The 107,551-nt window shown below is 44.8% G+C and overlaps 8 protein-coding genes across 9 annotated transcripts; 4 read left to right on the top strand and 4 right to left on the bottom strand.

Annotated features, from left to right (window-relative positions):
- The first annotated feature begins 4,893 nt into the window (after positions 1–4,893).
- Positions 4,894–16,415, top strand: tomm70a (translocase of outer mitochondrial membrane 70 homolog A). The gene is given in 13 exon segments (XM_080536472.1): positions 4,894–5,218; positions 8,673–8,846; positions 9,208–9,334; positions 9,837–9,946; positions 11,603–11,638; positions 11,640–11,755; positions 12,010–12,217; positions 12,695–12,829; positions 13,356–13,463; positions 13,719–13,835; positions 14,368–14,465; positions 14,938–15,060; positions 15,403–16,415. Coding segments are annotated over 13 exon segments (1,755 nt in total). The 5' UTR covers positions 4,894–4,969; the 3' UTR covers positions 15,557–16,415.
- A 2,421-nt stretch (positions 16,416–18,836) lies between these two features.
- tbc1d23 (TBC1 domain family, member 23) lies at positions 18,837–32,980 on the top strand (the record flags this gene model as incomplete). Of its 2 annotated transcripts, XM_080536140.1 has the most annotated exons (19): positions 18,837–18,877; positions 21,676–21,793; positions 22,308–22,413; positions 22,904–23,108; positions 24,285–24,408; positions 24,799–24,923; positions 25,069–25,115; positions 25,372–25,475; positions 25,665–25,787; positions 26,124–26,216; positions 26,641–26,811; positions 27,051–27,093; positions 27,187–27,293; positions 27,716–27,852; positions 28,539–28,583; positions 30,451–30,539; positions 31,352–31,487; positions 32,069–32,263; positions 32,427–32,980. In XM_080536140.1, the coding sequence occupies 19 exons, from the start codon at positions 18,837–18,839 to the stop codon at positions 32,509–32,511; spliced, it is 2,094 nt and encodes a 697-aa protein (XP_080392266.1). In that variant the 3' UTR covers positions 32,512–32,980. The 2 variants fall into 2 exon arrangements, with proteins under 2 accessions (XP_080392266.1, XP_080392267.1); XM_080536141.1 differs by lacking the exon at positions 28,539–28,583.
- Positions 32,981–34,854: 1,874 nt separating this feature from the next.
- nit2 (nitrilase family, member 2) lies at positions 34,855–39,099 on the top strand. The gene is made up of 10 exons (XM_080537298.1): positions 34,855–35,011; positions 35,420–35,538; positions 35,671–35,791; positions 36,170–36,258; positions 36,412–36,505; positions 37,020–37,094; positions 37,544–37,622; positions 37,788–37,886; positions 38,170–38,225; positions 38,531–39,099. The coding sequence occupies exons 1-10, from the start codon at positions 34,984–34,986 to the stop codon at positions 38,626–38,628; spliced, it is 858 nt and encodes a 285-aa protein (XP_080393424.1). The 5' UTR covers positions 34,855–34,983; the 3' UTR covers positions 38,629–39,099.
- Positions 39,100–41,655: 2,556 nt separating this feature from the next.
- Positions 41,656–67,470, bottom strand: plcxd1.2 (phospholipase C, X domain containing 1, tandem duplicate 2). The gene is made up of 7 exons (XM_080537274.1): positions 67,361–67,470; positions 66,159–66,295; positions 54,336–54,464; positions 54,050–54,205; positions 53,385–53,568; positions 52,698–52,975; positions 41,656–41,686 (listed from the first exon to the last, which is right to left on the bottom strand). Exons 1-6 carry the CDS (start codon positions 67,458–67,460, stop codon positions 52,728–52,730), a joined length of 954 nt encoding a protein of 317 aa, XP_080393400.1. The 5' UTR covers positions 67,461–67,470; the 3' UTR covers positions 41,656–41,686; positions 52,698–52,727.
- Positions 46,245–51,496, top strand: gtpbp6 (GTP binding protein 6 (putative); the record flags this gene model as incomplete). Its single annotated transcript, XM_080535981.1, is given in 11 exon segments — positions 46,245–46,374; positions 46,786–46,923; positions 47,034–47,104; positions 47,619–47,749; positions 48,083–48,153; positions 48,342–48,500; positions 49,393–49,602; positions 49,605–49,615; positions 50,410–50,558; positions 50,936–51,088; positions 51,270–51,496. Coding segments are annotated over 11 exon segments (1,350 nt in total). The 3' UTR covers positions 51,397–51,496.
- Positions 67,471–70,871: 3,401 nt separating the features above from the next.
- Positions 70,872–74,537, bottom strand: plcxd1.1 (phosphatidylinositol-specific phospholipase C, X domain containing 1, tandem duplicate 1; the record flags this gene model as incomplete). Its single annotated transcript, XM_080537180.1, has 6 exons — positions 70,872–71,116; positions 71,710–71,890; positions 72,466–72,621; positions 73,132–73,260; positions 73,448–73,590; positions 74,414–74,537. 6 exons carry the CDS (start codon positions 74,535–74,537, stop codon positions 70,872–70,874), a joined length of 978 nt encoding a protein of 325 aa, XP_080393306.1.
- Positions 74,538–78,959: 4,422 nt separating this feature from the next.
- Positions 78,960–96,745, bottom strand: jade3 (jade family PHD finger 3). The gene is made up of 12 exons (XM_080536256.1): positions 96,652–96,745; positions 90,545–90,613; positions 89,743–89,802; positions 88,888–88,970; positions 88,310–88,467; positions 87,684–87,874; positions 87,091–87,302; positions 85,071–85,238; positions 84,850–84,966; positions 83,418–83,882; positions 82,887–83,004; positions 78,960–82,259 (listed from the first exon to the last, which is right to left on the bottom strand). Exons 3-12 carry the CDS (start codon positions 89,789–89,791, stop codon positions 81,325–81,327), a joined length of 2,496 nt encoding a protein of 831 aa, XP_080392382.1. The 5' UTR covers positions 89,792–89,802; positions 90,545–90,613; positions 96,652–96,745; the 3' UTR covers positions 78,960–81,324.
- A 1,719-nt stretch (positions 96,746–98,464) lies between these two features.
- On the bottom strand, positions 98,465–102,947 carry rp2 (RP2 activator of ARL3 GTPase). The gene is made up of 5 exons (XM_080536096.1): positions 102,557–102,947; positions 100,462–101,130; positions 99,500–99,614; positions 98,965–99,050; positions 98,465–98,829 (listed from the first exon to the last, which is right to left on the bottom strand). The coding sequence occupies exons 1-5, from the start codon at positions 102,722–102,724 to the stop codon at positions 98,746–98,748; spliced, it is 1,122 nt and encodes a 373-aa protein (XP_080392222.1). The 5' UTR covers positions 102,725–102,947; the 3' UTR covers positions 98,465–98,745.
- Between the last annotated feature and the right edge of the window lie 4,604 nt (positions 102,948–107,551).

Raw genomic sequence — 107,551 nt, 5'->3', positions numbered from 1 at the left:
CATACTGCCAGCCTCATGGGGGTTGTGGTCCTTACCGCGCAGGGGAGTGAGGCCCTCCGATCCATCACAGATCTGACCGGTCTTCTGAAGCTGCGTTTCCTCTCTTTGGTCCGTCTCTCTCCATGACTCGCTCCTCCGTGACCCCAGTAGCTGCTCATCCAGTTGGTGAAGTTGCCGTCGTCATCCTCATCCTCCATGGTGAGGGCAGGTAGCAGCCTGAGAGCCAGGATGGAAGCGGGGCGGGTAGCTCACCTGAGCTCCGAGTCGAGAAGAAGGAGAAGAGAAAAAAGACTTGTGTGCCTAGCAGAGTCAGATGGTGCTAGGCTGAGTTGAGTCGTCCTGGTTTAGGCTGCGCTGGCTGCAACTGTGTACCACCAAGTCTTCTCTACTAACGAGGCTCTCCTCACAACACTGTCCCAGAAGGCAAAGGTAAGTCAGTGGCTTTAATTAGATCCTTGTACGTGGTCCTTTGAGGACGGTCAGGGTAAGGTTTGTTATTCATAGGCCGACCCCACCCCCAAAATAAACTGCACAGCTTTAGTCTGAGTCTTTAAATAAAAAAAGAATCCTCTGTAATCTAGTTAACATCGCTGGGAGAGAATGAGAGAAAGGGAGGGAGAGAGAGTGTGAGAGGGATGGAGGGAGGGATGGAGGGAAGGAGGTCTAACAGTTTGAAAGAGGGATTGGATGAGGGAAGGGGGGAGGTGTGGTTCCTGCTTTTAATCTTTCCATTACAGAGCCTCTGGCCCCGGGGGTAGACAGCACACTGAAACTCCAATTTTCCCATACTTTCCACTCGCCGGGGCACATCAAACCTGTCAATATTTATGGAGTGCAGGCTACTCTGTCTCCCCCCAGTGTGCTGTGGGCCCTGGGGCCTGTGGACAATACAGGGCAGAGAGAGAGAGAGGGCCGGGGGGGGAGGGTTGAAATACTTTTTGTTTACAAAAAAGAAATTCTTTCCCCTTTGTTCTGTTCTAGGAAACAGCAAAAACTAAAATATTAAGAGTGGAATCAATCTGAGATATTACCGAAACATGTTTAGCAGTGCAAATGTCCCCCAGCCTCACACAATATTTGTATTCTAACTAAACGATGGCAGAGCGAAGCATTACATTGATTGATTTCCTTTGATATACTGGCATGCTATACATTGGCATGCTTGTGCCCTCATTTATCATCCAGTCCAGTGGTGTAGTCTACGTGATACACAGGACTACGCCGTATACCCACTAGGAAAGGCCAAGGATTTCCATATACCCACTTAAAAATGTGTGAGGATACGTCACAAAACAGCGTTTTGTGACAGAACTTTCACACTTTTATTCATAAAATTCACCCCGTCTGTGTTACGAAGCACTTGACTTTTGGACCATTGGGACTGACTATAGCGCCAACGGTGGGAGATGCGACATGAAATATGTCAAAATGCAGCACTATCATGCACAGATCAGCCTTGTAACATGTAATGTTAGATACAGTATATAACGTTAGACAGGGAGCGCAGATTTATTTTTATGGCGTTCCGAAATGAACGATATGAGGCTGGGAGGGAAAAATCACAGTATACCCACTAGAAAAAACTAGACTACACCACTGATCCAGCCTCGCCCCCTAGCACTCTCTGCTTCTGCTCCATTTGCTCTCTCCCCATGCTAACTAGCGCGTGACCCTGTGCTTCACTGTACAGTAGGAGCCCCGTCAATGCTGCCAGGCCAGCAGTGGGACTTTTATTTGACTGGATAAAACAGGGTCATGGCCCACCTGTTATAGGACGATAGATGTCCCATAGATCCACGGCAGCTCTGTCTAGCCAGGGGTCTGATGTGCAGACCTGATATGTGTTAAACCTGTATTTGGATCTCAGTGGTACACTAGTTTAGACCAGTGTGATCTGCAATGGTAGGGTTAGGGTCAACTCAATTAACACGGCATAGTATTGTCCCATCAATATCCATGCAGAGTCACTACCCATCCTCCGTCGTAGACTGAAGACCTCCATCTCTTCGGGTTACACCTTAACTGCCCCTCCTGAGACATCTACTGCCCCCCAGCACTGAGTCTCCTGAAGACACCCGCTTTTCCCCTCTACTGTGTCCCTAAAAACTTCTATTGCCCCCCTTGTACTGTTTCTCTGTTTCTCCAGTGTCTATATACTGTATACAAAATGTAAAAAAAGAACCTAGGTTTAGAAATTGTCAAATGTTTTGTACAATTTCATGACTCACTCTGTCATACACAGGACACACTTACTTACACACTCTCTCTCTCTCTCTCTCATTCACTCTCTCTCTCTCTCTCATTCACTCTCTCACTCACTTGCTCACACACACACACACACACACACATACACACACACACACACACACACACACACACACACACACATTGAGCGCCCTGTTGGCGACAAGGCAGGCCATCAGTGCAATCTCCTTAGGGTCTCCTGAGTTCAGGTGTTCCTGATGTTCAGGTGTTCAGGACAGGTGACTAGGGCTCTCTGAGAGGGTTAAGGTTAGGGAAACCCTGAGTTAGTGAAACAATCTGTTGACTATTCAGGAGGACCAAATCCCTTCATCCCTCTTCACCCACAGGGACATCCCTGCAACGCAACGCAATTACGCAACTACTGTGACACATGTTTAAATTATAATCTACCAAAAAGCCGGCCATGGGCCAATGGACATTTATGGAACTAAAAGACAGTCAGCAGTGTAGAGAAAACTAAATAATTTATACTGTTCAAAAATATATGTTTGTGTTATAATATGTTGTTAATGGGACAAAAAAAGCTCTTTTGATGGCCTGGGGTGGTCCAGTGGTCTAGCACCGAGGTCTACAGTGCACACATATCGGCATGGGTTCGAATCTGGCCCATGCCCTGCTGACATGCCCTCTCTCCCTTCTTCTCCTTACTTTCCTGTCTGTCTTCACTGTATCTGTCCAATAAAATGAAAAATATGAGTGGAACTGCCTCTGAAAATCTTTTGTCAAATCGTTTAGAATATACTACTGGTATAAACAACTTTGATATGGACACTTCAAATGACATGTTGAACACATCTGAACACCTGCATTTAATAACTGCCAAATGCATTTTCTCAACATACCTGTAATATGAATACAAATTGGGGAAAAAATCAACACTTTACAATATTAGAATAGAGATCAGCCTACCTGTCACACACTGTCATAATCAGATAAGTATGTTGGGGGCAGTAGTAAGCAACAAGGCACATGGCAATCAACATTCAAACAGCAAAGACAACGTGTACCTAAGTTTAGACCCAAACCAGGGAAAGCCTCACACCTTGACAGACTGGGAGTGGTTGAAAATATCACTAATCGCCTTAGAGAGGTAAATCTGAAAGTCGTTAATCTGGTCATCTCACATAACAAGTGCATGTGCAGGTCCCTGACCTAAGACCGAGGGCAGGAGCAGTCTGGCTTGAGGCTGAGAATGAGATGCCTAATGATCACAAGGTTGGCAGATCGGCGGTTCGAGCCCCGGCTGGCCACATGTCCTTGGGCAAGACACTGAACCCCAAAATTGCTTCCAGTGAGCGGGCCAGCGCCTTGCATGGCAGCTTGCCGCCATTGGTGTGTGAATGTGTGTGTGAATGGGTGAATGAGAGGCCGTTGTAAAGCGCTTTGGAGCAGCAAAGAAGGCGCTATATAAGTGCAGTCCAGTTACCATTTACCAAGACTCACTAAGAATCACTAATGCCTTGATCAGCATTGTCTCTAACCAAGTTTTAGGCTTTAGGCCTACATAACAATACAAAAGACAATAATAAAAAGGAGGCCTTGCCTTTTATCCACTATAACCCAAGAACCTAATAATTAGGCCTACATTTGCCAAACAGAGTTGGCCCATGCTTCTTACGTGCGTGCTATATATGGCATAATCCTGACGCCATAGACAAGCGTCCTATTTGCACACAGCCACTGTTGACTTTGACACCATGCTAGGCCACTGCTGAGTTTGAGGACTGCTTGAGGGCACAGATGATCGAGTGGTTAGGCACCAATGTTGTCCAACCCAGCAGCAGGCTCTGCTAAACACAGACGTGTCGTGTGACTCAGGAGAGATCGAAACCTGGCCGTTGCTCACACACATTACACTCACTGAGATCATGTGATACAGATGTGTTGTTATCCAAGATAAATGGCTTTGATTTGAACTTGCATTTGAGGGATGGAAATATGTTATCACTATCACTATCACATAAACACTGAATAAAAAGTAAGGTAGATTCATTTATAGCACGTTAAAACAGAAACATTTGCAGATAAAATATGTAGTGGCATTCACCTGACAGACTTGACTATTACAGGTGTCAGGTGCTGGTGTTCTAATGACGTAAATTAAAACCGTTTTCTTTACAACGTTTTCTAGACATCCACGCCTGACTTTTTAGCTGCATTTAATGTAATACCCACTAGATGGCGCCATTGCATCAGAACGACACTCCGTACAGCATAGTACTGCATGAGTGACCTAACACACAACAGTGGCACGTTACTTGACAGCTAAAACCTCTGCAGCTATTATCGTTGTTGATAATGTGACAGCAACATGTGTGTGAAAGTAAAACGTACGCCAACAACAACAACAACAACAAAAACGGCGTAAGAGAGAAACACAAAAACATATGCATAGATAGTGAGCAATATTATAGCTTCAATATGTATGCATGCAACTTATAACCAATCCAAACAAGAATCGGGACTGTAATTTCGACAATAAATAAAAGACAATATATAACATAATTTATATTCCATTGGCATTTGTCGTCTTGAGGAAGGAAGTGCGTCGCTCCACACCTGACCCCGGTTGCAGTTGCACAGTGCATCCGCTGTTCCCACTTTGACCTCCCCGTGCGATTACCGGAGTCGGTAGTGCTTTCCAGCACCGAATCGTCTTTGCATACTCAGTGTGTAGTTCTCCCCCTGGCTGACCGACCATTGCATGGGTGGTATGATGGCCGCTTCAAAGCCTGTCGAGCCTCCCTCCGCCGGTGGTCTCCCCCGCTGGCAGCTGGCCCTCCTGGTGGGGACCCCCCTGGTCCTAGGAGTGGGTGCTGTATACTTATGGAACCGGAGCCGCACGCGGGACGGCCCGGGGAAACGGAGCGGGGAGCGGAAGACTCCGGAAGGCAGCGCGAGTCCCGTGCAGCAGGGCCAAGACGGCGGCGCGAGCCATGAACAGCAAGAGATGGTATGCAATGCAATGCATCTCCAATGCAATCACACATCCCAACATTTTAATTATTTGTCCTGTATGAGATTGATGCATTGATTGATCTCCCACATTGGATTTGGGACTCTTAGCTGACGGTCTAGCTGTTGTTTTGGGGGTAATGTTTGTGCACGAGAAACATCCAAGGACACGAGCTGTCAGTGGCAGTCGATATGTCTGTCTGTGCACCTGGTTGGTGGGAGTCGCTTTAGCTCGCAGCTAAGTAGTGCTTTGCTTTGCTTAAAGGACTTGCTTGGAAATGTTGATCAATGCAACAAAAACCTGTTACACAACACATCAAACCCTGTGTTAAAATGCGCTAAGAAGCCAGTGGTTTAAATGTCCAGGTTTAACAACTAGGGTTTGGTTATTAATTGTCAATGCGAGCTTGTCAATGTTGCATTAGCTAAGTTGCTAGTGGTGGGGGCGGAGTGGGTTAGATGTGACATGGGGTAAGGTGAGCCTTCAGGAAGCACATGTTGAGTTAGCTTTCTTTCTTTCATGCATTACTTGTTTAATTTGTCCAAACACACGTTAGCTACCTAAATAGTTAATGCAATGGTATTCATTGTAACTAAGTAGGATTGTTTGCACGACCATAGTACCCTCTTACCCTTGCCTTAACCTTAACCCTTCACTTCAATGAGGTGACGTCGGTCGTGGCTTTCCCACGCATCCAAACTGACCAATTGTTACTTCCCACACTAACCACACACGTGTCAGGTGTAATGCACACTTACTTACCAGGTGTCACTTGCATTTGAGGTCAGTTACTGGACAGAATTCTGGAATGCTGGTTGACCCTCCAGAGTAACTTTATAGTATGCATATAAGTTATAACCACTCAGCCTGGGTTTAAAAGGCCTCAATGCTAAATAAACTAAGAACTGGCACACTCACTGACACTGAGATAATTCGTAACCAATACCCAACAGGAGTCCAGAGTTCAAAGCCATTTGAATGATTTCACCCTCTGTCAAAAAGATAATGTGCTGTCTCCATATCAGGGTTTGCAAATCAACAGGCTGTTGTCAGTGGCCTTCGAAGCCCGTTTCCCTGTAGTGTCTGTGTCTTACAGACAGGCCTATTGTGAGGATGAAGAGACATCATCTGCCACTCAGTCTGTCAATCCATTACCTCCCCTCCGTCCCTCCTTCCCTGGGCTGGGAGGATTAATGAGATGGCGCACAGACACTACTTAGTGGGATTTGACTGGGAACGGACCAGTCAGTCTTGAAAGGTTGAGTGTATGGAGACATTCATCAGCTTCGTGAATAATAGCACCTCTGGTAAATGCCTAAATGTCGATAATGGACAGAGCCACAACCATGTTTACTTTGCGTTGAAGGGAGGGGTGTACGTTATTGCATGAGGGTTTTAATCACCCTGACGCTGCAGTAATAATAATAATAACGTTATTTGTATAGTGCTTTTCCTGCAAACGTTGCAGCTCAAAGTGCTCCAATCATTATATAATCTTAATTCAATTATTTAGTAATTTAAAGGCCGTATTAAGTCGGGTTTTTAGTCGTGACTTGAACATTATGTGCTGAGGTTGCATCCCTAATGTAAACTGGCAGTGCATTCCACAATCTGGGTGCATAAAATGAGAATGCAGCCTCGCCAAATCTCTTTTGTACATGCGGTACACAGAGAAAACCAGCGTCAGAAGACCTGAGAGCTCTATTGGGGCTGATATGCTAGCAGAAGGCCTGAGAGCTCTATTGGGGCTGATATGCTAGCGCAAGGTCTTTACAGTCAGTACAGGAACATTTAACTACATCACCGTTGAATGTACAACTGCACATATAGTAGTTTGCTGCCATCACAACATTTAGCTCTCTGACATGGTGGCCTTTTAATGTTCAGCTTTATGTTAACTGATCACTAAGCCTATTGCAGACAGTGATGTTTTTATTGTGTACGCGACAGTCCACGGCACAGTTGACTCATCAACAATGATGTCCAATTGTGCACACTGAATGCTAAGACTTGCTATTCTACATCTGCAAACCCTAGTGCTAGGCAATGTGGATAATATATCAACACTGTGGCTGACAACAATAGCAATGAATCACAATCCCTCTCTTAGAATGTTCTTTGCGTAGAATGTTCTTTGCTTAGAATGTTCTTTGCTTAGAATGTTCTTTGCGTAGAATGTTCTTTGCGTAGAATGTTCTTTGCGTAGAATGTTCTTTGCGTAGAATGTTCTTTGCGTAGAATGTTCTTTGCGTAGAATGTTCTTTGCGTAGAATGTTCTTTGCGTAGAATGTTCTTTGCTTAGAATGTTCTTTGTGTAGAATGTTCTTTGCGTAGAATGTTCTTTGCTTAGAATGTTCTTTGAGGACATAAAACCCTGGAGCCAGTTGCAGACAGCTCCACTCCAACCCAAGGTCATTTGGGGATTGGGGGAGGGTTGACATAGGCCTAATTACAATTTTAACTATTGATTTGGATTATTAGCAAGTTGGAAGAAGCAGAACATGTTTTCACTTATCCAAAGCGACTTACAACAAATACATTTGTGTAAGTGAGTCATTCATACATCAGTCGCAGTCATCATAACAAAAACACTTCAACAATTTCAAACATGTGCCCTCTGTATTGCCAACACATGTGACCTCTCTATCGGACACAATTAAAACGGTGTGGGGTTCCCCAAGGACGATCCTTGGCCCCCTCCTATTCAATCTCTACAGGCTTCCTTTGGGACATCATAAAAAAAGAACAAAATTGCCTACCACAACTATGTGGATGACACTCAAATCTACATAGCCCTCTCACCGAACGACTATAGTCCCATCGACAATCTCTGTAATTTCACTGAAATGCCTGGTCGGTGTGAGGTTTGGATTTCAATCCTTTCCACACAATTACCTGCCGTGTTTGTTAGGTTGTCATTGTCGCGTATTGGTCGTCCCAGGTCCCCAGTGTCGGCCCTGCTGCTAGAAATGTCATTTCCTCAGCCCTAACTCTGGCCTGAAGTAGCCCCTGATTGACCTGGCCCTTGCATTCATCCGTAAAGACCCCAAAAAGAGAATGTCACAATTTAACACCATCGACTACAAGACTCTAGATAAAATCATGTCACGTCTTAAACCGTCCACCTGTGCCCTTGTTGGCTAACCCCAAAAGCCTGTCTTTTTCCCCTCTTGATGTATTTCTATGTTTTATATTTATGTATTTTATTTTATTTATATTTTATTATATTTCTTAATGCTATATGTAAAGCACTTTGAATTGCCCCTGTTGCATGAAATGTGCTATACAAATAAACTTGCCTTGCCTTGCCATTCGTAATAGTCCAATAGTTATTCACCACTTACATTTACCACCCCCTGTCCCCCTCACCCTCTATCCCCCTCACCCCCTGTCCCCCTCACCCCCTATTCCCCTCTCCCCCTATTCCCCTCTCCCCCACCCCCCAATGCAGAGTCCTCTGGACCGCGCCCAGGGGGCTAAGAACAAGGGCAACAAGTATTTCAAGGCTGGCAAGTACGAGCAGGCCATCACGTGCTACACAGAGGCCATTGCCCTCTGCCCCACAGAGAGGAAGACCGACCTGTCCACCTTCTTCCAGAACAGAGCAGCCGCCTACGAACAGCAGGTGAGTGTCGTCAGGGCCAACTGGGCATGCCTCCTCTGGTGTCTGTCTGCCTCCTCTAGTGTCTGTCTGCCTCCTCTAGTGTCTGCACTATGCATGCCTCCCCTATGCCAAAGCTTTCACCAGATAATAATGTGAGGACGACTCTCCCACCAATCCTTGCTGTGTGCATGTGAACGTAGTCACTCACATGTAAACCTAGTCACTCACATGTAAACATAGTCTCTCACATGTAAACGTAGTCACTATTATCGGACTTGACCTCAAATTCATGCAGGTGTGTGTTCGTAGTGGTTCACTGTTTTCATGTGTCTCTGCATGTTTCTGTGTGGTTGTGCACTTACAATTGGTGTGATTATTTCAGATGAAATGGACAGAAGTGGTGTCTGACTGCTGTCAGGCTGTGGAGCTGAACCCACGCTATATTAAGGCCCTGTTCCGGAGGGCCAAAGCTCTGGAGAGGCTGGACAACAAGAAGGAGTGCCTGGAAGGTGTGACTCATTCTTTTCAGTTGTGTCAAAGTGACGCTACACGATCATGTCTATAACTTCAGCCTATAGTTCTTAAAGTAGCACTCTTGAGCCCAAACTGGTCCCCATGCCCGCAGTGTGGTGCATATGCGTGTGGATTCCATGCGACCCAATGCACACTAGTGTAAATTCAACTGAAAATGAACTGCAGCTTCAAAACGGTGCTGATAAACCGGTGACCAACCGGACACAAAACAAGAGATTTTTTTAAAATACTGCGATCCCCTAACCCATAGCATCTACTTAATCCATGATTATCCTGTCTCATTGGTAGATGAGCGAGAGAAATGCTGTGGAAATGCTCATGCTCTGAATGATTTGTCTACTACTCGTTCTCTCTCTCTCTCGCTCACACACACACACACACATAGACACACACACACACACACACACTGCTAGGGTAATAGAAGTAACCAAATAACTCGAATTTCACTGTTATTCCACCGTCTCTCTGCTTCTGTAGATGTTACGGCTGTTTGTATCCTGGAGGCGTTCCAGAACCAGCAGAGCATGCTGCTGGCAGACAAGGTCCTGAAGCTGCTGGGGAAGGAGAAGGCCAAAGAGAAGTACAAGGTAAGGGCTAAACCTCGCCTCAGCATCATAAAAAAGAACAGAATTGCCTACTTAATTAACTATGTGGATGACACTCAAATCTACATAGCCCTCTCACCGAACGACTATAGTCCCGTCGACAATCTCTGTAATTGCATTGAACAAATAAACGCCTGGATGACACAAGACGTCCTCCAACTAAACAAGGACAAAACAGAGATCGCCTGGCCTCAGCGGCGAGTGTGAGTTTCATTTAGGCGGCCATGTTAACGAGTTAGAGCCGCCACGCGCGCCTCACGCCGGCTCCTCACCCTCCGCTCGCTAGAGAGTCGGAGTCTCGACTATTTTCTCTGCGTGAGGCCGACGTGACGATTATCTTAACCTGCAACATAGACCACAGTTTCAATATCTATATCTGTAAACACATTTAAATCAATACTTCCGCTATCAAAGCAGAAACCCCCTGTAGACTATAATTATATTATGTTAATTAGTTAAATGCTCATGCTCTGAATGATTTGTCTACTACTCTTTCTCTCGTTCTCTCTCTGTCTCGCTCACACACACATACTGTTCTCTTTGCTTATCTGGGTCTCCCTGTCTGTGTGTGTGACTGCGTTCTGCTTATAACCGTTTCACTTTTCGAATCGCTCATTAAGGATGGATGACAGCAGAGACTGAACCCAGAACAATTTATAATGAAGTGAAATTAAACATTATATTATTGACGGCCATTATCGACGGCAAACTCAATGTACAGCCCTGGCAGTAGCAGCTGGGCAGTTAGAGCCAAACGCGGCCAGTAGGCAAGACGAGATAAAATGTCCAGCAACGGTTTTCAGCGTAAGACAAGCACATTTCCGCTAAATAGAATTTTTTTGTTAAACTGTCACTCAGAAGTCATGTCCAAGTGTGACCTACTTGGGGGCGGCTGTGTCTCAGGAGGTAGAGCCGCCGTCTAATGATCGCAAGTGTCACGGCCAGGCTCATGACCATGACAAAAACGGGAGACACACACACGATCTTAAAGTAAATGATAATAAATGTTTATTGTAAACTAAATGAGGCCTATATAACAATAATAAGATGAGGTGTGGTAGTCAGTAAATCAGTGGTGTAATGTGAGTGTAGTGGAAAGTGGTGAGGTGAGTGTTGCATGGTGTGAAACAAGGAACAAACAAAATAGAATAAAGAATAATGGTGCCTAGAAGGGGGCCTCCATACTGAGGCCTGCATGGGTCTTTTATTCCCTGGATCCTGGAACCAGGTGGGGCACAATCAGCTGTCCACCAGCTGACCTGCCTTTCACTGATTAATAACCCTGTCCAGCAGGAGTACTCTCTGCAGACAGGGAAACAGATGTTATTACAGGCCAGGAATATATATGGGGCCAGGGCCGTCACACAAGGTTGGCAGATCGGCGGTTCGAGCCCCGGCTGGCCACATGTCAAAGTGTCCTTGGGCAAGACACTGAACCCCAAATTGCTCCCAGTGAGCGGGCCCTATGAGGCACCTTGCATGGCAGCTTGCCGCCATTGGTGTGTGAATGTGTGTGTGAACGGGTGAATGAGAGGCCGTTGTAAAGCACTTTGGATAAAGGCGCTATATAAGTGCAGTCCTTTTACCTACTTCTAAATCCACTAAATCCAACGGTTCTTCTTCTTCTCCTCCCTTCAGAACCGGGAGCCCCTGATGCCCTCCCCTCAGTTCATCCATCAAGTCCTACTTCAGCTCCTTCACCGATGACATCATCTCCCAGCCCCTGCAGAAGGGCGAGAAGAAGGACGAGGACAAGGACAACGAAGGCGAGGCGGCAGAGGTCACAGAGAGGTCAGAGATCACCGCACGACTGTTATTCAGGGGTGCAAACCTGTCACCTTTTAGCTGTTTTAACCGTTTTTACCTCAAAATAGGTCAACAATTTTCATAAATGTTCTTTGTTTTCATGCACACACAAAAAAGTGTCACCTTTTTGGGCCATCACCAGTTTGCATCCCTGTGTTATGTTGTTCTGGATAAAAAAGCGATCTTCCTAATTTGGAGAAATGCTTTGGTAACATGCTTTTGGTTTCTTTCTCTTTTAGCTCTGGCTATCTGAAGGCCAAGCAGTACATGGAGGAGGAGAACTATGACAAGATCATCAGCGAGTGCACCAAGGAAGTGGAGTCTGGCGGCAGATACACTGCAGAAGCCCTAATACTGCGCGCCACGTTCTACCTGCTGATCGGCAACTCCACAGGTGCTCAGCCTGACCTGGATCGGGTCATTAACATGGAGGACGCCAACGTCAAGGTACTGATCATATCAGATGGGGTTGGGAGCTGGCGGGCACAGTACAGCATCAGCCTCGACCTCTGCAGCTGTAGAAACCTGAGGCACTGAGGGTTTGTAGCCAATCAAGAAGCGAGCTGACTTCTTCTTTTTGTTCTTTGGGACTTTATTTGCCCTGTCACACATGGCTGCCTCGTACAGGTCAGTCAGGGTACTACGTTAGATCACGTTTGATCACGCGAGATTTCTGGCTTGGGGAACGAGACTCTAGACTGTCGTAACGATAATCTTTATGTATGGGGTTGTGCTGAAATGGGAATATCGGCGCACACCACACACAATACGATCAAGGCTGTTCAATCCATGATTTTTTTTATCTTTGTGTGTGGGGTCTGTCTCAGATAAAACATCTGTTAAGATTTTGAAAATCCTTGTGTGTACCGGGCTTAAGGGTGTAGGTGGATGTATAGGTAAGATGTTCTTCCTCTGCCTCTCCAGCTGCGGGCCAACGCGTTGATCAAGCGCGGCAGCATGTACATGCAGCAGCAGCAGCCTCTCCTCTCCACGCAGGACTTCAACATGGCGGCCGAGATCGACACACGCAACGCGGACGTCTATCACCACCGGGGCCAGGTACTGTAGGGCCGTCCTGGCTGTCCTGGCTGTCCTAGCTGTCCCTGCTGTCCCTGCTGTCCTTGCTGTCATTCAGCCCAACCCCCCTAACGCTGCAGGCAGTTGGATACTTCTCCAACAATTTGAACCCTTATTAGTTCCTTATTTCAAATGTCATTGGCCTTACCCTAACTTTTTTGTAACAACAATGACAGAGATTACTTCATCATAATGAGTGAGTAAAGGCCAATGCACACGGCGTGCGATTTTGACGCACGACAACATTCGATTCTCAATTCACACCACCGAAGTGTGTGGGTGTGAATGGAGAATCGAATGTTGTCGTGCGACAATATCGCATCGCACGCCGCCGTGTGCATTGTCTCATTCAAAACAATGGAATCAAATTTGCGGTGCGACAAAATCGCACGCCGTGTGCATTGGGCTTAAGACTTATGGTGTTTGCTATAATGTACATGAGAAAAATAACAGTTGATTGTAGTAGAGGATGAAACACGTCATGCTAAAAGTCTATTTTCCCCCTCAGCTGAAGATCCTACTGGACCAGGTGGAGGAGGCGGTGGGGGACTTTGACGAGTGCATCCAGCTCAGACCGGACTCAGCTCTGGCCCAGGCACAGAAGTGTTTCGCTCTTGTGAGTCGACACCTAGAAACCCTCTTCATACAATGTAGCTCAAAAACCAGCACCAGTTATCATGTCAACCATGAAATAAATACAGGTTAATCAGTGTATTGTAGTAGCGAACAGGAACCGTAAGTGTAACTCGCCCCACGCGGGAGTCGAACCCCCGATCTCCCGCACGACCGCCGGCCGCGCTAACCACAACACCAAGAGAGCTAACTCCCTTGGTGGAGCCGCTAACACTTTTTTTGCTCTGGTGTCCCCCAGTACAGACAGGCATACACTGGAAACATCCCCTCCCAGGTGCAGACGGCCATGGACGGCTTTGAGGCCGTCATCAGGAGGTTTCCCAAGTGTGCCGAAGGCTACGCGCTGTACGCTCAGGTACGCAACATGTTGTCACCTGCAGGACAATTAGGAATTTTTTCAACATCTGAAAACAACATGCTGTATGTGAATTGTTCTAAAATATGTGACACGTTCTAGTCTTTTGGTCCGCATATCGGCAACCAATCAAAATGTTCAAACCTTTCTTTTGAAACACGGAACTACGTTTCAACATTGTTGAGAATCACCACAACACACACTCGCTAGTCAAGCCAAAATACTGCAACAATGCAATGGATTCAGTGAGTAATCCCCCACTGCTACCTAGTTAACTAGAACACTACTTTACATTGTTAGCAGGCTCACAAAACAAGCTGTGTAAGTTGACTAGCGATGTGTCATCGTTGATTTTCAACAACGCGGGAAAGGTGTTCACATTTTTCGAAAAGAAAAGTCCGATCATTACATCAGATCCCGATATGCGGACCAAAGCATTAGAACGTGTCACATATATTTGGCCGATGTCGTCGGGGATATAACAAGCGTGCAAGTCACCATGTCCTTATGAGATCTACCTGTGTGCTTTCAGGCGTTGACTGACCAGCAACAGTTTGGCAAGGCAGATGAGATGTACGACCAGTGTATCGACCTGGAACCTGACAACGCTACCACATATGTCCACAAAGGGTTAGTGTGCTTTTCCTGAACAGGCTCCTCATTGACTCCAAATATTACATCTTAAACTTTCACCGAAATCTCATGTTCATGCTAATGTATTTTACCCACCATTACTTTCAGTTTTGTATGGATTTTAACACTAGAACAGCCAGAAAAGTGTTCTATCTTTGCACTCGATCAAATTTCAGGACTCTCCTTTCATGACTTTTCCTAGATATGTGCGTTCTACCATCCAGTATCCTGACATTTTCAAAATCACATCAGGATAAGCTAGTATAAAGCTGTTTTGCCGTTTTTCTGTGTAGGAAGCATTTACATAATATATAATATAATTTACAAGCAGCCAACTAGTGGTCGTTGTGTGTAAATAGCAGCTTGAGCATTGTAAAGAGGGGGTCTTTTAGTAGGTAAAAAAGGCACGGCTGTTCTAGTGTTAAAAGCGTGTACAGCTTGGCAGCTAACGTTTCAGTGTGTTTTCCAGCTTGTTGCAGCTTCAGTGGAAACAGGACCTGGACTTGGGTCTGGATCTCATCAGCAAGGCCATCGAGATTGACAACAAGTGTGACTTTGCCTACGAAACCATGGGAACTATCGAAGTTCAAAGGTAAGTACAGTAGATACTTGTTTATATTGAACACTAAAACACAATGGGACCCTGTGGAGGTAGAGGAGCCGCCGTCTAATAATCGCAAGGTTGGCAGATCGGCGGTTCGAGTCCCGGCTGGCCACATGTCGAAGTGTCCTTGGGCAACCCAAATTGCTCACAGTGAGCGGGCCGGCGCCTTGCACGGTAGCTTGGCCGCCATTGGTGTGTGAATGTGTGTGTGAATGGGTGAATGAGAGCCGTTGTAAAGCACTTTGGATAAAGGCGCTATATAAGTGCAGTCGATTTACCATTTAGTCCATTTACATCTAAAGGTCTTGAAATAACATCCTTTCTTTACAGGGGCAATCTTGACAAGGCGATAGACATGTTCAACAAGGCCATCAACCTGGCCAAGTCCGAGATGGAGATGGCCCACCTGTACTCACTGTGTGACGCGGCCTACGCGCAGACCGAAGTCGCTCGGAAGTACGGGCTGAAGCCCCCGACGCTGTAACTACCGCGCCGTCCAACCTCCATCCCTCCCTTTCTCCCCTGCTGAGCCTGATTTGTGTTATAACTGCTGATGATCTTTGAGTTATTTTGTTTTGTACATGACATGACAAGACATGAGTACTGGGTTTTAAATAGAAAGATGTGTGACATCACCATGTTTACGTCACATTGAAATTAAGTCCATGTATCCGAAGATGGAGCATGTCCTGCTCACACTCACACCGATATAATCTAAACCTTTTGGTAGTTTGGGGGAATAAACGCTCTTAATACACACACCCCTATGCCTCCTGGCACTTAGTATGACCCGGGCCACCAACCCTTATCGTTATCCCTCTTGTACCTCCGTATGTAACTATTAATGTTTAGAAAAACATCCTTCTCTCTCTATTAAAGGCCGGATAGCCATAAGTAAATTTGCAAAACACATGCTCAAAAAGGAGATTCATTTAACAAATGATTGAAACTAATTGTTGACATTAGCTTATGACAACGGTAACTCTGTGTACTATGCATCGAAGAGTTGGGTAGAGTTTCCAACGGACTGTTCGTTTGTTACTATCGTTCTTGGTCTCAATAAATGTGTCTGTCCATCCTAAAAATTACACTATCAAATGACAAAATGGAGGATGACAGTTTTAATCAAATGTGTATGTATAATGATGTCTGTGTGTTTGGTGTATTGATGAAATTGATGATATCACGTGTGGGATAAAGGTAGGCCGACACACCGAGTTGATGTTTAAGGATTTGGGTCCTGAAAGTGTTGTTTTTTTATTTTGGGATTGCCTGTTTTTCTTTTTATATATTCTGTACAGCATGTGTGAGAGATCTCTTTATAAATAAATGTTAATACATCGCTTGTGCTGTAGTACTGGTCTAAGGCTATCTGGCCATTTTGGAAAGGCTAATACCTGAAATAAGATCTAAGCTACACCTAATTCAGCATCATTTCCAAAATGTACTGCTTTTGTTTTCATTTCGGGTGTTTATCCCAAGTGCTTGTAGCTTCAGGAAATGTCAGAAGGGACAACTTTTTTTTTATTATTATTTTTGCGCTCACTAGCTGTGAAATGAACGTTACTTCACAGAAGACAGGACTGTATGTGAGTAACTACAACACTAATATTCCTTATCCCAGCGCTGTATCACGACCAAAGTCAAACAACGTACATGCAAATAAAGTATAATTTACTGAAAGACTAATTTATTTTCTATAATCAATACAAGCCTTCAACGTCACATGAATGTGAGGAAAGGTAACAAGTTGCAAGCAACTCATCTTCTGTTTAAAGCACTTTGAGCTGCAACGTTTGATGGAAAAGTGCTATACAAATAAAAGCTGTTATTATTATTATGGAGGTAGATTTGTTTCTTTGTCAATTGCAAAACTTTGCGTTGCAAACAAATTATTTTGAGAGCAAAAATTATCTTTAAAGGTTTTAAGAGACCAATTTAGTTTTTGCAATCAAATATTATATAATCAAGGTCAAAACATGCATTCCAATCAAAAATAATAATTATATTTGTGTATTTTTGTCAAGAGCAAAAATAATAATTCTGTGCCAACAACAAGGCTAAACAATTTTAAGAGGCTATAGAAACAATTGTTGCAATCAAATATTACATAATAGAGATCTAAACTATAGGCCTATGGACAAAAGTATTGGGACATCACCCATATGTGCTTGTTGAATTTCTCATTCCAAAACCATATGCATTAATATGGAGTTTGTAAGGCGATCAACTTCTCCAGAATCGATTTAATTGAGTCGTCACTTACAAGCGAGTTCGTTTAATCTCAACGAGACGTTCTTGATATCACTTCTTAAGATGATATGATCCAATCAAATATTAGGCACCACTACTGAACTGTTCATTAAGATAATATTTATTCAAGCACATCAGCAAGCAATAATAGTTCATTTCCATGGAAAAGAGTCTTTTCTAGCTTCACCTCTGCAGGCCTATCTCAGCTAGCCGTCAACAAGTTAACTGCAGTGGCTCCACTAAAACAAGAGTCCCTCTCACCTCCGTACATAGTCTTTTATCCAATTCATTAAACATTTTGGGCTGGGTGATGCCCCCCCCTCTATCTGGTAGTTTTCCAAGTGTCAGCACAAATCCGTTGCAGCTGCAGAAAGTCTTCTCGTTAGCATTGGCCTTCAATTCTTCTCCTGTGTGGGTGCGAGAGTGTATGTATGTTATCAGCTTGAGTGTCCTGCTAGCGTCTCGTTCCCATGGTGATATCGTACTTTGTATGAGCAGAGCATTGTGTCAGTGTCCTTATCAGAATGTCTTGTTATCAGAATGTCTTGTGAAAACACAACTATTGAAGTTACACAGTAATATTAGGATTCGATTTACAAGTTAGAAGAATAGACTTATCATTAATCATTAGTTATGAAAGTACAGAAAAATAGAATATTATAACAGCAGGTGTAAAATGGTTGTTAGCACATAGGTAAAAATAAGTAATTTACAGGCGGTTTGAATCATAAAACGTTCTTTTAGTCAGGAGCTTGTATTTCTTCTTGTCGCTCAAAAACAGAACCTCTCTTTTGGCTTTGCGTGACCTTCCTATTGTTCTCAACTGACCGCATTCACATATTATTTAAATGAGCACATAGTACATGATTTATCACTTCTAGTTATTTTAATACAAATTCCCAACATTTAGAATGATAAGGTTCTATCTCCGTTTAGAATGAGAAGGTTCTATCTCCGTTTAGAATGATAAGGTTCTATCTCAGTTTAGAATGATAAGGTTCTATCTCCGTTTAGAATGAGAAGGTTCTATCTCCGTTTAGAATGATAAGGTTCTATCTCCGTTTAGAATGATAAGGTTCTATCTCCGTTTAGAATGATAAGGTTCTATCTCCGTTTAGAATGATAAGGTTCTATCTCCGTTTAGGGCAGTTCAGAGATATTGAGCGTCAAAGTTTTTACATTCCATTATGTTTTGTGAGATGGAACCTTTGTATTTTATTAATTACTAACTCAAAAACATCAACATTTAAAAAATAACACCACACAGGCATTAATAAACACCTAATGGATCAGATTATGTAAAAAAAAAAAAAAAAAAAATGGAGATAGAACCTTATAATTCTAACCTCACGAAATACAAATTTAATTAATTTTAACAAAAAATATTATTATTAATTAATTAATTAAATACAATCATACCATCATTCCCACAAGTGGGGGAGGCAACAAGTCCCATTAACGCATCGCGACGCAACCCGGACGTGACGTCACCACAGACACACACAGCAACAATGGCGGACGCAGTGGAAGAGGAAGTTATCGAAGGCAGCTGGTAAGTGAATAATAATCACAGCCCATCATCATTTCATCTGTTTATAATAACGCTCTATAAAACGACCCATCTACCCATCTTAATCCTAAATCCTAGCTATGAGGCGCACTCGTGGTGGTTTGCAATGACCATGGCACCGTAGTATCATAATATAATATCGATTGCTAGCTACCTGACCAACCATGCTAGCCCAGAGACAGATCATGACGTCAGAATTATAAGGTTCTATCTCAATTTTTGTCAAAATTGAGTTTTTTTTGTGTTGCCTGAACATAGGTTGCATTACTCTGTCATTAATATCAGGTAGGATTGTGTTTATCTAAATGTCTAGCAGCTGTCTGACGTGACGTGGTTGGCTACCCTGTCAGTGTCAGCTACAAGGCAACCAAGCCAAGCCAGCAAGCCAAACCACATCTTTTGGTTCAGATTCAGATTCAGATTCAGATAACGTTTATTGCCATTATGCTTGACGCATGTAGGAATTTGTTTTGGCATTACAGAAGGTGCGATTATGCTTTTTTCACGTGTATACATGAACAAAAACAAATGCAAAAACAGGACAACACAGGACAACACAGGACAGACAGTGCATTGGATAGTGCTATATATATATATATATATATATATATATATATATAATATATAAGTGCATAAAGTTCCCACCCATCTAGCTACATCAGACAGGTTGTCCTGTGACAAGTCCATGACAGCCTGGGGTGTAAAGACAAGACAGGTTCACACATGAATGTGCTTGTTAGTTAGTGAGATGTACTAAAGCTGCTTAAACCCGATGGCGATGCGTCCAGTCCACCACTACCAGACCCTCATCATGCGATCCTGCTGTGATCTGACAGTATGGATATAACAGACTGGTCAAAACTGTTTGTGATGATCTCTTGGAATTAACATTTAAGCATTTTCATCAATAAAGACATGTAAAAAAAAGACCTCACTCTAATACGATCGAGTACATCCTTAAAATAGTGATTTTGATTTCCTGCCACGCTTCCTGTTTTCTTCTCGTTGGACGGGTCAGGGACCATGGTTAACAACAGTCATGCTTTAGACCGTTATAGCCTGTTAATAATAGTGTTATAACCTAACCTACCGCACATGGTGACACTCATAATCATACTAGGATTGTGGAACGCATCCCCACGCCAATATTTCACCAACCCTTTTCTGTTTTGTTGAAACAGCAGACTGTATACCACCATACTATATCAAACTGTCAATGTAGCTGTCATCACCAGCATGAAGACAAGGCCAATGATGGGCTCCGCACCTATCCCACCACAGACATAGTACTGCCCTGACCCCTGACCCTTGGCCCTGACCCCTGACCCTGAAACACACCTGCTCAATGTTTAGCTGCAACCAGACTGCTTCCCACTCGGGTCGGGTTGCACACAAATACATTAGGCGAAAACCAGTTAAACACACAATAAAAACTGGCTTCAAAATAGCCTATGTGTTTAGTGTGTTGTTCTGAAATTAAGTAAAAACAGTCACCAGTGAACAGATGTTTTAGGTGGTGGTGTATTCCGGCTATTGCAATCGCATTTAAAATAAATAAAATAAGAACCTTGTACAAAACTGTCTTCTCACAACGCGTGATGTCAAAGACTGTTGTTTTGATTAGGGGAAAGCATGCGCAACACATCCACAATACATGAAGAGAGAGACGAGCCCTCGGGCTTGTTGAGATCCTAAGGCTCCAACACCTGTGTCCCAGACACACCCATGACAGGCTGGACCACCAGAGCAATGCTGAGACAAACCAGAGATACTAATTAGGCTCTGTGTGTATGCTTGCATGCAGGTGTTCCCGCACCGCCTTTCTCAGTTTTCCCTGCGTTATGTAACAGCTTTACTCCTTCATAATGATCACCAATGTCCTTCTGCTGTGTGCTGAGTATAAGAAAAATAGCCTACTAATCATATTTCAATCGTTTGTTTCCCTAGGCAGTGAAGTCAGCAACATTCAGACTACAAAGAAATAAAAAAATAAAAAGTGTCTTGAAATATTTAGAGAGTAGGCTAACACAAATCTGTTTCACTTGAACAAATGCAGAGGTATGGATAAAATGTTGCCTACTTATCCTAAAGCCTATACTATACGAAGTAACATACGCAATCGAAGCAACAGACGTGGTAGTTGATTGGTCAGAGCGAAACCACCCTTTTCAAGTGGAGCATTCGTCGGTTGTTTGCTCCGGGAGCGACTTCGAATGCGCGTTCTCACAGCTCCAAACGACGCAGAGCAAAGCGAATTAAATATTTCTAAAACTCTGATTCAAGTGAAGCAAATGTTCTAGTGAGAACACACCCTGAGAGTCCAAGCACTGTTGAGCAATCTGACCCCTCCTGATTGGTGGATTAACAATGGCATCATTTACTGCTGCTTACTCATATCTGATTAAAGGAATCTATCACTCACTATGTGGCAAAGATTCAGCCAAACCCTTGATCTCTTTAATGTAACAATGCTATCTAGCTATCTAGCGCTGTTGTTCTGTTGATCAGCAGTGAGGCGCGTGTCTTAGGTAGCCAAGTAGTTGTGATTGTCGTAGCCGAGGCCCTTCCTGTTTTTAATCTGCTGAATTGTCATTGTATGGCAGAGATGGAACCCACCACCCCACTCCATGTTCTTAACCACATGTAGCCTATAAATATAAAGTGGCAGATAAACAAATGTATATGTTTGGGTGTTTGTTTAAACATTATTATGAGGTCAGTTTTCCTCCCTGACCCATGTTGGTTTGGTCTGATCCGATGACGGGGTTTGTGTTGTGCAGGGACCAGGATCTGGCTGAGGCGCTGGACTCTGGAGGCTCTGACCTGGAGATGGAGAGGCCCGGCGTCGACGTCCAGTACCAGGAGCTCCCAGCGCCACAGAGGGCCAAGATGTGGAAGGTAAGGGGGGGGTCAGTCCACGGTGACCAGGATCAGAGTATAAGCGAGTAGTCTGCGAGGGAGTTGGAGGGTATAAGGGGGCGGCGGGGGGGGGGGGGGGGGGGCGCATCCGTTTAGTCTCTACATCCGGAAAGTATCACTTAGTATTGATATCACTTAAGAATCACTTAGTATTCACTTTTTCCACATTTTGTTATGTTACAGCCTTATTCCAAAATGGATTTTTTTTTTTTTTAAATTCTACACCCATAATGACAAAGTGAATGTTTTTTTTGTTTTTTTTTTAATCTTTGCAATTTTATGAAAGATAAAACACTCAAGCATGGAAAAATTTAAGGGGTGTGAGTACTTTCCGAATGTCATCTGAGGGTAACAGTGAGGCTGGACAGAGAACGTTCACGTGGTTCGGAGCACACACGTTTTGTTTCTCACTATTTCTCAGTCTTTGCACAGCAGGTCTGTCTCTTCTCCCTTGTGTTTGGGTAACATCTCTATCTGACACACCCCTGCCCAGGTCTCTCTGAACGTGGCCGGGAAGGGAGACAACATGTCCTCTTGGGACGGACTGCTGGACCTGCCAGAACAGACGCTCGTCCACGACCGCAGCCAGCAGCTGATTGGTGAGTGGGGCCGTTAAGGGTTAGGGTGGGGCCGTTCCTCACGATGCCACTTCCTGTCATAAGATTCCCACTGACCATCACAATCCTGAAAATGGAAATGCAAAACCACAAAAAAAAGAAAAATAATAAATATATGTTATGGTACATGTGGGATTACGGTACATATGGCAAAACTAGGGTTAGGGTTAGGTGCTAGGGTGCTAGGGTTAGGGGTAGGGTTAGGGTTAGACATGCCAGCATGTACCAAGTCACCCTAGCACCTAACCCTAACCCTAGTTTTCCCACATGCCGTATTCCCACATGTACCGTAACATATATATATATATTAACATAATGCTTTATACATATGGTCCTGCAATGTAGATGATGTGTAAACGGAGGAAGAGATTGCAGTGGTTGGAGGAATCCTGTGACATTCCCTTCTACAGCATGACTTGTTGGTCTCCCTTGATAATGACCTCCAGTGTTGTGTCACCCTCCCTGCATTCAGACCAGATCGGCGTGTCAGAGGAGGAGGCGGTGGACATGGTGTCAGACGTGGAGTCTGTCATCACCCTCTACTGCAAGTCCCGTAACATCACCTTCACCCCGGAGCTGAGCTGGCCCCGCCTCCTCTCCCCGCTGCTAGCCCTGCGCATGCCACGCAGCGACCTCTACAACTGCTTCTACGCCATCATGAACAAGTACATCCCCCGGTGAGGATGCCTTCTCTCCTCTCCTCTCTCTCTTTCTTCTCTCCCCTTTCTCCCCTTCTCTCCTCTCCTCTCTCCTCTCTCCCTCTTCCTTCTCTCCTCCTCTCCTCTCTCTCTCTCCCTTTTCTCCTCTCCCCTCTCTCTCTTCCTTGTCTCCTCCTCTCCTCTCCCTTTTCTCCTCTCCTCTCTCTCTCTTCCTTCTCTCTCTCTCTCTTCCTTGTCTCCTCCTCTTCTCTCCCTTCTCTCCTCTTCTCTCTCTCTCTCTCTCTCTTCCTTCTCTCCTCCTCTTCTCTCCCTTTTCTCCTCTCTCTCTTCTCCTTCTCTCCCTTTTCTCCTCTTCTCTCTCTTTCTCTTCCATCTCTCCTCCTCTTCTCTCCCTTCTCTCCTCTCTCTCTCCTTTCTCTCCTATTCTCTCCCTTTTCTCCTCTCTTTCTCTCTCTCTCTCTTCCTTCTCTCCTCCTCTCCTCCTCTTCTCTCCTCTCTCTCCCTCCTCTCCTCTCTCTCTCTCTCATCTTTCTCTCCTCTTCTCTCCCTTTTCTCCTCTCTCTCTCTCTCTCTCTCTCTCTCTCTCTCTCTCTCTTCCTTCTCTCCCTTTTCTCCTCTTCTCTTCCTTCTCCTCTCCTCTCTCTCTCCCTCCTCTCCCTTCTCTCCTCTCCTCTCCTCCCCGTCTCTCTCAGAGTTGCACACAGAGAGGTAGAGCGTCTTCTCTCTCTCTCTCTCTCTCTCTCTCTCTCTCTCTTCTCTCCTCCTCTCCTCTCCTCTCCTCTCCTCCCCGTCTCTCTCAGAGTTGCACACAGAGAGGTAGAGCGTCTTCTCTCTCTCTCTCTTCCTTCTCTCTCTCTTCTCTCCTCCTCTCTTCTCTCCTCCTCTCCTCTCCTCTCCTCTCCTCCCCGTCTCTCTCAGAGTTGCACACAGAGAGGTAGAGCGTCTTCTCTCTCTCTCTCTTCTCTCCTCCTCTCTCCTCCTCTCCTCTCCTCCCCGTCTCTCTCAGAGTTGCACACAGAGAGGTAGAGCGTGTTCTCTCTCTCTCTCCTCTCCTCTCCTCTCCTCCCCGTCTCTCTCAGAGTTGCACACAGAGAGGTAGAGCGTGTTCTCTCTCTCCTCTCCTCTCCTCTCCTCCCCGTCTCTCTCAGAGTTGCACACAGAGAGGTAGAGCGTCTTCTCTCTCTTCTCTTCCAGGGACTGTGTGCAGAAGGGTCGTCCCTTCCACCTGTACAGGCTGCTGCTGCAGTACCACGAGCCGGAGCTTTGCTCTTTTCTCGACACCAAAAAGATCACCCCCGACTCCTACGCCATCAACTGGGTGAGTCTCTCCTATTCATTTTTGGGGCGGCTGTGTCTCAGGAGGTAGAGTAGCCGTCTAATGATCACAAGGTTGGCAGATCGGCGGTTCGAGCCCCGGCTGGCCACATGTCGAAGTGTCCTTGGGCAAGACACTGAACCCCAAATTGCTCCCAGTGAGCGGGCCAGCACCTTGCATGGCAGCTTGCCGCCATTGGTGCGTGAATGTGTGTGTGAAAAGGTGAATGAGAGGCCGTTGTAAAGCGCTTTGGAGCAGCAAAAAAGGCGCTATATAAGTCAGTCCGTTTACCATTTTGGGGGGATTTTCTCAGGTTTCTATTAGGCTGGATTGATGTGCTAATGCAGCCGTTAGGGGAGATTCTGATGGGTGTTTTGTGTGTGTGGTGTGTAGCTGGGCAGTCTGTTTGCCAGTAACTGCCTTCCCGAGGTCACCCAGGCCCTGTGGGACTTCTACCTCGAGCAGGCCGACCCCTTCCTGGTCTTCTTCCTCATGCTCATCATGCTCGTCAACGCCAAGTAAGTAAGCACCCGCGGCCGAACGCCACGGTTGAATATTTCAAATCCCTTATTCATTCTGTTGCTTTGTTATTGCATTATGGGGAGTAGTGTTGGAGGTTGGAGTAGTGTTTTTGACTGTTCTGATCCTGTGTTTCGCCTCTAGAGATAACATCCTTACACAAGAAGGAGACAGCAAAGAGGAGATCATCAGTAAGTTCTTTGGTTAACGATATACATAGCCATGTTCTACATCACTCACTCTAGCTTTAACTTCTTCTCCTTGGTCTGATATCTAGATTTCAAATATTCAAAAATAAGTTGTCAACAAAAGCATTAGTTTATTCATTTGTTGATGAGTCTTTACAGCCCTAGTGTATCTATATACAGACATAAATATATGGATCTGTTTGTGGATGTGCTGTGTGTATTTAACACAGGGATCTGACAACCTGTGTGTGTCTTACAGAGATGTTGGAGGAGTCTCCTGCCCTCTTGGTGGCGGAGGACATCGAAGACCTGTTCTCTCTGGCCCAGTACTACTACAGCAAGACTCCTCTGTCACTCAGAAAGGTAATAATAATAATAATAATAATAATAATAATAATGTCTGCGGACCGCAGGTTCCGCAGGTAAAGTGCTGCCGTACAAGAATCCTGTTTCATGGGAAGGTCATGTTTGTACCGTGCAGCGTAGCCTCTCCTGACCGGAGAAGAATGAAGTGCCGCCCAGTGAGACGCTGTTTGTTCCCTCCCTCCGCAGGAGAACCAGAACCTGTTTGGCAGCAGTCTGGTGGCCCTGAAAGAGGAAGACATGGACCTGAGTCAGGCGCTGTGTCTCCCCGTGTCGGTCCCCGAGATCCTGCAGGCCAATCAGCTACAGCCGGTGAGTGATTCCACGAAGCCTGCCTCCCCTAACCCTAACCTATCCTATCCTAACCTATCCTAGACGCAGGATGTTTTAAATCGATCGATCACAGCATGGTATTCCGTGAGCTCAGAATTCTAAGGTTCTATCTCCGTTTAGGGCAGTTCAGAGATATTGAGCGTCAAAGTTTTTACATTCCATTACGTTTTGTGAGATGGAACCTTTGTATTTTATTAATTACTAACTAAAACGTGTCAACATTTTTAAAATAACACCACACAGGCATTAATAAACACCTAATGGATCAGATTATGTAAAAAAACTCAATTTTGGTCGATTGGTCGTTTTTTTCAGGAAGGGGTGCGCTTCTTCGTGGTGGACTGTCGGCCTGCGGAGCAGTACAACGCCGGACACCTCTCCACCGCCTTCCACCTGGACTCTGACCTGGTGAGAGCCTGAGAACAGCGCTACCACAGGGATATGAGTTATGAGAAAGATAACAGGAAGATTGATATGGCAATTGTGACTCCATGTCAGAATCAGAATCAGAAGACTTTATTGCCATCATGACATGTAAACATGTTAGGAATTTGGTTTGGGACAGTGGAGCACGGTTTACAACAGGACAGGTGCAAGACAGTGCAAACCAACATCATAGTGCAAAAAGTAATAAATAAATATAAATATAAGAAGGGCAAAAAGTGCCAAAAGATCAAATGTTCAGCATAAGTAATGTGCATCATAAGGTGTGACACGTCTTCCTCTCTTCCTGTTGTTGTGTGTGTGTGTGTGTGTGTGTGTGTGTGTGTGTGTGTGTGTCTGTGTGTGTGTGTGTGTCTGTGTGTGTGTGTCTGTGTGTGTGTGTGTCTAGATGCTCCAAAACCCCTCTGAGTTCGCCCTGTCTGTGAAGTCCCTCCTGGAGGCGCAGAAGCAGTCTCTAGAGTCCGGCTCTATTGCCAGCGGAGAGCACCTCTGCTTCATGGGCAGCGGGCGAGAGGAGGAGGACATGTACATGAACATGGTGCTGGCCCACTTCCTGCAGGTTAGAGAGGCGTGGGAAACGGCTGGGTGGGAGGCTAAAAAAGGGGAAATGAGAGGAACATTGTTCAACTGTCAACTGTCATTGACGACCCTTGACCCCTGACCGCTCATAGCTGCTAAAAGAACTTGTTAAATCATTTTTCTGTCAGTTTTATTCATTGTTATAATATATACCCACTTTGCCTTTGCTGACGACGATCTGTCTGTGCTAATGATATAATGATTGGGTTTCTGTTCCAGAAAAACAAAGAGTATGTCAGCATCGCAAAAGGAGGCTTCATGGGTGAGCATGTTAATATCTTAAAGAGGGTTTAACCGTTTACAATTGGTGTTTATTTACGAAAACTTGAACGCCTCCAAACCCCTCTGGTTTCAGCTCTCCAACAGCACCTGGCAGACATTAACGTTGAGGGACCTGACAACGTGTACGTCCACTGGATCGTCAGCACCTCCGGATCCCACAGCAGCCTCAGCTCTGCAGACGTGAGTGGGCAGGAGGGAGGGGTCTGTGACCAGGGGGGAGGGGTCTGTGACCAGGGGGGAGGGGTCTGTGACCAGGGGGGAGGGGTCTGTGACCAGGGGGGAGGGGTCTGTGACCAGGGGGGGAGGGGTCTGTGACCAGGGGGGAGGGGTCTGTGACCAGGGGGGAGAGGTCTGTTCCGCAACTGGACTGTTGCCTAGTAACCTGAACACAAACATCTGCAGGCTAGCTACTTTGTATTAACGTTCATTTCGGAGTGATACATATAGTTAAAAGTCCCAGCGCTGTTATACTGTATATCAGCACTCATGGAATGCCTCTTGTCCAATCAAATTACTTGGTCGGAACTAACTGTTGTAGAATGTTACTCCTAAGTTCTCCAGACACAGTTGGGAATGTCTCCCTGCCTCTCTCCCTCCTGCAGGGTGATTCCTCTACTGGGGACGGCAAAGGCGTCAAGTCCCTTGTCAACAAGATGACGTTCGCTCTCAAGTCCAAGTCGGTGAACGTGAAGGAGAAGATGATCAGCTTCATAGAGAACACCTCCACCCCCGTGGACAGGTGAGCTCCACCTCTGTGTCCCTGACCTGCTGACACATCCCTCATCCCTACAGCTCCACCTGGCTCCAGACCCATGTTTAACAACCACTCACTCTTTATGTTGACTATCTAATCAAGAGAACAAGGGCTATGAATGAGTTTCTCCTGTAATTGACTAGAAACAGGGTTCCCGCGCTGGTCTTAAAAAGCCTTCAAGTCTAAAATCCAGTAATCCGATCTATAAGGCCTAAAAAGGTCCAACATTTCAGTTATTTGGTCTAAAAATTAGGTGCTAGGTCTTAAAAATTAGATCCTGCAAGGAAATCAGTCCTACCACATCTATTTACCCCGAAATGAATCAAGCTGGAACCCAAAAAATGCCAATTCGCTTCCTTTTTCGTCTGTATGGCAGTGAAATCCCTCATTTCATCACCTGGAGGATGACAAAAAGCCATCAAATGGTGTCGCGAATAGGTCTAAAATTCTATTCAAAGAGGTCTAAAAAAGGTCTAAAAAGGTCTTAAATTCGACTTGTTGAAACGTGTAGGAACCCTGTATGAATGAGTGTCACCTGTAATTGACTAGAAAACGCTTAATCAGTGATTTTCTTTTTTTGGATTTGTTTGTTTTTATTCTTTTGTAATTATTACCACCAGCTTTACTTAACCCCGCCCCTCGTCATACCTTTGTGCCTTATCCCATATTAGAATATCTTTCACTCTGCCCTGGCCAGACAAGGGGATTCCAGATCGGTAAGAGTTTCCTATCCTAGCGTCCCTCTGTTTTAACCACCAGCATGACCTGGGGCCCCGCCCCGGACAGACACCTGGGCGTGGCACCGAGGCATGTCACCTGTGTCGCACTAACCTGACGCATGCTCATTAACCCCCTGCTGTGTTCACCAACCTACATGCCTGCTGTTTCCATCCCCGTCACACACACAACCATCAGGGCTCGACATTAACGCCGTTTTACTTGTCCGGAGCACTCGAGCCCGACGACGACGCTGCTGGATCCTGGATATGTTTACCTGTGTGCAGGAAGAACAACAGACAGCGCAGGCGCCAGACCAGACTAGACGATCGTGGAGTGAAGATATTATCAAAGCGTACGGGTGATCTGGCGCCTGCGCCGTCTGTTGTTCTTCCTGCACACAGGTAAACATATCCGGGATCCAGCAGCGTCGTCGGGCTCGCGCAAACAAACCCGGTGAAAGTTTTACTTGCTCCGGACAAGTAAAACGGCGTTAATGTCGAGCCCTGGACCATGTCACAGTTCCATCTCTTGTGTCCTGGATGCTGTGGGGATGAAGAGGCACTGTTCCTATGTCCCTAGGATCTCCGCCAGTGTCACCTGATGTCATTGTCACCATGCTTCCCTCCTCTCACTAACAATGTCCAGCAACTTGTCTTGTGTCAACACTGTAGCTGGTCTTTGTGCCTTCAGCCGACGTTTTTCTTTTTTGGTTTCACGTGTGCAGTTCTCTCTGGATGCTGTCTGTTGCTCTGTCTAGGCTAACCATAGGAGCTGTCTGTCTGCTCTGTCTAGGCTAACCCTAGGAGCTGTCTGTCTGTCTGCTCTGTCTAGGCTAACCATAGGAGCTGTCTGTCTGCTCTGTCTAGGCTAACCATAGGAGCTGTCTGTCTGTCTGCTCTGTCTAGGCTAACCCTAGGAGCTGTCTGTCTGCTCTGTCTAGGCTAACCCTAGGAGCTGTCTGTCTGTCTGCTCTGTCTAGGCTAACCATAGGAGCTGTCTGTCCAGGCTAACCCTAGGAGCTGTCTGTCTGTCTGCTCTGTCTAGGCTAACCCTAGGAGCTGTCTGTCTGTCTGTCTGTCTGCTCTGTCTAGGCTAACCCTAGGAGCTGTCTGTCTGTCTGTCTGTCTGCTCTGTCTAGGCTAACCCTAGGAGCTGTCTGTCTGCTCTGTCCAGGCCAACCATAGGAGCTGTCTGTCTGTCTGCTCTGTCCAGGCCAACCATAGGAGCTGTCTGTCTGTCTGTCTGTCTGCTCTGTCTAGGCTAACCCTAGGAGCTGTCTGTCTGCTCTGTCCAGGCCAACCATAGGAGCTGTCTGTCTGTCTGCTCTGTCCAGGCCAACCATAGGAGCTGTCTGTCTGTCTGCTCTGTCTAGGCTAACCCTAGGAGCTGTCTGTCTGTCTGCTCTGTCCAGGCTAACCCTAGCAGCTGTCTGTCTGTCTGTCTAGGCTAACCGTAGCAGCTGTCTAGAGTGGACCTCAATCTTGCCTCTCTGCTTGGAGACTCACTGATGTTATTCCATTTCACTTTTCCTCAAAGGTGATAGCCAGGGCCGTGTGCATAGAGAGAACAGTCAGTTGTTCTATATCTCTCGCTGTGTGGCTGTATTTATTTGACTACGGCCAATGTCACAAGGTTGACCAGCCACACTGGTTTGCAACAGCACATCACCCTGGATATCATTATTAATAATGTTCACTTTGTCTCTGTAGAGCTGCTGCTTTAACTTGTTTCTCCCTCTATAACATAGCATAACATAGTAGAGTGTGTGTGTGTGAGAGTGAATGAGAGGGGTCCCCTACCCTGTACGTGTTAACACCCTCGGTTGGCCTCCTGACTGTTTCAGTGTCTCTTCCCCCCCTGTAGGCACGTCAGCAGTAGCGACCGCGTCGGCAAACCCTACAGGGGGGTGAAGCCGGTGTTCAGCATCGGTGACGAGGAGGAGTACGACACAGGTAAACTGCCCACTGTGACTGACCTGAACATCCCTGGTCACTCAGCACCTCGTGAGCTTAGAATGATAAGGTTCTATCTCCGTTTAGAATGATAAGGTTCTATCTCCGTTTAGAATGAGAAGGTTCTATCTCCGTTTAGAATGATAAGGTTCTATCTCCGTTTAGAATGATAAGGTTCTATCTCCGTTTAGAATGATAAGGTTCTATCTCCGTTTAGAATGATGAGGTTCTATCTCCGTTTAGAATGATAAGGTTCTATCTCCGTTTAGAATGATAAGGTTCTATCTCAGTTTAGAATGATAAGGTTCTATCTCCGTTTAGAATGATAAGGTTCTATCTCCGTTTAGAATGATAAGGTTCTATCTCCGTTTAGAATGATAAGGTTCTATCTCCGTTTAGAATGATAAGGTTCTATCTCCGTTTAGAATGATAAGGTTCTATCTCCGTTTAGAATGATAAGGTTCTATCTCCGTTTAGAATGATAAGGTTCCATCTCCGTTTAGAATCATAAGGTTCTATCTCCGTTTAGAATCATAAGGTTCTATCTCCGTTTAGAATGATAAGGTTCTATCTCCGTCTAGGGTAGTTCAGAGATATTGAGCGTCAACGTTTTTACATTCCATTATGTTTTGTGAGATGGAACCTTTGTATTTTATGAATTACTAACTCAAAAATGTCAACATTTTAAAAATAACACCACACAGGCATTAATAAACACCTAATGGATCAGGTTATGTAAAAAAACTCAATTTTGACAAAAATGGAGATAGAACCTTATAATTCTAACGTCACAACCTCTCATGTCCCTGCAGATGAGATCGACAGCTCGTCCATGTCAGACGACGACCGGAAGGAGATCGTGAACATCCAGACCTGGATCAACAAGCCGGATGTGAAGCATCACGTCCCCTGCAACGAGGTGAAAGAGACCGGCCACATGTTCCCAAGGTGAGCGCCACAAGAGTCCTAGACGGTAATATAGAATAATATGTTTTTTAGCTCACGCTTTTATCCGAAGCGACTTAGATTGCAGCGAGTGCATCCGTTGTTCAGTGTATATGTGTGACAGCAAGCTGGAGAAAGCGGGAACAAGTCAGCAACCAACCAAAATGTTCCGACTTTTATTCAGAAAAATGTAAATACATTTGTTGAAAATCTATGACACTCTCGCTAGTCAAGCCAGAATATTGCAGTGCAATGGATTCAGTGAGTTGATCCCCACTACTCTACACTAACAAAGTAGTAATGGTGGTTACTCACTTGACTAGCGAGTGTGTCATCGATTTTCAACCATGTTTACATTTTTCAGAATAAACTTCTGAACATTTGGTCGGTTGCCGACCAAGGCCGTTATTATGGTCCCAGACCGTGGAGACAGCTCTCCAGCCACATAGACAAACCACTCTCTTAACTCCACAACAGTTTGATGAAATCAAATTTTGTGAATCACAATTTTCACCAGTTTTGAGTTTTTTTTTATGTTTGTGAGTCCATGTCTTAACATTAACACCGGCCTTGTGTTCTTACAGCCACTTGCTGATCACAGCCACTCACATGTACTGCCTGAGGGAGATCGCCTCGCGGAAAGGCTTCTCCTATATCCAGTCCCGCCAGGCGCTGAACTCCGTGGTGAAGATCACCTCCAAAAAGAAGCACCCGGAACTCATCACGTTCAAGTTTGGCAGCAGCAACACCTCTGGGGTGGAGATCTCCGCAGTGGAGAGGTAATGGTTCTGCGGCTACAACAAAAATGTCGACTGGAATGTCGACTGGAATAACATCAAACTGTTGACGTGTTTATGCTCTTGTCAAACTGCATCACTACACATTCCTGACGTCCCGCTTTACTTGTTGTTGCTAAAGCTTTCTTCTTTCTCCCCTCCGCAGATATTTGATTCCCAACGCAGGCGACGCCACCAAGGCCATCAAACAGCAGATCATGAAAGTCCTGGATGCACTGGAGAGTTCCTAAAGAGAGACACGGGGGTGCAGATGCGCTCGGGGCTGGCCGTAAGGGGGAACTGTGACGGAGGGGGTCAGTGTCAGCTGAGGGGCATGGCGCTCTCCCTCCCTCTCTCCCTCCCTCCCTCCCTCTGTCCACCTTCTCCCAGGACAGATACAACCACAGATGTGTTGACTGACGACCCCTCCTTGTCTGTGGGGTGCTGGGGTGTGGTCGCTGACTGACTGAGGGCCTGTGGGACCGTGTGTGTTGCCGGGACAACCAAGGCGCTCCACATTCCAAACCCTTCTCCTCATCTCCCTAATTGAAACAGGTTTTATGTTCGAATCGTTTTTCTTTTGACTCCAAAAAAGATAAATTATTTGTAAAAACATGAGGGGATATAATCGCGGTGCCGTTGCATTCGAGCGATTTAAGTTAACTCCCTGTAGCCTTAAAATTAACCCACTGATCTTCCAATGGCAGACACGCAAGACAAGTCCCCATCGTGATGTGAGAGGTTTGGTGATTTATTTTTTATTTTATTTTGGGGCGGGGGGGGGGGGGTGGGACAGAGGTTCAGTGATGGACAGTGCATTGCATATCATATTATTCATAGATCTCATTATTGACGATCCTACTGGATATTAAGGCAGTACAAGTGTATTACGATGGACTGTTTGGCATACTCAACCTGTAGATAGGAGAACAGGATTGTTGCCCCGTTGAAAAGTCTTAAGTCAGGCCATTGTCTGTTGGATCAATGGCCGTGTCCGTTCTTTTGGGTTAGTTCTTCACGCAAGCAATGACTTGATTTACAGTGTCTAGGAATAGAGGTAACAGAGTTGCCATTCGATATAAGCATTCGGTTAAGAGGTGCGTATGAGTGGCATTCTGCAAGAACACACGCTCCAACACAAGGCGTTGTCTGCACACAATACAGGTATTCTACCCGTTGGGGTAACTGCTTATTTAAAAATGTTCTTGTTCGATGTTTATGTGACAACAGTTTTTTGATACTTGTCCTTAAGAAGTTTTCTTTTTTTTTTTTTTCAGCTCACAGCCTTAAATAATAGTGATTTTAGGTGGTTTCTAAATCTGTACTGTATACTGTAAACTGCTCTGTATCACCGCAGATTAAAGGCGACATTTTGAACACACGGTTTATCCAGGACGTAAAGGACACGGTTGATATTTAACCGTTTGCTGGTTTTAGTCAGACGCAGCCTCTACCGCTGAGGGGTCTCTACTATTCCTTAACTCATCTGTAAACCATTTATAAAGTGTTTCTGATACAAACAAAACAGTTTGTCCTCTGCTTTTATGTGCATCCAGTTAACCACTTGGTTCATGGCTGATATAAACCATAATATACTATGACTGTACGACACTAATGGGAACACTTATTCGGTATCTAGTATCTTGAGATGAATAAATGGAATGAGGAAACAGCACAGTATAAGTCACATTAAAACTTGAAGCTGAAAGTACTGTACAATTGGTTGTTTTTTTTCTCCGTGAGCTCCACTCCATCCTGAACTGAACACCTGAACAGTGTTATTACCACAGTATTCTGTTTGCTAGAATATAGTTATTTAAGCAATATCACACGAGAGGGAGTGCTGTTATACTGAATATCAGCACGGCTGTGATTCGGTCGTAGGTACGAGGCCGCAGGCAGAGTGATATTCAGTATAACAGCACGACCTCGAGTGTGATATTGCTTTTATACAACAGTTCTACAGCGCAATTTATTAGTTAACAGTAATAAGTGACAACAGATTATGATTTGTTTGCTTATTTCATCATTTATTTATTTTATAAAAAATTGTTACACAACTGGACTGTTGCCTAGTAACCTGAACACAAACAATCTGCAGGCTAGCTACTTTGTATTAACGGTCATTTCGGAGTGATACATATAGTTAAAAGTCCCAGTGCTGTTATACTGTATATCAGCACTCATGGAATGCCTCTTGTCCAATCAAATCACTTGGTCGGAACTAACTGTTGTATAATATATATTTTATCAACTCTGGTGGCAGCAGAAATATGTTTGATTACAATCACACTCGTGGCTTATTAATGATTAATTATTGCGTTATCACACGCAAGGAAAGAAGAAAAGAAGAGAAGCGATGTTGACTCCCTGGGTCGCTGACACCTGATTGGTCGCCGTGAACACGCCCCCTGATGATGTCCAATCACATGAAGACCGGATTTCAGATGATGGTAGTAGCAAAAATAAACAGATAAATAAAAGTGTATTTATATTCGTCCAGATATTATTCTCTTACATTCTACGGAAAACGCACTCTGTTGGAAATATAAGCCCAACAAAACTGTACAAACGTCAGAATAGCAGGTCTTGCGGTCATAAAAACCATTGCTAAGTATACCAGGAACTCAAGAGACTTTTATTGTGAAGGAACAGCCGGAAATAATCATACATTTGACATTTCTTGCAGAGAAGATCGAGTCTATCTGAAGCTGAAGCCACCTATGTCTACCCTGGCCAAGGCAATGTCCAGTATGTTTACTAACGACACAACTGTTGTCAACAATATTGTAATAATGACCGATTTATTTTTAGATATATGTTTAATTAGAAGTGTATTTCAACGATTTTCAGTTTCAGTGATGTTGCCTATTATTAACCTCTGAGGTTAACAGCTGAAAGTAGAATGCATCTTTTTTAAGTCAATAAAGGTGACAAGTGAAGTACATAACTAATCAATTCTACATCATTTAAAGTTGCGCTTTGCAGGAGATGCATTGAATGTCTTTCAGTCAGGACGCTCGTGTCAGTTTAACCATTTATTTCATGACAGTGGAATCCATAGTGTTGTGTTGAGTGCTGTCACTGTCAGTCATTCATGGGCTCTCTAGCAGACCACCCTGCATGGGTATTAATGGTGACCATTCCTCTGTTCCCCAGAGTTTCGTCTTGCAGTGGTGCAGCTGCATGTGACCAAGGTGAAGGTGGACAACCTGTCCAGGGCTCAGACGTTAATAAAGGAGGCAGCAAGCCAGGGGGCAAAGGTCGTGGTTCTACCTGTGAGTATATATAATAGTATTTCCTCACATTTGCTAATGAAAGAAACCAGATCAGATCACTGTCTACAGCTACTATTAATTACACATCTCATACAATCCTGTCTGTCTGTCTGTCTGTCTGCATGCTATTAGGAGTGCTTCAATTCTCCGTATGGAACTGGCTTCTTTCCTGAATATGCTGAGAGGATTCCGGGAGAGTCGACACAGGTCCTGTCAGAAGCGGCCAAGGAGAGTGGGGTGTACCTGGTGGGAGGTGAGAGCTCTGGAATGTTCTTCACTGGGTTCAGCTGTCCTCACTGCGGATCAGACTGGACCGAGTGGCTATTCTACTCTAAACTGGTGTATCAGTGTGGGATATGAGACCTTGCACAAGGTTGGCAGTTTGGCGGTTCGAGCCCCGGCTGGCCACATGTCGAAGTGTTCTCGGGCAAGACACTGAACCCCAAAATTGCTCCCAGTGAGCGGGCCGGTGCCTTGCATGGAAGCTTGCCACCATTGGTGTGTGAATGTGTGTGAATGGGTGAATGAGAGGCTGTTGTAAAGCGCTTTGCAGCAGCTTTGGAGCAGCAAAAAAAGGTGCTATATAAGTGCAGTTTATTTACCATTTACCATTTACCATGTGCATTCACAGGGTCCATCCCTGAGGAGGACGGTGGTAAGCTGTATAACACCTGTCCAGTGTTCGGTCCTGATGGTCACCTGTTGTTAAAACACAGGAAGGTAGGCAGTGAAACATTATGAAGCACTATGAAGCATATCACAACGCATCATTTGTGTTCACAGCCAGGACACACACTCAGACTGCTTCTATTTGTATTGCCGTGCGTTCTCTCTCCTCTTGTCTCATCCCTTGGCTTTTACCCCCTTGATCAGATTCACCTCTTCGACATTGATGTGCCGGGGAAAATCCGCTTCCAGGAGTCGGAGACGCTGAGCCCAGGGAGTAACCTGTCCATGTTTGACACACGTGAGTGTTCCACCTCAGATCCAGATTCAGATTCAGATAACATCTCGTGAGCTTAGAATGATAAGGTTCTATCTCCGTTTAGGGCAGTTCAGAGATATTGAGCGTCAACGTTTTTACATTCCATTATGTTTTGTGAGATGGAACCCCTGTATTTTATTAATTACTAACTAAAACATTTCAACATTTTAAAAATAACACCACACAGGCATTAATAAACACCTAATGGATCAGATTACGGTATGTAAAATACTTTTTTTTTAGATAGAACCTTATAATTCTAACGTCACGATTTATTGCCATTTATGTTGTAACACATAGTAGGAAATTGTTGTGGCGTTGGTGTGTGCGTGCTAGTTGTTCATTTACACATATACAATAAGAGACAAGTGCAAACAGGACAGAACAGTGAATAACAACACAATCAGAGCAATGGAATGATAATATAGTGGAAGTAACACCTGCAGTGGAGCATCCTGGGTAATGAAGTAGTGAGTGATCCTTCTGTGCTTCTCAGCGTACTGTAAGGTGGGCGTTGGGATCTGCTACGACATCCGGTTTGCAGAACTTGCACAGCTGTACAGCAAACAAGGTGAGTGGAGGGAATCAAGTTTCAAGCTTCAAGTTTATTGTTACATTGTTACTGGGATTTCTTTATGGAACCATCTGCCTCTGCATATTAAGCCAAAACAAAGCCTTCTTTAAAACAAAAGTGAAGTCATATTTATGGGGAGAACTAATGGCTCACCCTTAAGAAAGAGAGGGTGTTTCCGTTTTGTTTTGTTTCACTTTATGTCTCCATGTTGTGTGTTTTAATGTGTGTTTTTTATGCTGTGTTGTTTTTTATGCTGCTTCTCACAGCATTTGCTCACTTGGGAAGTGAGAGAATTAGGCTAGATGAGAGGTGAAACTTTCCATATGAATAATTGCTGGCACTTTTATTATGTCCAGTAAAGTCCATCCATATCTGAACATTATCAGAGTCAGTTTGTGTGTAATTGATTATTGAAGAGTTTGTCCAAATCTCCCTGGTTGCGTCAGGATGTCAGCTGTTGGTCTATCCTGGCGCCTTCAACATGACCACAGGGCCAGCCCACTGGGAACTGCTACAGAGGGGAAGGTTAGTGAAGGAGAACCTCTAGATTTTTGAAATTGGTTTAATAAAACAATGACTGTAAACAGTCATCAGAAATGTACATTATATAGAAATGTAATTTTTTCTCTGCTTGTTTCTCTCTCTTAATTTCTATTTCTCTCTCTTCATTTCTCTCTCTCTCTCTCTCAGGGCAATAGATAACCAGGTGTATGTGGCCACAGCATCACCTGCACGGGATGAGACAGCCTCTTACGTTGCCTGGGGTCATAGCTCGATCGTAAGCCCATGGTCAGTACTGGACAACAGAAACCTTACTGGAAATAATAATAATAATAATGATAATACATTAAACGTATATAGCGCTTCAAACAGACACTCAAAGACACTTTAAATGTTTTGTCTGGTGCCACATGCACTGTACTTTACATTTGTTATGTCATGAGATGGACTTCGTTTCTCTCTGTGGATTAAAGATCAGGTCCATCAGCCATTCAATGTCCTCTGTAAACTGTGTTTAATGGGATGTTGGATCCCATGTGTTTGTAACTTGGCTGTCTGTCTACCATGGCAGGGGAGAGGTGATCTCCAAGGCCGGGTCAGAGGAGTCGGTTGTTTATGCCGACATCGGTGAGTGCCAGAGTGGTTAGTTAGCCTTCAAACTGTGAAAATACACTCCACCTGACCTTTCACAGTCAGTTATTTTGATATTGGAAATGTATGCCTACACCTAGAGGGCAATATTTATTTGTAAATCTTTTTTTATGAATCTTGTGTGAATGGAATAAACATTTCGTAACCAAAATGCTTTGCTCAATGGCCCTAATGAATTGATGGCCATTGAAACAATACTTACTGAATTTGTGAATGTTGTGACCGTGATCTGCTTGGGTTCGTAAGTGTTCTGGCTCAACGTGATCCACTTGTTTTTGCAGATCTGCAGTATTTGGCCGACATCCGCCAACAGATCCCCATAACCGCCCAGCGTCGCCATGACCTCTACGCAGTGACCTCAGTGACCTCTACTCAATGACCCTAACCCTAACCCTGACCTCTACACAGTGGACTTGAACTTGGACCTTGTTGTCATGAGAGACTGAGAGGTTCAGGTTCACAGCCAGTCTAAAGAGTTGCTGCTCAGAGCTGTCTTAATGTCACACACAGGCCTTGTTACTGTGCAGAGGAGAGACTAATTGACGGAGATGGAGTGTCGCCTCAACGGCTGTCAGAGCATGAGTAGTAGCCATGGCAGCGGCCTTGTTGGACCAGTATGTTACTGTATACGGTATATGTGAAATCACAGGCACATATCAGTAAATACTATCTGATTCTGAAGTAATTGAAATGAATTTGTTGAAATGAATCAAACACAATTACAGACAGCCGGTACCATTTTATGCAGGATATACCTGACATTTGTACCCTGTAATCAGCACTCAGCAGTTTGTATTCCTTTTTATGGAATGGAACTGTTGCCGAATATACAATAAACCCTCTCTCTCTATCTATAGTGTCTATCTCCCTTTTCTATGATGAGAACCTGGTTGGCTGATGAGACTATTTCTAAATGACAACTCATTTCTAGCTGCTTAACCACTGTCCGTCATGGAAAGATCACATTGTATAGAAGTTTAATCAGTACACTTATGTCGGCTTAATATGTTTCATGATAAATGTTTGGTGTAATTGGTTGTTTCCGCTCTGACATAGTAGTAGTAGTAGTAGTCGTCTTATTCTAAGACAAAAAAAAACAGAAGCAAAGATTCCAGCGTTTCATACAGAATAATGATCATACTTAACTTTTATACTTACCGGTATTTATATTGATTTTTTTTTTTTTTTTAAGAAAAAAATCTTTGTCACAACAATTCCACAAGTTATCCCTTTAACAGATATACATCTTTTTAAATGTTTGTCCTTATCCATGTTTTTTAAACATACCTGTTCCCTATGAGCTCATACTGGCTCTCTCTAGTTCCAAACAATCCCTGAATACAGTTACAGTAAATTATTCTGTGCTTTGTACATTCTCTGTGCAGTTAAGATCAACTAGATCACAACATTTTAAAGCATGTGAGTTAATAAGAAGTGTGTTAGTTGGTTTGTAATGATTTGAGCAATTTACAATTCGTATAGCTCTCTTCTGTAGTATGAACATTCGATTAGTGTTGGTTTGTGTGTCCACATACCTCTACACAGTAGGTATTAGGTAATGTATGGAACTATGAGAGAACAATAAGGTATATACTTCTATAGTTCTTATTGAGGATATGTTTAGTTGTATATAATATTGCAATGGTTTCAGACATTTCTGTTATTACATTATCAATGTGCGATTTCCAACATCATTTATGATCACTTATCATGGCCAAGAAATTAATTTTCATACACTCTTTCTATTTTAACATCATTGATCTTAATATAGCTTAATATAGCTCCCTGCCTGACCCTGTTAAACAGCATAACATCCATAATATAAAGCAGGGAGCCCAGAATTATTTAAATTCAAAGCACAAAGCGGCTGTGCAGGTGGAGGTTGAGGCGGTCGATGGGACGATCAACAAATGAACCTCATATAGCCGGTGGAATCACACTGTGTAACCATGGTAACCATAACTTGGCTTGTCCCGTGACCATGTGATGTGTTTTGCATAGGTGAGATCAGCTGTCTGTCACCTGACTTCAAGTGTCCTGTCTGAACTTGATTAAGACAACAAGACGTTATTATCAAAACACATCCAACCAAACCGAAAGAGGAAGATAAGATGAGACTAGAACCTGTTTTCTTTTATTACTACATGACACAACAGTCTTGGCCAATGACCAAAGTGCATAATTGCCACCAGGGTGTGGCTGGTGTAGAAAGAAGAGGAGAAGGAGGGATGAGGGAGAGAAGAGGAGGGATGTGGGCAGAGGGACGGGCCTTCCCATAATTGAAGGCTACTCTGAACTTCATGAAATTAATAATAATAAAAATACATTTTATTTATGGGCGCCTTTCAAGGCTCTCAAGGACACCTTACAAGTTTAAAACCACATATCAAAACATTAAAATCAACAAAGCAAAATGAGATAAAAACAGCTAAAAATCTGATATAACAACAAACTAAATACAGGAGATCAAACCAAGTAAGCCATTGTGAAAAGGTGTGTTTTAAGACTGGATTTTAAAGTGGTGAGAGAGTGTCAATATTGTGTGTCAATATTGCGTAATATAGCACAACTAATGAAGCGCTCCTTGTGTTAACATTTAACCTGATCAAATAAATTTCTGTCCATTAAACATCTTAAACTTGATCAATTAAATCCATATCAAATGATCTACGATGTCTTCTTACAAATGCGTTCTGTAAATATATGAAATAAGAAAATCATCCACACCGAACATACAATTGAAGAAACGTCTAATGTATACACACATATTCACATTGTTGATGTCAGAAGACTCGTTCACGTTGTTGACCCATGTTAGCAGACTCAGTCACGTTGTTGACCCATGTTAGAAGACTCAGTCACGTTGTTGACCCATGTTAGAAGACTCATTCACGTTGTTGACCCATGTTAGAAGACTCATTCACGTTGTTGGCCCATGTTAGCCGACTCATTCACGTTGTTGACCCATGTTAGAAGACTAATTCACGTTGTTGACCCATGTTAGAAGACTCATCACGTTGTTGACCCATGTTAGAAGACTCATCACGTTGTTGACCCATGTTAGAAGACTCATCACGTTGTTGACCCCTGTTAGAAGAATCATTCGGGTGCCTTCGTCCTCTCAATCCACAACTCTGATGTTGAGCTTCTGTATGCAACACTCAGGTCGTCACGGTGCCGCATCAATATGCCGACGGACCGTTGTGCCGACAGCCCTCCCTGCATGTGAATGCTCTCCGCTTCTCTGTTACGGTACATGTGGGAAGACGGTACATGTGGGAAAACTAGGGTTAGGGTTAGGTGCTACGTCGACTTGGTACATGCTGGCATGTCTAACCCTAACCCTAACCCTATCCCTAACCCCAACCCTAACCTTAACCGTAGCACCCTAGCACCTAACCCTAACCCTAGTTTTCCCACATGTACCGTCTTGTCAGCTCTCGCAGAAATCCGCTAATAAACTGTCGGCATCGTGGTCCGTCGGCACAGCGGGTGGGCCCCGGTAGTCACACGCTTGTCTCAGTGAAAGTGTCCACCTTCTCCAACAGCACCAGCTCAGTCTCCTCCTGATGTTCCTCACAATCCTTCTCCTCCCCTGTCGCAGACACACGAAGATAATCAAGTCAAACATATCCATTCATTTTGAGCAGGTGTTATATTGTATTAGGTGTCGGTCCCAATGCAAGAAATTGACATCCCACTAGTACTGTTGTCACTTTATTGTCACTTTTTATGACCTATTATTGAATTGTTGTTGTTGCTGTGTGCAATATAAGTGACAAACTTGATTTGATAGAGACTCACCCTCACTCCCCACTTTTAAATCTCCCCTAACCCTGCCACCCCCCCTCCCCCCCTGGACATGCATACAACCTCCCCTACCCCTAACCATCTCCCCTATCCCTACCCCCCCCCCCTCCCAGTTCGTTAACTCTGTGTTCTATGTGCTCATGTTATCTGTTGCTTGTTGTTTCTGTGTTTTCCGTTTCTCCCATATTGTCAGCGTCTTTGAGCCTCGGAAAAGCGCTATATACATTTTATGAATTATGAATTATTATTATTATAACATTTATCAGTGAATGTTTGATGTTTGATACCTGTGTCTGAGTGGTATTTCCTGTTGTGCCGCCTGTCCTGGCGGATCTGGCAGCCCACCCCTACCAGCACCATGACCAGGACCGCCACAGAGAGAGCCGTGCTGAATATCCACAAGGAATCTCCTGCCCGCCCCCCCCACTCCGGGCCACTGTGGACTCCGTCTAGACGGCAACAACATGGGGAACAAACAGAATCATGGGGCAGCTTTGGCAAAACATTCTACAAACTATAGTAGGCTACTAGCATTTAACTACATTGAGGGGCGGCTGTGTCTCAGGAGGTAGAGTCGTCGTCTAATGTTCACAAGGTTGGCAGATCAGCGGTTCGAGCCCCGGCTGGCCACATGTCGAAGTGTCCTTGGGCAAGACACTGAACCCCAAAATTGCTCCCAATGAGCGGGCCAGCGCCTTGCATGGCAGCTTGCCGCCATTGGTGTGTGAATGTGTGTGTGAATGGGTGAATGAGAGCCCGTTGTAAAGCGCTTTGGAGCAGCAAAAATTGCACTATATAAGTGCAGTCCATTTACATACTACAGTTGAATTTAACTACAACATAGTTGTATGGCTGCTGAGGCTCATGTAGTCTCAGTCTCACTAAATCAAATGAGATTATGCGTCCGAGATTAAGGCTAATGCTGAAACACTTTACCTTATTGTATAGATACTAACTGTCTATCAACTAATTATAAACACTTTACAAACCCTAAGTGTTCCTGTACACATATGCCATACTCACAGCTTGTAGAGGTTAGCGTCTGGTTCATGAGCAGGTGTTCTATGGTGCATGACACACTGGTGTATTGTGAAACGTTGACAACGAGATGGCTCGTGATGTTGAAGAGTTGAGAGTCTGGGAGTGGGGCGCTGTGGGTCCTGACAGACCCCTCAGGAGGCGTCTCTGTCTCGTTGATGAGCCAGTGAACAGCCGGTACAGGAAAGCCTCCTCTGGTGTGGCACGAGAAGCGGGTCTCAGCCCCTTCTGTCGAGTCCTCTCTCTGTAGCATCGGCTGGGTGAAACTAGCTGGGAGAAACAATACACACAAACACACATTCCAAATTCGTCTCAGATAACTCGTGACGTTAGAATTATAAGGTTCTATCTCCATTTTTGGTCAAAATGTAGTTTTTTACATAATCTGATCCATTAGGTGTTTATTAATGCCTGTGTGGTGTTTTTTTTGTTTTTGTTTTTTTGTTAGTAATTCATAAAATACAAAGGTTCCATCTCACAAAACATAATGGAATGTAAAAACTTTGACACTCAATATCTCTGAACTACCCTAAACGGAGATAGAACCTTATCATTCTAAGCTCACGATTACTGTAGTGAACTCATATTTGATGTGATTGTGAGGGGGTCTTCACTGACCTGCTGTCCTAAGGCACATCGAGCACACCGGAGAGCTTTGTTCCTCACCCCCCAGGACAATGAGGTACACACTGTAGTTCTGTGAGTCGGTGGGCTCAACATTGGACAACTCCAGGGAGAAGTTTCCTGTCTGCGGCGCCTCTGTGGTCACTCTGGTACTGGTACTGTTACTGTCCAACCCACTCCACGTCCTTACCAGCCCCTCTCCCCACCTTGACCTGTGCACCACCTCATCATCCCTCCTCCATTCAATGGAAACATTCAGAGAGTCCAGTTCAACAGCTCCATCATAAACACAGTGCAGTAGGGCGGGCTTTCCAATAATGGCCAGGACACACTCTTCTCCTGTACGTGAGAAGGTGGGGTCAGTCAGTGTCCTAAGTTCTCTCCATCGGTGAATGTATGTATGGTGTGAATGAATGCATACATGTATGACATGAATGGTTCAAACAGAAACACAGGCGTAGCCTATGCTCATTCATTAGACATAGCCTCATGACTTAATCTAAACCAGTACATGTCATACAATACAAAAAGCAGCACTCTAATGTCACTTGGATGGCTAGGGACTAAATATATACGTAGGCAGTGAATGACACGGTCATTTAAAACAGTAGGCTATGCAAAGTCATCCAATATCTTAAAATGCCTACTTAACTCAAAGTAAAAAAAAGAAAGGGAGATTTAGGGAGATTTAGGGAGATTTAGGGAGATTTTAACAGCATCCATCACTAAAAAGCATGTGTTTTTTTTGTTTACTAATTACTTTAGGAGTAAACCTTTACTTTACTTTAAGAGTATGATGGTAGACAGATAGGCTAATAATACAAATTATGAGCATCATTTCATTCTTACCTCTGGACGCGTGGAGACTCAGGACACAGAGCAGCAGTCCTGTGCGCCACAGGGACACGGACATCACCCAGAGACCCCCGCCGGGCTGCGCAAACGGTGGTCCAGCAATTTGGTAACTGACCTGAGTTTAATTAAAACCAAATCCTCAGGCCCATTCTTATTTCGTTCCTTTTCTCTTTTCTATTAACTTACTCTCCAACATGCTATATTCTTTAGCCTACACGATTACCCCCAACAATTACATTCCTGCCTACAGACACATTGCGCAGGAATTCACTGTCACTCATGTTGGAACTTGTCTTGGGTGATCTGCCCAACCTGGCATCAAAATGTGACTATGACAACCTCCACACTTAGTACACATACTGAATCATCCTGTCATTCGTTTTCCATGATGTAATAGGACATTGACCACCCGCCACTATTATGTTGTCAGTATCAATAGATCAACATTGAATTCAAATGTATAAACAATTCTTCCCGATTATTATAATCATTTAACCCCAGCCAGCCCATTTCCTCACCATATCCAGTAGCAGGACACTAGCATCGCAGCAGTGCGTTCAGCTCATTTGAAGTCCAACCTGTTTTACTGCTTTTCTTTGCACCAGGAAGCTGTGAGCTTATGAGTTACAGAAGTACATAAACATGTTAACTGAACCTGAACCTGAACCATCCACATGAGGATGGCCCCAGGTAATACAGGTGCAACTAAAAAAAATAGAATATCGTGCAAAAGTTCATTTATTTCAGTAATTCAACTTAAAGGGTTCAACTTAGATATGATATAGACTCATTACATGCAAAGCGAGATATTTGAAGCCTTTATTTGTTATAAATTTGATGATTATGGCTTACAGCTTATGAAAACCCCAAATTAAATATCTCAGAATTTTTTAATATTACATGAAATCAATAAGAAAAGGATTTTAAATACAGAAATGTCAGCCCTCTGAAAAGTATAATCATGCATATGTACAATGCAATGAGTCTATATAATATTTAAGTTTAACCCTTTAAGTTGAATTACTGAAATGAATGGACTTTTGCACGATATTCTTTTTTTTTTAGTTGCACCTGTAGTTTGACTGACCCAGATTCTCCAGGAGGGGGCGCTCTCTGATTTGGAAATCTAAACAGAGCCTTGTGTGATACCGGAAGTTACCAACAAAGAAGTCCGACAGACACATGTGTTATTTGACAACAGTAAGGAGATGTCAGTTCACTCTGATATCAACAGTGAGATCAACACACTCGCATTGGGCTTTAAGATGCCTCGTCTGTCTGAGTTCGTTTCATAATAACATTGGTTAACATATTCCTCAAAGTTACTGTGGCTTTGCTTAGCAGGCTACTAGTAGCACCATGCTAACTCGTTGTGTTATAATAAGGAACTGTTTGAGCTTTCAGTGGGATTGTCTATGGAGGTCGTCATCATCAGCAAGTTATATAAATCATTTTAATAAGGCATCATGGTGTCGGAATTTTATGCCACAACCACAACATGGATTACAGAGTACTTCCTTCCCCTTGCAAAGAAGGTGTTTTTCAGTCTCATGGTCCAGGTTAAAGGGTAGAAATGACCCTGACACTGGACAGGGTAGAAATGACCCTAACATTGGACAGGGCAGCAGGGACAGAGAGGAGGATGAGGATGATGAAGAGGAGGGTGTGATGGATGACAGAGAGGTAGATGAGTTGTTCCAGCAGCAGGTTCCCTCGGGGGTGGGAGAAGGACACCACAGGGTCTTCATAGTCCATCCTGACGTGAAATGGGGAAGCAGGAAACAGTATCTGACCACAGGTGAGAGATGTAATGAACTTGAAGGGCTTTAGATCTATTGATCTGTTGGTCTAAATTGGAAAATGTACAGTATCAATAGTCAGTAGTTCATGAGTCGCCACCTAATGATCACAAGGTTGGCAGATCGGCGGTTCGAGCCCCGGCTGGCCACATGTCGAAGTGTCCTTGGGCAAGACACTGAACCCCAAAATTGCTCCCAGTGAGCGGGCCGGCGCCTTGCATGTGTGTGTGAATGTGTGAATGAGAGGCCGTTGTAAAGCGCTTTGGAGCAGCAACAAGGCGCTATATAAGTGCAGTCCATTTACCATTTGAAGGGCATGATCTACTGATCAAAATGTGAAAATGTACAGTAGCTATAGTCAGTAGTTCATGTAATAGTTGATGTCATATCCTTTGTGTTTGCATTCCCAGCTGAGCTCATGATGGCGGAGGCGGTTGGGCTGGTGAACACCCTGCAGAACTGGAGCGTTGCAGGGAAGCTCATCCTCTCCACCAAGACACCAGAGAAGAAGAAGATCTTTGGCAAGGGGAACTTCCAGTCTCTCACAGGTCTGGAGGTCATAGGTCATGTGTTCTCATGCTCTCTCCCAGACAACATGACATACACTGTTTGGTATCAAACTGATATGTTCTTTGTTTTCTTTCTTTCTTTCTTTCAGAGACAATCAGGGGGACACCGGGGGTCACCGCTGTGTTTGTCAACGTGGAGCGTCTCTCCCCGCTGTCAGAGGTGAGCTTGTGAGAGGGGAGACCGAGCGGACCTCACAACTGTACGTTGTCGCCCCTATGTTAATTTGGCCACTCCTAATGTTCCCGCTATCTCTCATGGATTTTCTGGTTGTTTTTGCAGCCTAAGTATGTCCTGTTTCACTTGCATTGAGAGCTCTGTCGACTGCGTGTTGTGCGTATACAGCAACATCTTCCAAATGCAAATGCCACACTTGGAATCAACTCAGACCTTTTCCCTGCTTAATTGATAAAGAAATAATGAAGGAATAGCCCACACTGGCCCATTAAACAGCTTTTGAATCAATTGTCCAATTACTTTTGGTCCCTTGAAAAAGAGGGAGCTACATATTAAAGAGCTGTAATTCCTAAACCCTTCCTTCAATTTGGATGTGAATACCCTTACCCTAAAGCTGAAAGTCTGCACTTTAAGCCCATATTAAGCTAGTGAGAGGGGAGCTTTACCAATGCACTGTGGACTGTAGTTGCATAACCTTGTGTGTCCTTGTCCTTTTCAGAGGGAGTTTGAGGAAGCGTGGGGGGTGAAGGTGTTTGACAGATACTCAGTGGTCCTTCACATCTTTCGCTGCAACGCTTCTACCAAGGAGGCCAAACTACAGATCTCCCTGGCAGAGATCCCCTTGCTCAGGTATAACGAATGGTTGTAATGACTGTTTAATCGGTAGAGATCTCTTGAAATCAAAATCTAATTAGCAAATGTTGTTTTGGTCCCATAAATAGCTTTTTGAAATGGAGAGTCCGACCCGACACTCCGATTGTATACAAACATGTCGCTTTTCTGTCCCTGGTGACTGCCTCGTTGAATCGTGTGCGAATGCAGAAACACAAATCCAGATTTTTGAAGTTGAACTTGATGCACAGCACGATATTGTGTCACTGTACTGCACAGCCACTGAAATCGAAGTCTGCACTCATGAGTTGGCATGGTGTGTTCCAACTCATACATCATGTATTCTGACAGATCACGTTTGAGAAATGATGCTGCAAACTTGGACCAGCAAGGTGGAGGTGCCAGGTACATCGGAGGTTCAGGTATTAAACTGCAGTAGCCTACATTAAAACCTCCTGCACTGTTTACATAACGGCATGCCTAATAATATGATCCTCTAAGCTCTCTTCTACAATTTTGAGTAGACTTGTTGTGAGTTGCACATCATAAGAGGGCCTTCTACATGACTAAAATGAAGAGTGTAAATAAACCCCTTCTCTCTATTGGTCAGGTGAGACCCTGTATGAAGTCCACCAGAGGGTGTTGAAGGAGAGGGAACTAAAGATTCGCTCTGCTCTCGAACGTCTGCGGAGGAAGAGGGACTTACTCCGTTCTCAGCGCAAACACAGGGACTTCCCCGTCATCTCTGTCATGGGCTACACCAACTGTGGTAAGAGACACTTAAGCAATATCACAGGAGAGGGAGTGCTGTTATACTGAATATCAGCACGGCTGTGATTCGGTGCTGATATTCAGTATAACAGCACGACCTCGAGTGTGATATTGCTTTTATACAACAGTTCTACAGCACAATTTATTAGTTAACAGTAATAAGCGACAACAGATTATGATTTGTTTGTTTATTTAATCATAAAAATAAACAAAAAATTGTTCTGCAACTGAACTTCAAATGGACTGTTGCCTAGTAACCTGAACACAAACATGTAGTCTAATTAACGGTCATTTAGTAGAACATCTGTGCGGCGGAGTGATACATATAGTTAAAAGTCCCAGTGCTGTTATACTGTATATCAGCACTCATGGAATGCCTCTTGTCCAATCAAATTACTTGGTCGGAACTAACTGTTGTATAAAGGGGAGTAGCATGTTCTTGTCATTCTTTCACTCTGTCATTCTGACAGCATTACTGTTCTTGATGTAGATGTGTGTATGTTTTACACCCAAAAGCACAGCACACATCACATTATGTGAAATTCAACATTTCGTGAGCTTAGAATTATACGGTTCTATCTCCGTTTAGGGTCGTTCAGAGATATTGAGCATCAAAGTTTTTACATTCCATTATGTTTTGTGAGATGGAACCTTTGTATTTTATTAATTACTAACTAAAAAAAATTCAACATTTTAAAAATAACACCACACAGGCATTAATAAACACCTAATGGATCAGATTATGTAAACTCAATTTTGACCAAAAATGGAGATAGAACCTTATAATTCTAACGTCCTAACGATTTGCTGTGTAGTGTGGACCTGCAAGATATTTTATTTTACTTCCTCTTGATTGTTACAATACAAAATCTGTTCATTTCTCTCTCCAGGAAAGACCACCCTGATCAAGGCTCTGACGGGGGACGCGGCGCTCCAGCCCAGAGACCAGCTCTTCGCCACCCTGGACGTCACCGTGCACGCGGGTCAGCTGCCCAGCCGCATGACGGTGCTCTACGTGGACACCATCGGGTTCCTGTCCCAGCTGCCCCACCAGCTCATAGACTCCTTCTCTGCCACGCTGGAGGACGTTAGACTCTCTGTATGTCCTGCCAAGTACACACCTCTTTTTTTTTAATGATTCATAGTTTTTATTATTTTCGATAAACAAACAATGAACAGACATCCATCACAAGTAACAGTTGACATTGGACAATAAATTAAAAAGACAGCAAATGGACACAACAAAACATAATGGTGATGTACAGAAATGTAAAACTACAGCATTGTCTAACAATCATACTTATAGCAGTTTACTTTTCTCTTTCCACGTTTTACATATTGGAATATTGCTATTTACATGAGCTGGAATTGCCATTATTTCTCAATATATGAGTGATACTGCCCCTATTTCAAGCGATATTCCTCCACCTTATCAAGCAGCCTGTATGATAGTTGTTCTAGGGCTGCCAGCTGCCCAAGAGAAATGTGCCACAGAGACGGTGCTGGTGCTGATGAGGCCTTCCACTCTTTAACTAATAGTTTTCGTGCCACGTACACACCTCTGAAATCCTGGAGATCAGACCTCCCTTTCCATTTCAATTTCCCATGTCAATATATATGTTCATATTCCTATGTTACCTATGACAATATCAACTGTTATTGTCCATTTAAAATGCATATAATAATAATAATAATAATAATAATAACTATTTGTATAGCGCTTTTCCTGCAAACGTTGCAGCTCAAAGTGCTTTAATCATTATATAATCTTAATTTAATTATTTAGTCATTTAACGTCAATATGATATATTATTATATTATATAAATGAACTCTAATAGTTATTATCATTCACTGTTAGGCCTACTCACATCCTACTCACTTTAATCTTTCATCTTTCTGTCCCCAGGACCTCATAGTGCACGTTAGAGATATCAGCCATCCGGAAACTGTGAACCAGAAGGTGAACGTGTTGAACGTCCTGAAGAACCTGCAGATCCCAGAGAAACTGATGAGCTCCATGATCGAGGTCCACAACAAGGTTGATCTTGTTGACAGGTAAAAGAAGAGATACAGAATCGTGGTCCTGGAGAGCCACAGTGGGTCCAGGTCTTTGTCCCAGCCGAGGGCTAGCACACCTGATTCAGATCATCAACTGAGCTTCAAAACCTTAATTAGTTGAAACATGTGTGTCACTGCTGAGCTGAAACAAAAGCCTGCAGCACGATGGCTCTCCCTAACCCAACCACCTTTAGTTAGCACCTGCACTCTTCTGACTAGCCATCTTGTCAATGATGGTTTGTCAATATTTCATAAAGACCCACTTGTTGAATTAGTAAGAGGAACTACTTTCTATTGTGTACATTCTATTCTACATTCTACTTTCTATTGTGTACATTTCTATCCAGTTAACACTTTGTCATTGTCTTCCTTAGCTATCAGCCTTCTGAACCCGACACCTTGCCCATATCTGCTCTGAGAGAGCAGGGCTTGGACGAACTGAAGCAAGTAGTTGAAGAAGCTGTTGTGAAATCAACAGGAAAACGGATCTTGAACCTCAAGGTGGACCTCAGCACTTCCCAATTAAGGTGAGGTAAATGTGGTTAAGCAAGGCGTTACAGTCTGTCTGGCGTTGTCAAAATTACAGAAATATGAACAACAATCATATTGAACAAACCCATTCTTCAGAATTGAACTGAATCGAGCTTTCAATTAAGCCTTTCTCTGTGTTTGTGTGTGTGTTTGTGCACGTGTGTGTGCGTGTGACAGTTGGTTGTACAAGGAAGCGACCGTTCAGGAAGTGGATGTCGTTGCAGACGAAGGCTCTGCAGTCGTCAAGGTGATCATCAGTGCTGCTGCTTATGGCCGCTACAAAAAACTGTACCAATGTAATTAGCAACATAGTGAACACTTATCTCAGAGACAAACCTGTTCTGTTGTCTCTCAAGATACTGGTGCTATTTGAGGGATAGAATTAATATGTTTGCTTAGCACTGGCGGACTCATGGGGGGGGGCAGGGGGGGTGACCGCCCCTCCTGGTGCCCCCACGGTTGCAAAACGTCTCTCTTATGTGTCCTTTTGAGTGGCAAAAATGAGAGGATGTGCCCTATTGGTGCCCCTCCAATGGACTAAACTTGACCATGTGCGCTGATGGGGTCCCATGTTGTGCAGTAGGTGCCATTCAAACAGCCTGAGTCCGCCACTGTTGCTTAGTCATGTACGGGGGGAAAAAACGACTTTAATTTATAAGAAGAACAGACCGACTCTATTGTATGAATGTATGTATGTATTTAATGTCCATTCATGTAAACAGTAAAGTGACAAAGTATTTTGCATACGGAAGACTTCAGACTTTTACTTGAATTCTTAACTCAAGTTATTGTCTAGTAAAATTGTCTCACGTCATGAATCCCAACTCAGGCAGATCTCATTGAATCAGTGAGAAAACACTTCATCTGAAACTTCTGATCCCATCCTTGCGCTATGAATATCCCATCACTGCAATGGTAAATACTTCAGGATAACTGAGACATTTTAAATAATAATAATAATAATAACTTTATTTGAATAGCCCTTTTCCTGCAAACGTTGAAGGTCAAAGTGCTTTAATCATTATATAATCATAATTAAATTATTTTGTCATTTAATGGCAATATTAAAAAGATGGGTTTTTAGTCTTGACTTGAACATAATGTGCTGAGGTTGCATCCCTGGCAGTGCATTCCACAATCTGGGTGCATAAAATGAGAATGCAGCCTCACCAAATCTCTTCTTTTGTACATGTGGTACACAGAGAAAACCAGCGTCAGAAGACCTGAGAGCTCTATTGGGCTGATATGCTAGCGAAAGGTCTTTCAGATATTCTGGTGCTGTGCCAGTGAGAGCTTTATAAACAAGCAGAAGGATCTTGAAATCGATTCTGAAATCTATTCTAAATGTCAAATGCCTAGAAAAGGGAGTATCAGGTGAATGTGTAAGAGGTATTTAGTGTCTGTATTAGAATGGCCTCCTGGAAGGCTTAGTAAATCCCTGTGTACCAGATACTTGCATATACTATATGTTACGGTACATGTGGGAAAACGGTTTATGTCGGCATTTCCCGGGACATGCCAGCATGAACCGTTGGCTAGCATGTACCAAGCCAACGGTTCATGCTGGCATGTCCCGGGAAATGCCGACATAAACTGTTTTCCCACATGTACCGTAACACGTATATGCCCTCATATCTAATCACTCATCTGCTGGAGGAGCTTCTTGTTCAGCGCAATGACCAGAGGACAGAGGGGGAGCGGCCCTATGAAGTCCCCTGCTATGATGTTGAGGCTGCGGGAGTCCGTCCCCGGCGTCTGTCCCTCCAGCCAGCCCCTCAGACCCTCCCAGTTCTGCATGGTCAGGGTGCGGAGGGATTGGCCCGGGTGCCGGCTGATGTAACATCTATCTGCCGTCAGGTTCAGACCCGAAACAAAAAACCCATCTGGACACAACAACATGGATTAGATAGTTTAGAATCATCATTGTGTAATCATTTTTCTCAGATATTTACAGTAGATAAGTTCACATTAATCACTATAAAACTACTATAAGTACTACTGCTACTGAGCTACTATACTATATAATATATTTGAGAAACGGAGCAGGCCAGAAGAAATATAATTTGCCGGCCAAGGCCAGTAATAATAATAATAATAATAATAATGCATTTTATTTGTATTGCACTTTTAATTCAAAAAGAATCTCAGAGTGCTACAGAGAGAAAAAAACGACAACCTAAAAACATAATAAGTTAAAAACAAAACAACCTAAAAACATAATAAGTTAAAAACAAAACAACCTAAAAACATAAGTTAAAAACATAGTAAAAAAAAAAAACTCAAGTCACTCACCTGGACGCCCCAAGTCTTTCTGCCAGTCTAAGTAGCTGACGACACCCTGTGCAGTGGGCTGGTTGGCCCACCAGTAAGGGATGGCTGGCCACAGCGTCTGGTGTCTGGCTGCAGACTGACTGTCGTAGGACAGCAGCACCTGGTAGCCCGACGTCCACAGACCCCGCAGTGTCAGGACCGCCCCCTGTGGGGACAGGCAGCACGCGGCCAGGACGTTACATTTCAGTCATTTAGCAGATGCTTTTATCCCCAGCGACTTATAATAATAACATTTCATTAAAATGGATAGTCGTGTGCAGCTTGTAATGCAATCTGATGCACAAGCATGAAAAAAATAATGTTTTAAACAGTGTCAGAATTTTGGGGTAATTCTTTGCTGAGAGTAGGACATTTTTATTAATTAATTCTCCATTTTGTGAGCTTAGAATTATAAGGTTCTATCTCCGTTTAGGGTAGTTCAGAGATATTGAGCGTCAAAGTTTTAACATTCCATTATGTTTTGTGAGATGGAACCTTTGTATTTTATTAATTACTAATTACACAGGCATTAATAAACACCTAATGGATCAGATTATGTAAAAAACTAAATTTTGACCAAAAACTGTAGATAGAACCTTATAATTCTAAGCTCACGATTTAGCTCCTATCACAAGGTCAGAACTTACCTTGCGAGGACAGAGTTTAGAGCCAAAGATTTTCTTCAATGAGTAAATGAACGTCTCATGAAGTTTTTCGCTCAGCCCCTCAAAATGGGAACAGGCTAGGATGACAAACTCCTTCGGGTGAGACTCCAACCATGTGGCAACGCTCTGCAACGTTTCCTGTTCATGAGACATTTACCAAGACAAAAGGTTTACCAGTGGAGTACTCTTAGGATTCCTCCAAATACCAATTAAGATGTCAGTTGGTCTACCTGCAGTTTGTAAATGAATTAATTAATTAATTACTCACCAAAACTGTCAAATGTGTATATATGACATGTGTGAAGTACAGGTAATTGGATGGGTCATATGGTTTGTGGGCAATTCGTAGATCAAAGAACCGAATTCCCATTGTGAGTTGTTCCACAATACCTTTCTCCTGTTTGATGGGTTAGAGATGAAGCACAGTCATCATTTATGTCTGAAAGTACATCAAATCCAAATCTAGAATTATGATATATATATATATGTTACGGTACATGTGGGAATACGGTACATGTGGGAAAACTAGGGTTAGGGTTAGGTGCTACGTCGACTTGGTACATGCTGGCAGTGTGCGAATTAAATCACGGTGTGCGGGGGAGCCCAGGGATTAAAGCAAAAAAAATAATAATCTCCTGACGGAAAAAAAAAATCAGGCCAAATCGGGGCCGGTGGCTTTCCGTGCGCAAAGCGCGCGTGCGATGTTCCGTTCTACGTTCTAATGCTTTGACTTTTCTTTCGAAAAATGTGAATACATTTCCGCGTTGTCGAAAATCAATGACACATCGCTAGTCAACTAACACGGCTTGTTTTATGAGCCTGCTAACAATGTAAAGTAGTGTTGTAGTTTGTGTTGTGATTCTCAACAACGTTGAAACGTAGTTTCACCCTTTTCCATATTTTTGAATAATAAATGTGTGGACTGACGATGTAGCGCAGCCTAACTTATTCTAATAATTATTTAACATAGTTTTATTGTGATAATTATTCCCCCCTCCTCCCAGACTTACAAGGTCACATTATTATTGGTGTAACCAGGGAGTAGCTAAAGGACTGTAGAATTTTAGGAAGGGCTGGTTATCTAACTAACTCTGAGCTAAATCGGCAGTGTAGGAGGATAGAGGCAGGGGGCGCCAGCAACCCTTTAGACTAGCATATCACAGTGATATATATAGAATATATTATAATACAAGCTATAACTCAGTTAATCACACGATAAGACAATACTTAAACCCAATACTAGATTTGCTGTTAAACTAAACAATACAGACAACTAAACACACAGCAATGTATCAAATATAAACAAACACATTTATTCATACAACTTATATATACATCCCAATATACTCCCTCCCCGCCGGCCACACACACACTCACTCACTCACTCACACACAGTACCTGGCCTGAAAAGGCTTAGAGTCCCGGACTGAAAATGAGCGCGTTGAGGCCTGGTCGGAGCCCGCATGCGACTCGAGGAAGGCAGCAGACAAGGGGGGGGAGTGACGTTGCAATTCGAAGGGAAAGGGGCTTCTTCGTAGCAAACGACGAGGTGTGAATGGTTCAGGTCCGGTGGTCCACGGTCAGCTCCGGTGGTGTTAGCGGTCGGTCGCAATCCACCTCGGAGGCGACGGCTTTGTTTGGCTTTGGTCTCGCTATGCGCCAACGTTAGCAGCCGGCGGCTAGCAAGGCTGGCTAACGGTGACACAGCTAAACTGGGCTAGCGCTGTTAACTCACTAAAACTCCGAACTCTTCTTCACGTCGTCTGTCAGCTTGAAGGCCTCGAAGATCCTCTTGAAGAAGATGAAGTTGGGGTCGAAGATCTCTGGTTCCTCTGTGATGTACTCTATCTCCACCTCGGGCTCCTTCTCCTTCTCCTTCTCACTCTCGTCACTCTAACGCACAGACCACTTCCGTCGCTATAGACACCAACCGGACATACATCAAGTCACGTACGCCAATCAAAACCACGCCCACTAATCTGGCGCTTGCACAATACTGAACAAATCTAAGACAGAACTTATACAATTACAATAACAATACATACACCTTCATGAAAACGTACATGAATAGTATGGAAAATAATTAAGGAAATAACAGGGGCAAATAGGGCTGATTTGGGGAAACTAACTGGCTCTAAATTGTGGGCCTTCATAACAGCCGCCCCATGAAACCCTCGGTTTCATTTAACTATAGAAGGCACACGGGCTAGGCTGCTCTAGCAGCGTGAGGTATGAGGTGATAGTGTCCTTTGTAATTTGAGGGAGCTCAATCAGGCGTGCCACAGGTCGGGTGTAAGTGCGACCACCAACGTCCACGATGGCCGTCCGCACCCTTCCATCCGGACCCGGCAGGACCTTGGTCACTCTGCCTGTCTGCCAGGCGGCGCGTGGAAGGGACTGGTCGATCACCAGTACCACGGCACCTTCGGACAAGTTGTCTCTCTCCCTCGTCCACTTCTGCCTGACTTGCAGGGTCGGCAGGTAGTGCAGTATGAACTGCCTCCAAAACTGGTCCGCGAGCACCTGGCTGTGCCTCCACCATCTTCTTCCGGTGAGCTCTGCAGGGTCGTAGACTACCTGAGGCAGTGCAGAGTCTCGCCGCCCCATCAGCAAGAAGTTGGGCGTAATGGGATCCAGATCTGCTACATCACTGGAGGTATAGCCTAGGGGCCGGGAGTTCAAGATGCCCTCAATCTCTGCTAGTACAGTCTCGAGCACCTCATCGGTAGGCACCTTCTGTCCGAGAATGGTACGTAGGACGTTCTTTACTGAGCGAATCTCCCGCTCCCAGGCTCCCCCGAAGTGTGGAGCATTTGGGGGGTTGAACTCAAACTTCACTTGCTGGGAGGCGAGTCTGTCACGGGCCTCCTCAGTCATCGCAGCGTAGCTCGCCCTCAGCTCGGCCTCACCACCGACGAAGTTGGTGCCTCTGTCCGACCGGAGGGTCTTAGGGGTCCCTCGCCTGGAGGTGAACCTCTTGAAGGACATGAGGAAGCTGTCGCTTGTGAGCTGGTGCAGAACTTCAAGGTGCATTGCTCTCGTCGTCAGGCACGTGTAGATGATGCCCCACCGCTTTTCGGAGGCTCGCCGGTTTCGGACTAGGAGTGGCCCGAAACAGTCGACCCCAGTAGAGTGGAACGGAGCCTGTCTCAGTCGCAGCCGGTCCTCGGGCAGATCGGACATCATGGGCTGCGGCGGCGTGGCTCGCCACCTCTGGCAGTCCGAGCAGGACCTTTGATATCTCCGTACCGCCTCCCGTCCATGGAGTATCCAGAATCTCCGTCGTACCTCCGCGAAGACACGCTCTCCACCCGCGTGCTGCACTTTGTCATCATGGTGCTTGATGACCAATCTGGTGACCTGATGCTTAGTGGGAAGCACGATGGGATGCTTCGTGTCTAGGTCTAGATCTTGAGCGCGGCGCAGTCTGCCACCCACGCGAATGAGAACACCGTCGAGCTCTGGAGCTAAGCCGCGGAGTCTACTGTCCGAGGGGATCGGCTTCCCTTTCTCGAGACACTCCAGCTCTCGGGAGAAGGCATCCTGTTGGGCACTCTGCAGCACCAGGAGCTCCGCCGCGGTGTAATCTTCGGCGCTGAGCGTAGTATCTAGGGGTAGACCGGCCTTGGAGCAGAACATCCTCTTCTGCAGCTCTTCGAGCGTCTCACACTCCTCTCCCGGAGTAGTCTCAGGGTCTACGACCTGGGTGGCTCCGCAGAACAACGTCTTACGCAGCTCTTTGTCCTCTCTGTCTTCTGCTAACGCCGGCGTGGCTGGCCACTCTGACTCCCGCTCCTGTAGGAAGTCTGGTCCCGTGTGATACAGGTGGGGCTCAGCCAGATCCTGGAGAGTTGCCCCTCTCGTGATGACGTCAGCAGGGTTCCTCTTGGTGTCTACATAACGCCAGCAGTTCACCTCAGTCAACTCCAGAATCTCTGCGACTCGGGTGCCCACGAACACCTTATACCGACATGAGCTGGACTTCAACCACTGGAGGACGGTAGTTGAGTCTGACCACATGGTGACGCTCATCAGAGGTAGCTGGAGCTCGTCGAGCAGGAACCTTCCCAGTTGCGCGCCGTTCAGGGCAGCACACAGCTCCAGTCTTGGGATGGACTGTTGCTTTTTCGGCGCCACTCGGGAACGTGCCAGGACAAACGAGACGTGGACTTCACCTCCAAGCTCTGCCGCTCTGACGTATGCCACGGACCCGTACGCCATCTCCGAGGCGTCGCAGAATGTAGCGTGATGACACTCCTCTCTAGGTCCGTGGAGGGAGGGAAGTAGCTCCGCTGCAGCTTGATGTGCTGGAGAGTGGGAAGTTCCTGCTCCCAGGCCTTCCACTTCTCTTCTAGGTGACGAGGCAGAGGATCGTCCCATCCTCGTTCTTGGGCCCACAGCTCCCGGACAAGCACCTTGGCCATCGTCGTGAAGGGAGCGATATATCCCAGTGGGTCGTACTGGCTCGCTAGAGTGCTGTATATCGTTCTCATCGTGACGCGTTGGGGCTTGGCAGGCTTATTGCGATAGCGTAGAGTGTCGGTCTGGAACTGCCAGATAAGTCCGAGCGTCATCTCCTGAGCATCATCTGGTGAGTGAGAGACCCAAGCCTCGCTGCTGGTCGAGGTGGCCTCCTCCGGGAGGTCTCTGATGACTTGCGGGTCGTTGCTGGCCCACTGGCAGATCTCAAATCCACCCTCCTGGAGATGAGCACGCAGGTCCTGGACTAGCTGGCGGGCTTCCGTGGCTGTCTTCGAACTGTGGAGGCAGTTGTCCACGTAAAAACTCTTATGGACGGCGTCAAACACTCCAGGAGGTGCCGTCTCCTGCGCGGCGTGAGTCTGTAGCGCATAGGTGGCGCAACAGGGGCTGCAGGTTGTCCCGAAGGGTAGCACCTCCCACTGGTAGATAGAGGGGTCGGGGTCGCTCGGGTCCTCTCTCCAGAGAAACCTCATGAGTGGCTTGTCTTCCTCCAACATCCTGACCTGGTGAAACATTCGCTTAATGTCACCACTGACTGCGATCGGCTGCTGACGGAATCGCACCAGAACTCCCAAGAGGGCTGGGGTCAAGGTTGGACCAGGGAGAAGATAGTGGTTGAGGTTGAGCTTCCCCACCTGGTAGCTACAGTTGAAGACCACTCGGTTCTTCCCGTTGTGGTGAACATTGTGGTGCGGGAGGTACCAAGACTCGGCACTCTGGTTCGCCTCGGCTGGCTCAAGCTTCTTCACCAGACCGGACTCCGTCAGTTTCTTCATCTCCGTTCTGTAAGAAGCAGCAAGGACCTCGTCCTTCCTCATACGCTTCTCAGTGCTGGTCAGACACTGTAGGACGGTTCGAGGGGATACTCGAAACTCTGGCATGGGTTCTCTTCGGAGTAGTGGTGTGACGTATCTCTTCACGCCCTGGACTTCGATACGCACTGTCTTTGCTTTAAGGAGGTCTATGGCGTAGACGTCCTCCTTTGACCGTACGTAGAGCTTCTCATTCTTGTAGGGCGCAACGTCTAGCGTCCACAGCTTCTGGACGTTGTCTAGTAGCGCCGCATTCATGGAGTCCACACTGGTGTGAAGGCAGTTGATGGTCTGCACTTCTTCGGTTCGGACATGGAGGGATGACGTAGCTCTCCCGTCTCTATCTCTCCACTCGGTAGCGCCTTGGAGGGCCCACCCAAGCGCAGTCTTAACAGCCATCGGGCAGCCTCGTGGTCCTCTCAGCGGAGGACGGAGCGACACGATCAGTGCAGCGTTGTCCGAGCCGATGAGAAGGGTTGGCTCCGCTCCTTCTATCGGATGTAGGTCTACTCGCCGTAGGTGGGAATATCTTGCGCGTAATCTCTCCAGGGGGTAGTCGTAGCGGGAGAGCGCTAGCTGGTCTGCGGTGAAGACATTCTGAAGCCGATATCTGTCCGACGGCCGCCCCGCCGGGGAGATAGAGAAGTTGATTCTCGCCCCGGTGACCTCTTTAAGGTCGCGACGTATCGTGCGCAGAGTCAGCTTCTCCTCAGTCCCTTGGAGCCCCAACTGGCGCACTGCCTCCTGGAGAAGGATGGTCCGTTCCGACCCGTCGTCTAGAACGGCGTACGTGTCGTACACAGCGTTGTTGTGGTGAAGTCGGACCTTCACCACCTTCAGTAGGACCTTGGAGCCGCTGCTCTGGGTTGGGTCTAGATAGTAGACAGGTGTTTCCTCTTCCGGTGCGCTACCGGACCTAGGGCTTCTGGTGCCCTCCGTGGACCTGGCGAGGGAGACCTCGTGTAGGATGTTGAGGTGGACCTCCTCACAGCGGTTGCACTTTCTCCTCAAGGTGCAGTTCTTAGCCAGATGGTCGCGCCCACAGTTCCAGCACCTCTTGTTCTCCTCGAGCCACCTCTGCTTGGCCTCGGTACTCAGGTTGTTGAAGTCACTGCACTCATTGAACCAGTGCTCGCTGGTGCAGTACGGACATGGCGGTGGACCTCTCCGTCCCTTTTGAGGGGGTTGAGAGGAATCCTTTCCCTCAGGTCGGGCTTTCCTCTCTCTCCGAGGCTCCTCCTCCGTGTGCAGCACTCCTACTGGGCGTCCTCTGTTCGAGCTCGGCCTGTCCCAGCGGTCTCCCTTCTCCCTCTCCTTCTTCGGCTCAGCGTAACCCATGGCGTCTACGTTGGTGTCATGCACTTCCTCCAGTAGGAACTCCGCGAAGGCAGCCATGCTCAGACCCAACTTCCCGGGGTTACGAACGCGCTGCTGTCGCCGGAACCTCTCCTGCCGGAAGCGTGGGATCTTGCGGAGCAGCCGCTCTACGTTGGAGGTGCTGTTGATCTCGCTGGCGCCAGCTGGGCCCTGCGTCTTCAGCATTCCAACCAAGGTGTGCACGCGGAGCGCGAAGTCATCCAGCGCCCGTTCATCCTTGATGGGGGCCTGCTGTTCGAGGGCTTGCAGTTCAGCAAGGGCGTGGTTCCAGGGACGACCGTAGCGGGCATCCAAGTCGGCGAGCGCTCTGGTGTAAGGTGTCGGTGCGGAGGCATGGGCCAGAACCATGTTGTGGGCTCTGGGGTTCCTCACATGCTGAAGGAGAATCGCATATTTGTAGGACTCTGAGCAGGAGTCGTCCAAGAGCGTGTCTAGGCAGATGCGTAGTTCCACATACTGGCTCCTGTCCTCGTCCTTGAAGAAGGGGAACTTGGGTCCCTCCACCTGGGGAAACATCCTGTAGTGGATGATCGGGGCTGGAGTGACTGTCTGGGTGTCCGGCCTGCATGCCTTTTGGTTCACTGGAGGACCTAGGGGTGTGCTACGCTCTTGGGGAATGGCTCCCCTCCCGGGCAGCGACGCTGGCTCCCTCTGGGCCGCGTAGCGGTCGGGTCCCTGGTCCTCTTCCTTCAAGGTGGTCAGCTGGGCCTGTAGTTGGACAGTCATGGCGGGGGTCATGGAGCCATCGGCGGGGGGTTCAGGAGATGGCACTCGAGAGGGCCGTGCGGATGATGCTCTGGAGCTACGGGCCGACGGAGCTCTGCTGATGCACACGTCGCGCATGGTCTGCATCACTTCCTCCATCTTCTCCGCGTGCAGTTGCTCTCTCTCCATCTGGAGGCGGTCGCGCTCCATCTGGAGGCGTTCACGTTCTAGCGCCTCCTGGCGCTGCCTCTCCGCCGCGCGTTCCGCCCCCTCCATCTGGAGGCGCTCGCGCTCGAACTGGATGCGTTCCCTCTCTAACGCCGCCTGGCGCTGTCTCTCCGCCGCACGTTCCGCTCCTTCCATCTGGAGGCGTTCACGTTCTAGCGCCTCCTGGCGCTGCCTCTCCGCCGCGCGTTCCGCCCCCTCCATCTGGAGGCGCTCGCGCTCGAACTGGAGGCGTTCCCGCTCTAACGCCATCTCGGCCTGTTGGCGCATACATTCTGACAGCGCGGCACTACTCCCTCTGGAGTGCATGCTATCCGCCCCAGAGGCAGAACTGCCCACGGAAACCCTGGACCGGGAGGAAGCCACTGAACGGCAGGAGCTAGGTCTCGAGCGCGCCGTACTGGGAGGCAGATCGTTAAGGCTGAGGCCCTCCCTCTTACGCCCGCAGGCGCTGTCAGACCGGGCCTCTCCTTCCTGCTCTTCCGTTTCTACGGCAAAACCCTGCTGTTCTGCCATCTCATCCTCAGGCTGGTGCTCTTTGATGGCTGTCTCGGTGCTAGCCACCCGCGCGCCGGCGGACACCTCGGCCTCTCCGACCACTGTATCCCGTGGAGTGCGCTCCTCACTACCACTCAGTGAGCTTTCGAGCTCAAGCTCATACTCTTGTAACCTCTGAGGCAACCGCGGGACTCTCTGTGGTCGTGGCTCTGGCTCAGGGGGCGGAGAAGGGGGGGTAACTGTCTTGTCTGGTTGGCTGCGCTCAGCCATGCTATCACTACACAACCTATCCGGCTCGAAGGACCAATTGTAACCAGGGAGTAGCTAAAGGACTGTAGAATTTTAGGAAGGGCTGGTTATCTAACTAACTCTGAGCTAAATCGGCAGTGTAGGAGGATAGAGGCAGGGGGCGCCAGCAACCCTTTAGACTAGCATATCACAGTGATATATATAGAATATATTATAATACAAGCTATAACTCAGTTAATCACACGATAAGACAATACTTAAACCCAATACTAGATTTGCTGTTAAACTAAACAATACAGACAACTAAACACACAGCAATGTATCAAATATAAACAAACACATTTATTCATACAACTTATATATACATCCCAATATACTCCCTCCCCGCCGGCCACACACACACTCACTCACTCACTCACACACAGTACCTGGCCTGAAAAGGCTTAGAGTCCCGGACTGAAAATGAGCGCGTTGAGGCCTGGTCGGAGCCCGCATGCGACTCGAGGAAGGCAGCAGACAAGGGGGGGGAGTGACGTTGCAATTCGAAGGGAAAGGGGCTTCTTCGTAGCAAACGACGAGGTGTGAATGGTTCAGGTCCGGTGGTCCACGGTCAGCTCCGGTGGTGTTAGCGGTCGGTCGCAATCCACCTCGGAGGCGACGGCTTTGTTTGGCTTTGGTCTCGCTATGCGCCAACGTTAGCAGCCGGCGGCTAGCAAGGCTGGCTAACGGTGACACAGCTAAACTGGGCTAGCGCTGTTAACTCACTAAAACTCCGAACTCTTCTTCACGTCGTCTGTCAGCTTGAAGGCCTCGAAGATCCTCTTGAAGAAGATGAAGTTGGGGTCGAAGATCTCTGGTTCCTCTGTGATGTACTCTATCTCCACCTCGGGCTCCTTCTCCTTCTCCTTCTCACTCTCGTCACTCTAACGCACAGACCACTTCCGTCGCTATAGACACCAACCGGACATACATCAAGTCACGTACGCCAATCAAAACCACGCCCACTAATCTGGCGCTTGCACAATACTGAACAAATCTAAGACAGAACTTATACAATTACAATAACAATACATACACCTTCATGAAAACGTACATGAATAGTATGGAAAATAATTAAGGAAATAACAGGGGCAAATAGGGCTGATTTGGGGAAACTAACTGGCTCTAAATTGTGGGCCTTCATAACAATTGGATTGGTTGTTTGCGTGCCGGGTGAAGTTAGCTAAACATTTAACCTGCTAGCAAGAGAAACATCATGTCACTCTCCAAAGGTCTAAAGAGGAAAGTTGACGGTGGAAACAGGGCATTTAGGAATGGACAGTGAACTATGCGTTCATCCTACCTGGTTTCATCAATGCAAAGCCGTTGTGAGACTCACATTTTCCGTGCTCACAATGAATGTTCCCTTCCACCTATACATGCGAGTCGTCCTTTTCGTCAATGAATGTGATAAAGACGCACTGACTAGAGGAATCGATTGGTGCATAAAAACCTTGAGAACTGCCGGATTAAAGTGACGTCCATAATAATAATAAATAATAATAATACATTAGACATTTTCTAGACACTCAAAGACGTCCATATCACCAGATAGCCAACAAATAGTGACCGATGGGAGATGCCAGTTTTCTCATTAAGTGAGATTTAATAGCCTAATATTATTTTTTCTATTTTTAATGAATGGCTCATTGTAATTATTATCCCTGGTAATGTAGCGTGTTTGCTCTGTCGTTTCAGGAGCATATAGGCTAAGCGGATTCAGCGTCAATGTTTTTCATAAAATTAAACTGCATTTGCTTTGTAACTGTTCACATGTGTGGTGCAGTCACATTCACATAGCCTATAAGTAAACATTAAGTTTGAATTATTTACTGAGCTGGCGTTACTTTTTTCAAACCACACACCGCATGTCGGCTATTTCAGCAGCACGCACCATGTCCACCTACTTATCACTATGAGGGGTTCAGCGTCAGTGCACCCCGCTCTGTTACCTTCGCATAGTTGTAGCCAATAAAGGCCTATATGTAGGCTATATAGGCTATTATATATCATTTATATACCTAATACCAACATCAAAATAGATTGTATGCCTCTACAAATCATATTACACCAGGTAAAATCCGTCACAACTTGGAATAAATCCATCGCAATTTGGAATATTTTAGAGCTCCCCCAAAATTTCACAAACCATGTTTCCAGGGGAGCTCATGTCACCACTAGGGGAGCTATAGCTCCCCGAGCTCCCCCTTATTTCGCACCCTGCATGCTGGCATGTCTAACCCTAACCCTAACCCTAGTTTTCCCACATGTACCATATTCCCACATGTACCGTAACATATGTATGTATACATACATACATACATACATACATACACACACACACACACACACACACACACACACAAATACACACACATACACACACACACACGACACACACACAAATACACACACACACACACACACACACACACACACACACAGCTCAAACATTAATCCTCTACTGGGACTTGTGCCCAGCACCGTGCAGCTTAATTGGCATTTGCAAGAGAACACAAGAATCAGCAGGTTCACATTGAGCACATGTGACAGAGGTGACAGAGTCTCGAGACGCCGTGGTGAACATTATGCTGTCTGCTACGTCATCCAGCATGACCGGTTTGGCGTGTCTGTGATGGTCTGGGGAGGCATATCCTTGAAGTGTTCCTTTAATTTCTTTGTGTATATAACTCTGAAATACTAGCTTCAGCTAGTCTTTTCTAAACCTTCAAATCTGCACAAATTATACTGGCACAACTAATGCACATTTTAAGATTTAAAATTGCATACGCGGTTTAGAATTGGACATGATAATTGGGTCTAAAAACAATGACGTCTCTTGAAGACTGCTCATTAAAGGGGCAATCTAGAATTCAAAAAAACAAGTGGTCTCTCCTCCACTCTTTTTGGGTAAACAGCTGAGGGATGGCGCTGGAGACATTAAACCGCTCTCACTGAGACAGACGCAGAGAGACTGACCATCCTTGAGATCAGAATGATAGTTTAAAGCCATGTGTTTAAAGTGTTTGTTGTCTCCCACCTCTAACATCGGAGAGGGGACTAGACTACTATGATTCGGTCTCTGTCCTGTTTGTGTGTCACACGCGTTTTCTCCAACACCACAGGGACACTTTGGACAAAACTATGGTGAAAGATGCGTCTTACGTTGCCAGAGATTGTTTAGTTTCGAGGAGGTGACATCGTTTCATCATGAAACCATCATAATAGGGGGTAAAGTGGAGAGCTATACTAGTAGTGTAGCCGAATGCAGTAAGACAATTGTTGTTTTTTACACGTTTAGCCTACTACATACAATGTCTACAAACATACAAGCAACGGAGTAAAACAAGCTTAGCCTATACTGTATTTTGGGTTGTGATGCCAGAGGTTCTCAACCCTCTCCTCGGGGACCCCCAGCCGCTCCACATATTTGATCTGTTCCACCACCAGCACACCTGATTCAACTGATCAAGTATAAAGCAATTATGGTTTGTACTTGATCAGTTGAATCAGGTGAGCTGGTGGTGGAACAGATCAAACATGTGGAGCGGCTGAGGGTCCCCGAGGAGAGGGTTGAGAACCACTGGGTTAGACAGTTGAACGCTCAGAGTCATCGGGCATTATTAATAAGTGATATTCTTCAATACTAGGCTAATAAAGACTTCAATACTAGGCTAATAAAGAGCGCAGTAAGTAGGTCTGACCTGTGTCGTGGCCCATCTGTAGATGACAGGTCTGGTCACACAGTAGAAGAGGGAGTCCAGCAGCCTGAACACGTCCGACTCTGTCCTGACCAGAGGAGAGCTGATGTCCAGACAGTAGCTCATGGCATCATGACTGCCTAAAAGAGAGAGTTCAAATGGTTAGAATGGTCAATATTTATAGTTAAAATGGTTAGAATGCTCAATATGTATAGTTAAAATGGTTAGAATGCTCAATATTTATAGTTAAAATAGTTAAAATAGTTAAAATGGTTAGAATGCTCAATATTTATAGTTAAAATGGTTAGAATGCTCAATATTTATAGTTAAAATAGTTAAAATGGTTAGAGCGTTAGAATGCTCAATATTTATAGTTAAAATGGTTAGAGCGTTAGAATGGTCAATATTTATACATTTATGATTCGGTCTCTGTCCGTCCGAATGTCACCGTTTTTTTTCTGACACCCCTGCCTGGGACAATTATTATTAAACTCGGGTGAGTGACGGGTCTTTGCTATACAGAAGATGGGACATTTACGAAATGACTTTACCACTGATTGGCCCAATGTTGACAACACTATGGTCTTACCATAGAGATTGCTCAAGAATTTCGAGTTCGAGGTGACGCCGATTCATCATTAAACATTAAACATTAAACATGCCATAATAAGGGTGCGAAGTGGAGAGCTGTGAGTGTGAGTGTAGCCTAAACCAGCAGTAATGCAGTACGTAGCCTTACGAATTTGTGAATAATATTTTTGAGAAATCAACACAATTAAAGCTCTAAGGAAGACTGATAAACTGGTCAAATAAGCAGTTCAGGTTCCGGTGACTTTCTTTTCTTTCTTGCCACCCATAGGTAGGCGTGTAGCGCAGCCTAAGGCAGGAGGCCAATTGTTCATGGGAATAAGTCCAAAGCAATAATAACCTCGTGACGTTAGAATTATAAGGTTCTATCTCAATTTTTTTACATAATCTGATCCATGAGGTGTTTATTAATGCCTGTGTGGTGTTATTTTTAAAATGTTGACATTTTTTAGTTAGTAATTCATAAAATACAAAGGTTCCATCTGACAGAACATAATGGAATGTAAAAACTTTGACGCTCAATATCTCTGAACTACCCTAAACGGAGATGGTAAAAACGTTCAAGGCATTGAACATTACAATTCATTAATTAATTGACAGTTGCCTAACTGACCTACCAGGTATGGCGAGGTTAGTTATCGGGACGTCCCACAGCTGCTCCGGGAGACGGGACATCCACTGTTCATAACTCTGGTTATTCTCATCAGAATAAGTCATTGTTGGAACATGAAAATATGATTCACAACGTGTCTCTCTGTCCCTTCAAACGCAACATGCAAAGCTGAACACTCACACGGTTCACACTAAACTTGTTTGTCATGACAGTAACACTATTTATATTTATTCCCTTTCCTGTTCCTCGTTATCAACCATCGATTTCAGGTTTTAGATCAAAACTCCCCATAGAACCCCCCCCCTCCCCCCAAAAATGTTAAATAGCCTAAAGGTAAAATAATGAAAGGTTGCATTTTGCATTTCCTGGTTTCTCTATTGTGTTACTGCGAGCAGCTCTTCCTGTCCTTGTCTGACTAGTTGAATGTTGAACCGAACAACCAAACTGATCCAAGGTCAGTTTAAAAAAGTCGCCGGTTCTTTCTGTACCTGTGAACCTGTGAAGGGCTGCGTTCGAAATGGCATACTGCATACTAGCATACTCAATTTAAGCAATATCACACGAGAGGGAGTGCTGTTATACTGAATATCAGTATAGTACGAGGCCGCAGGCCGATATTCAGTATAACACACGACCTCGAGTGTGATATTGCTTTTATACAACAGTTCTACAGCGCCATTTATTAGTTAACAGTAATAAGCGACAACATATTATGATTTGTTTGTTTATTTAATCATTTATTTTGGCTCCGCCAACCGAACTTCAACTGGACTGTTGCGTAACCGGAACACAAACAATGTAGTCTAATTAACCTGAACACAAACATGTAGTCTAATTAACGGTCATTTAATAGAACACCTGTGCGGCGGAGTGATACATATAGTTAAAAGTCCCAGTGCTGTTATACTGTATATCGTAACTCATGGAATGCCTCTTGTCCAATCAAATTAGTTAGTCGGAACTAACTGTTGTATAATTAAGCAATATCACACGAGAGGGAGTGCTGTTATACTGAATATCAGCACGGCTGATAGAGTGCAAAAAAGCAGCATCTGCACACTCAAATCTGTGCCAAAAAACAATGTTTATTGTGAGCTTTCGGTCTCCAGGCTCTCGGACCATGTAAACAACAGCTGTATGACAAGTTTGATTGACGCAGATTGATGAGACTGAAGAGAAGCGCAATGCATTTTGGGGATTTAGTACCCCAGTAGTGTCCAGTCATGGCATACTCAAATATTAAACAAAATCTAGTATACATACTAGATTTCTCGCTTACTCAAATTTTGGATACTGTACAGTGTAAACGCTCTCGCATACTCAAATCTACGTCATATCTAGTATGAGTAGTATGCTAGTATGCCATTTCGAACACAGCCAAGGTCTTTGTCTCTCAGAGAGTGTCTCTAAAGAGCTTCCCCACGAAATCGTGTAAAGTAAATAAATACATTTTTGTTTAAAGGACACATTCGTGTATGTTCATGGTGGAATGCCATTTAATTGATCAACACCTGATATAATATAGATTTAAAAAATCATTTTATGTAATAAAAAAAAATCTAAATAATTCCTGACAATTTCAATCTTGTCATATTGTTTAACCCTGTATTTAGTCCCTTCAACACAAACCTGTAACCATTTACCTGTTGAAGTTGTTAACTCTCAATCACCAGAACAATGGTTGTCTGAACTCAATCAAGTAGGCCGACACAGAACCGATATAAAGGTAATAGCATCAGCGGTCTTATCCCACAAAGTTATCAGTGATTTTATCAGTTATTTGCACTGACACAGACACATTGACATTTTAGATGAGTAGTGTCCAAAGAGACCACGACATGAGAGGGATGTCCATTGATTACCTTTGATATGAGATGCCAAGACCGCAGAAACTAGGCCTTTTTTCATGTTTGCAATTACATTTGTATTTTCTAATCCGTTTCTTTTTAATTAACTATATTACCTCTGTGCTTCATCGTATTGCTGTGTCTAGGCCTACGTATAATAGGATGTGTACCAACTATGATATACAATTACGAATGTTCTCCTCTCTGAAAGTCATCCAACAGCAATGTGAAACATTAGTATTGTGTTGTTTAAAATGAATATGAACTTGTTTTATTTGAGGTCTGAAAACACTGCATATTTTTATTTTCACCAGTTGTCATTTTCTGCAAAGAAATGCTCTGAATGACAGTGTTTCTATTTGGAATTTGGGAAAATGTAGCTAGTGTTTCTACATAATTATTAAGTTACACATCAATTGTAGAAGGTGTGGGTCCTACCAGAGACCCTTATACAGTATAAGTTGTACCATATGTCTGCAAACATCACGCCTATATGATTTCCTCAGCTATGTCACGTCACCCATACAAACCTCATACAATAGCACATCTAATCTCAAAATATGCCTTCTACATTATTGATATTGAACTTAAGAAAACATGTGCTTTGAAAAGAAGTACAGTACACAACATGTAAGCATGAAAACACATCTTAATGTCAGTTCGTTTTATTTTCACCCTGAAAGGTAAAACCATTCTGTTGATTCTCCGTCGTTCAAAATGCTCATGTTTGCAGGAAAGGCTCGTCCTCTCTCCAGGCACAGAGGTGCAGGGTCAGGGTCAGGGGTCAGGGGTCAGTTGTGAGGTCATGCTACTGGCTACTGTAGGGTACCATCTCATCTCAGATGTGGAAGAGTCAGAGAATGTGTTCATGCTGACGACTGTGCCATTGGATAGCATAGCATGCAATTATGGATGTTTGACCTGTTCTTAAATCGGTAGAGATAGCAATCTGAATATGAAGATACAAACCTCTGTACGGAAATACATCTCTGGTGCTCTTCTAACCTCAAGTGTGCTAACCATGAATGCTAACCATGAATGTGCTTTTGTGCTCCATGTCGTGGTCATATGTGCTCATTTAAACCATATCGTGAGCTTAGAACTATAAGGTTCTATCTCCGTTTAGAATGATATGGTTCTATCTCCGTTTAGGGCAGTTCAGAGATATTGAGCGTCAACGTTTTTACATTCCATTATGTTTTGTGAGATGGAATCTTTGTATTTTATGAATTACTAACTCAAAAATGGAGATAGAACCTTATAATTCTAACGTCACAATATGATTATTGTTTATTGTGCTTGAGCACGTTGAATGTCATCAATCTTGGTGAGATTAGCCACATCATTATTGCTTAGGTCAAAGGAACATCTAAGAAATGGCCTCCTAGCCTGAGATATGAAAGAACAGTAATTGCATAAAGAGAGGAATGAATGTAAACAAATAAATCAGTGCAGGTCAGATATCCTTATCTTAAGCAGCTATAAATACATAAATAAATAGTGCAAATATTTTCCTAACAGATTATGTTCAAGTCAATGGAATAAATGTCTTTTTCAGAAAACGAGCAAAATTCTTATTTCATGCTGCAATTCCATCTTCATTCATCTCATTTTGCCTAAAACAGGATATCCTGTGCAAGGTGCATCAGTGTATCTCTCCGTACATCATCAGGAAGGCCAGTTCAGTAGATGTTCATTCAGTGCGATGACCGTTGGTACGAACTGGCTCTCCGTGACAAAGTCCCCTGCGATGATGTTGAGTGACCCTGTGTTTGACCCGGGCGATTGTTCCCGGACCCAACTCAGCAGCGTTGGATACGTCGACATTACCAAGTCTTTGAGGGACTCCGTTGGGTGGGAACAGATGTATCTGAGGTCCTCTGTGAGGTTGATACCCGTGACGAAGAACCCTCCTATTGGACATATACACATGTGAGATACACACATCTCCCCAAAATCATTTGATTGATACACTGAAAATATCTTTTAAATATTGAAAATCAGTATTAAGAATGGAAAATTATGTTTATTTATTTTGTGTTGTATCAATATTAAGAATGAAAAATTATTAGTACTGTTGATACTGACATTTATTAATTAATTAATTGGACTATATAATTGAAGTATAATTGTTCTCACTTGAGAGTGAGGGATAGGGGTAGGACAGGATAAGCTCAGGCTTCATCCTACTCCCTTTCCAACATTGATAGGCCTGTACTCTTCATATTAGTTATTTTGTTCTTTTATTATTTTAAATCATGTTCGAAATAAAACATTCATTCATTCATTCATTCATTCATTCAAGCCATGGCTTCAGCCTACACCTTTTTGGTCCTGGTGTTATGCATTGTGACTTGTGTACATTTTTAATATCTGTATTATGAATTGACCAAAATAAAAATTCTCAATCAATCAATCAAATCAATCATTAATTAATTAATTCATTCATTCATTCAAAACATCTATCCCAATCACAGTGTAGAACTATTTCACTGAAAGAAGTTACCTGGACGGCCATGTTGTTTCCTGCGCTCAAACTCTTCTATGAGAGCTTCTGCTTTGCATTTATTGGCCCACCAGTACGGGATGTGTGACCACAGGTCACTGTGGCAGTTGACAACGTTGTGCTCGTAGGAGACGATCACCTGGTAGCCCAGGGTCCACAGGTTCCTCAGAGTCAGCGCTTCCTGTAGTAAGACAATCAAAGGAAGGTGTGTCTCAGTCCTCTGTTCTGAAGGTGACCAATCATGCTTGGAAACATTATCACCAAAGTTCAGGAGATGCCCGATCACGTCTCTTCACAACACTGGCTCCCCGCTGGTGGAATGAGCTCCCCACGGCTGTCAGAACGGCTGAGTCACTACCCATCTTCCGTCGTAGACCGAAGACCTCCATCTCTTCGGGGTACACCTTAACTGCTCCTCCTGAGACATCTACTGCCCCCCACCACTACGTCTCCTAAAGACGTCCGCTTTCCCCTCTACTGTGTCCCTAAGAACTTCTATTGCCCCCCTTGTACTGTTTCTCTGTTTCTCCAGTGTAAAAAAAAATAAAATAAAAACAACAACTAGGTTTTAGAAGAAGGTGATAGAAGGAAAAACCTTCTCCTATCAATGGCCCCGGGCCTGAGCTAGATTACTCTTCCTGCTACGAATGGTGGATTGATGATTCACTTGCTTAGTATTCAAATGTATTGATTGTAAGTCGCTTTGGAATAAGGCATCTGCTAAATGCCAAAAACGTAATGTAAAAATGTAGGTACCGTTTTTGGACAGAGCTTGGAGGTGAAGACGTTCCTGATGGTGGTGATGAGGAGGGAGTGCAGCTCCTGGGTGAGACCCAGGAAGTGGCTGAAGGAGAGGATGACCACCTCTCTGGGATGAGCGTCCAGCCAGCCTCTGATCTCCTTCAGAACTGTCTATCGAGAACACAAACTGTTACTATTATCTAACCAACAAATGTGTTTTTATAGTTAGGCCGCCTGCCATGCAACTCGATTAAATCTAATCATCATGACATCGGAAAATCAAGGAACCCCCATCCCAAGTAAACCTGTTTTTCATAGGCATGTCAAAATGCTCAGTGTCAGTTCAGTAAGAAAATGGAGAAAGCTATTCGGTTGTTAAGTCTGACGTGTGACGTTTAGCAATTTAAATAAAAAATTCCAGCACCAGAGTACCAGTGTAGTACAGCGGTAGAATGACAGTTCAATCATTTTTTAGACTCCCGTTTTTTCTCCATATTGTCAGCGTCTTTGAGCCTCGGAAAAGCGCTATACAAATATAATGAATTATTATTATTACTGCGGCATTTCGAAGAGAGCGCCTCAGCCAACGTTGGACCCGGAAACACGTCACGACTTAACAACCGAATACAGTTCAACTTCTCCCCCCATGGGACGTTGTCTGACTGCTTTACTGTACAGTACCTCCACAGTGACGGCGGTGTACACTCCATGGTAGAAGTACAAGTCGTTCGAGCGGTCGTTGGGTCTTTGTGCGATCCTGAGGTCACAGTACCTGACCCCACAGTCCAGCTGCTCCTTCACAGAACACTCCTGCAGAACATACCGGAACATTATCAACACACGCTGAATGTTCTACTGAATAACAGACAAAATGAGTCCCCATGTCGGCCTAAATAACATAATAACATGATAACCAAGTCGAATTGGTATGATGTATGTTCTTCTGTGCAACTGCAGAAAGGGTACTTTTTATGCTTGGCGGCTGTTAATGTCATACCTGTGTTACTGCCCACTTGTATACAAACGGTCGAATCAGGGGCTTCATGTATTTGTCCAACTTTTGCAGCATATCAGGCTGCGTAAGGTCGACAGGGGAGCGGTCACTCTTGTCCAGACAGTAAGTAATAGCATTGTGGCTTCCTTGACAAGGGAAACATAAAACAAACACACATTGTAGGAGTTGTCTGATACCACCAAGCATGCAGATTCTGAAACCCCTTGGAAATCCTTGGAAATCCTTGGAAATCCTTGGAAATCCTGGCTAAGTGGCTATCCAACTAGCTTGTGACTTGATACACCCTGCTAACAAAGAACAACCTCACACAGCTCTTGTGCAATCATGCAATCATATGGTTGTATTGCTGAAATACAAAGACTAACACACTTAATTTGCATACGCCTACTGTGAATCATCAACAGTGCTTTGAGTCACAGCATTTGTAAATAATCTGCTATCTACGTAAAGTAGACCAGATACAGTACAGTTAGGATACTGTTTACTATACTACTACTAACTACAATAACTATTTTGTGGGGTCTTGTGTCAGCCTAAAACCTCATGAGTTAAATATGCAGGTTGTGAGCTTAGAATGATATGAATGTTCTAGAAGGTTCTATCTCCGTTTAGGGCAGTTCAGAGATATTGAGTGTCAAAGTTTTTACATTCCATTATGCTTTGTGAGATGGAACCTTTGTATTTGATTAATTACTGACAAAAAAAAAATCAAAATTTTAAAAACAACACCACACAGGCATTAATAAACACCTAATGGATCAGATTATGTAAAAAACTAAATGTTGACAAAAATTGAGATAGAACCTTATAATTCTAACGTCACGAGGTCCTAAGGGATGCAGTTTACACAACAAAACAAAGTCCTTCAATGAGGATTTCAAGGTAAATGTGTTTTAACAAAACTCAGCATTAACCCAGTGCAGTGGATAGTGGGGGTAGTATGCGTACCTGGGATAGCCAGGTGGTACAGCGGGACGTCCCATAGTGGACACGGCAGGTGGGCCATCCAGTCTCCCGGCGGCAGGTCTCTCAGGGACGGCTGGTTCACTTCGGAGACCACCACGGAGGACATCTCTGGATCCTGGATGGGACATGTACCGTCCTGTTTGATCATGATCACTTACATGTAGGCCTACGGGAGGCTACTGGAGTTACTGTACTGTGTTGTTCAACAACGGAACCGGCTTAATCTGTCATTCAGGTGTGTAATTGACCAGCAGTGACGCAGTAATAAGGTGTTCATTCAGGTGTAATAAGGGTGTTGTAAGAACCGGGTTGGCAGGTGTGACCCATTATAGTTACTAAACAGGCTTGACTTACGTGTCCAGATGATGTGGCTGATAAGTCAGGAGGCCTATCCTATCCAGCTTGGGATGACTTGATCATTGATGACTAAAAAAATACAAAGATGATGTTTACAAGTCCATTCCTAAAAAAAAAAAATCGACAAAATAAGGCCCGTTAACAATACCATCACTGTCCAAAAAAAACGGAAGGAAAATCATAGATCGTGACGGAGGCGCAAGTTAGGAGAGGCAAGTGCGTCTGAGTTGAATGTTGTCGGATATTCCCTGCGGTGTCCCGGTGTTTGTCTGAGAGTGAAAGCTGCTGTTTCTGTTTCTGACACGGAAAATCCTCTAAATCCTCTAATGTCCTTGGAAGACGCGGACCGCGTTTCATCTCGACCGAATAAACACCTAACCATAGATGATTTGAACCCATTTTAGCTACATTTTTATTATAAATACCACTAGTTTAACACGGAATACCTCCCCACCCCGGCGGTATGTATGTATGTATAGCTCAGTGAGGCGGGGTTTCACATTCGCACATTATCGGCAGATGCACAGAAGCGTTCCCCTTAAAGCGCCCACGGCTAATTTGTTCTTTCTTGCCTCTCAAATTAGTAACACTTCATTCACAGGAATGGATATTACATAAATTATAATATGCCATACCTGTTGTTTGTTTGACCCGTACATAATTCCCCAGAGAAAGCGGTATGGTGTGTGGACGCATGCTGTTTTAAAATGCTGACCTCACTACAACAGCTGTTTCCCGACGAGTCGATGTACATTTCCAAATACTGACTGCACCTTTGTACAGAGGTAACACATACATCAGGCAGACGTTCTAAACGTTCCATCTGACGTCATAATGCATCAGGCAGACGTTCTAAACGTTCCATCTGACGTCATAATGCATCAGGCAGACGTTCTAAACGTTCCATCTGACGTCATACTGCATCAGGCAGACGTTCTAAACGTTCCATCTGATGTCATAATGCATCAGGCAGACATTCTAAACGTTCCATCTGATGTCATAATGCATCAGGCAGACGTTCTAAACGTTCCATCTGACGTCATAATGCATCAGGCAGACGTTCTAAACGTTCCATCTGACGTCATAATGCATCAGGCAGACGATCTAAACGTTCCATCTGACGTCATAATGCATCAGGCAGACGTTCTAAACGTTCCATCTGACGTCATAATGCATCAGGCAGACGTTCTGAACGTTCCATCTGACGTCATAATGCATCAGGCAGACGTTCTAAACGTTCCATCTGACGTCATAATGCATCAGGCAGACGTTCTAAACGTTCCATTATGATGTCAACATAATACTGCACCTTTACAGGAGTAACACAGCATAATAAACATCTTTACAGGGGTAACACAGCATTATTGACCTGTGGTGGAGATGATGCGGTCATCAGTAAGTCCTGCAGGACTATTCTGGCCTCAAATGTGTCTCTACTCTTGTTAGCATGGAAACAAAACAAAAGAACGGCTAATGAGGTGAAATCTTTACTTATGAGGCCAGACTCACTTTGAGTTCAGCAGAGGCCATACAATAATCTGCTCCATTTGGTAAGGCTTCAATATAAACTCGTGTGTTTATGGGATGAGCAGCATATAGATGATAATATATCATAGATATTATTATTATTATTATTATTATTATATTATTATTATATAGATGATAATGCCCAAATCAAATTTGCCCAAATTCTCTGCCAATCCCAAACAGTCTGTTGGTATTCACTCTTGTTTTGAGTTGTTAGCATTCCAACAACATAGAAATAATCGACCAAACACACATTTCCTAAATAAATTCCGAGTTTATGTTATTATAGGCTACAACAGAACACTCATAGTTAATTATACTGGATCAGTTCTAATACGTTTGTATAACTTACTTACATTATGGCATCAGTCTGTCCTTGAAAGTGTGGCTTCCTAATGTCGTTGTTTGATGCTAGACACATTCCTGTATAAGGAACATTTCTGCTAATTCAGTCAGTGCCATGATGTCTGTGGCTACTGGGCAGTGAGACCAACAACTCTTAGTAATACCAGGTGCTGCCAGATGGCAATTAAAAACCCTGTTTTACACTGTAGGCAATCATGTGCACTAATTAGTACGACTGCCTCTGGAGATGTCAGATTTGCTGCTCTCTCTCTCTCTTCATTTTTAAATAAAACTGTATAAATGTAAGAGCCTTCCTCCCAACATGGTGGTCTCTGACTCTGGGACAGTATTAGGCGTGCTATTATTCACTACTGGAGTAAATGGTGACAAGCGCCATAAGTCATTGTGAGGCTATTATATATATCCAGTACTCAGCTCTCTCCAGGCAGTTGGTCAATAGACGCTGACCATACGAGCCATGGGAATAAAGCAATTAGACAAGCATGGGAGCCTTCACACACAGGCCCGGAGACATCTGTAGGGGAAAGACTGGGTTAGGTAGTTGTGTTTATGGTACCATCTAGTCCACAAGCGTCCTTGGGTCTGAGAAAGGCGCTATATACATCTAATATATTATTATTATTATTATTATTATTAGGTGAAGTGGAACTTTTGGCAGATGACCTTTTCCAATCAGTTGTTACAATAAGAAGGATTGACAGTCAAGTCTTGCTCTGTCTGTATAGTAACAAAGCATATTTTAATATGAATAACATGACTCCATTTTAATTAACTCTATCATGTACAAATAATTGTTGAATTTGGTTGGCTAGAGCAAGAGGGAATACATCAAATTAGGTTTTAATAACATTGTAAATGAATACAGCGAATATGGCAAATACATTCAGAGACTGATCACATGACCTCACTCATACACCACAGCTGGACCTGGAGAACACATATGGGCCGGTTTCACAGACAAGGCTTAAGCCTAATCCTAGACTAAAAAACATCTTCAATGGAGATTTTACATTGAAAGTGTGATTTAGTCCAGGACTAGGCTTAAGCCTTGTCTCTGAAACCGGCACATAGAGCCAGATCTGCTCCCTACATTCTGTTTTATACCCACCTCCAGGGGCGTAACCTCCACTAGGGACAGGGGGGACATGTCCCCCCCCACTTTTCAAAACCTAGATTCTGTCCCCCCCCCCACTTTTTAACACGATAACGTAAAATTGTTGGCTGCCACCGAAACGAAGGTAATGCTACTGTTGGTGTCCAGCGTGTTTACAGTTAGTTTGTAAAGACTTTTAACTGACCGCCCGTAAATTAACTGATTTCAGAGCTTTCTGAAATCTGTATAATTACAATGTGTTTATTATTATTATTAAGCTTCGTCTTTTGATGTGCCTGCTGCTTATAGCACAGCCGTTTATGCTTGTCAAGTGAGTGATGTGTGTAGTTCTTCTTCATAGATCTAGCCTCTTAATTCTGCCCTCAAAGTGCACCAAATTGATGCATTTTACTTTCAAATGTAAAAAAGAAATCTTCCGTGTCCCCCCCACTTCCCAAACCAACGTTTTGCCCTTGCCCACCTCTCAAACATCAGTATTGAAATCAGAGTTGTTGTCAGGATGATGAACCAACCAATCACACCATATCTTATCAATCACAGTCAAAGACTTCTTCAACTTCAAAGCGAGAGAGTTCACAATGCCCATTAGGTCCACCAGGGGAGGGGATCGAAACAAAGGGGGGTAAGACTTTGAGGTTTAATGATTGATGATGATGATGATTCGTGGGTTGCATACTCACTGACTTGTACTTCTCAACAACTTTGTCTCGGACTTGTTTGGAGAGTTCCTTGGTCTTCATGGCCGTGTTTGGTTGGTGGTGCCTCTTGCTTAGGTGTTGCAGCCTCTGGGGCCTTTCAGAAAAGGTGTGTATATACTGACAGATCATGTGACACTTAGATTGCATACAAGTGGACTTCATTTCACTAATTATGTGACTTCTGAAGGTAATTGGTTGCACCAGAAGTTTTTAGGGGCTTCATAACAAAGGGGGTGAATACATATGCACATGCCAATTTTCAGTTCTTTATTTTTTTTTTATTCTTTTTTTATATATATATATTTCTCATTTCATTACAGGTTGTAATGTAATAAAATAGGTAAAAAGCCAAGGGGGGTGAATACTTTTGCAAGGCACTGTATACTGTATGACAATACTAACTTTAACTTTTAAACTCTCTTTCTTTACTGTACTATTTAAAAAGACACAACACACAAGAGAAGAGGAACTTTCAATGTTTAATGAAAAATGTATCTTAAGAGGAAAAAACAACTGAAAATCATAGGTCCTTGTACTCTCCGTCGTCTGTCTGTGTAAAACCAGGGTTCCGAAAGCCGTCGCCCTAAAAGAGAATGCACTTCTTCTTTTGTACGATGTAATCCACTCACATCATTACAGTGTCTTCCCTTCGTGCTGGCACATACAGCACAGTTCAAAAAACAACGTTATTCTGGAAGTTCATCATAACATATATAGCAAACAAATGCATACACACAGAGCAGTGTTTCCTTCATGCCAAACAGGGGAATGTGACGTCACACACCTTAAGTGCGAAATAACCCTCCTTAATGCTCTCCCTTTCAGCAGAGGCCACACAGAGCAGCAAAAAATACTGCATAATGAAATCATCGAACTTGTATTTCTAACAATCGTTTTTAACTGTCACTGTCACTCATGGTCAGCTGTACAGCATCATTGGTCAGCAGGGCTGCGCTGAACATTTCAGATTTCCCCCCATTCTCTCTTTTTCACCTCTGCAAGAGGGAACAATGTCTACTACCTGTAGAGGACATCAAGACTTCTTCTCACTGAGGGGGTCCTATGCGCAAACATTGACACTGTAACAGCAGTAGATTGACACTCCCGAGACCACCTGGCATCACTCGTAAGAGACATAAGAGCTCGTTATCGTCGTATACAAACTGTGAACGTGAGGTGGTGTGAAGTACATTTGTTGGGCCAAGAAGTCGACTCTAATGATAACTTATCATGCGTTAGAAGTTGTCCACAAGGGTGCAGTAGAACTTAAACTGCACCGGTTCATGTCTTTAGCCATGGCAATGATGGTACTTCTCTACAACAGACATCAATGGGAGTGGATATTCGTATTAGCTGCTCCATTCATTTCAGAATTGGACATTTTCATGTATCCACTAATAAGAGGAAAATGTGTAGCCACTGAAACTTTTGAAAAGTAGTCACAGTCTCTCAGCTGGGCGATGGACCTCAATGATATCAATGTATTTCCATTAACCGTGAAAAAGAAATGATACAAAAGGGGTTTCAATACAGTGAATTTCATGTAAAACAACATTTACATGTAAAACAACATTTGTACTATTGAACACAAAATGATTCTCAACAAGGATTCAAACACTTCCTCTTAACCAACTGTGTGTAGAACGGAAGACCTCTGACTCCAAAATGTCTGACTGTCCACAAGTTAACAGACATTTTGTCTTCAAAATTAAATGTTTGTGGAAAGACAGTAAGCTGAGAGCGTGAGAGCGAAATCAAGGCTACCCATCATCAAAATGATTATCAAGGAGGTTCTTGACGAACACTAACCCTCTTTCCAACTGCGTAGATACTAACGGAAGAACCGACTCCAAAACGTCTGATTTCACAAGTTAACAGACACGAGTCTTCTTCAAAATGAAAATATGAGTGGAAAGATAGTAAGCATGTTAACGCAGAGAGAGAGAGAGAACATGGGAAGAGCGATGCTAGCCTTCATCAAAATGATCCTCAAGGAGATTCTTGGCACTTCATCTTTCCAACTATGTAGTAGATAGATACTAATGGAAGAACTGACTCCCAAATATCTGATTTCACAAGTTAACAGACATTAGAGAGAGAGAGAGAGGAGAAAGATAGAGAGAAATGGGAAGAATCTCAATGCTAACCCTTCATTGACCCCTTTAGATCTGGCATGTTATGGTAACCTAGTTTAAACCCCAGCCTTGTTTTGACACAGGATCCACCGAATTTCACCGTAACTCACCGGTCCATAACACAAATAATTTACAACCTAAACCACCTTTTGTGGTGGTTTAATATTTACAACCAGACTAGTCAGAAGGCAAATAATCGAACCTGTAAGGAAGGTTTGCTTCCATTTACAGTTCTTAGTTCTGTATACTAACTCCCAGCTGTGTGTAGAACTACAGAAAATCAAATGCTAGCCAGTCAAGAGTACATAGACAAGTATTGTTTAATCTCAAGAATACAGTACAAGATCTCCTCTCCCCTCTCAAACCCAAGCATGGTGAGAGTGAAGACAGATGGGACACATGGTCCACTAGGGGTCCCCGTCGTTGAGGTGACGTTCTGGGCTTCCGGCCCGTCATGCATCTGCTCTTTTGCTACCGTGTCTCACGTCCTCGTGTTACGATACCCCAGGTGTCGGGGCTTGGCTCTGGTTTCTGAACGAACGTGTGTCCCACACAGCCAGACAGCATCTGGCACGCACAGTCGAGTCAGAGGGAGGGCCTGGCACTTGTGACTACTGCTGGAGAGAGGGAGGAGTGAACAAGTTGGGGCAGTGGTGGTGGTGTGTGCGAGGAGGAGGGGGTGTAGTAGACGGGCTGTCACCTTTGGACCGAGCCTGAGGTGGTCCTAGAGCCCAGGGATTGCTTCCCTCGGTTAGATCCTCTACTGTAGTCACCCCCTGCCCCTGGACCCCCTACCTGCAACGGCGGTACCCTGCCCTGACGCAAACGCCTGCCCTTGGCCTCAGGCTCCGAGTCACTGAGCTCCAGGTCGGGGCAGTAGCCGTCGCTCTCCTGGTACGGTCTGGTACCGCCCAGCTGGCGCTCGGGCACCGGCTTGGGCCACGGCCTCTCTTTGGCGGAGCCGCCTTTCCGGGACAGCTTGTCCGAGCCCCGCAGGTCCTCCGTGGTCCGTACCAGGCTGACCGTGGCCTCCTTGAAGGACCTGCTGAAGTGCTCCATGGTGGACTTCCGGAAACTTCCACCTCCACCAGACTGGCTGCCTTTTCCTGAGACCTCACTAGAATTTGTGTCCTGTTCGATGGGGGTCTGGCACGAGCTGTCCTTTTGAGCTACGAACTTAGACTCCATGACTAGGCCGTTGGGTTTGGGGACGCGTGTCGTCTGCTGCTCTTGGTCCAGTTTGTTGCCGTTCCCGTTGGACGAGTGGCCGTGGAGGGCGGCGTGAAGCGCTAGGGGTTTCCCGGTTGGTTTGATGGGCAGCGCAGGGGCGCTGGGGGCGACGGGGGCGCCGCCCTCCCTGCGGGAGTGTCCTGAGGGAGACAGCAGGAGGCCGTTGGAGCGCTCTTCTCTCCTGCCGCGCGCGTGGTGGAGCTGCGGCTTCCCCTGGCCCATCCCTCCCCCCCCGCTGCGTTCGTGGACGTTCCCGCTGTTGTCCGGACAGAGGGGTCCGTTCACTGATTTGGAGCTGCTCTTCCCGTTGCCCAGGGAAACCTTGGGCATCTTGAGTTTGAGCGTTATCCTCGGGGGAGGCCGGAACAGCATACTCTCCACGGGGAAGGACACAGGAAGACCTTCAGAAACAAAATCAGTCACCACCTATCATTCAGAATTCAACACCACCATCTCAGTTGGAAAACAAAATCAGTTCTGGATAAGCCCTATTGTCAATGCAGCATTCGACAGTAACGCCGTTTTACTTGCCCGGAGCAAGTAAAACATTCGCCAGGTTTGTTTGCGCGAGCCCGACGACGCTGCTGGATCCTGGATATTTACCTGTGTGCAGGAAGAACAACAGACGGCGCAGGCGCCAGACCAGACTAGATGATCGTGAGTGAAGATATTATCAAAGCGTACGGGTGATCGACAGGCGCGTACGCTTTGATAATATCTTCACTCCACGATCATCTAGTCTGGTCTGGCGCCTGCGCCGTCTGTTGTTCTTCCTGCACACAGGTAAACAGATCCAGCATCCAGCAGCGTCGTCAGGCTCGCGCAAACAAAGCCGGCAAATATTTTACTTGCTCCGGGCAAGTAAAACGGCGTTACTGTCGAACCCTGAGGGAGTTTTCATAATTTTCCTGTCTATAGAAGGTTGACCAGCTGCTGTGCTCGAATCTGCCCACACCCTCTTTACCCAAGCAGAGGCTACACAGCTACATGGCTACGTGGCTACGTGGCTACATGGCTACATGGCTTACCAGCTGAGAGCTCCTGGTTGATGAGCTTCACGTGCAGGTTGAAGATCTGCTCCTGGGCTTTGCTCTGGGACAGTTTCAGCTTCTCCCTCCGACTCACCATGTAGCACAAGTTCCTCACCTACAGGGGCAGAGGGAACACAGGTGTAATGTGAGCAAACATACTCCCAACATGGCATAATACATAATACATTGGAGCTAATGTAATATGTAATACACAGGGCCATGGAGTAACCTTAAGCTAATTAAGCAATATCACACTCGAGGTCGTGCTGTTATACTGAATATCAGCACGGCTGTGATTCGGGTCGTAGGTACGAGGGCCGCAACTGGACTGTTGCCTAGTAACCTGAACACAAACATCTGCAGGCTAGCTAACTTTGTATTATTAACGGTCATTTCGGAGTGATACATATAGTTAAAAGTCCCAGTGCTGTTATACTGTATATCAGCACTCATGGAATGCCTCTTGTCCAATCAAATTACTTGGGTTCGGAACTAACTGTTGTATAAAAAACAACAAAAACAACCCACCCTCTCCAGGTCCTGGCGCAGGTGCATGAACATGCGCATGCGCGTGTGGATGCTGTCCTCCTGAGGCTGCAGCAGCAAGTTCTCCTCCTCCTCCTTAGGGGGCAGCAGAGCCCGGTTGAAGTTGATCTTACGCTTCAGCTTCCAGTACTGGTAGATGAAGTCCAGCAGGTGCTGAGGGAGACCCAGGTTCAGCGCCAGCTCCTCGGGCTGGATCAGCGTGTAGAACTCCTCCTCCAGCTCCTGCAGCCTCTGGCCTCGCTGGCCCCCCTTCTCAGTGTCCGCGGTGGGGGGTTTGGGCCGGGCGGGGCTGAGGCCTGCCTGCTCCCCCGCCTTGGGTTTGCTGTGCTTGAGGCAGTAGGACTTGAACTTGACCTCGTCGCCCTCGTCCAGGATGGTCTTCATCTCCAGGCTGTGCTCGAAGGCGCACGTCACGTGGAAGGGGATGGTACAGTTCTTCACGGAGCACTGGGGAGGAGGGGACGACACAACATAAATGGTAAATTGACTGCACTTATATAGCCCCTTTTTTGCTGCTCCAAAGCGCTTTACAACGGCCTCTCATTCACCCGTTCACACACACATTCACACACCAATGGCGGAAAGCTGCCATGCAAGGCGCTGGCCCGCTCACTGGGAGCAATTTTGGGGTTCAGTGTCTTGCCCAAGGACACTTCGACATGTGGCCAGCCGGGGCTCGAACCGCCGATCTGCCGACCTTATGATCATTAGACGGCGACTCTACCTCCTGCGCTACAGGAGTGGCCCAGTGTTTCAACACGCCAACATGTTTCCGTTAACCATCACAATACAACTACGCCACATTACCACACAACCAAGTACATACATAGAGACTTGTACTCCAACCGGGAACACAGAAACATGTACAATTGAGCTAATGTGTACAGTATATATGTTACATGTGGGAAAACTAGGGTTAGGGTTAGGTGCTAGGGTGACTTGGTACATGCTGGCATGTCTAACCCTACCCCTAACCTTAACCCTAACCCTACCCCTAACCCTAATCCTAACCCCAACCCTAGCACCTACCCCTAACCCTAGCACCTACCCCTAACCCTAGCACCTAACCCTAACCCTAGCACCTAACCCTAGCACCTAACCCTAGCACCCTAGCACCTAACCCTAGCACCTAACCCTAACCCTAGCACCTACCCCTAACCCTAGCACCTAACCCTAACCCTAACACCCTAGCACCTAACCCTAGCACCTAACCCTAGCACCTAACCCTAACCCTAGCACCTAACCCTAACCCCCTAGCACCTAACCCTAGCACCTAACCCTAACACCCTAGCACCTAACCCTAACCCTCTAACCCTAACCCTAGCACCTAACCCTAGCACCTAACCCTAACCCTAGCACCTAACCCTAACCCTAGTTTTCCCACATGTACCGTAACATATACACCCACACTCACCTGGATGCATGCACCCGTTTTCAGTTTGCAGAGGCTGCAGATGAGAGACCAGCGGCTGGGGGGGATGTGGGACACTTTGGTGATGGGCTCCATCCTCTCAGGACATGCGATGCTCACCTACAGCGCAGCAGGGAAACATACATCCAATTTAATCCATGATCATCACAGCCAAACAGTGCAGCCAGCCTGCAAGAACAAGTTTACAAGTAAGGAGACTTTACCTCTGGTATCCACAGCGCACAGCTGACATGCGCCCATTTTGTGCCTGCCCGCGTCGCCTTCATGGCTCCGCCCTTCTTTGGGCACAGAAGGCACTGTGGGTCGATGCCAAGGACGCAGGTCCTGCAGAGCCAGTTTCCATCTGGCACCTTTACTATGCCATAGCAGGCCTGGGAGGGAGGGACATAGCGGGAGATTAGAGACTAGAGGAGATTCAGTGTTTCCTCTATATGCATTTATTCGTGGCGGGCCGCCACGAATGAATTTCCTCCGCCACTAATTGATTCAGACAGTCCACTTTGATTCAGGCTGCGCAGAAAGGCAGCGAGTTATTATGACCGGAGAACAGAAAAAAAGCAGATTGAAGCTAGATTTAGGCCGCTTCCAGACCAACATTTCGTTACGATTTAGGGCGTAGTTATTTACAATATGTTACAATGTTGCAATTAACCTCGTCGTTTGTGTTCGCACTGCAATCGAGACTGAATCGCTCTCAACAGGCGCGCGGCGCGAGGCGACGCGCTTTCAAAACAGTTTTGTGGTTGGTCCGAATTTAGCGGGACACACGCCGGTGCCTTTAATCCCGTATCCTAATCGAAAATGCAACATCATCAGCGACGACTGTGTGGGTTATTGCATTTACTGCTTATTATGTTTGTGTTATGCTAATAAATGTAGATCCACACAGGTATACAAACTGAGCTCCGTTTACTGTCAAGTTCTGACAACACACACACACAGGTCGTAAAGCTCTAACGGACGTACAGAACGTGACGTCGTAAAGTGCAACAAAGTGCTGCAATGACATACTGTCGTACATAACACTGCTGTTCTCTGGTTCATGTTCTTATACCAGTGCTCAGTATAGTATTTTAAATGAACATTCGTAATCTCTGATTCGTAGTCTCTGATGTTCATGGTCAATTAAATCAGCCTATTTTGTGAAACAAATAATGTTCGCGCTAATGGGTTAACCGAGCATTCTCGCACCTAACGTGCAAGCACCTAGCTTCGAACTATTCATAGCAATATGCGCGGGGCAAAAATAATCTATTGCCTCTAAAATCACCACGAACAGAACGGCGGAGGTACGGGTAAGCAGGGCTCATGTTGGTGTCGTCAAAGGTAAGAGTTGGTTTTCTTTAACTCAACTGATGCATTACCTTGCTGTTGTTGTTTACCGAATGCTCCATCTGACTGTCACACTGTGATTTTACTTGTGTAAACAGTTAATGAGTAACGTTAGCCGGTTTTGTGCGTGTATTCTCATGTAGGCCTACTTCGTATTGATCTTTCTGTGTGTGTGTGTGTGTAATGCGCGTTCCGCATGTTCCGCTGCAGCTGTAGGATATATTGGTATTTGATCACCTTCTATATAAAATCACCTGCTCGGCTTTAATGACTTAACCGCTATTTAAGAAATTATAATTGTTGCCACCCTCTAGTTTTTGGTGAAACTAGAAACTACGTCTTTGTTTTGAGCGCCAGTGCGCGTTTTATGCGCGTGCACGCGAGAAACAAAATCGAAAGATAGCCACTCCGCCACTAATGGGAAAAATCCTGGAGGAAACACTGATAATGCTATGGTCCTTTATGGCTCAGTCGGTAGAACATGGTGCAGCACTTAAGTTGTGGGTTCGATTCCCGCTGGAAAATGTATGCTCTCACTGTCAATGTAAGTTGCTTTGGATAAAAGTGTACAACAGATTATGCTTTGTTTGTTTATTTAATCATTTATTTTGGCTCCGTCAACAAAAAATAGTTCCGCAACTGGACTGTTGCCTAGTAACCTGAACACAAACATCTGCAGGCTAGCTACTTTGTATTAACGGTCATTTCGGAGTGACGCATATACCGGTAGTTAAAAGTCCCAGTGCTGTTATACTGTATATCAGCACTCATGGAATGCCTCTTGTCCAATCAAATTACTTGGTCGGAACTAACTGTTGTATATTATATATTCTTACTAGCAGGACCATTAGAGCCTCCTTCCTAGGTAGGAGCTAAGAGGTGGATGCTTACCTGGTGGACACAGATGTTGCACTTGTCACAAAACACCATGTCGTTCCCCTCCTCGCTGTCAGGGGAGCGGCACACATCGCAGATGACGTCCTCGTCGTACTCGATGCCCAGGCCCTCCACCGTCTCGATGGCGTGGTTCATGTTGTCATGACACTGCCTCTCCAGGGCCTCCATGGCGCGCTCCATCGTCAGCTCGTCAACAGAACCCTCCCCTGAGGAAGGGAGATCAAACAGAAGAGGAGTGAGAACATTCTAGAACACAGCACAGCAATCATCATCCCATTCTTTTTCCCTAAACGAGGAAATGCTAACTAAGGGAAATTGATTGTAATTCATTTTGCCATTTAGCAGACGCTTTTAATCCAAAGCGATTTACGAATTACGAATTACAGATTACAGGGACATTCCCCTTGGAGTAACTGAGGGCTAAGTGCCTTACTCAAGGGCACACTATTAGTGGTGGGGTGGTTTCAGGCGGGATTTCAACTCACAACCTTCCGATCACAAGTCCATCTCACTATCCACTAGACCACCACTACCCCACCTCTAGAAACCACCTCTAGAATTCAAGAGTCTTTTTTAGTCCCACTTACCCATCTGGATCAGCTCTATGTTGAGCTCCTGCAGCCAGAACAGGTCCATGTCGTCCAGGTCGTAGCGGCACATGGCCTCGGCCAGCTCCTTGATGTTGACGTAGCCCATCTCCGTGGAGTCCTGGCCCCAGCACTGGATGTACTTCCTCTGCCTGGAGTACAGCACCTCCTTGGGCTTCTCTGCCATTATCCTGAACATACACACACACACACACACACACACACACACACACACACACACACACACACACACACATCACACACGCAACCATGAGCAATCGCTAGCATTTTACCAAGTTTTTCCCATCCAGTGCTCTGAAAACAACTGGCAGCGTATAAAGAAGGTTATACAACAGTTAGTTCCGACCAAGTAATTTGATTGGACAAGAGGCATTCCATGAGTGCTGATATACAGTATAACAGCACTGGGACTTTTAACTATATGCATCACTCCGAAATTACCGTTAATACAAAGTAGCTAGCCTGCAGATGTTTGTGTTCAGGTTACTAGGCAACAGTCCAGTTGCGGCCTTGTACCTACAACAGCCGTGCTGATATTCAGTATAACAGCACTCCCTCTCGTGTGATATTGCTTAAATATTAGCCTATGCTACGTTTAGCCTCACCTGACGGAGGGCTGGGGGATGGTGTCTGGGCTCGCTGGGACTTGAACGCCCTTCTCCCACTCCTGCCTCCACGTGTCTCCCAGCAGGTAGTAGTCCTCTGGGGAGACGTGGTGGGTGTCAGGCAGCTTCATGGCGCTGATCAAGTCTTTTCTGAACACCTGTGGGGGAGACACAATGAACAGGGGTCAACAGACTGACACTGAAACCAACATTTGACACTGGTTCTGTGTAAGGAAGAACAATGATAGGGGCGGGGCTGTGGCGCAGGAGGTAGAGTCGCCGTCTATTGATCGCAAGGTTTGGCAGATCGGCGGTTCGAGTCGAGCCCCGGCTGGCCACATGTCGAAGTGTCCTTGGACAAGACACTGAACCCCAAAATTGCTCCCAGTGAGCGGGCCCTATGAGGCACCTTGCATGGCAGCTTGCCGCCATTGGTGTGTGAATGTGTGTGTGAATGGGTGAATGAGAGGCCGTTGTAAAGCGCTTTGGAGCAGCAAAAAAAGGCGCTATATAAGTGCAGTCCATTTACCATTTACCATGATGACAGGGGTGTAGAAAGAAAGCGTAGCGTCTCTTACCTCGGCCATTTTCTTAGGCATGGAGGCGGGGGTTCCCGGTTTGCTTCCATACTTGTTGGAGGAGCAGAAGGAGGTTGAAGGACCTGAATGCCACACAGTGGGAGGGAGTTTGGGAGGGAAATTACTTGCATGACCTCTACTATGTTTCCGTGAGTTCTGAATGAGGGAAATTGACATTGACGACATGCTCATTATACACAAATGTATGAAAAAAACTCATGTAAACACAACCCGCCCGCGCCCTGAAGTCATTCTCAAATGTGTTGCGTCAGGTAAAGAGGTCGTTAACCTCAGATGGCCTCTTCTCAATAACTCCTGATCATTGCACCTTGCACTTTACATGTTCTTGCACTTAGTTGTACAGTATATTTATTCATAATATTCACTCATATTGGTACTGTATATTTTGTTGTATTGTCGTCTTGCTGTTGTATGTACTGTAGCTTGTTCAGCATGGTAGAATACCAAGTGATGTTCCTAGTGCACTGCACATGGCCAATAAAGTTGAATTGAATTGAATTTAGCAACCTGAGAGAGAGAGAGAGAGAGAGAGAGAGGGAGAGAGAGAGAGGGAGAGAGAGGGAGAGAGAGGGAGAGAAAGAGAGAAAAAGAGAGAGGGAGAGAGAGAGAGAGGGAGAGAGAAAGAGAGAGGGAGAAAGAGAGAAAGAGAAAGAAAGAGGGAGGGAGAGAGGGAGAAAGAAAAAGAGAGAGAGAGAGAGGGAGAGAGAGGGAGAGAGAAAGAGAGAGGGAGAAAGCGAGAGGGAGAGAGAGAGGGAGAGAGAGAGAAAGAGAGGGAGAGAGAAAGAGAGAGGGAGAGAGAAAGAAAGAGAGAGAGAGAGACGGGTTCAGACTCACTCTCATTGTCAGAACTCTCACTGCTGCTTGAAGACCTGAGACGTTTCATCCTGACGTATCCTGGGGAGACAACAGCGTAGACGACGGAGTCAAGACAAAAAGCAGCAAGCTTAATAATAATAACTTTCTATTCGGATTTCTATTCGGTTGTTAAGTCGTGACGTGTTTCCGGGTCCAACGTTGGCTGAGGCGCTCTCTTCGAAATGCCTCAGTAATAATAATAATACATTATATTTGTATAGCGCTTTTCCGAGGCTCAAAGACGCTGACAAATATGGGAAAAACTAAAGAACGATTGAACTGTCATTCTACCGCTTTAGTACACCGGTACTATGGTGCGGGGAATTTCTGGTTTGGACCCGGAAATTGCTAAACGTCACGTTTGACGTCAGACTTAACAACCGAATACCGCCTTTCAAAAACCCAAGGACGCTTTACAATTCTAAAGGGGAATGGTCAGACAGACAAAACAGACAGACAAAACAGAAAACAAACAAAGCAAAACAGAAACAGTGACTAGGGGCCAAAGGCCTTGGTGAACAGATGGGTTTTAAGGGCTAATTTGAAGGAGTCCAGGGTGGGGGAGTTGCGGATCACTGTGGGGAGGGAGTTCCAGAGGGTAGGTGCAGCCACGCTGAAGGCTCTGTCCCCAAAGGTCCGTAGGTTGGGTAGGGTAGCTTGTATGTAGTATTGTGTGTTTATCAGCGTTTATCAGTGTACCTCCGGCTTCATAGATATGATTTGTGAAACGTTGGAACAGAATAAGATGAATCATCATGGACTTGGAAGACATGCGACTCACCATAAATTTCAAGTTGAAACGCATGCTAGTGTATTCCTCTGGCGTACTCCAAACGACCTCTTCTCATTCCTGCAAATAATGAAAGAAATGAAAACGGATGAAAACCCTCTACAGTAGCTCGAGATAACTTGTCAGAACAAGCATCTGTTGACACGCTAGGGTTACGGCTGCGTGTAACACTGCGCTGCGTGAGAATGTGTCACAGTGATTTATTATGCCCCTGTGGCTGGCTGGGGCTCCCTCGGATAAACATTAGGCTAGCTCTAGCTGGTCAGAATTTCCGGGGTGAAATAATAACATATACCCCAAAGCTTAGTAAAGACAGATTACTGACGAATAAATCGCACAGTAGAGGTACTGAACCAGGGTGCATGTTAGGTTATTTCTCAAGAATCACAAAGGCCCCTGGTTACTTTTCCTCTACAGAGGGACTCCCAACCCCACCACGACGACCCCCAGAGAGAGAGTACCCAAAATCCAACAAACAGGAGATGCCTCGCATTCCCCATGAGGGCAAGGGGAGGGTAGGAGGAAGGGCCGGTGGCGAGGAACCCAGTTACAGCACACAAGACAACCCTAACCCTACTGGAAACTAAAGGCCCGTGGCTGATATGGAGTTGGTTCGGGAGGCTTGTGTGTTTACTGTTTACTGATTACAAGAAATTGCAGGTGTGGTGTAACTTGCACTAGGCAAATTACAGGCAGAAATACCATACACGACCACAGGTCCAGCACACTGGCCACCTATACGAGCCTGCTGGTGAGCGAGCGCACTCTCAGCAACGGCACTAAAAATACTAGAGACAGAAAGTCCTGCCAGACCTTCCTCCCTACAGCATGTTTCAAAGATTGTACACAGTACAGCGTCTGAGATAGACAGCTTGAACACAGTGAACACAGTGCACTCTTAACCAGTGGTTGTAGTCTAGTTTTTTTCTAGTGGGTAGCTATACTGTGATTTTTCCCTCCCAGCCTCATATTATTTCGGAACGCAATAAAAATAAATCTGCGCTCCCTGTCATAACATTACGGGCCGGTTTCACAGACAAGGCTTAAGCCTAGTCCTGGACTAAATCACACTTTCAATGTAAAATCTCCATTGAAGATGCTTTTTAGTCCAGGTTTAGGCTTAAGCCTTGTCTGTGAAACTGGCCCTACATGTTATAAGGCTGATCTGTGCATGACAGTGCTGCATTTTGACATATTTCATGTCGCATTTCCCCCCGTTGATGCCAGTATATGGCGCTATAGTCAGTCCCAATGGTCCAAAAGTCAAGTGCTTGGCAAAACACAGACGGGGTGGATTTTATGAATGAAAGTGTGAAAGTTCTGTCACAAAACGCTGTTACGTACACACATTTATAAGTGGGTATACGGAAATCCTTGGCCTTTCCTAGTGGGTATACGGCGTAGTCCTGCGTATCACGTAGACTACACCACTGCTCTGCTCTGAACACAGAACAGTCTCCACACAAAAACAAACGCTGTGAATGTCTACGCAACAAGGATGCTAGCAGTGCCAGAGAAAAGAAAGACACTAGCTGCTCTAGCTTGACATGTTCATTCTTATTAGTTATGTCAGCAGTCAAACATGAGCTTATGGTACTTTACTGTGTCACTGAACTAAAGTAGACACTGGGTGGATCCATTAGTAACATCTCATAGGCCTGGTGACATGACGACTAGGCTGCAACTCTATTGCTGGTCACTATCGATGTAAATGGTAAATGGACTGCACTTATATAGCGCCTTTTTGCAGCTCCAAAGCGCTTTACAACGGCCTCTCATTCACCCATTCACACACACATTCACACACACATGGCGGCAAGCTGCCATGCTTAGGCGCCAGGCCCGCTCACTGGGAGCAATTTGGGGTTCAGTGTCTTGCCCAAGGACACTTCGACATGTGGCCAGCCGGGGCTTGAACCACCGATCTGCCAACCATGCGATCATTAGACGGCGGCTCTACCTCCTGCGCCACAGCCTCCCCTTCAGTGACTGTCACTGAACTAAAGTAGACCCTGGGTGGATCTATCAGTAACATCTCATAGGCCTGGTGACATGACGACTAGGCTGCAACTCAACTTCCAAGGTCACTATCGATGTAGCCATCGATGGCCTACTACAGCCTATAGTGCTGCTCTATCTGTAGCCTATATCTCACAAAACACACATCCTGTGACCATTACAACTATGTTAATACAAACCCTATGAGAGTTGCAATGGAACTACCTAACCACTATTTAGACCTCCATCCAGCTCACATTTCGCTCTAACATGAGTAACAATGACGTTCGGAGGCTGGCTGGCATGCGTGGCCTTACCTCAGGCAATTGATTGATTGAATTGATTGATTGATTGAAAACCTTTATTGTCCCCAATGGGGAAATTTTGTTGTCAAACAGCTCAGTTAGGGCAGAAAACATTCAGTACAGAAAACAGAAAAACATTCAATAAAATACATAAAACAGTGCAGGCTCAATAAGTAAAAAGTTCCAAAAGTTCCATCTCCAGGTCTCCCCCACCCTGCCGGGCCTGGTTGTAGAGTCGGAGTGCAGCTGGAATAAAGGACTGTCCAAATCTTTTTGTACTTTGACGGGGGAGAACAAATCTGTGGCTGAACTTGCTCCTCATCCCTGCCAGCTCGCAGTACATCGGGTGGGAGGGATTGGCCAGCATGGCCGCCAGTTTTTTCCCCATCCTCTGTTCTGCCACCACCTCTAGGCTGTCCAGCCCGGTCCCCACCACAGAGCTGGCCTTCTTCACCAGTTTGTTTAGCTTCGCAGCATCCCTGGCACAGATGTTTCCACCCCAGCAGGCCACGGCGAAGAACAGAACGCTGGCAACCACCGACTGATAAAACATTTGCAGCAGCTTGTTGCAGACACCGAAAGACCTCAGCCTTCTCAGGAAAAATGTGAGGGGCACCTAAAATGGTAAATGGTCTGACTTATATAGCACCTTTATCCAAAGCGCTTTACAACGGCCTCTCATTCACCCATTCACACACACATTCACACACCAAATGGCGGCAAGCTGCCATGCAAGGCGCCGGCCCGCTCACTGGGAGCAATTTTGGGGTTCAGTGTCTTGCCCAAGGACATGTGGCCAGCCGGGGCTCGAACCGCCGATCTGCCAGGGAGCTCAGTCTGACACACATTGTCCGACACGGTCTTTGTGATCTCCAAAGATTAAGAAAAAAGCACATCATCACTACCCTTTCCTGTTCTTGGACAGCCCAGTGTTCTCTAAGAACAGACCTTAGATGGGGTACGAGACAGAATTACACACACAATTTTGTTCACAGTTTGTAAAAGTTAGAATTGTTCTGTATAGCAGCATATGGTACGGTAAGCATTGGGTAACCATGTCATATAGGCCGCTTTATTAGGTACGTTATTATTACACTGAACCAAAAGTAGGATCAGTAGAACTACACTTAGCTTTTACATGTTTCTTTTAAAAGCATACTTGATTTTGAAAGCACGGTCATCCCCTCTTGAGGTCCTTTAGCGTCAGAACAAGTGTCTGTGTGACAGGAACAGGCCTGCTTGTAGCGGCACTCTTAGACACCTAGGATAGCATCTGCTATTGACACGGTCCTACTCTCTGACACACTACGCCACTGTGTTCAGTGTAGCTCACAACCTGATCTTATCTGACGGACAGAATAGTCATTTTAAAAGAGACTGGATAACACTTATTCTTACACAGTCAACTTAGTACATCAGGCCAGAGTCTTTATGCAGTCTGCTTGCCCCAACCCCCCCCTCTCCCATGGAGAGGCAAAGGACTCACATGCAATCACATCTCTTTGCAGTAGACACCTAGTTTCAATCAAAACAAATACCAACTGCATACTGATGGACAAGGCATGTTCTGTTTACTATGTGACTGTTTAATGATATCAGTGTCAAGCCCTGAAGCTGGCCGTCTCTACGCTACACTAATGTGCCTATGATGACTCCAGTCTGACAGACACTTCTACATGTCGTGATCTAAGAACTATATAATGGAAGTTGTTGCATTGGCAGAGGGAGAATGCAGCAGAGAGGTTAGCTACGATTTCAAGATGGAAAACCCGCCCCATAGTTTCGCCCTCCCCGGTGGAAGTGCCATGGCCACACAGCGGGAATGTACACGGGGGAGGGGGGGAGGAATGGAGCAAAACACACGGGGGAGGGGGGGAGGAGGGGGCAAAACACAGGGGGGAGGAGGGGGCAAAACACAGGGGGGAGGAGGGGGCAACACACAGGGGGGAGGAGGGGGCAACACACAGGGGGGAGGAGGGGGCAAAACACAGGGGGGAGGAGGGGGCAAAACACAGGGGGGAGGAGGGGGCAAAACACACGGGGGAGGGGGGCAAAACACAGGGGGGAGGAGGGGCAAAACACAGGAGGGAGGAGGGGGCAAAACACACGGGGGGAGGAGGGGCAAAACACAGGAGGGAGGAGGGGGCAAAACACAGGGGGGAGGAGGGGGCAAAACACAGGGGGGGGAGGGGGCAAAACACACGGGGGGAGGAGGGGCAAAACACAGGAGGGAGGAGGGGGCAACACACAGGGGGGAGGAGGGGGCAACACACAGGGGGGGGAGGGGGCAAAACACACGGGGGAGGGGGGGGGCAAAACACAGGGGGGAGGAGGGGGCAAAACACAGGGGGGGGAGGAGGGGGCAAAACACACGGGGGGGAGGGGGGGGCAAAACACACGGGGGAGGAGGGGGCAAAACACAGGGGGGAGGAGGGGGCAAAACACACGGGGGAGGAGGGGGCAAAACACACGGGGGGGAGGAGGGGGCAAAACACAGGGGGGAGGAGGGAGCAAAACACACGGGGGAGGAGGGGGCAACACACAGGGGGAGGAGGGGGCAAAACACACAGGGGGGAGGAGGGGGCAAAACACACAGGGGGGAGGAGGGGGCAAAACACAGGGGGGAGGAGGGGGCAACACACAGGGGGGAGGAGGGGGCAAAACACAGGGGGGAGGAGGGGGCAAAACACACGGGGGAGGAGGGGGCAAAACACAGGGGGGAGGAGGGGGCAAAACACAGGGGGGAGGAGGGGGCAACACACAGGGGGGAGGAGGGGGCAAAACGCTAGCATGACCTCCAGCAACATCACCACCCACTCCCCAATTACATGCCCAACACAGGGGGGGAGGAAGGGAGCTAAACCGAAACGCACGGAGAGGAGGGGGGAGAGGCGTTCCAAAATTCCTGTGAAAGTACTTCCGTTCCACACTGTTGATGAACTTGTTGGAAAACAATGAATGTCACTTGTCAATGTCTATTTTCATTCAAATGAATGGTTTTGACATGGAGATCGAGATGGAGCATTTCTAGTGTCATTCTATTATGTTATTAGTATGCAGAAGAATGCACATTATATTCAAGGGGGGTCAGTGTCACCCATGGCTATTTACTAAATGTAGGCTATAGTCAGTGTGTAACAATTTACTGTGTAATACTGTCTTTTGGCCAAGTAGATATAAGTCTAATGGGTGTGTGTGTGTGTGTGTGTGTGTGTGTGTGTGTGTGTGTACATGGACATGACACCTTGGCTTCTAACACACAACAGAGGAACCATTGATCTAACCCTAACCCACTACTGTTAAGACAAATTAACCAACTGTCAATAAAAAACAAAATGGCACATGTGAAAACTCCCCACGTGACCTCGTGTACAGACGTTCCAAGTTCCAAAAGAGACTTTTCAACCAGAACGCAGCACGCGACTCTCTTCTCTGCTGGGGCGAGCAGAACGTTCGGCCTTGGCGCCAAACTCCCAGAGCCTCGCGCTGCTCGAGCCTGGCTGAGGTAATCAAACAAGGGCAGCGCCACCATCACCCCCTCTCTCTCTCTCTCTCAACCGAAAATATAACCACTTCTCCTTTCGCTCTCTCAGGCCAATATGTACAAGTCAAAACCCAATACAACTGTCAACGTTTACGAGTGTGGGTGTTGACTTTGACTATGAACACAGTCGTGTAAAAGTCCAAAGTGAGTGAATACAATCCCCCTCTTTCTAACTAGAGGAAGCACAGGCCCGAAGCACAGCCTGGGATAAGCCTTGGCTTGGCACACTCGTTATTGTTCAGCGACCTTACCTTCGATTCGTGGCGAATTCGGCGGCTTATTGTCACCCGTGACCGCCTTTCACCAGATCCCCCACATAATATAACCAAAGGGTCTCAGTAAAATGTGTTTTTTCTGCTGATATTCCTTCAGGATTTCCACACTGAAATACTTCGCAGCGTTGAAATCTCTCCTCCACCACCACGTGACGTCACAACAGCTCTATTGTACCGCCAGCCCGCTCTCTCTGCAGGGTCCTAAACTCCGCCTACTCCAGTGTTGACTTTGCTCTTAATATCTTAACTATATAATATATAATGCATATATAATATATATGCTCTTAATATCTTAACTATATAATATATAATGCATATATAATATATATGCTCTTAATATCTTAACTATATAATATATAATGCATATATAATATATATGCTCTTAATATCTTAACTATATAATATATAATGCATATATAATATATATGCTCTTAATATCTTAACTATATAATATATAATGCATATATAATATATATGCTCTTAATATCTTAACTATATAATATATAATGCATATATAATATATACGCTCTTAATATCTTAACTATATAATATATAATGCATATATAATATACATGCTCTTAATATCTTAACTATATAATATATAACCCCAAAAAAACTATATAATATATAACCCAAAACCTATATAGTATATAACCCAAAACCTCCATATAAAAAAAAGCTCATTGGTTATGGAAATGTTTGTGTGCTGAACATTGTGCATTGATCTGATGGAAATAAAAAGGCCCTACTATCTGTTTTGCCAACACCATAAGGCAATTAAAACCAATGAAAATGGTCAACACAATCTCAAACAAAGATTTGCATGCATTGTGCAGTTAGTAATACTTTGATAATAATAAAACATTTAGTTTCTTATGGTTACATCCACAAATATGGTGCACCACTGAAAGTACATTTTGGTTAAACTTTGTCTACTTGGGTTGTGGTGGATGATTCGACTATAAGCTGTCAACACTATAGTTTCTAGTATTAGTATGATAATGCATGGTTGACATTTTCCATAAGCACACTAAAATGAACAGTCTATTATCTATGTCTATTGTCCACCCATAATCATGCACGACACAAATTGATCTTTCGACAAATATATTGGTAATCATTTAGATTTGATTCTAGAAAAAGGTGCATGAAACATTTACAAATACAAAACATCATGACAATCATTCTTTAAACAAATACAATATCTCTTATCAGATTGCAGAGGTTGTAGTCCCACAATCACGCCAAAGGCTAACCTACTGTACATCCCCCTCCTCTCTTGCGATACATTCAAAATGTGTAACTAAGAAGATTGACTTTCACTTTACCTTTTTCAAAAAACATTACATGGAATTATTTACATGAAGCCTCGTAGTGAAAGCTGATTTGTGCAGATGAGCCTTGTTCCCAATAAAAAAAACTGTCACGTCTTGAACGTAGAAGACAAAATATATACTGTAAACAATATGAAAATGAGATTACAGCAAGCCACTGCCTTTCCCCAAACAGCAGTGGTGTTAACCACCATGGAATAGGGATAAAACCTGAATCAACACCAAGAAAGGCATGTGGCCTCGATCTACCAGTCAACACACCGTCCAAACTATTCACCAACACACAAGATGTCTGGAGACTCAGACTACACATTTACACCACGACCTGGACTCATTCAATCCAGTTGGCTTACTAGTACCAATTATACACAAAAAAATATCAGGTAATTGCTCCCATATCTTTTTCTTCTCTGAAAAACATTTAGAAAACAGAGAGGAACATATACCTCGACGATCTCAAGATAAAATCACCTACATTTACAACCGATATTTACATCAAATAAACAGTTCACTGATCAATACATTCAATGAATACAAATTGTACTAATAAGACTATGTGTGAACTGTTTTACAGCTTAAGTTGTTTTTGAGTGAGTGGCTTCGGGAACAATCTAATCTCTGCTGGTAAACTTAGTCGATAAACATTTTCTCCCTGTTGTTATTCTGAGACAAAAACTGGTCATGAAAAATAAAAACTCTAATTCATCTGTCTGGTGTCATTCGTTTGCTTGGCCGTTCACAAGCCCATCTGCATGTCAGCAAAGTTGAAGAAGCTGTCCACATCTCGAGAAGAAGTACTTTTGTTTTCTGAAACAAAAACCTGCAAAGAATACGACACAGAAGAGAACATTAGGGTTTTATTTATTACCTCATTTACAAGGACAAATGTAAATGTTGCTTTACAATTACAATACATTTCACCTTGAGATCAAGTAGATTTCACAAATACAGTTACCTTGGTCCCATTGAACATTTCACTGGCGATCTTCTTGCAAGCTTCCACCACCCCTTCACCACTCAACTCCAGGGCTACAACTGGGCCTGTGGTATTAAGATATTAATTTCAGAGGTTATATTCAAGTACGCTTATACTGAAGTGTACTACATTTCCCCCCCCCCCCATCCTTTTCTGAATCAGACATGATATTTAACACTGCAAACCACATAATTAAGCAATATCACACGAGAGGGAGTGCTGTTATACTGAATATCAGCACGGCTGTGATTCGGTCGTAGGTACGAGGCCGCAGCCCTATGGCTCTGTCAACAAAAAATAGTTCCGCAACTGAACTGATGCCTAGTAACCTGAACACAAACATCTGCAGGCTAGCTACTTTGTATTAAGGGTCATTTCAGAGTGATGCATATAGTTAAAAGTCCCAGTGCTGTTATACTGTATATCAGCACTCATGGAATGCCTCTTGTCCAATCAAATTACTTGGTCGGAACTAACTGTTGTATAAAACAAACTAAATGACATCATAACGTACCCTTGGTGATGCACTCCACCAGACCCTCTGCGTTGGCCTGGAACACCCTGCTCACATCCTCTGGCCGCATGGAGACTTCCTTAGTCTGGATCAGGACAAACCCTTTCCCAGTGGCCTGGAAGAGACACACAAGGGTTAGGGTTAGGGTTAGTAATGTAAGAGACACAACAGGACAGAGTTGCTCATGATGATTAAATTAACACAAATTAAAGCTCTAATATCAATACTTCATTTTATTTTATCTGGGGAAGACGCTGATCTTGTTACTTGCCAGAAAACACAGAATGGAGCTTCACTACACAAGTAATCAAAGCTGCAGCCAGACTCCACCACTACGGCATGGTGAGTCATTGTTTTTGTAATACTGTAATGCATATTTTGCAACAAAAACATAAATGAGATGTTTTAATGACAATCATAAAACCACCATTGAGGTAAAGAGCGCTCACGACTGCTTAAACAAGCTCAACAAGTCCGCTCAACCAGTCTTCAATAGGCAGAAACATGGTCCTATATACTATATAAAAACATGGTCCACAAATGCAAGCAGCTGCCAGTGCTGTCAGCTGAGCCATGACTGTTATTGTTTACACAGCAGAGTGTAACATACTTACACAGCAGAGTGTAACATACTCTGTGACCAGACCGTTGACTGCTGCATCATACCAAACTGACTCACAGGCAACCAACTCTCAGAAAATGTAAGATTAGATACAGCTGTAGCTTTACAAAAACACTCATAGTAACCATAGTAACCATTTCAATTGTTCTGCAATCTAAAATAGGTCTTTGGGAGGAGGACTTATAGGGAAGTAGATTTCCGCAGTTCAACCGCAGTTTCGATATGACCCAAGACTTCTGGGGTAAACAATATTCTTTGAAATGAAACAACATTAATTTACAGTCAGCTCTCTCTTTTTTTGGGAAATGTGGCCAAAGAATCTCCTTTTTCTCCTCCTCACCTCATCAATGAGTCTTCTGGCGTTAGCCGTCGTGTAGTCCCCCGCAAACAGAACAAAGAGGCAGGACTCGTCACTCTCCTTGCGCCTCCCTCCCTTGGTCAGCGGCACGATGCTGCGGGACACCTCGCCGGAGACCCGGACGGACTTGAACTCTGACTCAGCGTCTGGCGCTGGCACGCGGTCCATCACCACGACGTCCTCTGACAGGAGACTCCAGTTAGTCTCTCCGGACACGGGGGTGAAGTCGTGGATGTTGCTCCAGTTGTTGTTGAATATACTGAGTCCAGCGTCCTTGAAGTGGGAGGGCAGCTCGGGGTAGTAGTACTGGAAGCAGCCAAACTTCATCCCGGTGGATGACTCGATGATGGGCTGGGTGGCACAGCACAGGAACACCTCCATTTTTTTACAGTCGCGCGTGCGGAACTGCTGGCACGCCACGATACACTTGATGTCCTTGCAATCTCTGAAGAATATACTGCCTTTGACAGGTCCCAGGAAGATGCGACAGTTGATGCAGTCGTCGATGGTGATAGTGGCCGAGTTGTCAAACACAAAGATGTCGCAGTTCTCGCAGTCTTGGATGACAAACTGCTGCCCGTTCAGCTTGCCAGGCAAACGGCCCACGGTGGCATCCTTAACACCCGTCAGCATGAAGTCCTTAGGATCAACCTGTAGAAGACAGACAAAACAAAAAGACCCTTAGAAGAAGACAGACATGAGTATATGGGATCTCCAGATTCAAATACATCTGTCCTAATAGGCTAATAACTTCAATTTCACATGGTTTTGGCTTTTTTTACCAATCGATCAGAATTCAAATAATGCTTTCACACCTATTTCTCAAGCATTAACGATCCTCTCCCAAATACCAAGGTCGATAATAGATTCATTATTACATACTGCTGTTTCATATCAAGACTGATTTGGAAATATCATGTTGTTTTCTTGAAAACTAGGGCATAATAAATATAATATACCGCTGGTTTGGCATTCTTCTTCTACCATCTTTCTCTGGACAACCTGTAGTACTTGGTTGATGATGCCAATTCTTGACTAATCTGTAGTATTGTATCCGGCCCAGCTGTCAAACTCCTTACTTGCGTCGCACGGACCCTAAGCCGATAATGAGCTCTGTCTCTAGGCGAACAGGTAGTGTGTGTGTGTGTGTGTGTGTGTGTGTGTGTGTGTGTGTGTGTGTGCACACAACGTTGCTGACCCTGGCATTATCAATGGATAGTGAGATATTTCTATATGCAGTTTTCATAACTGAATCTCAGTCATAACCCTTTTGCATTTGCTGACGTTCTCTCTTGCATATGGTGTGTGTGTGTCTCTTGCATATGGTGTGTGTGTGTGTGTGTGTGTGTGTGTGTATCTCTCGCATATGGTGTGTGTGTGTGTGTGTGGTAAGCTAATCAATCCTAGCAGCAGCACATTTAGTCATCAAGTAATTAGCCAGCTAACCAGAGCTAACGTGGCGAGCTCGACTGGTACAGCTACAGCACATTGGACTGGTGGTGTCCATGCATGATGTAGCTGTGTGAATGTTATTTCCACCCAAATTAAAACAATACTGGCTCCTAGATGGGGCCAGTGTGTCCATGCATGCCCACCTAACACCTTGTAGAAAGCGAGTTATAATCAGCTATCAGTCACATGCAATCTTCAAAGTAATAGTTATGTAGCGGTGTGGATGTTATTTCCACCCAAATTAAACAATACTGGTCCTAGATGGGGGCCAGTGTGTCCATCCATGCATACCTACCTAAACACCTTCTAGAAAGCGAGTTATAATCAGATAATCAGCTATCAGTCACATGCATGATGGTGCAGCTGTGTGAATGTTATTTCCACCCAAATTAAAACAACACTGCTCATAGATGGGGGCCAGTGTGTCCATGCATGTGCCCACCTAACAACCTTCTAGAAAGCGAGTTATTTAAGTATAATCAGCTATCAGTCACATTGCATCTTCAAAGTAGAAGATAATCAGCTATCAGTCACATGCATGCATCTTCAAAGTAGAAGATAGTCAGCTATCAACATGCAATCACATGCAATCACATGCAATCTTCTAAGTAGCAGATAGTTGTACCTTCTCGCGTGTGTCCCAGCTGTACTGCTTGGGCGCTTCTGTCTCTGCTGTGCTCGAGCTGCTGAGGACGTTGTTGCTGGTGGTCTCGCCAGGCGTCGTCTGGGTGGTCAGCTCTTCCTTATCAGACTGGGCTTTTCTTTTAGATTTCTTGGAAAAGAAGCACCCCATTTTGCCCTTTTAACAATAAACCCGATTATCTACGACCGAACTAAAACGTTTACAGGAGTCTATCCCTACTTTACTATCCCTAGTTGGCGTAGTTTGTGTAAAAATCTGCAGGTATAATTCTGGTCTTCGTATGTCGCCACCAAGTCGCAAATTAAACGACTGAACGACTAAATGATTATCTACGACTGAACTAAAATGTTTACAGGAGTCTATCCCTACTTATAGTTATATAGTTGGCGTAGTTTCGGTCAAATCTGCAGGTATTCTGGTCTTCGTATTGTAATCGTAGCGTCGCTGCTTACTGCCACCTCGGTTACGAGCTAATCACGCACCCTCGTAACCTCTTGAGCTTCCCGTTTCCTCACCCACGCTCAACAGCCAATCAATAACTCGCAATTCGTTACCTAGTAACAGCGAATCGCAACGTTCTAACGACAGGGGGCGGGCTACGCGACGTCAGCGAATCAGATTAGGGCTGTAGTCTTTGGGCGATGGGCGTGGCCGTTGCCTACTATAATTATGCACACATAAAATAAAATCGTTGCTACGTCAGAGAGTCACAGTAATATAATATCACAGCCCTTTTCTTGTATATATATATATATATATATATATATATATATATATATATATATATATATATATATATATACTTTTTTGAGTCTCAACATTTTAGTACCTGTACTATAAACTAAATAAATAGGTTCAATAATTTCCCATTAAAATAGCCTTTAAATGCAAATATAATAATAATAAAATGTTATTGTTGTTGCCTATATAAAACGGTCAAGTAAGAGGAAAGTCTGCTATAATTTAGTAAGACAATGTATGAAATTCATATTGAGACGTGTCAACGCTAGAAACATCTCTAGGCTTATTCAAAACAAGAAAAGTGTGTTTAAGCTTGTCCATTCTAATAATAGGTCGCCTTTACCTATTTATAAAGATTCAGTGAAACATTCCACATGTTCTGTTCTGGGTGGATTTACAGTAGGTGGGCATGGAAGTCAAACTATTGTTCTTCGACATACTTATTATTATTATTATTATTATTATTATTATTATAATTTTCATCATTATTACTTCATTATTTTAATTGTCATCATTATTACTTTTGCAAACCACCCTGATAAAAGCTTTCTGATACCAGTTAAACTTTTTAAACTATTAAGCTTTATTAACTCCAAAAACTCTATCAATCTATCCATCTGTCCATCATCCTTTCACCAGTCACTGCTGCTTAACTCAGTATAACTCTTATCAATTAAGCTCTTCATTGTTTTGATATTTCTATACCTCCCCTTTCTCATCCATCTATCCTCGTTCATCTGCTAAACGAACCTAATCAATCTATCCCACTTTCTTTCAACTACCCAGAAATCTTCATCAACTCTGATAAAAGCTTTCTGATACCTATTAAACCTTTTACACAGGTTAACCAACTCTACCACTCTCAACCACTCAGTCAACCAACTCTCTATCTATCTATCTATCTATCTATCTATCTATCTATCTATCTATCTATCTATCTATCTATCTATCTATCTATCTATCTATCTATCTATCTAACATTCTATCAGCCAACCAACCAACCAACCAACCCAAATCTATCTATCAAAACATCTTTAAACCTTTTCCACTACCAAAATAAGAGTTTGCAAGCCCCCAACTTATTATCTTATCTAGTTGGTTTGTGTTTTTCTTCAGCCAACACAATACACTACACCTATGTTTGAGCTGTTACTAAATATAATGCTTCTCATGTTTATTACGCCATTCACACACTTCCAGGAAAACTGTAATCATAAGAGTAAGCTTTATCTGACAATGGTAAGTTGAATTCTGTAGGATACACACTCATGGTTTACACTTCAGCCAATCATGAGGTACTTTACCTCTGACATCTCTCAAAGTGACATCCCCATCTATCTCCCCTCCCTCCACCCCCACGCAGAGAGCTATGGACTGTCTTGACCTGAACACTTGATCTTTTGGCACTTTTGCACTTCTTATATTTATATGTATTTATTACTTTTTGTCTTGTCCTGTCTTGCACCTGTCCTGCTGTAAACCGTGCTCCACTGACCCAAACCAAATTCCTAACATGTTTACATGTCATGGCAATAAAGTCTTCTGATTCTGATTCTGATTCTGATTCTCAAAGTGAGCATTGTTCTGTCAAAATTGTGTTCCTGGTGAAAAGACAGATTTTTTCAAGGTGCCTTTATTGCATGTAACATGTGGAGAGGGAACATTTATCAACCACGTCGTTGCCTGCCAAAAGAAGACAGTTTTGAGTCTTCTTCTCTTGGTCCCGTGTACCATGATGATCATCTGTTCATGTTCCAGACATGTTCCAGACATGTTCCTACAGATGTTCCAGACATGTGTGCATTTCAAGTTCATATGGAGGCCTAAGCTCCACAAGAGAGCAAATTCAAGCCAGGTAAAAAAATCTGGATTGCGACATTTGAGTACTGAGTAATGACATTTACATGTATGTACAGTAGAGTTGGTACTGTATCCTCCCTCCTCCACTATGTAAGCACTGCAGTTATAGAGTATGAACACAGGAGGGCGCACTTCCATTCATGAAGGCCAAAATAATGCATGTGTTGCTATCCTCCACATGCATACACCCATAGAGGTGCGGCTGTGTCTCAGGAGGTAGAGTCGCCGTCTAATGATCACAAGGTTGGCAGATCAGCGGTTCGAGCCCCGGCTTGCCACATGTCGAAGTGTCCTTGGGCAAGACACTGAACCCCAAATTGCTCCCAGTGGGCCAGCGCCTTGCATGGTAGCTTGCCGCCATTGGTGTGTGAATGTGTGTGTGAATGGGTGAATGAGAGGCCGTGGTAAAGCGCTTTGGAGCAGCAAAAAAGGCGCTATATAAGTGCAGTCCAGTCCATTTTTCATGAAGTGCTTTGAGAGGCTGGTTAATACAACTCCACACTACCTGCCAGACTGGTCCCTCTTCAATTTGCATACTGCCCCAACAGATCCAGCGATGATGCCATTGCTTTCTCAACACACACTGGCCTATCCCACCTACACAAGAATGCGAGAATGCTGTTCATGAACTGGATCCTGGACATGCTGACGGGCAGACCCCAGGTGGTGAGGATAGTATCACCTCCTCCACTCTGACTCTCCACACAGAGGCCACCCAGGGCTCCACCTCAGCCCCCTGCTGTCCTCCCTGTTCACCCATGCCTGTGTGGCCACGCACAGCTCCAACTGCATCATCAGGTTGGCTGATGACACCACTGTGGTTGGCCTGATCACAAAAGATTATGACGAGCCATGAGCTTCCTGCCGTGCAGGGCATCTACTTCAAGAGGTGCAAGAGGAAGGCCCCCCACTTTACATTTACATTTACATTTTTGGCATTTAGCAGACGCCATATTCCAAAGCGACTTACAATCAATACATTTGACTAAGCAAGTGAATCATCAATCCACCAGTCGTATCAGGAAGAGTAATCCAGCTCAGGCCCGGGGCCATTGGCAGTCTCAGTGATAGGACATCTTTTTTGTTGTTGTTGTTGTTGTTGTTGTTACTTTTTAATATATATATATAGACACTGGAGAACAGAGAGACAGTATAAGGGGGCAGTAGAAGTCATAGGGGACACTGTAAAGGGGAAAAGTGGGTGTCTCTTTGATTTGATTAGGGTAAAATACATTTTAAAAATAGAGTAAATTCTATCAGCTGGTCGGTGTGGATAGACTGATGAAAATCATCGCATGCTGAAAAGGGTTCATTTGTTGCACAGAAACACAATGAAATGAATGGAAATATATATTCAACAGCCAGAAAGAGGCCTGTTGACCGTTGGTCGTCTGACTATCTGGGAGCCTTGGGGACGACTTAACACGGTGGCACACGTTGTAAACATGACCATCAACCATCAACAGTCTAAAAACATATTTTCAGCAATACATTTGATAACTTGATTATTTTTTTAAAGGAAACTAACCTCCATTACGGAAATGAATATCTGAATTTCCTGTTATGACATTTAAGGAAATTAAAAAGGATATCTATATTTCCTGTTATAACATAGATAGGCTACATAAAAAATAAAAATAAAGAGAACTGTGCGTGACGTTAGAATGATAAGGTTTTTGACATAATCTGATCCATTAGGTGTTTATTAATGCCTGTGTGGTGTTATTTTTAAAATGTTGACATTTTTAGTTAGTAATTCATAAAACACAAAGGTTCCATCTCACAAAACATAATTAAGCAATATCACAGGAGAGGGAGTGTGTTATACTGAATATCAGCACGGCTGTGATTGGGTCGTAGGTACGAGGCCGCAGCACGACCTCCAGTGTGATATTGCTTTTATACAACAGTTCTACAGCGCGATTTATTAGTTAACAGTAATAAGCAACAACAGATTATGATTTGTTTGTTTATTTAATCATAAAAATAAACAAAAAATAGTTCCGCAACTGAACTTCAAATGGACTGTTGCCTAGTAACCTGAACACAAACATGTAGTCTAATTAACGGTCATTTAGTAGAACATCTGTGCGGCGGAGTGATACATATAGTTAAAAGTCCCAGTGCTGTTATACTGTATATCAGCACTCATGCAATGCCTCTTGTCCAATCAGATGACTTGGTCGGAACTAACTGTTGTATAATGGCATTTAAAAACGTTGACATTTGAATATCTCTGAACTGCCCTAAACGGCAGTTTATATTATATAGCCTTATAGAACCTTATCATTCCAAACTTACGTGTGGTCTGTCTTACCCAGAGGGGCAGTACAACTTCTAGCTGTAGCGTGTCCACGTAAAGACACACTGCACCTT

This window comes from Nansenia antarctica (assembly GCF_963989245.1).
Source record: "Nansenia antarctica genome assembly, chromosome: 7".
Classification (NCBI taxonomy): domain Eukaryota; kingdom Metazoa; phylum Chordata; class Actinopteri; order Argentiniformes; family Microstomatidae; genus Nansenia; species Nansenia antarctica.
Note: the sequence above shows the minus strand (reverse complement) of the source record. Positions and strands in the feature narration are given on the sequence as shown.

Excerpts from the sequence above, each read along its gene's own strand:
- nit2 (XM_080537298.1), top strand. The coding sequence starts at position 34,984 with ATGTCTACCCTGGCCAAGGCAATGTCCA. Across the intron at positions 36,506-37,019 it reads CCTGTCCATGTTTGACACAC|CGTACTGTAAGGTGGGCGTT; the intron begins GTGAGTGTTCCA and ends TGTGCTTCTCAG. Across the intron at positions 37,887-38,169 it reads AGCTCGATCGTAAGCCCATG|GGGAGAGGTGATCTCCAAGG; the intron begins GTCAGTACTGGA and ends CTACCATGGCAG.
- plcxd1.2 (XM_080537274.1), bottom strand. The coding sequence starts at position 67,460 with ATGACTTATTCTGATGAGAATAACCAGAGTTATGAACAGTGGATGTCC. Across the intron at positions 66,296-67,360 it reads AACTAACCTCGCCATACCTG|GCAGTCATGATGCCATGAGC; the intron begins GTAGGTCAGTTA and ends TCTCTCTTTTAG. Across the intron at positions 52,976-53,384 it reads GAAAGACTTGGGGCGTCCAG|ATGGGTTTTTTGTTTCGGGT; the intron begins GTGAGTGACTTG and ends TGTTGTGTCCAG.
- jade3 (XM_080536256.1), bottom strand. The coding sequence starts at position 89,791 with ATGAAACGTCTCAGGTCTTCAAGCAGCAGTGAGAGTTCTGACAATGAG. Across the intron at positions 88,971-89,742 it reads TGAGAGTTCTGACAATGAGA|GTCCTTCAACCTCCTTCTGC; the intron begins GTGAGTCTGAAC and ends TGTGGCATTCAG. Across the intron at positions 82,260-82,886 it reads CAACCAGGAGCTCTCAGCTG|GTCTTCCTGTGTCCTTCCCC; the intron begins GTAAGCCATGTA and ends TTGTTTCTGAAG.
- rp2 (XM_080536096.1), bottom strand. The coding sequence starts at position 102,724 with ATGGGGTGCTTCTTTTCCAAGAAATCTAAAAGAAAAGCCCAGTCTGAT. Across the intron at positions 101,131-102,556 it reads GCTGGGACACACGCGAGAAG|GTTGATCCTAAGGACTTCAT; the intron begins GTACAACTATCT and ends TGTCTTCTACAG. Across the intron at positions 99,615-100,461 it reads CCAGAAGACTCATTGATGAG|GCCACTGGGAAAGGGTTTGT; the intron begins GTGAGGAGGAGA and ends TGTCTCTTCCAG.